The sequence below is a fragment of the Gymnoscopelus microlampas genome (genome assembly GCF_963454915.1).
Source record: "Gymnoscopelus microlampas genome assembly, chromosome: 17".
Lineage (NCBI taxonomy): Eukaryota > Metazoa > Chordata > Actinopteri > Myctophiformes > Myctophidae > Gymnoscopelus > Gymnoscopelus microlampas.
This window is the reverse complement of record NC_139954.1, coordinates 15,786,452-15,897,034: the sequence shown is the minus strand read 5'-3', so window position 1 is coordinate 15,897,034 and position 110,583 is coordinate 15,786,452. Positions and strand designations below refer to the sequence as shown.

General features: G+C 41.8%; 2 protein-coding genes across 2 annotated transcripts; one reads left to right on the top strand and one right to left on the bottom strand.

Annotated features, from left to right (window-relative positions):
• Positions 1-15,599: 15,599 nt before the first annotated feature.
• slc4a3 (solute carrier family 4 member 3) lies at positions 15,600-88,970 on the top strand. The gene is made up of 22 exons (XM_084084651.1): positions 15,600-15,811; positions 29,353-29,545; positions 32,697-32,950; positions 36,047-36,231; positions 39,114-39,373; positions 58,410-58,549; positions 59,676-59,856; positions 61,532-61,667; positions 68,118-68,307; positions 70,520-70,625; positions 72,013-72,197; positions 73,208-73,442; positions 73,809-74,024; positions 74,692-74,840; positions 75,276-75,470; positions 76,645-76,866; positions 79,021-79,110; positions 79,268-79,434; positions 81,637-81,890; positions 83,598-83,767; positions 85,506-85,679; positions 87,146-88,970. The coding sequence occupies exons 1-22, from the start codon at positions 15,758-15,760 to the stop codon at positions 87,221-87,223; spliced, it is 3,834 nt and encodes a 1,277-aa protein (XP_083940777.1). The 5' UTR covers positions 15,600-15,757; the 3' UTR covers positions 87,224-88,970.
• Positions 88,971-98,667: 9,697 nt separating this feature from the next.
• LOC311064215 (receptor activity-modifying protein 1) lies at positions 98,668-109,204 on the bottom strand. Its single transcript, XM_084084040.1, has 3 exons — positions 109,151-109,204; positions 106,904-107,042; positions 98,668-98,999 (listed from the first exon to the last, which is right to left on the bottom strand). The coding sequence occupies exons 1-3, from the start codon at positions 109,188-109,190 to the stop codon at positions 98,723-98,725; spliced, it is 456 nt and encodes a 151-aa protein (XP_083940166.1). The 5' UTR covers positions 109,191-109,204; the 3' UTR covers positions 98,668-98,722.
• Positions 109,205-110,583: the final 1,379 nt, after the last annotated feature.

The following is a 110,583-nucleotide window of genomic DNA, read 5'->3' as shown; positions in this document are numbered from 1 at the left end:
CAACACTGAACCCTGCCTGCTGCTGCTCCTGCAAAGGATGCTTAAGATACCACGTGACTTGACACTACAAGACAACCTGCAACCGTCTGGAGGTTGCAGGTTGTCTGCATGTGTATGGTTTCTGCTGCTAGTGTGTGTGTGTGTGTGTGTGTGTGTGTGTGTGTGTGTGTGTGTGTGTGTGTGTGTGTGTGTGTGTGTGTGTGTGTGTGTGTGTGTGTGTGTGTGTGTGTGTGTGTGTGTGTGTGTGCGTACTCAAGCGTGCGTGCGCGCGCACGCATGCACGCACGCATGCAGGCACGGATGTGTGTTTTCAGTGTATCTAACATGGTTACAATTGAGTTTGAAGTTACAATGGGTTTGTATGGGGGCGTGTCTGATCAAATGAATATAAAATATTGAATCGAGCAACTTAAAAACTGTCTGGGGTGCTCACAAAAGACAGTGTAGACATTAACATGACCCTCGAAAGTATTTTAAAGTTAATTACCGCTTTGAAAATAGCAGCAGAAACCATACACATGGTACTGAGGAATTGAAAATATACTGAATGTATCAATTACATCTAACCAAGTACCAAATTGAATATGTTTGATTGATTGATTGATTGAAATTTTTATTAGGCAAAAGGAATGTAAAACAACACATTACATTTATAATACTTTTTGTCTAAAAGGTCCGACCAAAAAAGTCCTTGCGGACTTGTTTCCGTTGGGGTCCTTGGTATTAATTTAGACATATATAGTAGCAACCAAACAGTTCAAATATCAACATACAAATACAGAGACAAAAATACCACTATGTACAAAAAAAAAATATTTGACCCTACTACAGCCTGTTAACGTTATTTGTCCTTTAATTGTATTGCCATAATATGATAGACATTATTTTCAAAATGAATAATACAGTAAATGTTATTTTCTGTGTACACATACTGTAACTGAACTGCAGTTGAGTTCAGTTATGGCAACACACACGCACGCGCGCACGCACGCACGCACGCACACACACACACACACACACACACACACACACACACACACACACACACACACACACACAGAGCGAAAGAGAGCAACTGTGACTCAAGGGGCACAGTGTTAATCTGGCAGGCAGAGTATAATATTTCATCAAATTCCTCAAATTATATTATTGTTGTTGACCCCCCCCCCCCCTCCAGAGTCCAGACGGTTGCAGGTTGTCTTGTAGTGTCAAGTCACGTGGTATCTTAAGCATCCTTTGCAGGAGAAGCAGCGCAGCAGCAGGCTGGTTCAGTGTTGCCATGTCGGCTTTTTATAAGTGACTTTGGGCTTCTTTTTCTAAAGTTGCTTGTAAATATTTCTAGTTGTGGGGTTGCCGTTTTTTGGCTTGTTTCTAAAGTGTAGTTGCTTATTTGGGCTCGTTTCCTAATGTTGTTTTAACCAGTGATTCTCAAACATTTTCATGTCAAGGACCCCCCAAATTAATATGTATTTGTCTGTCTGTAAACCCCCCCCCCATCTGAAATTGTTTTATGCCAGGGACCCCCCATACAAGATTTGTGTTGTTAAAAAGTATGTTTTTCAAATTTTCTTCAAGATGTGTATTTTTTTGTTGTTGAAAATTGCAGATCTACAAGCTCACAACGCGTACGTGACGCGTTGTGAGCTTGTCGATTGGCTATTTTCAAATAGCCATGTGTATGTTTAAAGGGCTTCTTTTGGGCTTGTTTTCCTAGACCCGGGTTGCTTGTTCCTCTTGCACAATCTGGCAACACAGGCAGGGTCGTATTGGTTGGGTTGGTGGCGTGTCTCCACTGGACTATAATATTATACACATGGATCCTCGCAACTACAGCCTTTAATCGCAGGGAGCTTTAATTGCATCTAATCTTTCTACCCCTGCAACTGCTCTCCGCAATCGCAGGTATGTCTGTAAATATAAACAAAAAATACAAAAACATAAAACATGATTTCGCTGATCTGATCACTGCAGCCAAAGAAGTGTAGCGATGCTGCAGCTGCAGCCATATGAAGCAGCGGACGGAGGAGTAACGCATTGGTAGCCTGTGTTAACAACATGATGCTGTCATGATGATTCGCTACAGTGGCGTTTGCCATGAAACAAAGCAGTGTGGCTTATGAGTATGTTGATGAGTGTTGAACAAAGGCTTTTGGCGTGTGGGTGCTGCAGCTGCAGCTGATGATGATAATGATCCGATGCCATACCAGGCAAAGTCAACGTCCTTTTCGCAGGGACGCTCATGCCTTCAGGGCGCGCGCTGCGCGGTTGCGCGTGTGTTGCACATTATCGTCGTGCAGCCGAGCTGCAGGTGAACCGTGCAAAGGAAAGGAGGCGGCGACGTTTTGACTTTGATGTAAAAGTAGCTAAAGTAGCCACTGATAATCGATTTTGATCTCCTTTTGGCCATGGGACATGCAAATGAGCGGACCATAATATTACCAGAAACACATATAGCCATACCAGTACAGGTCTGTAGTAAACTCAGAGTGTACACATGTGTAACCATTGAATTGGTTACATTTGTACACTCTCAGTTATGGTGGTCTCAGAGTTGTTGTGGTGGTCCTTGAAACCACTGTACTGGTCCATTCCTAATGTAGCATACACATAGTGTCATAGTAAATCAGTGTCATACATATTCTGAAGAAAACCTGGAGACTTTTAGTAATGGGGTCTTGTGATCAAAATAAGAACATTATGTTATCTAAAAACAATCTAGAATTTGCCACTGACATGGACAAGTCTTACCACGGACACATTTGTCCGTGTATGGACATATATTGATGATGATGACCGCTTCTTGGGAGTCCGTCTCCCGGAGACGCTGTCTTTGCTCTCAAAAGGGGGCGCAGAAGAGCATGTGACAATAAGTGTATGGAACCAAATTGGGACCAGTTATATTTGTATGCACACCTGGAGTTACAAATGGATACATTAACACTGTGGATGTTATTAGCCTACTGTGTAACGTTATTGTATCCTGTAGTCGTGTAGAATGTCTCCATCTGACAAGTACTGCATGTTCAGCCTTGCTGTGTGGGTACATGGTTAAGGTCACACCAACAATGACATAGCAGCATTTGTCATGCGTCCTTCATAATCAGGGTGATGGGGATTTGCAGGATTTCAAAAATAATAATATACAGACAATAGTTCTATATAATGTCTGTAATTTAGAAATGGTCTGTCTTTTTATTGAAACCTGGTGGCTATCAGTGTAAATAAACTATAGGCTACATCAGGGCAGTGTTATAACCTAGTATGACCCATGACAAAATAAGCTATTGTTTATCTAGCTGTGTGCCATTGTGCTTTCTTTTTGTCTCCACCAGGCCGAAAGGCATGGCCGAGACTATGTTTTTCACCCTGTCCATCTGTCCATCTGTGTGTCCGTCTGTGGACAGCTAATTTCCAGCACTGTTGGCTTGATCGTAGCGAAACTGTGCACACACATTTCTGGATGCCAGAGCATGCCAGAGCTGAACCTAGTTATAGTGCCACCAGGAGGCAGATTTTTGCTAAACACATCTTTTGACAGTACTCCTACAGATTTTGTACATCATTTACATCATGCAAATCTGTACACAGTATCTCTATAGTCATTAAACAAAACATGTCTTTCAGATTTTTCATATTCCATCCTGATCGGCTTCCAAAGTTTGCAGGAGTGCTCCGTTGTGAACAAAACGCCTCAAATAATAAACACAGTGTGCGATTTCCGTGAAATTTTGCACCCACATTCCCACTAAGCTGAGGAAGAAATGCCACTTAAAAATGTTCAAATCAGCCTCATGGTGGCGCTATAACAGGCTGATTCTTGTTTTTACATATAATTGCACAGATCTGTGTAAAACGTTTTATGCACACTCCTAGAGGCCAAGGAAAAACCTTTGCCCTGCATTTTTCACATCTGCTTTTTATAGCGCCACCAGGAGGCCGACTTATGTAAAACATTTTTTTGTTATTATCCAACAGATTTTGTCCAAACATCACGCAAAACGGTACACAGTATCTTTATAGTCATGTGATCAAGGCAGATCTGTCCGATTTTTCATATTCGATTGGTTAAGATTGGCTTCCAAAGTTTGCAGGATTGGTCCGTTTTCAACAAAATCATGAATCTCAAATCATGAATGCAGCATGTGATTTCCGTGAAAATTTGCACACACATTCCCACTAGGCAGTGGAAGAAATGCCACTCTTTTCACATTGGCCGATTATAGTGCCACCAGGAGGCCACAATAACCTACCTGACCTGGCGGAGACCTGTGCTCCGAGGAGCACTTTTTCTAGTTGTAAACATGATATGGCATTTACAGTACATGGCCTATGTGCCATGACAGGAATTTGACTATCATGATGTATTAAGCACTTTCCACCTGCTGTCCATACTCCCGGACATATCGTTATGGCGTAAATGGTCAAAAGTTGCCGGGGGGAAAAAGTCAAGCGTTGAAAATGGCTAATCTACAAGCTCACAACGTGTCGCATCTTGACACATTGTGAGCTTCAGGATCAGCTATTTTCATCACACAGCAGTGGGGTGTTCTACCGTGTTACGCTGTTTCAGAACATTTTCGTAACCAAGTGTAGCCATCCAAAAAAAACATCAGAAGGCATATCTGATACGCAGGAGGAGGGGCTGGGGCCAGCAAGAATGTAGACTTCAGTTGAAATAGCCTTTTTCATGTGGTAATGTGGGGTCTGAGCGGTGAAGGCTTATGTGTGACTATTGTCTTGAGGTGATAATGACCGCTGGCCATTGGAGTTTTGAAGTAATTCACTCATTAACTACTTAACAATGGAGCAGTTATTTCATTTTGGCGACCACGTGCGCGCGCATTTGCACGTGCGTGTGCACGTGCCGTGCGTGTGGGAGGGAATAATTATAGTATGCCCTTCCGAAAAAACCTAGAACACACCACTGCCACACGGCACCATCATAAACACCAACCATACGTGGTTATGGAGACATTGGTGTGCAGGTACAGTGTAAACATGCCCCTTCTCTCAGAGTCTGCTGCCCAGTGCCCACATGTCTAAAGATAGATGAACAGATACTGTAGCATACTTGTCTGGAGTGGTGATGTGTGGCTTGAAGTGAGGGGACGAGTGTTCTCCAGGCAACTCAGCTAAAATTGACATCCCTGCAGGAGGCCTCTCTCTCTGTTGTCTGGTCTGGTCCCCACTAGAATACTAACTGTTATTCCAGATGACAAGAATGTCCGGTAACGATTACGTTTGGGGCCTTTGGGCACTGTTTGCCTACAAAGCGGTGACCTTTCTGGCAGTGCACTTAAAATTGAAATGCACACATTTTCAGGAAAAAGTCGAGGTTAGGTTTTGGTACTCCGCTATACGTTTGGATGTGGGAGACAGTTGTCAATATTTATTTGATACAGACATTCATATTCTTTATTTGAGATAGGTCGGTGTAGCGAGACTGGAAACCAAGGGCAGGGCAAGGTCGACACTAGACGGGGTCGGATTCAACCTGTATCCCAGTGCTCACAAGGAGCACGTGGTCTGTGTGCACTAATTGGGTCAGCCAAAGGTCACCCCGATACATAGTACTACATACGTCCTTGGGTGAATAAATACTTAACATTTCAAAACTGCAAACGAAGGCTTGCGGATAGTTTTCATACTATCGGCTTACAATCCTCCAGTTGGCCACGTTTTGCTTGTTGTAGGCACATGCACAACGCACAGCCAAACATCAACAACTATCAATGTCTGACTCACTTATGTATGTCAGTGCCTTCCAGAGCTCTCTCGTTACCCAGCTGGTATGAGGTGGGGTGTACTGTGGGTCATTCGATATGCAGAAGGGTTAGTGTTGGGTTTGGAAGTGAAGCTCCTGTCCTTCTGGAGGTCAGCCACGGTGGTAGCCCAGGTGGCTAGCACTTAACGGTCGGGTGACCAACCAGAGAGACATCCTCCTGGCCCGTTAGAAACAAAGCAAGGTAGGGTGTGGGGGCATGCGGTTTACAGTGAATGGAAAACTAATACTAAATCTAGGAACAGATGAATGCTGTTTGGACTCATGCTCTCTGGCTCCGTTCTGTGTTATCCTTATTGTTGTTTGCTCGTTGTGATGTAGCTTATCAAGGAATTGAGTCTTTTTAGTTCTACTAGTGGTCTTGTGACTGTGAGTCACTTTGATTCAGTGTGAGCTTAATCAATATGGAATAAAATGTAGTGGAATTAAATAAACAACTACATTGCCCACGTTGCATTTCTTAAGAAGTGTTGTTATGGTGGGAGTTGTAGTACTGTGGGCGGTAGCATGGACTTAGCAGGATTGGCTGTGTGAGGGCTTTTTTCTGATGCAGTCAACTACTGAGCGTCCATATGTTTCAATAATTAGCACTGTCTCGGTGTTGTGGCTTGCGTTCAGCACAAGCGGCACACGTGTGGGGCACATTTCTGATACACAAGGACATCTGGGGGTTTGGACAGAGCTTGCACACTTGTGAAGCTGCTGATGAAATGTGCGTTGATAACTGATACAGGGAACAGAAACTTAGACCGTCTTATGTGTGATTGAGAGGGGTAGGTTTCCTCGATAGAAAGCAATGTTGAGGAATTTGAAGATTCAAGGCAAAATAAACGTATAATGTTCTTAGATTCACCAATTATATTTTCACATACAAGGTGGTGAGGTTGATGCATACTGTAGAAGTAAAGGTGTGCCACAATGGAGATGAATGCATCCATCATAAAACACATTTTACAAGGGCAAGGGTGAAGGGTAGCCCTAGAATGGCTGATACTGACACAGCCATAGAACATCCAGTGCATTTTGTGTATCTCGGCAGCATTATAATTTGTATCACTCACCCATGAATTAATTGCTGCGATTTAGGGTCAGCTCTTGTCATCTGGTTTGATTTTCTAAGTTCTGGCAGAAAATGTGTATTTAATGAAATATCTCCACTTTTCACGAGATTCACACAGACCATCTCTGTGCGTGAAGGGATGGCATTCACAGCAGCAGCAACACTAAACATTATGTACAGTATGGGGCACACACATTGACAAGTCTGATTACAATTATCTACAGTACACCAACCACAACGCAATGTATATCAATGGAATAGCAGATATTCTATGACTAGGGTGAAGGGCTGTTTTTTTTTGTGGTTTTCATGAACTCTCAACGAAAAGCAAACACCGCTTTGAACTGAAAAGGGCTGTCGCATAATTTAAGACTTGGGTGGCCAGAGCAAACACAGAGGCTCCAACTGGTTCAAGCCCCAGTAACAAACGAATCACACATTGTACTGTAACTACCATAGTACTGTACTTGAAAGGGAAACAAAGGATACACATCATGCACGTAGTGCATACTGTTAATAACATTTAGGTCAGGCAACAAAAACACCTTTCCCAATGTTGTATAGCACTATACACATCGATAAAATTTAGAAAGTTCTAGAGGTTTCAAATTATGTGTGTTTTTGGAAATTCCCTTCAAATGAAACATTTCCAGATATTCTTTGCACTACGAGAGCTTTACCAGAGCCAAGCAAGATTGCTCCTGAGAAATATGACATGGCATAAAAAGGCTGCTTTTCACAGGATGATGGCCTGCTTACTTGACAGATTACTCCTAACTACAGTTAACAGCCATGTGAACAGCATCGTTTCAGACGCTCAAACACTGCCTTGCACATTCAGCTGCTATCTCCCTCTGATTGTCTCAAAGAGGTTCAAGTGTGTCACATTAAGTTAAATATACCTGAGAGACGTGTGTGTGTGTGTGTGTGTGTGTGTGTGTGTGTGTGTGTGTGTGTGTGTGTGTGTGTGTGTGTGTGTGTGTGTGTGTGTGTGTGTGTGTGTGTGTGTGTGTGTGTGTGTGTGTGTGTGTGTGTGTGTGTGTGTGTGTGTGTGTGTGTGTGTGCGTGCGTGCGTGTACTTTTATTATATTTGTGAGAGGGCCAAATACCCCCTCATGCAAAGCAGCATTTGAGAAATAGGCAGTGAGGACCATTTTCGTAGTTCTCCCTGGACAAAATGGTTGTTTTATGGTTAAAAAAATATATTATTTGTTAGATTTACAATTAGGAAAAGATTACGATGGGGGTAATAGTTAGGATTAGACAATAAGAGGTTAGGTTTAGGGGTTAAGGTTGGAGGTATGCCTGATTTATACTTTAGTTGCGCACGTGTTGTGCACTGAAAATAGTTGATCTACAAGCTTTTATGTTTAGGGTTAATTATGACAACAATGATGAAACCGCTGTCCTAAAATGCTGATGTCCTCACAAATATATATGTGTGTGTGTGTGTGTGTGTGTGTGTGTGTGTGTGTGTGTGTGTGTGTGTGTGTGTGTGTGTGTGTGTGTGTGTGTGTGTGTGTGTGTGTCAGACTCACAGTCAGAGACTGGATGTACCAGATGGCATAATGAGCAGGTTCCATGATTATGCACTGCTCCAAGAAGACCATGATATTCATTCCTAATGATACTGAAAACACCCACCTGAGAAACAAAGATCTCACTAAATAAAAGAACCAGAATGTATAGCAACCCTAAACTGCCATTTCTACTCAACAGATACATTACCTTTTTGTTTGGAACTCACAATAGACCTGCGTAGACCTCAGCAAGCCAAACGGGAAGTGAACGAGAGGGGTATAATTTCTGTGAACATTTTGATGTATAATCTGTGTTGGAGTGGTGGCATAGATTTGTCTGTGTGAAGTGAACTGAAAACTAACCTTTCATTTAATAGGCCCTATGCACAGCAGCCATATTGGAAAGAAATTGGGCCTCTTCCTTACTTCCTTCACAGGTGCAACCAATTATTCTAATGAAGGCTCTGTTCCATTTAGTGTAGCACTGTGGTTCTCAAACCTTTTAATTTGAAGGACGCCCACAACTCTGAGAGAGTACAAATGGAACCAAATGGACCCGTAAGGGTCCATTTGGTTCCATTTGTACGCTCTCAGAGTTACAGACCCTTAAGGGGCCATTTGAAACCCCTTCAAGGAACCATAAGGGTCCCTGGACCACACTTTGAGACCCACTGGTGTAGCAGAGTGTTTCCAGTGAGCCAACATGCACAATATCAGCACCCTGACTCTGTTTGAGCAGAATGGAACAGAGCCTTCATTAGTATCATTGGTAACACTTGTGAAGGAAGTAAGAAGAGGTCCAATTTCTTTCCAATATGGCTGCTGTGCATAGAGCCTATCAAGCTTGACTAGAAGAACCAGGAGATATGACCACATTACCCCTGTTCTTCTTGCCTCACTGCACTGGCTACCATTGGCGTTCAGAATTGAACGCCAATTGAACGGACTTGCACCTGTTTATATTTTTTGACCTCCTGTCTCCTCACATACCCGCCCGTAATCTTAGATCAGCAGACAAACTTTTACTTGACCCTCCCAACACAAGGCTCGTGACGGAAGGTGACAGGGCAATGAGGGCATGCTGCTAGGGTTCCATTTCTGTGGAAGCGACTACCGCTGGAAATTAGACAGTCCACCTTTAAAAGTCTTTTAAAAACTCATTATTATGTAATGGCTTTTAGCTAGAAGGAATTTACAGCTAGTTTCTGCTTTCACTCTTATTTTTGTATTGTTCCTTTTTTTTTTACTGTACGTATGTGAAGCACCTTGTAAACCTGTTTTTGAAAAGTGCTATACTGTATAAATTAAGTTTATTATTATTTTATTACACACCAACCCTCACAAAGGATCAGGCTAAACATTGAAGCACCCAAGCGTCTTCATTGCACACTTATCCTGAAACCTACGCCACTCACTTAAAGGGGAATACCACTAATTTTCAACATTGAACTATGTCTTTAATACCCCTTAGAGCTGTTGTGTGGAAATAAGAAACCCCCCCCCCCCCTTATATGTTGCCTAGAACTAGATAATTCATTGAGGTCATGTGATCAGTGCCATACGCAAGGTGTACTTTTGGCTGAGGGGGCGGAGCACAACAGCTCTAAGGTGTATTAAAGACACAGTTCAATGTTGAAAATGAGTGGTATTCCCCTTTAAGCTGCCCTTCATTCTGTTTTTAAAGGGGACATTTTACAATGGGATGTGAAGTGAAATTCCTCCTGTCACTAAAACTGGAAGTTGCTACTGCTCATTGTTACGCTTATGCTTAAGAATTGGAGCATAATGTTAACGAATGCAGAGGAAAAATCTGAAACCCAAGGAGGCTTACATTTTAATCACTTGCCACCCCTATTTTGGGTATGTCATTATAGGCTTTTTTGCTTTGTTTGTTTTGTTTGACAAAGTATACAATGGGCTCAAGCGGCTAAAACATAGAAGATAATGAATTGGAAATTGCACTTAACAGAATTGTCAGGTACATAAAAGAATCTTTTGAGATGATTTTCTGGTGGGAAGCAGCAAAGTGGAACTGTGTGTGCAGTTTAGTTTTGCAACAGTTAATCAAACTAATTGATTTAATTGGTTATAAAAACAAATTGATCAATTTTAATAAAAGTTAGCAATTAATGAAACATTAATGGAGCTCTCATTCAAATTGTTTTGAAAGTAGCGAAAATAGTTGACTATTGCTAGTGTCATGCAACACTGTTGTACAACAAAGTATTAAATAGGGCTAGTCAATTAGTCAATTATAGAAAAATGTATTAGAATATCGTCTCTGTCGGGTGGAAACCTCATACTGTATGTCCAAAACTGTTAATTTTCAGGATTCAAATAAAAAAATAGCAAAAGCTGCAGATCTAGAAGCTCAAAACGTGGCGAAACTGGCGATTCGCGCTCCGTTTCGAGCTTGTGGATTTGATGCTTTTGTGTGATGCTGTAGTATGATCAAGTAGGGCATTAATTTATGAAGAAAACGTTAAATGGAGATAAGAGGCTCGGCAGCAACGCTGTTTAGGTCTATTAAAAAATAAAACGCATACAAAAAACTGCATCTTTTGATTATTTGTTTAATCAAAGAAGTATTCGATAGAATAATCGCTAGGAAAATAATCGATAGTTGCAGCCCTAAAGTGTGCAGTTTGAAGATGGAGGGATGGTATAATCCCGCTGTCTCATACAGGCTTTCTGGCAGGGTGGTGACTGATGAATGGAGATAGTTTTCTTGGTGCCTTGCTCCCCCGCCCCCTCCTGCTGGTATGTTTACATGGATAAGTAGCACCTGTTACCTTCGCACCCCCCCTCCCCAGCTGAAATCATCACCTCATCTAGCCTATGGGTCTATTTTGGCATCGTCAGGATTATTAAGCAATCCCAAGGTGCTGTTGTTTTGTGTGTGTGTGTGTGTGTGTGTGTGTGTGTGTGTGTGTGTGTGTGTGTGTGTGTGTGTGTGTGTGTGTGTGTGTGTGTGTGTGTGTGTGTGTGTGTGTGTGTGTGTGTGTGTGTGTGTGTGTGTGTGTGTGTGTGTGTGTGTCACAGTCACTTTACATTTTACTTTTTCATGTCAAGGACCCCCAAAATGATATGTATTTGGCCGCGGACCACCATCTCCAAATATTTTGTTCCAGGGACCCCTCCAGAAGCAAAGTTTTAAGTTACAAATATTTGCTTTAAAGAATAAATATTCAAAGATTTGCACACTTGTAGAGCGGCACTCTGTGCCGTGCTATAAGCTTGTATATCTGTAATGTTTGAATAGCCAAAGTGTAAAATAATGCTTTTTAACACAAATCTAAAAAATGACACAGATGCGTTCCAGGTCTTAATTGGTTAAACTCAGCCATATCTTGGGGAAACGGGTTAATCGGCGTGAAGTGCAGTCAATGGTGTCGCAAGTGTAGAGTAGTCTCGCATGGCCAGTTGATCTCTGGCACAGATCTCCGCCTAATGATACGTCGGGTGACATTCAATCTTTGACCAGTCAAATTGTCCCTTTTCATGACCTTTAAGAGTAGTACACTGTGCTCAAGAGAGTAGTACACTGTGCTCAGTGATGAAAAGCCTCAGAAATGTTATTTATCCCACGATCAAACTGATGTCCTTGTGCTGGAAGTGGAGAGTTGAATCTGCAGTGCAAACTTACAGTAACCCATTACGTTTCTACAAATGTCTTCTAAATCCCAACAGTATTCTGAACAACATATGTTTCTATATCAGTGATGCCCAAACCGTTTCATGTTAAGGACCCCCAAAATGATATGTACTGTATTTGACCGCCAACCCCATCTCAAAATATTTTGTTCCAGGGACCCCCAGAAGCAAAGATTTGAGTTCAAAATGTTCGCTTTAAAATAATATATATATTCAAAGATTTGCACACATTTTCATGATTTTTGAATATCCAAAGTGTAAAATAATGCTTTTTAGCTCAAACCAAAATATGACACAGATGTGTTCCAAGTCTCAATGGGTTAAACAGACCGCCAAAAGTAGTTGTAGGAGCCAAAATGGATATTTTGCTTGTTCTCTTATTATTTTTATTTTTTTCCCCACACTTTGGTTTGATGTCCCACTTCCCACAGTAATTGACTGATTAGCTCCTGCTGTGTGTCTGTTCATTACCTTTAGTTTACTTCAGGTGTTCAGTCTCAGGCTGCTGGGCATTCAGTGAAAGCATGGGGGTGAGCTAGGCTCAATATTTTCTGTTGACAATATCATAGCACTATACTTCTGAATGTTTTTTTTAATATTGGGAAGAAGAAGTAGTCGCTACAATAGTAGTTGTAGATGTAAAATTGTCTTTGGAGAAATAACAAATGCACTGATCCTATGAGAAGCATTTCTTAATGTGAAGCCCAGTTCATAATTGCAAAATCACCTATGCGGGACACGTGTGGATGTCTATAAAAATGACTGTTGCCCGGACCAAACATCGGCTCATCAAGGTCCACTCTGTGCAGTGGCTGGATGCAAAGCAGACCATGTGCAGACGTTAACCTTGGAGGTCATTTTTACGGCATTGGCTCTGTAGGAGAGCTCTTTACAAGATGGTTTTGAGGTATTTATTACGTCAATGTGCGACAAATATAACCCTTATAGTGTGTGTGATTTTTTTTGTGTGCCAAAAATAGCAATGGACGACTCGCTACACAAGCCAGTAGATATGGTACAAATTGTGGGTGTTGTTGACACCTCAATGCTGCAATATGACACACCCCCTATTGCACCTCTTCTCCCACGCCAGTGCATGGCAAGTCGCCAAAAATACCCAACACGTTCAGGTGGGGAAAAATACAGCGCTTCACTTTCAGAATTTGCCCATTCGCTCGTCCACTGCACGCCTCACCCCAATCCACCTGCCCCAAAAATAGTTCCCAGAGTCTAGTTAACTTAACGCCATATTTTAATTTTTAACCCATTAAGACCGGGAACGCATCTGTGTGTCATTTTTAGATTTCTTTGGCTATTGAAAAAATAGCAGATCTACAAGCTCATAGCACGGCACCGAGTGCCGCGCTATGAGCTTGTAGATCTGCTATATATATTTTTTTTATCGTGAAAATTTGTGCAAATATTTGAAGGGAACATTTTTGACTCAAATCTTTGCTTCTGGGGGTCCCTATTACAATATATTTTGAGATGGGGGTCTGCGGCCAAATGCATATCATTTTGGGGGCCGACTGACATGAAAAAGTTCAAGAACCACTGATTATAGAAACACGTTTTTCAAAAAAATGTTAGGATTTTGAAGACATTTGTAGAATCCCCAGAGGCAAAGATTTGAGTTACAAATGTTCACTTTAAAAATACATATTCAAAGATTTGCAAAAATGTTCAAGATATTTCAAAAGAAAATAGGGTTAAACTGGAATTACATCCCTATTTTGGGCATGTCATTATGGGTGAATGTTTTTCTTTTTTTAATTGTCAATGAATTGCCTAATTTACAAAAACAGCAACAAGATACCAAGATTTACAACCTCACAACGCGTCACAATGTGCTGTGAGCTTTTAGATTGGCTATTTTCGATATTTGTCATACGATGAAGTACACAGGGCTTAAGTGATCAAGAAGAGCTCAGGCTCACGGCATTGTCCTGAAACAACTTCTACAGCTGAGCAACCGCGGCAACTGTTTGGAGTTGGTGACATGTAGTGGATCTTGGCGTGTGATTCACTGTACAGGCCTTGAGACTCAAAGGTATTTATTATGTCTTATAAATCACTATGATTGCTTTTCGGCTTTCCTAGAATGGGGAGTTGTAAAGAAGATGGTGGTGGAAGGTCAGGAGGGCTGCCGCTTGCCCAGTGAGGCTTAAAGGGATAGTTCACCCCCAAAATGACTTTTTTTTCCTATCGATTCGTCACCCCATGGAGACTTGAATTCATGGATATTTTTTTTTCTTTGTCGCATTCCTAAGCCAATAATTTGATGACCGGTACCGTTTCCAGTAGGAGACTTAAAGAGTCTCCTTTGTGTCCCCTACCGGAACCGCTGGTCATCAAATTATTGGCTTAGGAATGCGACAAAAACAAAAAAATATCCACAAATTCAAGTCTCCATGGGGTGACTAATCGATAGAAAAAAAGTGTTTTTTTTGGGTGAACTATCCCTTTAAAGAGGGGGTACCTCCCTGACTGGAGAAGGTATTGCAGAGCAGCGTGCTTCTCAAAGTGGGGTCTGGGGACCCCTGTGGTTCTTTGAGGGGTTCCAGGGGGTCCCCATCAAAAAGAGTTCTCTTACAGCTTCAAAATCTAACCACTTTAACCTTAAACTTTTATTTTATTATTATTGAAAAATAGCAAGCTGAGCTTGTAGATTTGCTATTTTTGAAGAGTTTTGTTTATCATTTTGAAAGGTTTTAACAACACAAATCTTATATTATGGGCCGTCTCCAGCACGACATCTTTTCAGATGGCCAAACCTATATACACTTTTGGGGGGCCTTGGCATGAAGATGTTTTAGAACCACTACTGAGCTGGAAATGTGATACTGTTTCTAAGTTGAGTGCAGTTGTATTCAGGAGTGGGGGTGGGGGCTGTATTGTACCTTGCCATTGGGCGGTATGGTTCCTAGCAACACCACAGGAGATGGATTTGAACGTGTGTCATATTGTGTGAGTACGCAGTATTCCTTAGCCCCTTGATCCAACGCCATTTAAGGCTTCTCTGTCGGATATTTATAGGCATCTTGTCTGCGTATAAAAGCTGTGGCACTTTGCGACGAGCATAAATTAGGCATAAACGACGGGCGATATGGCTCCACCTGCGACACGACTGACTGATATACCACTCTTTCCCTGCAGGTTATGCCACCCCGAAGGCTTCCTGGATCCCCCGCCGTGAAAGAGAAGGGCTGATCCCCCCCTCGCCTGCCAGTTCCCGCTGCTTCGCACCCCCCATCTCGTCTCGCCACCCCTCGGCCCTCCCCCCCCCCCCCCCTACCCCCCACTCCATACCTTACCTCATACCTCAGCCCCTGCTCCACCTAGTTCTACCCTAGTTCTCCTGTTCACCAGTTACACCAGGACCCGTTTCCCTTAGCCACACAAACACACAAACACCTCTATCAACACTCCCTCAGAATCTCACCTACTAGTACTAGTACTATCCTCTACTGCTGCTAGGCCACGCCCCTGTCACGCCTATCTGTAGCCCCCTCTCAAATACCCCGCCCCACCCCGACCAAGCGGAGGTCCCTCCCCAACCACCCCACCACACACACTGATATACTGTATCATTTCCACAGATCCATCCTTAGTCTAGCCCCTGTGGTCTAGACCAAAGCCATCTTCCCTCTAGCCACGTCCAGCTCTCTAGCCTTCTCTCCCCGAGCCCCTCTTCCAGTGTCGACCCGATCCCCAACCCCCCCTGGCTGTACCCCAGCCCCCATGGCTACAGGAGGCCATGTCCCTGACATAGATGTTTTCATCAGCCTGCACCAGGTAAGAATTTGTCCTAACTGATGTGGTTCCTTTTGATGAGGTTTGGTGTCTATTGGAATTATTGGCTGGTGAATGCCATTAGTATTGGGGAGGAGGAGGGGGGTGGCGTTTGGCCTTTTTTTCTTTCTCCGCAACCGTAACAGGATGCCATACAGTATCTATAGAAATGTGACTGACGACCACGCATATCTTAAGCGTATAGGAGAGCTTAAAATGGTATACATGTAATCAGATTTTGGTCAGAAATGAGTTAGACACTGATTCAGAATCTCCAAATGCGTCTATCGTTCACCTCAACATTACAACTGAATCTGCATGTAAATAGAGCTGTCACGATCATGCAATCTTAGTTAATGATTCATTATCATACGATTAATGATTTCATTGTGTTTTTGGCATTGAACATTGGAGCATACAAATAAGAATTACTTTTCTGTTTGACTTTTTGTAAACCAATAAATGCACTGTCCGATTTCTCACATCCTTATTGGCTAAGATTGGCCAAGAAGTTTGCAGGAGTGGCTCATTTTGAACAAAATGCCTCAAATCATGAACGCAGTGTCCAATTTCCGTGGAACATTCCCACTAGGCCGAGGAAGAAATGCCACCCTTTTCACATTGTCCTATTTTAGCGCTACGAGGAAGCAGAGTTTTGCAAAATATTATTTTTTTATATTACTCCTACATTTTTTGTCCAAACATCACAGTACACATTGTCTCTGTAGTCTTGTGATCAAGATGTATCTGTCCAATTTTTCATATTCCATCCTGATTGGCCAAGATTGGCATCTAAAGTTTGCTGGAGTGTCTCGTTTTTAACTAAATGCCCCAAATCATGAATGTAGCGGCCAAGAAAGAAATGCCACCCTTTTTCATATTGACCTATTATAGCGCAGGCCTGGTAGGTTATGGTAGGCCAGCATTGTATGCATTTATTGCACAGACACAACGATTTGCGGGAGTGTTGAAAATCTGTACGAGTAGTAGCAAAAGGTTTGTTTACTTTGGTTGAAAATTATATATGAAGGACATTGTAGTCTATACCAAATCTGCCAAAAATAGACGATCTACAAGTGCACAACAAGTCGTGCTGCAACGTGTGGTTCATGTGGTAAAAGGGAAAGCTTCATGATTCTTATTTAGACCTGTGAAAAGTCAAACTAAGATTTCTAGTAAGCATTGCAATGGAGATTTTGGGATACATGTTTTTGACTAAATCTAAAAGTTTTGTTGTGCCTAGTGGATATAGCATGTGCCAGCGTTGGTGAAAGTAGACAATTATTGTATGTACTGTATGGTTGGGTGTATTACATTCAACATAGTTCATTTAGTTGTATATCTCTCTGAGTTATGTACAGTATTATAATGGAGCATCAGCACCACTTTCCCTCCCTCCCTCATTTCCAGCATCGACCAGCCACTGAGAAAGTGTGACAATCCTTTGAACGTTGCAGCTGGATTTCTCAGACCATTAATTCTGAGAAAAACATACTTCCTATAAACTGTCATTGCAAAACTGTTTGGTTAGTCCAATCAAGTGATATGTCTGATCCTCTGCTTTCATATGATTTGGAAGGGAGAAAAAACAAAGAAAAAAAAACACACCACCTGCATCATTGAGTTGTACTAACTAGAAAAGTGGGCTCAGTTGAGCACCTCTCCATCTTTCTCTATTGACTCTTTTGGACTACAAGAACTAAGCGAACCATACCATGCCGTTTTTCTGGTTTTGTTTCCATACTTTCGGTTTCAGATAATGTTGTCAATTTGGCCCTGAGTTCTGTAGATTAGCTATTTTCACTATTTAAAAACAAATGGTGTTATTTATAAAGTACTACCTCCCTGGTTCTGATTATAATGGAAACATTAAAAAAATACAAATAAAATGCACCACCAACAGCATGTTACCATTACTCAGTGACGGCCCAACAGCCTATTCTGAACGACTTGCACCTCAGAAGGAGGCAGGAGCCTTCAGTTTGACTCGAGCGCTAATTAGACGTTGGTTGTTACGGTGGGGACAAGTCAAATGATGGATAATTTGCTGAGCTGTGTTATATCATGCACATGAGTGTGCATGTGTTTGTGTGCCTGCATGTACAGTACAGTATGTTTCACGGTTATGATTCCCATATCTATTCCCATCAAGGGTTGATGAGAAGAGTGATATGCTGAATATATATATATATATATATCCAGGGAGAAGGCTTATGAATAGACTGTTTAAATGCCATCACGCCCAAGGGCTTGAGCGGAGATTTTTTTTTGACATGGAACAATAATGGCTTCTGTCACTGCATATTAAAGTGTAGTCAGAAATGTTTTTTTGTGCAATGCATGCATATTAGTCAATCATAGTTCTAGCCCTATACTGTACATTGGACTCACATTGTTTCCTACTGTTTAGAACAATAGAATATTTCCCTGTCCGCTGTCTTGTTCATAATGGTAAACAGAACATGCAAGGCATGTCCTTGAAAGCAATGGAACCACAGTCTCGATTATAGGGCAATAAAAAGGATATTCTAGACCTACTAGAAATCTCTGTGGTTAAATGAAGATTATAGAAAGCGATGGGAATACTGAAACAGCAGTAGAGAGAGCCTGTTGGATATACTTAGTCGCACGACAAATACCAAAAATAGCTGAACTACAAGCTTACAACGCATCACGCTGTGATGCGTTGTGAGCTTGTAGATCTGCTTATTGGAGCCATTTTTTTTTCATTTTGAAACTACAAAATACTATAATGGCATGCCCAAAATAAGGACGTCATTGAAACTGGCTTATGCAAGATTAGTAGTACAGATTGCTACCTGTCGGGGAAAGATCTACTCCGAAGCGAAAGAGAGGAAGAGAGAACTGAGAAACGTGTATGATTTTAAGCAGATGTTGCATGACAACAGTATGTTGATGTTTCATCACCTGGAGTTGTGTGGCATAAATGCTATATAGCTGCTTAACTGAAGGCTGCTCTTGAAATTCAGAACGTGACCCTTTAAATGCCATCTTTGTCAGCGATGACTCATTTCTGCATGGTGACATGTGTCAGATGAATCGACACAGTCACAGGGTCTTACATACGTACATTATGTCATTTACTGTATATTAGTCTCAAACTTTTCAATTCCATCCAAGGACCTCCATAACTCTTAGAGTTAACAGGCTTGTAAGGGTCCATTTGGAACCCCTTCAAACCCTACTTTGAGAACCACTACTGTATGTACAGTATGTACCAATTTGGCTACGTTGTATGATATTGCATTCAAATCAGAGGGTTACTCATGAAGGGGAACATTGCTTAGGGCATTAAGTCATATTTCATTCATGTCATCTTGGAGGGTCGATCCGATCGTTGCCTGTGAACAGAGAACTGAGATTTGATGTCAAGAGCCTCTGATGAACTGAACTTTTGAAGATATAAACCTGGAGTTGCACAAGTCACAGCGGGATACATAGAAATCGTGAAAAAATCGTATTGTGAACCTAGTATTGTTACATGCCAAATTTTGCTCGCACGTGTTTGCTCACCAGTGTGTCAGCTTACCGCTTCAGGCACAGCCATGAGCTTTTTGAAAACGCTCCCACTGAAGTCTCACTCAGAGAGCCATTCAAAGGAGCTGTGTGGGATTGTTAGTAGTGAGAATGCTGCCAGCTTAGCTGAACGCTGAGCTTGAAAAGCATAGAAAGCGTCTGTAAATAGCTAGATAAAGCATTTGATGTCTCTTACAGTACACACACACACACACACACACACACACACACACACACACACACACACACACACACACACACACACACACACACACACACACACACATACATACATTTGCATATTTACTAGGTGAGATGACATTCCAATCCAATTGTCCAATTTCTCTGAACATTGAAAATTCCTAATCAATCAATCATGCTCAATCAAGAATTTGACCAAAATATTGGCTTGACAATTCTGAAAATAAAAGCAATTTAAGACCTGGAATGTGTGGGCGTACTGTATTGAAGATACAAGGTGTACCACAATCAATGAGGTATTCTGCAGGCAGCACTAGGACTTCTATCCCCTCTACGCTCTATGTATACTCCATCACACAACAGAGTATAAATGAAGCATTAGCCAGACTGCTAACAGCTGGCAGATTAGCCTCCAGACAGCTTCCACCCCACTGGGAAGAAGTGCGTGGGTGGGATAATAGTTGTAAGTGCTCTATCTTGGATAGAATATTCACTAGGAAAGCAGTATTACTACCACTTGTCTTAAACCCTCTAGACTTGGTAAACTGGACCTGAGTTGGCTCTGTACTTGGACCACTTTTTTCGGTCGACACGAAACATAGCCGATCTACAAGCTCATTGCTCATTTTGACTAATGTTCCCCACAGAATATAGATGCTGGGTTACAAGTGGTTACAGTAGAGGAAAGGTGAGAGAGAGAGGGGCTGGCATGCAGCAAGGAGCCTCGGTTGGAATCGAACCCGGGGCCACAGAAAGCTCCAGAGCTTGATTTCCTTTGTACTCCTAGTATGTAGCAGAGCAGAGACATACAGAAACAATGTTATCAATAATAAATACATGCTTCTAATGCTACCCATTACTACTGTACATGTATGTCATACTATTACTACTTCTGAGCATCATTCCAGTCAAAGCCTATTGCTCTAATCCCCAGGCTGCTGCTGACCTTTAAAACGGTTTCTGTACTATAACTCAAAGAAGGAAAAAAAGAGAATAGGAAAAAGGCTTGCTCTGCTTTCCTGTCGTGACTTTGGGTTGGGTTTTTGCTGCTGTAATACTGGTGTTCTGCTTTGGAGGCTACAGGCTCTGTCCATCCTGTAACTGTAGTCCCGGGTTTCCAGAAGGTGGCATACCTGTTTCATGTTGCTGTTCAGTTTCCCATAGCTTTGTTTGATTGGCTCGGCAGCACATTTGAACCGGAAACCCATTATTAAGGTGTCTTGTGTTTCGCTTCAAATCAAATGAAATGGGTATGACACTCTCTGGAAACCCGGAACTACAGTTATACACACAGCCCATTCCTCCCCAGTAACATCATTGGCTTGATGTTGACATTTAGTGCAAAGTTAAAGATACACAACATTAAGTATCATTGTAATGTATTTTCTAAAATGAACTGGGGAAATAATAATAAATGTTATTTGTATTGCACTTTACATTTGAAACAACCCTCAAAGTGCTAAGGGAATGCAAAGAACATGATTAAAATGAGATTGGACTATTAATCCTTGCGTTCCTCAAAGGATAATTAATTATTTCTCGCAGCAGCAGCAGCAGCAGGGTGATTGTACTGCATGCATGTTGAAATACCTACACGACTATGCTCTGTAGTGGCACACAACAAACGCTCGCTCCCTTAAATGGTTTAGCACAGGGTGAGTCATACACAGGGCTGTGTGGAACATTCTCATATCCTGCAATGCTTTATTACGATCTGCTGCAGCGAAAGCCATCAAGCCTATACGCAAGCAGGTGTCAAGAAGGGGACATTAATTTTTGGTTGTCTGGGAGAGTGAGCGCTCATGATGTGAAGTGAGTGAGTCATCACGTGCATGTGACAGGGGGACATTGTCGCCCGCGGCATGCAAGCCGGAAAGGATCATAGCACTGAAAGCGGTCTGCTGCGTTAGTGGGCTTGGATTTGCTTGCCACATGAATCTTCCACTCTCCTTTTTACTGCACTAGATCACTACTGTAGTTCTCGAATTGGGATGCGGGAACAGACCTGCTATCGATAGAGCACAGCTGATGGTGTGTGTGTGTGTGTGTGTGTGTGTGCGTGTGCGTGTGCGTGCGTGCGTGTGCAGACATTTGGCTCCCGTATGGTCTCGCATGCGGCTTCTGTGATTCACACAGTGACCGTTCCTTCTCTAACGTAGCCTCGGGTGGGATGTCAGTCTGATTAACTTGCGGTAGACGTTTGACCTTTTTCTCAGAAGCACAGGTCGGAACTTGATTGTCCACACAAGTTTTGCTTTTGGCTGCATTGTGGTAGAATGAAAAACCAACAAGATGATGTAAACACACAATTTAAGTCATATGGGTAACACAGTAGCGCTTCCAGCTCGTGTAAGTGTAGTTGGTAAGTAGTAAGTAATAATAGCAGTAAGTGGAGTCAGAAATGTAATCAGAGTAATCAACTATTATCACACGACAACAGGTGTAAAAGAGTGCGAGCTCTCAAAATTGCAGTTACAGGATGAGTTGGAGTGGGGAGGAGAGAATAGATAGGAAAGGTGAAACACATAACACATAATAGGTCAAATAACAGGGAGGCACAGTCAAATCACAGTATACTATACAAAGTGCGGTATAAAATTACAGTTTCATGTGCATGGTTTACGTGAGGATTTTACCATGTAGATTGTAGATGCATTAGTCCATGGACTAATGCATATCAAACTGGTGGAAATAAATACAAAAATATTGAGTATCACTCCTTACTTTGCTAGGTTTTGTTCAGGGGCCCTCCTCTCTGGACGGATCTGGAATAAGTGAGTATCCAATCAGATGATATGCATCTATTTGACAAGCGTAGTAACTTAATGTGAAACGACGCCTGGCACATTTCCAAGCCATCGTTTTGCTGTTGCTGCTGTAAAATGAAATCATAACCGTTACTGTGCATCCACATTCTAGCCAAATGGAAAGTAAGGACAATTTATTCAGCAAGCAGACTCGATGGACGACCTACAGAGAAGGTGTTAATAGGGTTTTATTGCCATTGATTTTGATTTTGTTTACTCATATATAATTCCAACATGCTGTAGTACAGTGGTTCTCTAGCTGGCTCAGTTCCCACCTTTACCATAGCTAGCATACAGTTACAGTATGATGCTATGAATGAAAGATATCCCATCTTTTTTAATAGTATAGCATTACAAATGAGAAATGGAGTGAAATATTTGCAATTAATGCCTCTGATTTATTTTAAACCGTATGTGGCCATAACATTTCAGTAAGTCTAGTTCAATATATTCAAAAATAAAATGGCATAATGGAAAATAAGAATTTGCTTTCCATTCAATAACGGTACTCAAGTTCTACATTTTTAACACTTTACATGCCAGCAAAGTATATATGTTTTTATTATTATATTGTATCATTAAACATAACAATAAAACAATGTCTTCCCTTTTCCACTTTTTCCTCATGTACCCCTTGTAGTATCCCTAGGGGTACATGTTCCCCCATGTTGTACCCCATCCCAAGTCAATTAATCCAACTATAACTTAAATGTTATAGCTGTAACTTTGAGAAAATAGAACACATTATTAGGCATTATTAGGTCACATTATTAGGCAGCCTTTTATTAACGTACATCGCAATTGCTCAATCATCTGTCAACAGTTGAAAATCAATACAGTCACACCTCTGGCACTTGGTGTTTGTTGTGATCTTGTTTGTCTGGGGCGGGTGCCAGTTCCTTAAAATAAGGAGGGAGGGAGGGAAGGGGGGGATTGGCTGAACACAGTTTGGCACTGTTTGCAAAGCAGGAAGTTGACCTCACTCACTCACTCACAGTCTCTCACTCACAGTCTCTCACTCACAGTCTCTCACTCACAGACTCATTCACTCACTCACACACACACACACACACACACACACACACACACACACACACACACACACACACACACACACACACACACACACAGTATCTCTCTCTGTGTGTCACTGCATGGCCCTTTTAAAAGTGCTTTTTCAACAAGAGCGTAACAAGGATCAGTGACATAAAAAAAAAAATGTGTTCCACATTTGGAATCTACTCTCCCCATAGGCCATGAAGACAGCACGCAGGCCAGATCTCCTTTCGCTGGCAATGGATCATAAAATGTACAGTAGCTGGCTGCCTCGCCGATAAACATACTGTAGCCTAAGGGCATGAGTACTAGTGTTGCCATGTCCGCTTATTATAAGCCAACTTTGAGCTTGTTTTTCTGTAAAGTCGCTTGTAAATATTTGTAGTTGCGGGTTGCTTTTTTGGGGGTGCTTGCAGTGTAGTTACTTATCTGGGCTTGCTTCCTAAATGTTGTTTAAAATCAGTGGTTCTCAAACATTTTCTTAAGGATTCATAATTATGTGTTTGTCCGCACACCCCCATCTGAAACTATTTTGTGCCAGGGACCACCATACAAGTTGTGTGTTTATAGCCTGGGACCAGACGAATCTGCGAGTGCAAAAAAAAATTGCACTCTGCGATTTGGGTCTGGCACCGCTCCATAGAGAATCCATTTCCTGCTCCAGAAGACGTGGGTGACCAATCAGGGCCCAGGATTCAAATATGGGAGACTGTAATTGGTAGTTGGTTGTAGGTCTAACCAATTGCGTCGAGGGCCATTGTTTTGATCCCGCCCCTTGGGAAAAAAAAGGTCCTCATGGAAGCACCAGACTCATGTCCACGCAGTGATATAGTCTGGCTACGCGAGGCTAGTGTGTTTATACGTTGTAAAAAAAAATACAACGTACATACGTCATGAGCTTGTAGATCTGCTGTTTTCAAATTGCCAATGTATATAGGGGTTAAAGTTGTTAAAGTGATTTTGATGCTATAGTTACTTATTTACCTGTGTGTGTGCTCCTTAGTCGCTTCTTTTGGGCTTGTTTTCGTAGACCTGGTTGCGTGTTTCTCTCGCAGAATCTGGCAACACTGATCAGTACACTGTAAAGTTCTGAGTGTTAAAGTAATTCTGAGAGTGTACAAATGGAACCAAATGGACTCGTGGAGTGTACAAATGTTCTATTTGTACACTCTTGTACAAATAGACACGTTATTTTATATTGTAAATGAATGTTTTTTCTTTTTTTGATGTGGATCGGACCCCTTGAAGAATGATGTAAAATGAGGAGAGAGGCAGAGCAGGAATGATCATGTGACCTCTAGAGAACTGTTTAAATATTTTTAATGGCAATCGTGTTGCAGCAACAGTGGCTGCATTGGTTGGAAGGCTGAGATGGGAAAAGGTCAGTAAAGACGGAGTATGGCAAATACAAATGGCAGGGCAGCGTTCATCTCTTGTGCACACGCACGGCACCCACAGCCAGCCGTATTATTTTTTCTGCACAAAAAAAACTAAGGTCAGAGGGATTACAAGAATGTAACTTAACTACTGTTTGTATATGAAGTGTAGACAATGATAAGGCAAGTTGATGGGTTCATTTTTGACAGTTTGTCAATTGTCATGCCTCACATTACTGTTTAGGATGTGTGTGCTAGTTGTCTGAACTAGGGGTGCAACAGTAAATCTAAATAATCAGTTTAATTGTTTATGAAAATTAGCAATAATCAATGTTAATTAAATAAATCGATTTGGGGGATAAATGTTGGTTATTTTCTTAAATGTTTTTTAAAGAGCAAAATAGATCTACACGCTCACGTGTAGATCTGCTATTTTCGTGCGATACTCTTGTACAATGAGGTACGATTAAATAGGGCTTAAGTGGTTCAGACTATAAAAAACGTTCTGATTTCTTTTGCATCGATTTGTTGACAAAACAAACAAAAGTGCCTCTTGATTATTTGATTAATCAAAAAAGTTATCAATCGAATAAGCCATAGTCTGAACGCTACACTGGGACGGGCAGTGGATCCATACACACAAACAGGAACCCTCTGAAATGCTGTGTCATTTATATCATGAAGCATACATTACAATTTTCTACCTAGCCACAAGGAAACACACACACACACACACACACACACACACACACACACACACACACACACACACACACACACACACACACACACACACACACACACACACACCTTACTCCATAATCGTCAGCAGCTGCTAAATATTTCATTGCCTCTCCCTGGCTCAGCATTCCATTAAAAATGAAATATTCATGTGGCAGTGAAAGTTGCACAGGCAACCATATCCATATAGTCCATATGCAAGAGTGCTTTAGTTGGTGGTTTAGAGATGAGAAAAGTCCTGGGAACGAGGCTAGATCTGATCAGACAGACTGATCTGGTCCCTGGAGGGACCGGTGGGTCAGGCCAGGTTAACTGTGGAAAGATCTGCTTCACCTCAGAGGAATACTTTAATCGTTTTATTATAATGGTAATGACTAATCATTTTGCTTGCAAGACGTTGGCAAGTTCCAGTGATGCTGCTCTAGGGTCGGACTGGGAGAAACATCCCCCTGAAGAGAATGTTGTTGTTGTTTGTTTTAGGGAAATGGAACTGTATGAGTTATGAGGAGGATTTAGCCAGGTCCTCCGCCATGGGAAACACCACTTTTACATCAAATCATTGTAAAACTCCTGCCTTTTTATATTCCATCTGGCCGCATCTTCTGCCCAGTCCTTTGTACACACAGGTATCTCAGGCCATTAATCGCATCCTGTCCCTCCGTCCCACTGGTAATTACGAAGTAATGGAGGCCTGAAGAAGAAGAAGAAAAAAGAAAAAAGGGTAATTTAAAACCACAGAGTAGTAAGCCAGAGCGCTGCTTTACTGTCTCAGCACCAATCACAGGCAAGGAGAGGGGTTTGTCCTGGTGCTCTGACCTATCGGATACAGGCAGTGGTGTAAAGTAACTACTAAGTACATTTAGTACACTCAAGTACTGTACTTAAGTATAATTTTGAGGTACCTTTACTTTACTTGAGTATTTCCAACTGTCTATACTTTTACTTCTACTCCACTGCATCTCAGAGGCAAATATTGTACTTTTACTCCACTACAATTATTTGAAAACTTTAGTTACTAGTTACTTTGCAGATTAGGGATGGCCCAATCTCGGAACCCAGAGACACACTGAAAAGGAAAAACAGCGACCTCTGCTGTTCGTTGCTCCTCAGTGTGACTCTGGGACAAAGCCGACGCAGCACATGTGCGCAAGGAAACGGGGTTTAAGTCTGCCTTCACCGCTCCACTTCCGGTGGTGAGCTTGCGTTTTCATTCCGACTAGATAACATTTCTACACGGAACACTAACACCACTTCTACCAGAGAACATGGATCGTGTTGGTTATAAGCCCACTTGTTTCTATGATGAAAGAGTAAGTTAAAATGTGAATATCTTTCCGTGGTTTTGTCTGCTCCGCGGACGCTATTGTTAAATTAGTTTCGGCTATTTTCGAGTAGGGAAGGACGACGGACACGTGAATCCCGCCCACTACATTTGATTGGGTAAAGCGTGGCCTGCTTCCTGATCTGAAGGCACGCCCACTCCCACACAGTGTGCACACGTTATGACGAACCTTCAGGACAGATTCCAACGCAGTGCAGAATCTGTTCTTGAGAGATTAGGGATGGCCAAATGGAGACATTAATAACCGATTACCGTTAGGCCTTAACGATTAATTAATTGATAACCGTTAAGAAAACAATTGTGTAAATGGCCAATTTTAATGGCCAAAATACATTTTATTTCAAAGGGCCAAGTCTACACAGTTTGTTTTGTGTCTCCAGCAGAGTGTCTAGTGTCTCTATCTCTCTCTGGAAGAGGTTGCACATGAACTCTGCAGCCGCACTGAGGCACTCCAACACAAACAATACCAATACAAAGACAAGGAAGAAGAAGAATAAAGTGGAAGTTACGTGTGGTTGCAGGTGTAAACTTCGCCAAAAAACAATTAAAAACATTTTTGGCCCTTTTTTCGTTAGTATTCGGTTGGCGATTTAACGGCGGGTAACGGTTATCGGTTGGCCATCCCCATTGCAGATATAAATTATTACATTATAAAACATACATTAACCACTTTAGCCCTATTTTATACATAGGCTATTTGAAAATAGCAGATCTACAAGCTCACAACGCGTCGCGATGCAACGCGTTGTGAGCTTGTAGATCTGCTATTTTCAAACATTTTAGTACTTTTACTTGTGGTACTTTAAGTACATTTTGATACCAATACTTTTGTACTTTTACTCAAGTAAATTTTGAATTCCGGACTTTTACTTGTAACAGAGTACTTCTACATTGCAGTATTGATACTTTTACTTAAGTAAAACATTTGAGTACTTTTTCCACCACTGGGTACAGGGAATGCATTAGTCAGGGTCCCCCCCCCCCCCCCCCCCCCACACACACCCCCTTGTCTCTAGAGGCTGTCTAGTAGTGTGAGAGAGTGTCATGCTTTACCCTCTGCTTAGCACTTTGTAGTATTGATTTGATTTGCTGCTGTAGGCTCGCCTGCTAAATGACAGCCACGCCTCCTCCCCCCTGCTTAGAGTACAGGATAGGGATGCTCTCTGTTGATATACTGGGTCCATGTACAGGTAGAATATATTCGCTGTCGTGTGGAAACCTTGTATGTCCACCAGAACCGTTATTCTTCAGGAAATGGAAAAAAAGAACCTGTGTAGTTCTCATTTATTCACAAGCTCTTGTTAACGCTTATCACTGGCTGTATATTTATAAAACCCACAGATACACTTCTTCTTCACCTCTTTTCATGTTCACTTTAAAAGTTCTTCCGAAATAGCGGAAATAGCCACTGTACAAGCTCATAGAGATCTTGTAGATCGGCTATTTTTGCAACTTTTGAGCAAAGCTTTTGTTTACTAAGGAGCATTAGCTCTGAAATGTGCCAGTTTCATGCCAATAAATATATCCATTAGTGGAGTTTTTCATCCAGAATGTGCGTTTAGCCCTGTGTTTTGTGGCAGCCTCTCATTGCTTTATTATATCGTCGCTGTCAGGCAGAAAACTTATATCTCCATATTTCAAGTTTTAATGTTTTTTCATAAATGAATAGCCTAATTCGTCATACAAGATTGTCGCACAAAATTAGTGAAAATAGCAGATTGGATATTTTCACTACTTTCAAATGTTTTGTTTTTTTTCAAATAATGAAAAATAAACCTTTTGGACATACAAGGTTTCCACCGGCAATGACGATATTTAATTATGTGTTATGTCAAATATCAATGACCTACTGTATTATAGCACGGTTGAAAGGAAGATTTCAGCTACACACTGATTTCTCTATGGGAAATAAATGCATTGTTCAGTCAGTGAAAACATAATCTATCTTTGTTGCAGTGCATGAAAACAAACATATTTCCGTGCACTGCAACAAAGCAGATAATGATACAGAAGCTTTCTGGTGATTTATGTTTGAACTCATAAAAGACTGCCAGGAATTCCTGATTGAGCTGAGTTAGGGGCTGGGCGATATGGACATTTTTTTTTTTTTTTTACCAAATACCTCTATCGATATTGTGACGATAATATCTTATTCTGACGATGTCCCATTTTTCTAAAGTAGCAGATCTACAAGCTCACAGCGTGCTGCTGCACGGCAGCTTGTGTGTAGGTTGTGGATACGTTTTTCTTTGCTATTTTTGCTTTTTTAATTTGTATTCTGAATGTATAAAAACTGTTTTTAACCAGGAAAAGGCAACACTAATGCCATTTCACAATATTATATCCCAAATCCTGATATCTACGTAGTCTCATGATATCACAAGAAATAATGCCAAGGCCTCCGCTGAATCGTTCCCTGCCGACGCCGCCTCTTTTATAATAACATGTTTTTAAAGGATTCTTCTCTCTCCCGTCTCTTTAAAGCAGGTGAAGGTGGAGGAAGACCACCAAGAGGCGGCGTCGGTGGGAGGAGAGCCAGAAGAAGACGATGAAGAGGAGGAAGACGAGAGCTGGGAGAAAGCTCTGTCCGTGGAGCGCTTCGCGGACATCATCAGCGAGTCGGCCTCCCCCAGCGCGGACAGGATGGGCCGTCACTACAGCGAGAGGGACTTTGAGTGTAAGCCCCGCCTCTGTTTTCATGATGATGACTCATGGGCTGTGTCACCTTTCTAAACACAAGGCAACCTAGAGCAGTGCTTCTCAAACTTTTTCATGTCAAGGACCCCCAAAATTATATGTATTTGGCTGCAGACCCCCCCCCCCCCCCCCTCCCCATCTCAAAAATATTTTTGTGCCAGGGATTTTTCAAAAATAGCAGATCTACAAGCTCATAGAGCTTGTAGATCTGCTATTATAAATATGGTTAAAGTCATCATCAGCTGCCATTTGGGGCGTGTGACTGATGATGTGTTTCAGTATGTTTTGATAATTTTGCACCCACTGGTGGACAGCCTCATTATTAGATAATGTTTTCAGTCACTTCAACCATTTAACCTCAAACTTCTTTCTAAGGCGGCGTGTCCACTGAAGTTTTTTTTCCCCCGGCTGAAAACGCCAAAGCACTCGCCTAAAGTGGCAGAGGTGAAAATATTTCAGCTCAAACTTCAAGCATCTTAGTTCAAGCAGAGAAATACGGCACGCGTGAATGTGCAGCGCAAAATAAATGCCCAGCGCCACGCCATGCTGCTGGCGTTTCCAAAAATGCGCTCCCGTTGTAAACAATTAAAAACATAATTCTGCGCTCAGGGGGAAAAAAGTGGACAAGGGGCCTAAATCATTCGAAAGAATAGTCTTGTCTACAATATCACAGTTATGAATTGTGAGAGTGTACAGTAGAGCTGTTTTTTGTTTTTTTTGTTTTTCTGTTTTTTGACATTACTGTTTTCAATTATTTTTATTTCTAAAATGTGATAATAACATGCCTATATTTGGGATACCAGGGCTAAAGTGGTAAACGCAGCTCAAACTATAAACAAGTGCAGCTCAAAATTATTATTAGTTATGTTTAGTTATGTTTGAGAGTTGTGAAATGCTACTACTGATGGTTTAACATTACCACAGCTCAGCAGGGATCCATTTCCACCAGACCAGTTTAGCCTCTGTCTGCACACCGTCTAGGCTCAATTGGTCAGCGCTGAGGCTAAACGTCAGAATAGGCTTCCACAATGCCATAATGTAGTTTTATTATCCATCACGTACTACGTGACACCAACCCATCAGATGCCTTATACCCTCACAGGAGCACAGGGGCTTATTATCATATCTATAGGCTATCTAGTCCTCCCTACCTACCAGCTCACCTCTCATTGCAAATGTATTACTAAATGACGTGTGAAAATACCTGAATGCAGGCAAGCAGCTTATAAAGCCTATCGTACGGTATGAAAAGCTTTTATGGTTACAGTACGTTAGTTCCTTATGTCTAATTCAAAACAGCAGTAGTGACGTTTGTTTATTGAATGATAAGCGATTTCCGTGACCTTTGCAAAGCTTAGCACGGAAATAATATTAGAAATATAGCAATATACATGTATAGCTCCCTGCTATGGAAACAGATTTAGCAACTCAATTCAGTTGAACTGTATTACAAATAATATTTTCACCAATGCACAGTAACCTTTAATTCTTGTAATACCATCTTGTGTACTGAATTGTGTCAATTATGCAATTAATTAGCAATTAATTTATACATGACATATTCATTTACATTTAGCTCTGAATACATTCACATTATACATTCATACTATAAATACTATGTTAATAATAATATTAAAAGGGGGATGCACGCGATGTGGGAGGGAAGGGTGCCTGGGGTCTTCTGATACTTATTAAACACTGCCTTTCCCTATAATTATAGCATGTTAATTGAAATCTAAAGCTGTTGTTTATTTAGTCCTTAAGTGCTTAATAGGAGATTATCACAGCTCCCAACATTAACACATTCCCTGCCAGAGTTTATTCATAAGGTACTCACCCACTGCCAGCGTTTTTGAGTTTTATAGCCTTTTGAACCGTTCACAAAAAATATATATCCATTAAAATCCGCGATCGGATGGTGTTTATAAACAGCAACGACGGACGTACGAGCCCTCATAATGTTTACACTTTTTTTACTTTTTCTTCTTCTGTGATATCAGCCGCTGAAAGAGGCTGCAAACGTCATATCCGTTTGGCTGTGACGTGGCTGTGATCCCCACCGGCCATCTTAGATTAGCTTAGCCTCCGATCGGCTATCAGATCGTTTTTAAACACAAAGAGGATAACCGTTCGTCGATCAAAGAAAAGAAAATACAACCGGAGCTTACCATTCGTTTTTTAAACCGTGTGAAAACCATGATCTTTAGCCAAAACCAGGGAAAAACTGTTTTTTCAAGATAAAAAACGAACCGGAAACGGTTGTCGGAAATTTTCTCATAGGATGGGTCGGAAGCGTCATGGGGAAAAAAAAATAATCAAGGATGGTACCAAAACATTTTTTTTTCGTTATTAAACCACATAAAAAGATGATCCCGACATATCTCGGGATATGCAGGTAACGGGTGGATTTAATGTCCCGAGATATCTCGGGATTGGCAGTATATGTGTTAAAGACCAAATGGGAATGCTTTGAACAGAAGTCACATTTTGTACAAATCAAAGAAAAGAAAAAAAAACTGCTGTGCGAAATATCTGACATTTATGTAAAAGTAACAACAAACAAAAACTAACAAAAATGTAAAATCCAGAATTGCGAGGTGCACTGTTCCGATCTGCACCAAACGTGGCGCAAACACTGTTCAGGGGTCTGCCATGACAATAGTCACCCCAGGGCCCCTGTCATTGGCCCCTGGGTGCCACAGGCGCACTGTTGCTCTAATCTGCACGGCACAAACACTGTTCAGGGGTCTGCCATGAGACTAGTCAGACCAGGGGCCACATGCACACTGTTGGGCCAATCCGCACCAAATCAAGTTTGAAGTTACAGTGGGTTTATATACAGTAGGAGGGGGGGCGTGTCTGATCAAATGAATATCAAATATCTAAATCTGTGTGCAGATATCAAATATCTAAGTCTGTGGTGCACACAAAAGTCAGAGTAGATGTTAAAATGACCTCAGAAGTGTTTTAAAGTGAAATACCCCTAAAGTGGTGAATGCATCACTAATTACAATCCAATATATGATTGTTTGAGTACTTTTACGTTTGGTATTGTAACTACATTTAATTCATCCACCACTGCGTACATTCAGCATTCACTGGCATGAACTCTCTGCCCCTCCCCCCCACAGATCACAGACACACATCTCATCACACACACCACCCCCTGTCCACCCACCTGCCCGCGCCGCAGCGTCTGCGCAAGAGGGTGCACGGCTTGGACCGGCGGCGCAAGAAGAAACGCAAGAAAAAGAAGACCTCGGTGCCTCCCTCCGAGGTCACGCCCACCATCCACGAGGTAGACGAGGAGGAGGAGGCGGAGTCGGAGACGGACGGGCGGGGCGCGGCGGCCACACCCACGGAGCCACCTGACCACTTGCCACAGGTAACATGAGACTGAGATGTTTATTATTTTTTTCAATACTGTTAATTTATCCATTTGTAACTCTGAGAGTGAAAAATGTAAACAACTGGACTCTAAGGAACTAAACTAAGCTACGAAACGACCAAGCATGGTCAACTACACTGTCGTTGTGTCACTTTTGAAGTGTTGCTCATGCCCGACTGCACAAATGAAAACCGCACAGGCAACTGGTTAACTCTTTGAGTGCCAGAGTGATAGTGTTATAGTGTGCCAGTGCTGCCAGCGAAAGAGAGCGATTTTACTGTACCTTAGAAAAATCACCTCCGTGACCTCCGTCCTCCTCACGGACATAGCCTCATTACACGCACAGGGTTGTCGTAGTAGAGGGATTGTTTTTTTATCCGCACGGGGCAATCCATTGCACAGCTGCGGCCGTTTGAATGCAGCTTGTTTTTGCCATAAAGGAAGAGAAACAGAGATATAGCGATTAACCCTTTAAGACCTGGAACGCATCTATATCATTTTTTGATTTGAGCTAAAAAAGCATTATTTTACACTTTGGCTATTCAAAAATAGCAGATCTACAAGCTCATAGCGTGGCACCGAGTGCCGCGCTATGAGCTTGTAGATCTGCTATTTTTGAATGTATATGTATTTGGTCCTTGGCCAAATACATATACATTGTGGGGTCCTTGACATGAAACATTTTGAGAACCACTGACATAGCTACATCAAAAAAAAAACATCTTTTTAGAAGACATTCTAAAAACAGACATTTTGTAGAATCGGCCTCAGGTCTTAATGGGTTAAGTAAACAGGAAGTAAATGAGCTTTTATTTTTTAAATGACGTCAATTCCGGGTCTGTCGTCATCAGGCAGTGAAAGCATCATTCATACGGTTGATAACGACGCCAACTGGTGGAATACCACTGAAAACACAAAAACTTGGCTTTCTCGTCAACGGCAGAATGAGCCTTAGCAGAATCCGGCAGGCAAAGAGTTAACAGCATTAATGAGTGTTTCTTGCCTTTACGGAACGGAGCAGGAATTGTGTGCAGAGAGAAGGGGAGTGGAAACGGTGAAACAAAAAACATGATTGATTGACGCCTCACTGCATCAGTGGAGCGCTGAAAAACCTTGAAGCCTTTGTGTTGTAGCAGCGCATCACAGCGTTGGGTGCCGGTTTGTACCTTCATATCACCGGCTTCCTTTGAAAATGACTTGTCGCCGGCCTGCCGCTTTGTTGAGGCTGGTGTGAACGCAGCATTACGGGTCCATTTGGTTCTATTTGTGCACTCAGAGATAAAGTAACAGTTTGCTTTTGTTTATCTTTCCGTTTCCCTTGTTTGTTGCCTTAACTCATTTACCCACTTACTCCCAGACTTGCTTATTTTTGCCTACACAGACTTTCTCCATTCAGTTCTAGCGCATAATTATAGTACATGAGTAATGCGAGGAGGTTTTTTTTTTTGCAGACTCTGCAGGTGATTGGGTTGCACTGCTCAGTGCTGCGAACGAAGGTGCTGTCAGCACTCCATGCAGAAAATACCGGTCTCTGGTGTTTACTGTGTGTGTGTGTGTGTGTGTGTGTGTGTGTGTGTGTGTGTGGCGGGGAGGCTGTGGGTGGGCTGTGTGCTTGGAACTGCTTCGGATGACCTATACTGTATGAAAGGTGACACTATTGATAAAAAAAAAGTAGAAGAAGAAAAAAAGCTGACAGTGATGAAGATCTGCTTAGCACTAGGTTTAACGTGTGTGCACGTGTGCACTTCTGTTTCTGTGCATGTCATGAGAGAGAACGGGAGGCAGAGAAAGCTAAAATGGAATAAAGGGAAACCAAGCTACATGTTGATCTGTTCCCTGTGGAATCAAACCGTTTAGAAATTCAACTTACTTTTAATAATGTATGATATACATAATATGACTTGTGTGTCTTGTATGAAGAGGCTGTAGTTGACTAGATCTATGTGAGAGCAGTAACGTTGACTCTAGATTCATGGAACCAAAACTTCAATGTTAAGGTCTGTACCTTAAGAAAATATTCACAATGTTTTCTGAGTGAGTGATTGATTGATAATTCTGTTTTTATCAGCACTACTGTATGTTTTTGGAGTATAAATAATATAAATATGCATAGTCATTTATTTATTCTGTTGTTACGCCGTGACGTTGCGCCCCGTCAGAACAACTTCCGGGTCCAAGCGTGTATTTTGAACAATATGCGCAGTGCTGTGTCCCTCGCTGCTTTAACAGATCTGAGACTAAAATAACGACTAAATTGTCATTCTACCGCTTTCCTGGCAACGACAAAGAGAAGAGGAAATCGTTATTTTATATATATCTATATATAAATACATATAAAAAAGAAATATTATAATGTTAATAATAATAATAAATACATATGTATATACATACATATATTATCCTACTTTTGACTGTCTATGATATTAGCATTAAGACCCTTTTTAATCCTCAATGGTTCATTTCTGAAAAAGGAGGTTATTGTAAAAAATGTTTGTTTACAATGAAGAGTGGACGGCGCTGGTGACCCGGAAGTGACGTCGGACTACAAAATAACGTCAAACTTAACCCATTAAGACCTGAGGTTCCGGTTCTACAAATGTTTTCTAAATCCTAACAGTTTTTTGATAAAACCTATGTTGCTGTCAGTGGTTCTCAAACTTTTTCACGTCAAGGACCCCCAAAATGATATGTATTTGGCTGCGGACCCCCTTCTCAAAATATTTTGTTCCAGGGACCCCCCCAGAAGCACAGATTTGAGTTACAAATGTTCGCTTTAAAATATATATATATTCAAAGGTGTGCACAAGTTTTCACAAATTTTCGAAAATAGCAGATCTACAAGCTCGTAGCGCGGCACTCGGTGCCGCGCTATGAGCTTGTAGATCTGCTATTTTTGAATAGCCAAAGTGTAAAATAATGCTCTTTAGCTCAAATCTAAAAATGACACAGATGCGTTCCAGGTCTTGGTGGGTTAATCAAAAACGTATCTGGTATTTAATGTATGGGATGAGGCTTTTGACAGTGTACTGGACTGTAGGTGTAACCAATGTTACCAACTTCTTCTCCTCGTCCTGGATTCCCTCTTCCTCTCAGTTTAGTTTGGGGTGCCAAGAGGGTTTGAGGGACCCCCTTCCTCCTCTCTCCACTGTCCACATGGAGAACGAGGAGCACAAAGCCGCAGTCCCAGTGAGGAGGGGAGAGGTGCGCGGGATTGTGGGAAATGCAGTCCATTTGCTGCCAAACGTAGAGGCGGAGGGAACGGCAGAGCCATGCAACAGGTGGGTTCTCAAGGTATTTTGGGACTTTAATTCTAAAAGAGCAGAACGTTTTGCACGCATATAGATCGACAGGTTGTGCAAGACAATGGACTGACTATTGCAGAAAAAAGGACTCCCTTCATGTCGTTATTGTTTCCAATAATCTTTTATTAAACATTTTTGTATTGCAATTGATGAAGACACTTATACAATACAATAATAAGTATAGTGTACTGTGTGGATTTATTTATCATTTTCAAACGCAGTTGACCCATCCGATTGACTGTTTAACATCCATTGGAACTGGAAACTTGAAAACAAATGATTTTCCATTACTGAAGTCCGGAGGCAGGCCACTCATTTCTAAATCTAAATCTAGAGCACTTAGTTAATTGAACTAATTTGATTATACGACAATAAGCAAAAATGTTTTGGATCTGTCTATATAGATGAAAAAATATATCTACTAGCTCACATTGTGTTGCATCGTGACACATTGTGAGCTGGTAGATCTGCTATTTTCAAACATTTTGGCACAAAATCGTTGTGCGACAAAAGTGTAAAATAAGCGGTTAATCGATTCGTCAATATATAAAAAATATAGATTATGAAAGAAATTCACTTCTCGATTATTCCATTAATCAAAGTAATCGATATAATAATCGTTAAGAAAATAATCGACACTTGCAGCCCTAATAATATATAAATAAAATACATGCGCGCATGCACGCGCAGTCGCACACACACACACACACACACACACACACACACACACACACACACACACACACACACACACGGACCACAATGGAAATAATCTCAAGAGTTTTTTTTTGTGTTTTATCTTTTTGACACACATGTACAATATGTTCATAATTATGCTTTTTTTTCAATAAAACGATCTAGCAATCAAACTTCAATCAAAAAACAACAAACAGAAAAGAGGGTTGTTGGTACATCTGATGGTTTCATTTATACACTCTGAGTTAAGGATTTTATTGTTTGTAACATGGAAAATGGAGTGCTTCTGTATGCTAACTGATTGCATACGTATGTCTGGATCTCAGTTTGTTGTGTGTTTGTTTTCCTTTGGAACGTTAACATGCGGTGCAACTGGGCAGGAAAAATCACAGTAAAATAAGAAAAAAGACCTAATTTAATATACCTTTCATTTATTAGTGTGTTTAATGGAGCTTGACATGTGCAGGCTTCATTTATTTCCTTTAATATGAACATAAAATAAAAATAACAAACATAAGCCACACATACATGTGTATGTATGTCTTAACATGCTCTCTATGAAAGAATGGCTTTGGCTGATCTGTCTAGATATGACATGACTCATCTGTCTCGTAAACCGTCAGAATATGAATAATTTGGTGATGCTTTGAATAATAAATGGTGCTTGTCGCCTGGAGGGCAGGGGCTGTGTGGTGGTCCAGGTACCCATCTCCCTTCAGTGCCTGACAGGGGATAAAAGGCGGTCAGCGATTCAGTCTTATAACAGCTTTGACACCGTTGGCAGGGTTGAAACAACATTACGCCGCAGTGTCATGTAAGGTTTCACTGGTCTGTGTGATGGAACCCAGCCAAAGGCTGACTCTGGGACATCAAAAGAACCAAGTACAGTATATATACTCACGTAAATACTCAAGTATTCAAAAGTACAAATTACCCCTGTGAGGTGACAAGAAGGTCAGTTGGCTCTCATGCATTGAAGGAGGTATGAGCTCGGCCCTGCCCTACCTAGGCTGGTGAGGGGAGTGTAGCGCCCAGGATCACTTCGAAAATTGGCACCGGATGAAAAATAAGGCTTACAAAATCGTGGAATAAAAATAAATGCAAATTACAAAGTACATTTTCTTTTAAAAATCAATGCATTGCTGTATTTGGAAATTTGGAACATCGAAAACCCCCCGGAAAAAAACAAAAATTGTGAAAATACAGTTGCAGATAGATCAGTTATTTATTATGATTTTTTTATAGGGCTTAAGTGGCTAATTTATAAATACTTTTTGATAAGTTTGTATCCCAAGAGTCCCTCCCTAGAAATGTGGCAGCGTCAAAAGTACAATATTTCTATGTCAAATATAGCTGAGTGAAAGTCATGAGCTTCCAAAAAAAAAAAAAACCTCCAACTCCAAAATGTTTTATAAGTACAGTACTCAAGTAAATGTACTTATTTACTGTCCACCACTGCTCAGGGGAGGCTTGGTGAAAAGGCCTAGTTTGAGCCTGTTGCTGTAGCCTGGCTCCAGCCTCTGAATTGCCAGCTGTGCTGCGCAGCCCTCTGTAGGTGAACAGATAATAATGCAACCAGCAGCCTGTCAAAATAACAGCATTCCCATAGCAACGTTGCTCTTTCTGTTGTAGTTGGAGATGTAACGTTGTGAAATGTCACAGTACGGTATGGTCTCAAACTACCACCAATACCATTATTGGTATTGGTGGTATTTCATGGTATTCATTTTGTTCCCCCTTTTAATTCAATTAAACATACTTTTAAAGTGTTTTGCATTGAAGAAATAGAATGCTTTATTGAACTGAAAGATAGGTCTGTCTGTCTGTATGTATTAATTGAAACTCTCATGCATTAGCATTGTGATATTTACACACAAATATTTAACGTAAAGGATCATTTATACCGCAGGGACAGGATTGTAGGGAAAGGCTTACATTCCAGAATTGTGGTTGCTTGATACCGCGGTATACCTTAAATGGGAATTTATTTTTATTTACTTTAGGAATTGGTCCATTTGTTTGCTTCAAAAGTGTCAAAAGTGTTGAGTTTTGTCTTTTGAGGGGGCAAGCGAGTAATTCAGACGAATTCAGCCGAATGGCCCCCGTGTTACGTTGTTAGCCGGGTGGGCCGCAGACTGATCTGATCCGTCCCATCTCGTCAGTGCTCTGCAGGGAGCGTCGGACCCCTCCAACGTGACCACCACCACCACCACTGCCACCACCGCCGCCGCTGCCCGCGGCTGGTTCCGGAGGAAGCCCGTCCACCATCGCCTGGCGGGGGCTCAGCGGAACAGCTACGACCTGCGAGAGAGGATCTGCATCGGCAGCATGACGGCCCTGGAGACCGCCGTCTACCAGCAAGTGCCCACCGACGAGGCCGAGGCCCAGATGCTGGCCAGTGCAGACCTGGACGACATGAAAAGTAAGACCTGACACACTCACAAACGCTAAGACGAGTTCACATGAAGAGCATGGTTCCATTTCCTTTGCGCTTTCCCTTTGTCCCTCGGTCGGTGAAATCAGTTCAGTGGCCTTGTGGTTCGAGTGTCCGCCACGAGATTGGGAGGTCAGGATCTTGCATGTAAAAACATCAGCTGTTGTTGACCAAAGACAGTGCTGTACCACCAAAAAATAATAACAATATGGGGTCTAATAATGCAAATGCTCCCATGTGGATCTCGGACATCATGTGACCATTTCTGTGACGTCAGTCATTTATGACGTATCTATGGCGTAAGATTCCATATTTGGGCAGCGTTTCAGCCTGTTCCCCACACACACACACACACACACACACACACACACACACACACACACACACACACACACACACGCACACACAAAAGGCGCGGCTTGCGACTTGTGAGCTTGTTGAATAGCAATTTTTCAATAGCGTTTGAGTGCTTAAATAAAAATTCAGTTTGTGCTTATCTAAATCTACCCTTTTCAAATTGATTAGAAAATATTGCACATTTTGACAAAATATCAGTTAAAAAACACTGGTAATTGGTGTGATCGCCAAAATCTGGATCGGTATCACAACTGAAAATCTGGCATCGGTCAGGCTCTAGAATTGAGGTACGTAGCTTGGAAGGGTGAGCAGATATACTGTAAGTGGACGAGTACCGTATATTATGGGGAAAGTAGAGTGCTTACCGTGGGCGTTTTTGAAACATGCTTTGAAAGAGCCTATAGGGCAGGCCTTCACAATAAGCCTGCCACAGTACATCTGCTGTGAGGGGAATATAAATAAATATATGTGACTCCAGGCTCTTGGCGCTGCGTTGCTCACCACTTAACCCTTTAAGGCCGGGAACGCATCTGTGTGTAACCACTTTAAACATTATACTTTGGCTATTCAAAAATAGCAGATATACAAGCTCATAGCGCGGCACTGAGTGCCACGCTATGAGCTTGTAGATCTGCTATTTTCCTTTTTTAAATCGTGATCATTTGTGCAAATCTTTGAATGTATATATACTTTTCAAGCGAACATTTTTAACTCAAATCTTTGCTTCTTGGTGGTCCTTGACATGAAAAAAGTTTGAGAACCACTGATATTATAGCAACATAATGAACAAAAAGGATTTAGAAGACATTTGTAGAATCCCCCAGAAGCAAAGATTTGATTTAAAATGTTCGCTTTAAAAAATTATATATTCAAAGATTTGCACACATTTTTCACGATTTTTCAAAAATAGGAGATCTACAAACTCCGCGCTACAAGCTTGTAGATCTGCTATTTTTGAATAGCCCAAAGAGATCTTAAAATGACACACAGATACGTCCCCGGTCTGAATGGGTTAATAGACAGTAAAGACAGAACGCAGAAGGCCTTGTCAGCATTCTTTCTGCCTGACTGGGGGAATCTGCCAACATCGGATGCCATGCTCCAGATGTCGTAGCAGCACTTTGTACCCTGGGAAACACAACGTACCCACTGATCTCTCAGTTCGCTGCATGAATATTCACCGCATACAGTACGTCTCCCATCAAATGTTTAGTCCCTTGTGCTTATTGAAAATGAGTAATTGGTATCGGCAGTGGTGGAAAAGGTACTCAAATGTTTTACTTAAGTAAAAGTATCAATACTGCAATGTAGAAATACTCAGTTCCAAGTAAAAGGCTGAAATTGCAAAATGCACTTGAGTAAAAGTACAAAAGTATTGGCATCAAAATGTACTTAAAGTACCGAAAGTAAAAGTAGTCATTAGACAGAATGTCCTATTTCAAGTTTTCAAATGTATAAATATCTTTTGAAAATAGCAGATCTACAAGCTTACGATGCGTTGCATCGTGACACATTGTGAGCTTGTAGATCGGCTATTTTCAAATGGCCAAAAATGTTTATAGGGCTGAAGTGCGTAATGTATGTTTTAGTAATAATAATCTAAATCTACAAAGTAACTAGTAACTACATTTTTCAAATAATTCTAGTGGAGTAAAAGTACAATATTTACCTCTTGAGATGTAGTGGAGTAGAAGTAAAAGTATTGAAAATTGGAAATACTCAAGTAAAGTACAAATACCTCAAAATTGTACTTAAGTAAATGTACTTACCACCATGTTACTTTCCACCACTTGAACAATTCTATTTTGTAACCTTTAATTGTCCGGAGAAAGTAGATTGAGCTCTTACTACATCAGTGGTTCTCAAAGTGGGGGTCCGGGGATGTTCTTGAAGGGGTTCCCATGGTCCACATGCAAAATGGTTGATTGATAGTAATTAAGAACCAAATGGACACTTACATAATGTGTAACTCTGACAGTGTACAGATGGAACCAAATGGGCCCTTGCTGTCCATTTTGTTTCCATCTGTACACTGTCAGAGTTATGGGGGTCCGTTGACATACCAAACTGGGGGTCCTTGAAATAAATAAAAACGTCTTAGAACTACTATTCTACATAACATGATGCACAACGGTCACTGTAGAAATCTCCCATTGAATTTACAATTGTTGTGAGTTGTTCATTCAGCACCCTCTAGTAGCGGTAAAATATAACATACATTTAACTGTTATGTGTCTCCCTCTGCTGGTTACCTCTGTGTATTGCCTGTAGTAATCAATTTCAACGATAGTGGTGGCCACAGTAATATAAGGGGTCAATGATACAGTACTGTACTACTCTAGAGGCTCTGTCAGGCATATTATTGGTATTGGAATGACGTCACTGTGTTTGTGGCCCCAATGTGTTGGTCTTCAATCCATTTAGACTGGGAATGCATCTGTGTCATTTTAAGATCTCTTTGGCTAATCAAAAATAGCAGGCTGCTATTTTTTTAAATGGTGAAAATGTGTGCAAATCTTTGAATATACATATTTTTCTTTGCTTATGGGGATTCGACAAATCTCTTCTAAATCCTAAAGTTTTTATTTTTTTTTAGAAAAAAACGTATGTTGCTATAATCAGTGGTTCTTCATGTCAAGGACCCCCAAAATTGTCTTAATGTGTTAATGTACTGCTGCTATACAACTGAAGCCTGGCTTAAAAAAAAGGGGCATTGCAGTCTTTTGTTGTGCACAGCTGAGCTGCACCCGCCAGAAAACAGTGCCAATGACAGTTCAGAAACCTGCCTACCAGTGAAATCATTTCAAACTAGATAATCATTGTTATTTTCTTTATTAATATAAGAACAATGGCTTCTATTTCAGCATGCTAACTACCCAGAAAGGGGAAAGACTCTATGAGCTTGGAAAACCCATCAATGATAGGCAGCTTTCTGAACTGTTCATAACTGCCCAATGAGACGCAGAGTGGTCAGATGGAAATAGTGCCATCTTACAATGAGTGAGGACCAATTATATGAAGAAAATGGGTGATGTGCTCCTTTAAGTGAGGAGGTAGGGAAACGTGAAGAAAGTGTAGTATATGTTTATAATGACAAATGAACTGAAAATACCTAGAAATGTACAGTATATGGTATACAGATATGACATTGTTTCAGTGACCCTGCCATTGGCACTTCAGTGAAACATCAGTGGATTGTTCAAGCATTGTCACGGACAAAAGTATTTTCTACTTTACTGGAGTATTTTCAATTTTCAGTACTTTAACTTCTACTCCACTACATCTCAGAGGCAAATATTGTACTTTTACTCCACTGCAATTATTTGAAAACTTTAGTTACTAGTTACTTTGCAGATATAAATTATTATATTATAAAACATTACATTAACCACTTCAGCCCTATTTTATACATACATAAGCTATTTGAAAATAGCCGATCTACAAGCTCTCAACGAGTCGCATCGTGACGCGTTGAGAGCTTGTAGATCGTCTATTTTCAAACATTTTAGTACTTTTACTTTTGGTATTTTAAGTATATTTTGATGCCAATACTTTCGTACTTTTACTAAAGTAACATTTTGAACACAGGCCTTTTAGTTTGTAACGGAGTATTTTTATATTGTGGTATTGATACTTTTACTTGAGTAAAATATCTGAGTACTTCTTCCACTGCACTGTATGTACAGCGCGTGCGTGTGTGTGTGTGTGTGTGGTGTGTGGTGTGTGTGTGTGTGTGTGTGTGTGTGTGTGTGTGTGTGTGTGTGTGTGTGTGTGTGTGTGTGTGTGTGTGTGTGTGTGTGTGTGTGTGTGTGTGTGTGTGTGTGTGTGTGTTGTGCGTGTGATTTTGCTGTGCATAGACATTGCACTTGGTGATTGCATGAGTGCACATAGCAATAAGGAGTGACGTGTGCAAAAAGCTGGACTCCAGCCATCGGCCGACAGATGCCAGGGTCCTGCTATGTGTTACTTCTGGAGAGTTTAGTAACCTGGGGTGCAGCTGCTCCTCCCGTTTTCTGTCTGTACTTTCCACGAATCCCTAACCGTTGCTTTGCATGACAATGTTCTGAGAGACGTGCGAGCGAGAGAGAGCGAGAACCTGAGCTTAGCGCTGCCTGGCTGGAGACACGTAGGCTCAGCTGCAGAAGTTTACATCTTCATATAAAACTTAAGTACACATTTTAAGAGTCTTTTTCCCTGCCCGCTGCCGATAGTAATGTTAGGTTGTTAACCCATTTAGACCTGAGGCCGATTCTACAAATGTCTTCTAAATCCTAACGGTTTTCCGAAAAACGTATGTTTCTATATCAGTGGTGCTCAAACTTTTTCATGTCAAGGACCCCCAAAATTATATGTATTTGGCCGTCGACCCCCATCTCAACATATGTTGTTCCAGGGACCCCCAGATGCAAAGATTTGAGTTAAAATGTTTGCTTTAAAACAATATATATTCAAAGATTTGCACATATTTTCACGATTTTTCAAAAATAGCAGATCTACAAGCTCGTAGCACCGAGTGCCGCGCTACGAGCTTGTATATCTGCTATTTTTGAATAGCCAAAGTGTAAAATAATGCTTTTTAGCTCAAATCAAAAAGTGACACAGATGCGTTCCGGGTCTTAAAGGGTTAAACGTGTCCTCAATTTCCCTTTGCTATAGGGTGTTTACATGACGGATATATGCGAGTAACTGCTCGTTACTTTTCAGAGTCGTTTGCCTTTTCATTAAATGTTTAGTTAGGCTAGCTATTACACACTTAATGTTATAGTTAACAATTGCGGATTGATTACTGCAATTTACAATTTAGGCATTTAGAAGACTTGTCTTATGTGGAGAAACTTACAAAGTGCAAGATCAGAGTAAATGGCATGAACCCTGTAGTCAACAAGAGACAGGGTAAATGGTCACATAGGTGGAGTGCAAATAAATCAATTAAGTGCTGCAAACCTCTTGCTAACTTTTATGGTTGCATCACCAAATTGGTTTAACACATTATTTGCCTTTTGTATTTAAAATACAAGGCTAAATACAACATCAATGAATGGATGAAACAATTCTCTGTTTCATGCAACAGTCTTGTCAAATGTTAGTCTTTAGGCTATTGCTTTGTAACGTTGCTTAGTTTCTGTTTATAGTAGCCCCCACCACCACCATATGTACGCACGCACACACACGCGCGTGCGTTAGCACACACACACACACACACACACACACACACACACACACACACACACACACACAGTGCTTGTGTAAATGCACTTATCCGTGCGTTCCAAATGTTGGTGGGGGTTGGGTCGGTGGAGCTTATGGGAGTCATGATCTCAGTATTTCTAAAGTCCTGGCTACATGCAGGGCCCTGACACCAGCACTCAGAGAGAGAGAGAGAGAGAGACAGAGAGAGAGAGGTGGCATGGGGGGAGGGGTCATGTATGTATGGCAAAGGGAAACAGTCCACTCCAGCATCCGGGGGCATTAATTAACATGGAGTCCACAGTCGATTGTCCTTCATCAGCGACCCTGCCTCCGGCCTTTCCTGCTTTTACTGAGCAGCAGGGCAATCATCGACTGTTCACAAACCATCTGGAAAGCAGAAACAGAACCGCGGCGCTCACGCACAACAATCAGATTTGTTGGAACTGACAGCCTCTCCTTTCCCCCCCCCCAATGAGTCACTCAAACAAAACTTTATTTTTTAATGTTTTTATTTGTTTGCGTAATGGACGATCGCTCGCTTTTATGTCGTTATCCAAAACACACAAATTGAATATGAATTTGTCACGTGACTCATGTTTTGTCTCTAAGCAGTTTCATAGAATGATTGGTCCCTGTTGGTGTGGGTTCACCCGGCTAATAGTGAAGCTGTTTTACTTTCATCCAATTAGAGGCCAGTATGTTATACGAATACCGTTCTGTTCTGGTATGCGAATCTTAACAGATTTGTGAATTGTTGAGATACAATTGAGCCACTGACCTAGTCTGAGGAGAAGTCTTTTCTTTTAATCACACACATTGCATCAACATTTTTCAATCCCCCAAAAAAAAACACAATTTAATGAAAAACTGAAAAAACAAACTCTCATGCACACACACAAAAACAGACACAACTACGCACGTAGAAAACGTCCCCGGCGGGTTTTCAGGGAGGGTCCCTGTTTAGCTCTCCGACTCGAGAGCACCTGCTGTGGGCAAGTAAGGCCACTATGCCAACAGGGGAAACATAGTTTCCATGGAGACCCTGAGTGCGAACGGTGGGACTCCCTCGGTAATTCAGCATCATCACATCTGACTGAGCAGAGCGCCGCAGACCGATGCCGGAATAATGTGCTGCTTCATTACGTTCACATTGCTTCAGTTTTAAGCTTCTGTGTGTGTGTGTGTCTGTGTGTCTGTGTGTCTGTGTGTGTGTGTGTGTGTGTGTGTGTGTGTGTATCTGTCTGTCTGCCTGTAAAAAGCAACGTGTGGCATCAGTGAAGATGAAGAAGTAACTCAAATGCTGTCATCTTTTAGAGGCTTTGTGACTTTGACCTTTACCCTGATGCAGTGCCGCTCATCGTTCGGATGGAGAATGATGACTAAAGGGCGCCAGCTCTTCCGACTTCTCCCCTCGGACCCGCCCTTTATGCCGTAGGATCAATGAGCTGGTGGACATCATGGAAAAGGGTGGAGCCCTCGTTTCGGCTGATGGGCAGTCTGCTCGTTGAGCATCAATATTTTACTTTGGCAGTGACGGATTATGTTGCTGCCATTTTTTCAGTTTCTCTGGCTGTGGATCCTTCTTTCGCCGTTCAGCTTGTCTGCACCCCAGATCTTACGTCATTATTTGTGACTTTTACTGGACGTAAAAGGATCATTTCTGGACCTATAATTACCTTGAAAGTCCTTTGTCTTTATGGGGCTCGCTTTCGTGGCTGCAAATCATCTCTTATCGTCACATTGTAACTATTCCCCGTAGCGTTTGGCTTGACAGAGGGTCTCGTTTTGAGGGAGGGACCCCAAGAGTCATCATATCTGGGGCCTCGTGTCTGGAGCGTTGGTGTCCAGTGAGGGACGTCCAATCGAGTTATAGGCCCGACATCTCCACAGAAACCCCGGCTCGGCAGAGCGGAGACCCAGGAGGGAAGTGACGGCGTCTAGAAGTCGGGAGCCCTGGATGACCAGCGTGCGCACTCGGAGGAGAAGGGCGAGGAGGAGGAGGCGGTGCCGGCTGCAGAGATGACGGACTCGGGGGGACGGGAAGAGAGCCTGGAACCCGCGGCCGCTGACAACGCGCATGGCACCGACCACGGAGCGGACTCGGGGGGACGAGAGGAGAGCCCGGGACCCGCAGCCGCTGACGACGCGCACGGCACCGATCGCGGAGCGGAACGTCAGGCCAGCAAGGTGCAGAAAGGCCCGGGTCTACCGAGGCAGCGTACCCTCACACAGCGGGGCTCGGCGGTGGATGGCTTCGAGGACTTTACGGAGTTCGTCTTGGATTTTGACGACTACGACCTGCTGGAGTCGATCCACACACAGATGGTACCGGAGCCGGAGCCGGAGCCGGAACCGGAACCGGAGCCCGAATGTAAGTAGCCACGCAGTTTGTCTTAACGATAAAACATTCGGCTGCACGCACTAGCGACTCCTACTGGTGGGACTCGGTGCAGGGAGGCGATCTGGGGGAAGATACGTTACGCTCTTCTGCCGAAACTCCTAACTGTCGAGGGTGAAAAGAAGCAGCTGGTGCCTCCATGTGTACCAGAGGACACATGTGGTTGTCTACACCCTCCCCAGGCCAACAGAGAGAGGGGTTTACAGGGACCACCGAACGCAGGGGGAATTGACAAAGGCTTAATTGGGAGAAAAGGTGGTGGCAATGGTGGGTGGGGGGGTATTCGTTTGAAACGGTGGGAATTCCTGTTGTTTTCAATTTTCCCGTCTTGTGTTTCCGATTAGATCCCCAACATTGTATCTGTTGTTTCAGTTTAGCTCAGCTTTGTTGTTACCACGGGTAAAGTCCTCCAGCAGAAGAAACAAAAAAGCACAAAAGCTGAAACAAAACATATCATGTCAGGCCAATTCATAAACACGGCAAACACGAGTGTGGACACTGCACAAATATGAATAACATGCCAATTTGGAAGATGCTTTTATCAGAGTGTGCTTTCTACCAAGCTCAGCGTGCTTGAGCTGCTTGTAAACAGTCCTCGAACTCTTAACACTAGCAATGTTGGTGTCACGCAGCATCCAGTGATACACCACAGTGGGTGGATGGCTTTCATCAAAGTAAGTGTCAGACAACTGAAGAACATTTAGTGTACAAACAAGAAGTACTGTGTGTGTGTGTGTGTGTGTGTGTGTGTGTGTGTGTGTGTGTGTGTGTGTGTGTGTGTGTGTGTGTGTGTGTGTGTGTGTGTGTGTGTGTGTGTGTGTGTGTGTGTGTGTGTGTGTGTGGATAGATAGATAATTCCTTTCAGGCTGGAACCATGTGTCTCCGTATGTCTTCTTTTCAAGTGAAAAGTAAATAATAACTACATTGGATCCATTGGAACACAGTTTTCAGTGTTGTTCCATCTCCTGAAAAGTAAGCATTTTGGACAAGGTTTCCGACTGACAGGGACAGTGCATGACATGCCAAAGGAAAAAGGGGATATCCCGCACACTGTTTTCACTTACAGAAAAAAACGAAGTTTTTAATGCAAATACAACGTTTTGGTCGCACTAACCATCATCAGGCATGACATGCCAAAAAGCACATTCATTGAACATTATCATGTTTTTGGTGAACGGTTAACTGAACGTGTCCATTTGCAACTAATGAACGTGAACGCGATGGTTGTTAACTCCCGCGAGAGATAACCACCTGAAACCTAGCATCCTTACTCAGGGGGCGAACATTCTGCAAAAATAGTCGATCTGCAAGCTCACAACACAATGTGTCACGAGCTTGAGTCAATTGTCTCATGTAAATGTTGTGTAAATGTTTGTGTATTATATTCAATATTATGGTCAAACCTGTGACTAGACAGTGGCCTGTATTAATAGTCTGGCCCTTAACCTTACAACTCCTAATGAGAGACATCCATATTCTAAAGCTAGGGGTGATATCAAATTGACATTCAATTGAAAAATAAATACAAATCGCTGTTTAGCTTAACTCAGAAGTGAACTACAACTACAACTGTATGTGTATATCCTTGTCGATCGATCATTGGGAGTTTACTCATTGCCATTGATTCTGTAGCACACCAATCGCTTAATTAACGACAATCGGAGCCTCAGTCATGGCCACGTGAAGCTCCGAGCTGTGTTCAGGGTATTGAGTTAATTGACTGAATGGTGTGTGCCCCTGCTGTTGCCTGTGTTCCCATTGATCCGGTGGCCTCCACGGGGGCAACGGCCGCAGCTAGAGCGGAAAGACATCTCATTGACATGCCGATGCTATTTTGGCTGTTTTGCTCTGTACTTGGCTTTGGAGCTGTGTTGATAATGAGAGCACTGGGAAAGTGGCACCGGCAATTAGTTGTAGGTATGTAAAGATATACAGCTTCTCTACCTCTAATACTGAATACCATTCATTTATGTTCAAAGAGGAGAGGGACAACATCAGCGCAAGGTTGCTGGGAGTCATGAACTTGAGCGGTGCCTTCCAGGAGCCTGGATGGCTTAATTCTATAGGCTTAAAATAATTGATATAAATATTTTTGGAAATCTCTATGGGTAGAATGAATGGGCTCTCGATCGGTGGAACCACAAAATGGCCGCCACTGTTATGCCCTATATTGACCGGTAACTCTAGGGAATGGGATGTGGGCAAGGGTGTGTGCATTGGTTCATCATGACTCTTGTGGTGTTGGTGGGGGTTCTGAACCACTAAACTATGTCTGAACATCCAAGATAGGAACGAGGGGTAAGCACGCACATCCCAAAACAATTTATCGGGTGCTGGACAACAATACCGTACATCAGGGAAAGAGGGGAAGTCCACACACCGTTTTAGCTCCCAGTGGAAATGTTTTCTATTCAATATTTATATATACAAATTGATTTAATAAAAAACCTCTCTACTGAGAGCTAAAACGGGGTGCAGACTTCCCCTCTTTCCCTGATGAACATCCAAGATCTCATGGTGGTGTGGTGTAATGCTTCATTAGGCTCAGCTGCAGAGCATTTTGGTGAAACCCAGAGAGAACACCTCGCTGTCTGCCGTGGGAAAACACGTGGGATTAAAAATTCACCTTATTCTCTGGTGTTCAGTATGTGACTTATGGGTTATTAAGGCATCTTAGGTAGGTTTGTCATTTATCTGGTTTTGGGGACCTGGGTAGTTGCACCAGCTGTTTTTAAGTTCTTATGTTGTAAGGAACATTACTCACACTAGGGGTTTAGTAGTTAGAAGTTTGTTTAGCTAGTTTCTCAGTTATTAACCACTTGAACCCTAGCATGTACCTATTCTGGGGGGAACGTTCGTCTAAAATACAGTACAGTAGCAAAAAGGATTTGGGGGAAAAAGAGCGGACCAAGTGTAGAGCCGATCCCGCCTGTGTCAAATCATTGCCCTGTGTGTCGCGTAGAAAATGGTTGACCACGACCCAGGTCTTGAAACGAGCGCAGTTTCACAGGAGTGCACGCGCCCGCTTGTCGCTCCGGCTGTCAGGTTGCCCGTGCCTCTGTACCTGAACACTTGCCTCCCATTGAAAATTAGTAACTCGTGCTCATAGAGTTATATAATAACTAGACAACGGACAGCCCTGCCCCCACCTATTAATTTCAATGAAGTTGCTCACCCAGCGCGAGAAGCAGCGGAAGTACACTATCCTTCCGCATTTTTAGTGCCCAAATGCGGAATATTAGAGCACAGAGCAGGCACAGTAGCGTTTTAAATAGGAAGTAGTGCAATATCAGATTTGACCACCAGGACACGGCAGCTTCAATAATCCTCTGCGGTCCTGGGAGCTTGTTACTGAGCACTGAGCAGGCTTACTTTTCAATTTTCAGTTTTCATGACAAGCTGATATTTAAGAAGCCGTTCAAACTTCCTCTTTGAATCATTCTTCACGTACACTGGCATATCAGTTATTATCATGTCTTATGAATAAAGATTAAAGCAAGCTCATTGATTGATTGATTGACATTTTTATTAGGTAAAAGAATGTAAAACAACACAGTTACATTTATAATACTTTTGTCTAAAAGGTCCGACCAAAAAAGTCCTTGCGGACTATCTTTATTAATACGTTATCAATGTAATCAAATGGGTATGTCACTCCATTTTAACCGCTGTTCCTGGTCAAGAACTTGCTTAAATATGTAGTGTACCCATGGGCTACATTTGAACTGTAATACTGTATTTTTGTAGTGCATTAGTTATAACTTAGAAGCTGTTTACTGCAGTGGTTCTCAAAGTGGGCTCCGGGCACACCCCCAGGGGTCCTTGTGGGGGATCCAGGGGGTCCCCCGGCAAAGTATTGGACCTGTACAGATCTGGAACCCTGAGAGTGTACAAATGGAACCAAATGGACACGTAAGAGTCCATTTGGTTCCATTCGTACACTTTCAGGGTTATGGGGGGGGGGGTGTCCGTGGTCATAATGTCATAATGTTAAACTGGGGGTCCTTGAAATGAAAAAGTATTTACAGTACACTTCATCTTCGCTACTTACATCTTAGGCTTAGTTCTAACTTACGCACAGCTGGTGTAACCGGCCCCAGGCCAACAAATATCAATATTCCCAGAAATCTTTATCATGTCAAGCCCAAAAAAAAACGTAACACAGATATGTTTTGACTGGCTGTTGTGTTATGACTTGTTGGAGAGTTGTGCGCCTCTGGCAAAACATTTGGATAGTGTTAACTGGTGGGTTTTTTTTTCTCACATATGCAGAAGTGATTTATGCTCGATTCATACATGGTTGCGCATCGTGTCGTGCAATCGAAAATAGCCGATCCTCAAGCTCACAGCGCTTCGCATCGCAACTCGTGCGTGAGCTTGTAGATCGGCTGTTTTCGATGGCGTGACACCATTACACAACTAAGTATAAATCATGCTTTAGTGTCATGTTCATGTGGGGATACAGCCTATGATTTCTACGGATACAGCAATATTGCATCATAGGTGCCAAAAGAGGTTTGGTAGGCTTCATAGAAAGCACATGTATTGGACTGGGAGGCACATATGTATTATTACGTTATTATTAGGACAGGGATTTTTCAGCTTTGTGTTACAGAAGTGAAATGAATCATATGCTTTGCATCTGACCGAGGCCACTGGAACACGCACACCTAGCCTGTTCAGAAACAATTTGACATGCAAGCATTTCACCATATTACACTGGAAACAGATGGAGGTAATTCAGAAGCTGTCATTGCATTTATGTATTTGATATTTTTTCCCCCAAAATGTACATTAGCCAATTACTTTACCCCTTTTTTCTCCCAATTCAGTCGTTATGCCAATTCATTATTCCCACTTTGGGGAGGGGGGGGGGGTGGATCACAAATCGGTGGCCATGACCAGTGTTGCCAAATTCTGGGAGAGAAACAAGCAACCAGGTCTAGTAAAACAAGCCCAAAATAAGCGACTATGGGCCAAATGAGCACGTTAAACATATACATCAGCTATTTTCAAATAGCAGATCTACAAGCTCACAACGCGTCGCGATGCGACGCGTTGTGAGCTTGTAGATCGGCTATTGAAAATGAAATCTTGGGGGAAAATTATAATAAGCATACCTGGCAACACTGGCCATGACCCCAGCCACAGGAGTACGTGCAGTATGCAGTGACAAAGTTCACCCTCCCAGCCTGGCTTCCCTCCTGGAGTCCCCCGAACACAACCAATAGGCTCTATGCACAGCAGCCATAGTATCACTTCCTTCACAGGTGTTACCAATGACACTAATGAAGGCTCTGTTCCATTTAGAGTAGCACAGTGGTTGTCAGACTTTTTTAATTCCCACGACCGCCATAACTCTGAGAGATCCACTGGTGTAGCAGAGTGTTTCCAGTGAGCCAACATGCACAATATCAGCACCCTGACTCTTGTTTGACCAGAATGGAACAGAGCCTGCATTTAGTATCATTGGCAACACCTGTGAATTTCTTCACAATATGGCTGCTGTGCATAGAGCCTATTGTGTTCATATTGAGTCTATATTGCCGAGCGTCTGTATCACAGACGGCTCTGCGAGCTGAATTCACTGTGGTGGAATCAAACACCTATACACTCTGCGGTGGTGGGCAGATACTTTTCCCCTGCGCTACCCGGAGCGCCCTCATTACAGTTATTTAACAACTTTCCACCTATGGTGTCCATATTTGGCCATAATTATAGGCGGGGGAAAACAATCTAATACAATCTCATGGTTCCATAATGGAAATGGTGTGGGTTCATGTGAATCTCAGACTTCACGCGACCAGCCTGTGATGTCAGTCATTCATACCTTTTATTTATTCTCGAAAAAGACATTGAGGTTGCGCTCGTTTGCAGTGTCGTCGAGATACATCACAGTGCAATTTTATTTTCATGTTCACATCAATTATTCATATCAAAAACAAGACAAAACAGAACCAAATGAAACAACCTTTCCCTATCGTGTGATCATACAACACAAATTTAAAAGCAATTTAAAAGCAATTGCAGACCCTTGTGGGTAGGCCTGCAATCAAGGATTTGATTTGGCCGTATGTTATGGGAGAACAGATTTTAAACTTAAGCTGTAGGTCATTCCAGGTGGTTGGGGCACTAAAACAAAAAGCTGTTTTCCCCAGTTCAGTCCTTACTTGTGAGCTTAAGCGTGAGCCAATCACTGGAGCGTGTCCTATGTGTTACAGGATTCCAATCCAGCAGGGATTTGATATATAATGGTAAAGTCCCATCAATTGCCTTAAAAATGAACAGGTACCAGTGTTTGTTTCGCCTGTCGGCCAAGGAAGGCCAACCACTCTATCATACAGGATGCAGTGATGAGTCCTATAATGTTCACCAGATATAAAACGCAAAGCAGAATGATAAACTCTATCCAAGGGCTTGAGGACAGAAGGAGCAGCATTTCCATAAATGACATCTCCATAGTCCAACACGGAAAGGAAGACTGCTTCAATAACCCTTTTCCTACATGCCATTGTGAAACTAGCTCTGCTGTTTCTGTAAAAGAAACCCATCTTTTGCCTTAGTTTACAGGCCAGATTGTCTATGTGGCATTTAAAAGTGAATTTGTCATCAACCCATATTCCAAGGTACTTGTATTCAGCAACCCTTTCTATAATGGATCCATTTGAGGTAGTAATGTATAAGTTATTACAATCTATTTCCCTGGCCCTAGAAAATAGCATGAATTTAGTTTTGCCTGCATTTAGTACAAGCCTCAGCTCTCTGAGTGAATCTTGGAGTGCATTAAATGAGAGCTGCAGGTTCTCAGTTGCAAGCTGGACAGAATCAGCAATGCAGTAAATTAATTATGAAATGAAAGGTAAATGTTTCAAAAAAGTATAAAACATTATGTGAATAAACAATTGCGGAGGTGCTTCTGTGGCATATTGGCAGTGTGCATAAGAAGTTTGGCGCTGATCGGTGCGAGATTAGCTCCAGACACAGACAAACACACACACACCCTCTTAAAGACTTCATGCAGAGCCACGCCGTTAAAAAAAATATTTGAAAAAGCCAATTTACTGTACAAGCTCACAACGCGTTGCCATCTGTCGTGAACTTGGCGATCGTCTATTTCTCCCCCACCGCGGCACCGCCGTACGATGAAGTATAAATTAGGGCTTAAATGGATAATTCCACTGTACACGTGGATCAGCAATAACGGGATGTCAGCTCACGCTGTAATAGCCCTTTGCATGTTGGTTCTTTCTGTAATAGATCTAATCTAAAGCACATGTGCGTTATCACTGACCCAGGAGGACAATCAGGAGTGTTGGCTCGGGCGGCGAGTTGCTCTAGCTAAAGTCTCAGAGCAGAGTACAGCCAAAGGCTTCCCTTTTCCAGTTCAATACAAATGCATCCCCGAGAGAAATCCCAGACCTGTGAAAGTGCAGAGATGGAAAGCTACTGCTTTTACTCTTATTATTGCTACTCTGTAGCCTGGTAAACCCTCCCTCCGGAAATCTCATTTCAATTCGATTTCAGAAAGGAGTCTGGTCTGAAACGCCTTTCTCCAATAATCGCTCTGCTCGCCGAGCCGACGAGCCTATCAGCGTCGTCGCTCATTGTTCTGTGATTGACAGCGACAGTTGGCCAATCAGGTGGCGAGTTCGAGTGAGCCCGAATGAACCCGAGTGCAGCCTGAGAGCCGCCGAAAAAAGACGAACGGCAGCCATTGTTGTTTGTGCGAGTGCCTTCACTTCTTACTTTCAGTTTTATAACGCTTTCAAACTTCTTTTTTGAGGCACGGAATTTACTTATAAGATATCGTTTGGATAGAATTTAGTTGTTTAACTTCATATATGTGGTCAATTAATCATGACAGAGCCTATTTAAAAATATAAATTTAGAGAACCGGCAGGGGCGGGGAGTGACACGCATGTATCCCAATAAGGCAACCTATTTTCGGCATGGCCGTCCCAAAAGTCCCGTTGCGTCACATAGTCTGGAGCTCGTCAAATTGAACTGCTCATTGGCTGAAGGGGAAAAACGATCATTGGTTGAAGGGGTTGTCAGTCAACGGTATTACTCCCACCCAACTCCAGCCCACAGCGATTATTGCAGAAAGGCGTTTCAGACCAGACTCCTTTCTGAAATCGAATTGAAATGAGATTTCCGGAGGGAGGGTTTACCAGGCTAGCTACTCTGTGCTTTTTGACAGAATCTGTATGAGTAATTTAATTTGTATTATTTGAATGAATTGTATTAATTTAAACCGTGATTAGAACTGGAGAAGTGGCTTATGCATTGCATTAAGATGGAATGCACTTTAATGTGAATATTAAACATGAACTTTTGTTAATGGACCTGTATCAAATACTTAAGACAACAAATTAAGAGGAATGTTCCTGAATTATAGCTTCATAATTATGTTGTCAATATGTTTTCACAACCAGGAATTTGCCTTGTTGAGGTTGGTGGATTACACATTTGATTTGTCTCCTGATATCAGACACGTAATTCTCTTGTTTGTAGCTTTGGGATAGGGCACTACTTAATCTTCAGGAATTTCAACTCAAATGTCCAAGGACATGGGGAGCAACAGGGGTGAATCCTTGTTTTGGATATCATGTCCTTCCCTTCACACTAAGACGTTTTGAAACGGACCCTTTCTCATGGGCACCAGAGCACAGCCAGGTCAGAGACAGGTTCAAGCTCGAGTGCACAAGGATCGGAGGAACAAAATTAAGTCTGACCTCACATGCAGACAGAGCGAACTCTGTATGCCCCGTGGTATGAGAGATTGGCTCACCAAAGTCAGCTGGAGCCAAGCAGAAGAGGATGGACGACTTCATTCTAATTTGTGAACAACAGCCTCCTATGTAACTTTGTCAGCCTTCACTTTGCTCCTTTGTCGTCGTCTACCCCACCCCCCCCTCCGAACCACCCCTGATTCATGAAGGCATGATGCCACCAATGACTTTTTTTTCTTTTCTGTGTTTTACTTTTTTCAGTTTTTCCCCAATTGAATTGTTGTGGTAATACTTAAACATGATGCCCATGCATGTTAAAGCATTCAAGATTACTTATACTGCATAAATTACAACCCCCAATAAAGAGAAACATGCACTGAGTCAACAAGAGACTATGCATACTAGCAGCAAACTTTTATCTCCATGTTTCAACTTTTTATGTTTTTTTTTTTTGTAAATTAATGCCCTACTTTGTTGTACAAGAGTGTCACACAAACGCGTCAAGATGTGACATGATGTGAGGTTGTAAATCTACTATTTTGAGATTTTTTTTTAAGTCAAACTGATTAAGTGTGTCTGTGGCTTTTATAAATATTAACAGCTATGGACATGCAAGGTTTCTGACGATATGCATGCATGTGTGTGCACAGAGTTGATTCTGATTCTGATTCTGATTCTGAGTTGTTTTTTGGCAGAATATCCAAAGGTTCTGAGGAAAAACCGCCACCACCACCTTCATGTCATTTAACTCACTCTGCTTGTGGAAAAAGGTTCTTGGAAGTCAAATGTAATGTTGGAAATGTGGCTTTTTTTCCTCCTATAGTGTGACAATATCTATGAGTATAACCATATTTTGTAGTCATATTTGTTTATTTAACTTAAAGGACATAGGTTTTCTATGGCTTATGGTATCCATTTAATTTCTTTGACACAATAGCATACCTCACAAGCCTTACAAGCCCCATAAAACCAACGATGCATGATGTAAAATATCCATATAATGAATTGCAAGATTCCCCCTGGCATTCTTGCAAAACTCTTCCACATGGGTGGACCTCCCAGGTCTCCCAATGCGTTGTCCTTATAAAACTGTGCCCATGCACCCTGCTCGCTCTCTGTCTGTCTCTCTCTCTCTCAATTCACACAGAAAATCATAGCCAGGTCCTTCCTTTTACGGCAATACCTCGTCATTATCTTAAATTCAATAAGATATGGTTTGCGGGCTGCAGAGCTTGCAAATTGAATTACGCCTTTTGAACTCGCAAAACGTCTGGCGGCGAAAAACCGACTCCCCCTCTAAATAATGACCCATGTCTGTATCCCATGGCGGACACACATTCTCGCTCACCCATGTAGCTCTGGGCCTGCCATTATCGGATGTTCATCTTATGTCAAGTGGAAACTTAACCCTTTAAGACCGGGAACGCATCTCTGTGTCATTCTAATATTTCTTTGGCTATTCAAAAATAGCAGATCTACCGGCTCATAGCACGGCACTAATGAGCTTGTAGATCTGCTATTTTTGAAAAATCGTGAAAATTTGTGCAAATCATTGAATATATATATATATTTTTAAAGCAAACCTTTTTTAATAATTATCTTTTGCTTCCGGGGGGTCCCTGGAACGACATATTTTGAGATGGGGGTCCACGGCCAAATACATATCATTTTGGGGGTCCTTTGACATGAAAAAAGTTTGAGAACCACTGCAACCTCATATGTGTTTTCCAAAAACTGTTAGGATTTAGAAGACATTTGTAGAATCCCCCAGAAGCAAAGATTTCAGTTAAAAATGTTTAACATGTTTAAAGATATATTTAGATATATATATTTAGATTTGGACACATTTTCATGATTTTTCAAAAAATAGCAGATCTACAAGCTCATAGCACGGCACTCGGTGCTGCGCTATGAGCTTGTATATCTGCTATTTTTGAATAGCCAAAGCAATCTAAAAATGACAGAGATGCCTTCCCGGATTGAATGTGTTAAACAGACATCTAAATCAGATTTTATGATATTTTTTCCCTCCCAAAGTAGCCTCAGAAATGATCTGTGAAAAAATGTACGCTTCCCAAATCTTCAAAGTGCAATCTTATGTCAGGCTGTTATTTTCAAAATAGCACCTGGAAACGCTAGCAAAAGCCTCATGAATTTTTGTGGTCATGCTGCAGAATTTCAGCCCAGTGGCGAGTCCAAATAATCAGAGAGAACCGTGTCTCAAACCTCACTTCATTTGGTCCGTTCGTAATGAGCGCGTTTGTACCAGAACGGCACGAGACCTGTGAGCATCTGACGTTTTCGCTTTCTGATGTGTTTTAATAGCTGGGTGGTGGTTCTGTTTTAGGTCACAGGTTCGAGGACAACCCCGGGGTGAGGCGCCACCTGGTGAAGAAGTCGTCGCGATGCCAACTGTCCCGCAAGAACTCCACGCCTCTGTCGAGCCTGAAGAAGAAGAAGAGGGCCGCGGATAAGAAGACTCACGAGGTTAGCAGTAACAACAGGAAGTCCTATAGTGACTGACACGGCCCCAATTATGCCTTATTTATACGTGGTTGCATGCCGTGTCGCACACCATAAGTAGCTGATCTATTTATCACTCAGAATCCAGACTGAATCGTGTTTGTTTTGAAACATGATGGAATGTTTATCCCAACCACTGATTTATCCTATTTATACGTTGACCTTGATATATGTCCCTGGTTTGTTGATAAGATGTCATGTTTTGGGGGGAAAACCCACATCCAACTAAACAACCCAGCCCCACACACACACACACACACACACACACACACACACACACACACACACACACACACACACACACACACATTGTGCTTCAGCCAAACTGATGAAATCTAGCTTGAGGAGGGATGAAATAGGGTGATGTATTAAACTCCCAACCCGCCCATATCTACATGTCAAAGTGTCCCTGAGCAAGACACTGAACTCCTTAACATCTCCCCTCTGAGCGATCACCATGGCCATCTCAGCAGCCATCTGCTGGGTGAAGCACTGAATTCCCCCCACACGATTAATAAAGGCCTACAAAAAAGCAACATAAAAGAGATGGCTTTAAAGGGATATTTCAATTTAATATTAAGTGATATTTAATTTATCAGACACCCCCCCCCCCCCCCGTCCGTCCGTCCTATACAAACCCATTGTAACTTCAAACTCCGTGCCCTCCTAATACGTGAGGGGGCCGTGTTTTTATTTTTTATTTAATTATTTTTTTGAAATTATTAAAAGTAAATGAAAAAAAGTAATTGAAAAACCACTGTCTCCTCACGTATAAGAAGGACAATATCAGTCACCAGAACCAAGGACGGGTGTTTCTGACGAATCTCTCAGGGTTAAAATGGAGTTTGAAGTTACAATGGGTTTGTATAGGAAGGGGGCGTGTCTGATAAAATGAATATCAAATAACTAAATACTGAATCAAGCAACTTAAAAACTGTCCAGGGGGCTCACAAAAGCCTGGGTAGATGATAAAATGACCTAACATTTTTTTTTAAAGTGAAATATGCCTTTAACTTGACTCAAAGCATACTGGGTATCTATTGTAATGCCTATCCCACAATAAAGTAAAGTGTCTCCTTCTCCTCCCTAGGTGTTTGTGGAGCTGAATGAGCTGATCGTGGAGAAGGACCATGAGATGCGTTGGAAGGAGAGGGCTCGCTGGATCAAGTTTGAGGAGGACGTGGACGAGGAGACGGAGCGCTGGGGGAAGCCTCACGTGGCCTCGCTGTCTTTCCGCAGCTTGCTGGAGCTCCGTCGCACCATCACGCACGGTAACCAAACCTCAGTAGTGGAAACAGTACTCGGTCACATGTTTTACTTAAGTAAAAGTATCAATACTGCAATGTAGAAATACTTCTGTTACAAGTATAGAAGTCCCGTATTCAAAATTTACTTGAGTAAAAGTACAAAAGTGTTGGAAGTCATTGTGAAGAATGTCCCATTTCACAAATTAAAAATGTATGAAAAATCTTTAGAAAATAGACGATCTACAAGCTCACAATGCGTCGCATCGCATTGTGAGCTTGTAGATCGGCTATTTTCAAATGGTCGAAATATATATATAGGGCTAAAGTGGTTAATGTGTGTTTTGTAATAATAATCTAAATCTACAAAATAAGTAGTAACTAAAGTTTTAATGTAATTGTAGTGGAGTAAAAGTACAATATTTGCCTCTTGAGATGTAGTGGAGTAGAAATAAAAGTACTTAAAATTGGAAATCCTTGAGTAAAGTAAAAAATACCTCAAAATTGTACTTCAGTACAGTACTTGAGTACATGTACTTAGTTACTTTACACCACTGGTAACCCTGCACACAGTATAATAAACTTTATTTATATAGCACCTTTCATGACATAAATGCAGCTCAAAGTGCTTCACAGAGCAAAAAAACACAAAACAAAAAATGTCTTAGGTGTAATGGGAGTTTATTCCAAGCCGTCGGACCGTAGAAGCACAATGCTGCTTCGCCGTGTTTTTTATATGACATTTCAGGCACTTCGAGTAGGCCAGCACTAGAAGACCTGTATAGCGTGTCATGCTGTATAGCGTGTCATGCTATATAGTCCTAGTTTGAACATTGGAAAACAAACAACATTGGAAAACAAACAACAAGAAAACATTGGAAACATTGGACAAAAAAACATTGGAAAACAAAAACATTGGAAACAAACAACAAGAAAATGCAGGAAGAAGAAAGGAAGAACAAATAGAGATTGTGCAAGTGAGATGGGAAAAAAAGTTTTAAAAATAGAACACGTGGGATTTATAGTGTCACCTCAGAAGAAACCATGAAACAGACGAAAACACCCATCTCAAAAACCACTTCAAATGCCATTCATCGGCTGTTGGAAAATTCATCTCGACAAAGATGCGCCAAAACCTTGTTTTATGCGGTTCTGGGACAATAAACAATGAGAAGGCAACCCAAAAAAATTGCATCTCTTAACCCATTAAGACCGGGAATGCATCTGTGTCATTTTAGATTTCTTTGGGCTATTCAAAAATAGCAGATATACAAGCTCATAGCGCGGTACCGAGTGCCGCGCTACGAGCTTGTAGATCTGCTATTTTTGAAATGTTTTGAAAATGTATTTATAAATTTAAATATATTTAAAGCAATATAAAGTGAACATTTGTACCGGTAACTCAAATCTTTGCTTCTGGGGGTCCCTGGAACAACATATTTTGAGATGGGCGGTCCGCGGCACAAATACATATCATTTTGGGGGTCCTTGACATGAAAAAGTTTGAGAACCACTGATGTAGCAACGTAGGTTTTTTTTTTTTTTAAACTGTTAGGATTTAGAAGACATTTTTGTAGAATCGGTCTCAGGTCTTAATGGGTTAACGGATCTCGGCACACTATAGGTCTCAGCTCTTCTTTGGACAATGTAATCCTATCTTCAACGTTCTGTTCTCTTCCTCTAACCCCCCTTCCCCCTATAGGTGCCATACTGCTGGACCTGGAGCAGAACACGCTGCCTGGCATTGCTCACCTGGTGGTGGAGACCATGATCATTTCGGACCAGATCCGAGCCGAGGATCGGCCCAGCGTTCTGAGGGCTTTGCTGCTCAAACACAGGTCAGCGGAACAAATAGCAGATAAACAAGCTCATGAGCTTGTAGATCTGCTATAACTTTGACTCATCATCACATTTGGTTTGCAGGCGTAAGAAAGTGGGGGAAACTCTTTGTCGTACAAGCTCCCATCATTTACAGTTTTCAGATGGAAAGAGGACAAACAAGGAGAACAGATATGTCAAATTCTAGTAGAGTGAAAATACGTATACACAAAGTGGATGGTTAAAATAAATGAAATAAATGGAATGGGGCAGTTAAAATAGCAGCAGATATCGTAACAGATACTGTTTATTTATATACATAAAAAAGAATGAAACTAATAAAAATCAACAGATATAGAAACATAGTCTGTTGTGCGTATAGTCTAACGTACAGGTGAGACATCATTTATCAGCAGATATCAGACGTGTCAGTGTAAACTTAATACAATAGCCCAACAAATAAATGGTATACTGGTGGTAAATACATACAGTGTGTAGAGTCGAGTGATGTATCGGTGTAATATTGATATTGTGAAATGAGACTGGACACCATCTGGGATTTTGGTTATCGTGATGTTGTGATTTAGCTTAATATTGTCTTTTTCGAGGTCTGGGTTGGTTTTATTACAGCAAAGTGATACATTTCTTTAAAATTCATTGATCTAACCGTTCTAGCTGACTGAAATGAACAACCAAAGCCTGCCTGTTCATCATACTGTATTCACATCTCTCAAGATCGTTTCACATAATGTTTGTGTGTGTAAATTCTTCTGAAGGCACTAAAAGTCACCCCCAAAATATTGTCCCATTATCTTGATTTTTGTCAATATGGACCCAGCCCTGACAGTACTGTACTGTACTGTGTCTGCAGATGTGTGCCCCGAAAATCCCACAAGTAACTTAATAAGTGGCCTCACAGCGTTCGTACAGCCTGAAAGAAAATAAACGAACGAAGGATGAGGGGGGTTTGTCCAATTTCCCTGAAAAACGAACAATGAAACATATCTACATCTTCATCTTTTGTGCATTTTGATCGGCAGTCAGTGATTGGCCATCATGTGACAAGAGGAGAGAAGAGTAACGGTTCGTTTATACTTTGCTATTCGTGTTCGTCGTGCGGATGAAGTATATAAATTAGCCCGGAGGGAGAAAAACCGGGGGAAGGGAATATGCGTACATTAGGGCTGTGTTTTGTTGATTGTATTCCTCCAGATGTGGATGATTACACCCGCCCCAAAAGGCAAGAGGAAAGCACGCTAAGAGCCCTGTGTGCCGTGTTATGGCTTTGCAATAGGATTTATGAAAGCGTTCAGACATCTGTCATCTGTTGTGCGTGAAGGCTCAGTACTAGAAGGCAGTGACACAGTTTGGATTTCTCTTTTCTGAAATCTGTGTTAATCAAGGTAATCCATCAAGACTTGCGTCGAGGAGATGTCGGTTGGCAAGGCCATTTTCTCCACACATGCAGAAAACGTTGTGATCAAAACAGAAGCGCGTTTTGACAGATTACGTGACATCTTGTCCCCTGCACTGGCGATCGACTCCAAAAGTCCCCCACCTCTTATTGAGTGGCATCGCCTTTGCCATGCCAGCTAAACAGAAACACGCCGGCCAAGTGCACAGGGAGCAGCACGAGGCACTTGATAGATTTTGGAGGGTTGCGTAACGAAACAGCGAGTTAACTGAATGTCTGCTGTCAGCCCGAGTTAGACAACGAGAGCTGCAGGGCATGCCTGGTGCTGTAATTCTCTCCCATTAGCTCTTTATTGGGATGTGTGTTAATTATGCCGAGACGTCACGTCTCTCGCACCTAAGCTAGTGATTTATGTGAGATATTATTGGCCCTGGCCAAAAATCATTATCAGGGTTTTGCAGGATTATGACTGGTTATGATTTTATTTTGGTGCCACGTGTACTCTACTCAAGTGGGTGTATGTGCGCGTGCACACACACACACACACACACACACACACACACACACACACACACACGTATCGTCGCTATTGGGTGGAAACCATGTCCAACCATTTCCAATACCGTTGCTTTTCAGGAAAATGGAGGGAAAAAAACTGTGTTCCAGTGGATCCAATGTAGTTACTATTTACGTCACAAACTTGTTAATACTTTTCCTTGATAAAATATGTATAAAACCCATAGACATAATTAATCACTTTCGAAGATTTACAAAAATGATCTACAAGCTCACAACGTGTTGCGATGCAGCATGTTGTGAGGTTGTAGATCACCTACTTTCACTACTTTTGTACAACGCGCTTGTACGATGAAGTAGGGCATTAATTTACAAAAAGAAAAAAGAAAAGTTTAAACAATTTTCTGCCTCACAGCAACAGTGTTGATTTCGTCAACTAAAACTATGATGATAAAATGTTCGTCGACTACCTTTTTTCACTGACGAAAACTAAATAAAAACTAAGCTGCGATGACTAAAACTAAGAATAAATACAGTGACAATTTCGTCAACAAATAAAAACTAGACTAAAATGTTAGGGGAGGGACTAGTGGAGAAGAGATCCAGTAGAACTAAGACAAGTCATTTTATGTTTGGTTGTGCTCGGGTGCTCTGAAAATAGCAGATCTACAAGCTCACAACGCGTCGCAGCGCGACACGTTGTGAGCTTGTAGATCTGCTATTTTCAGCATGCAACCAAGTGTAATATCAGCCATTATGACGCCATCAAGGCACCGCCAAAATACATTTTAGTCGACTAAATCAACTGTAGATTTAGTTGACTAAAATCTTATGATATTAAGTCGACTGAAACTAGACAAAAACTATAAGGTTTCACATGACTAAAATATGACTAAAACCAAACTGGAATTTTATTCAAAAGACTATGACTAAAACTAAATCAAAATTTGCTGTCAAAATCAACACTTCACAGCAATGATATGCAACCAGATTTTTGATGGTTGCACAAATCTCACTTGTTCTCAATTCCTTTCACACAGCACTGCTAAACCACCGGCCTGTCCCTCTCTCTTTCTCTCTCTCTCTCTCTCTGGCTGTTGCTTAGTAAAAACATAATGGTACCATCAGGTTTTGACATCTAAACAGCGTTTAGTGCATGGAAAGTGCTGCTACTTGGCAGCACTTGAATGAATTGCATTGAATCGATAGGTTATGATGCCACTTAATAGCACATTACTAACGTTGTGGTGTGTTTATACGTTTTCGTTGCGTGATATTTGCCCTTTTGGATGTTCCCATAATGTGTTTTAATGACACCCTTGAAAAGTACCGGCCTCGTGGCCAGTGAGGCCCTTTTGCCATTATGTGTCAACACTGGCACACTGCAAAAACCTGAGTGTTAATATGAGTATACAAATCCAAAAATGCACTTTGCTGCCTTTCTGGTCGGTCTATTTATCTCTGTCCGTGCTACTAGCTTGCAAACATACATATACAATACAGATGTGGCATTAATGCCGCTTTCGATGCCAATGTATTGTACTAAAATGTCCTTTCATTTTTGTTCGATCAGTAATTGGATGGCATGTGTACCCGTTTCATCTTGTATCGAGTACTAGTGTCTGTGGTGTTTTGTAGTTGTTTGTTATTTGTTTGTATGTGTGTATAACTTTTTGAAAAATTCAATACAAATGTTTGAATAACAATACAGATGTGTGCCATTGGCACTTTGGTGGAACATCAGTGGATTGTCCAAGCATTGTCACGGACAAAGGGGGGGATTTGCCAAGTGTGAAATGGTGTCAGGTGCGAATTGGCCTCTTTTCACACCAGGCAAATCAGGCACGACAATGGGAGGGGGGAATACTTTACAGGGAAAAATCTGGAAAAAGTAAGAGAAGTGTGAAGAGGTCTGTCTGTCTGTCTGTCTGTCTGACTGTTTGTTTGTCTGTCTGACTGTTTGCCTGCCTTGCCAGCCATGCCATCTGGCTGGCTTTTCTTTTGTGTCTGTCCTATCTCTCTCCCTCTTGTTCCCTCTCTCTCTCTCTCTCTCTCTGTCTCTCTGGCATCCCGTCATACACCGAACATAGCCGATCGACAAGCTCATACCGTGTCGCGATTAGCAGATCTGCTATTTTTGGTGCGCAATACCGGCGCTCCCAACTAAGCATACATGAGGTTTGATGATCTCACGCACACAAACAACGAGCCTGTCGGCCAGCACTGTCAGCACTGACTGAGCCCTCGTGCGCAGTGCAGTGCACGCCCCGTCCTCAGCAGCCTTTCCGCTTCACATCGTGCCGTGTCACCAGCTGCTTCCATGGGGGAAGAAAAAAACACTCCCCCCTAATTAGCCTGGGCCGCTCCAAGATGTGAAATTTATGATGTGGAAAGAAATACATTGAGGCGCTGTTAGAATTTAGCTCATCGGTTACTCAGGGCTCTTTAACGCTTTAAGACCGGGAACGCATCTGTGTTGTTTTATAGATTTCTTTGGGCTATTCAAAAAATAGCAGATATACAAGCTCATAGCTATGAGCTTGTATATCTGCAATTTTTTTGAAAAATCGTGAAGATTGGTGCAAATCTTAGTAGTATATATATTTTTTATTTTAATTTTTTGAGTATATATATTTTTTTGAAACTTTTTTTTAACTCAAATCTTTGCATTTGTGGGGGGCACTGGAACGAAATATTTTGAGATGGAGGGGTCCGCGGTCAAATACATATCATTTGGGGGGGTCCTTGACATGAAAAAGTTTGTGAATCACTGATTATAGCAACATACGTTTTTTTTCAGAGGATTTAGAAGACATTTGTAGAATCCCCCAGAAGCAAAGATTTGAGTCACAAATGTTTGCTTAAAAAAAATTATATTCAAAGATTTGCACACATTTTCACGATTTAAAAAAAATAGCAGATCTACAAGCTCGTAGCGGGGCACTCGGTGCCGCGCTATGAGCTTGTAGATCTGCTATTTTTGAATAGCCCAAAGACATCTTAAAATGACACACCGATGCTTTCCCTGTCCGGTCTTAATGGGTTAAAGATCCTCTGGACACTCCTGGAGCACAATTCAGTCCAGTGTCACACCTCGTTCCTTTGTTTTCGGGCTAGCCGTCGCGTTCCAACTCGGACGGAGCGTTATAGGGCCGCGCGGACCTAATGAGCGAGGTGATGATGTCACCGTTGGACCGCGAGGTGCTGTGATGAAGCCGCATTTAGGGGCTTGGTTGGTGACGCACAGAATATCTCTGTTTCCCCTTAACTCATTAAGACCGGGAACGCATCTCTGTCATTGGATATTCAAAAATAGCAGATCTACAAGCTCATAGCACGGCACTCGGTGCCGCGCCATGAGCTTGTAGATCTGCTATTTTTGAAAAATCGTGAAAATGTGTGCAAATATTTGAATATATTTTTTACTCAAATCTTTGCTTCTGGGAGTCCCTATTACAAAATATTTTTATATGGGGGTCCGCGGCCAAATACATATACTTTTGGGGGTCCTTGACATGAAAAAGTTTGATATAGAAACATACGTTTTTTTTAAAACTGCTAGGATTTAGAAGACATTTGTAGAATCCCCAGAAGCAAAGATTTGAGTTACAAAATGTTTGCTTTATAAAAATTGCATATCTACAAGCTCATGAGCTTGTATATCTGCTATTTTTGAATAGCCAAAGAAATCTTAAAATGACATAGAAGCGTTCCCGGTCTTAATGGATTAAGGGGAAGGGGGACAACAACTAAAATCATTAAACATGCACACTGCGTCTTAAGATTTATACTTTGTTTTGTGCCGGTGTCCGTCACCGAATATAGCCGATCCCACAAGCTCAACGTGTTGCATCACCGAGTATTGGGAGCTTGAAAACTGCACAGTAAAGGCCAGCAAGTTATTTCTGTGATGTTTGAAGCTGGGAGAGGTACTGTGCAGATTTTGTGTTGCGCTCCGAGGAGAAAGATGGATTTCATGCATAGACTAACAGGGATGCAACACTACATTACAGAAAATATTAAGATAATATACTATAATATAATATAATAACTCATAGAAAAAATCTCCCCATTCATTAGAAGGACAATATCAGTTACCAGACCCTGGGACGGGTGTTTTCAATGAGTCTAACACGGAGTTTGAAGTTGAATGAGCTTACATAGGAGGTGGTGTGTGTCTGATAACATTAATAATATTCAAAATATCTAAATATTCAGTCAGGCAACTTAAGAACTAGGGTGCACACAAAAATAAAATTCCCCTTTTAACATGTAGAAAAAAGAGAGGAAGGAACGCATCTGTATGGTTAAAAATCCCCAACAAGCTGCTCTTTGGTACAACTGGGTGACAAAATTGATGCAAACAAAGGGGGACTAAAAAGTCACCCTGATGAAGGCATTTTATTCTTGTTATGCATTAGCCAGAGTAATAAGAGTGACTTGGTCTCATGATCCCTTTTTTTATGTTGAATCAGACCTCCAGACATCAGACCCTATATAAACCCATGTTCTTCCCATCCTGAATCCTTTCTCTGTGCAGCCACCTGAGCGACCAGAAACACCTCTTCCACCGCCACCACTCGTCCGCCAGTCTCCAAGGCAGCTTCAACCACCACCACAACCACGTCCAGGACACTGTGCTGCCCGTGGCGGGCGAGGACCACGAGGAGCACCACGACAAGGGCCCGTCAGTATACGACCCCAAGCAGGACGTGTTCACCAGCTTGTTTGTGAGTTCACATTTTATTTTCTTCATTATTATAGTTTAACCCATTCAATCCGGGAACGCATCTGTGTCATTTTAAGATTCCTTTGGCTATTAAAAAATAGTAGATATGCAAGCTCATAGCGCGGCACCGAGTAGCGCAGTATCTTGAAAATGTGTGCAAATCTTTAAATATATATTTATTTTTTTAAAGCGAACATTTGTAACTCAAATCTTTGCATCTGGGGGTCCCTGAAACAAAACGTTTTGAGATGGGAGTCCGCGGGCCAAACACATATAAAAATATGTTCTAAATCCTAACGGTATGTTGCTATAATATCAGTAGTGCTCCAACTTTTCCGTGTCAAGGACCACCCAAAATGATAATCATTTGGCCGCGGATCCCATCTCAAAATACCTTGTTCCAGGGACCCCCAGAAGCACAGATCGGAGTTACAAATGTTTGCTTTAAAAATATGTATATGCAAAGACGGATACAGACAGATACGGAAATCTCCAAATACTACAATATGGACATAAAAGTGACACTTTACAGACACAGGTGGATGGGTACAATGGGCATTGCATAACTGGGCGGGGCAGATAGCGTGAACCTCCGAGCACTATACGCTCACCTGGTGACACTCCTCACTGTCAGGTGAAAAGAAAGTGGAAAGAGCAGATCAAGTACAAGGTTTCTAAACATTGAGGGTTTAACTGTCTGACAATACACATTAACATCAGTAACATGAATCCAACGCTGATGATAGTGCTGTCAGTGTCAAAGGTTTAATCTGCAACAACACTGTTATACAATATGTATTGGGCGGTCCCTGCTTCATCTCTCTCTCTCAGCCAAGGGGTCCTTGGCCTAAAACACTTTGAAGACCCCTGGCGTACATCGTACCTCCCCAGGCCAACATTGGGGCTTGGCATCGACAGGGACCACAGTGCCTGTGAATTGGAAAAAATATTCCGATTTTCTCCTGTACTCCTAATACTCCTATGCAATTCTGTAGCCTCTTTTTTTTTTAACTCAGTGTTGAAGGCTTGATGATAGAGATGATGACATGAGATGTTTGTCCACGGACCACAGCCCGACGATGTAGCTTCAGCAGCCTATCACACTGAAATAAGATCGAACAAGATCTAAGAGTGAACGACAGAAACGCTTTTGACAAAGAGGCCATTTGGATAATCACACCCATCTCGTTCAATGGACTCGGATAAAAGCAATAACAGAGCTGCCTCTTATACCAGTTTGTGGTTTGCTTTATACTCAGAGAATCACCAGCGAGGATCGATTTGAGCCTGATTAGAGTAAACGCCTGATTTGGGCCCTGTGGCTCAAAGCATTGTACTTTTGAATCACTCCTCCATGAGGTCACAGCGTTACAGCGAGCGTAGGTAGCGCTTGAAGTCCGAGAAAGCAGAGCCTCGTTCTACCCACATGCGCTGGATTATGTTCCTAGTCAGCTTTACAGGTGCTCCTAGTTAAAACTTCTTGATGCATTAACTGTGAAAGGTTAATGTTCTCCATGGCTTGAGATGTTGGCAAATTAACCCATTAAGACCTGGAACACATCTGTGTCACTTTTTGATTTGAGCTAAAAAGCATTATTTTACACCTTGGCTATTCAAAAATAGCAGATCTACAAGCTCATAGCGCGGCACCGAGTGCCGCGCTACGAGCTTGTAGATCTGCTATTTTTGAAAAATTGTGAAAATATGTGCAAATCTTTGAATATATACTGTTTTAAAGCAAACGATTTTAACTTTGCTTATGGGTGTCCCTGGAACAAACTATTTTGAGATGGGGGTCGGCCGCGGCCAAATACATATCATTTTGGCGGTCCTTGACATGAAAAAGTTCGAGCACCACTGATATAGAAACATATATTTTTTCAAAAAAACTGCTAGGATTTAGAAGACATTTTGTAGAATCGGCCTTAATAGGGTCTTAATGGGTTAAAAGCAGCCCATGGAAACAAAATCCCCCTGTTCAATTCTAGCGTTGAGAAAGGATCATCCACCTTCGCAAATTGTCGACCGGACCACGCCGGACCGTGAGAGTAACAGCACTGCTAAGGAGGAATTCTTGAATTGTTATGATTGCTATTTCCACATTAAAGTAGATGTCCCGTTTCAGGCTCCCACGCCTTATTGTGGTGGGTGTGAAACTCTGTGCGCAAAAGAGCAACGCTGCGGCTAATCTGTGTGCTCTGTCTCCTCCCAAGAAATCTCTCCACCCGCTGCCCGCTGACAGCCATCCAGCCGCGGTCCGATCCCTGAAACTGCTCGCCAAAATTCCAAAGGATGCCGAAGCCGCCATCGTGTTAGTCGGTAAGATCTGATGCTGTTGGGAGTCGAGTTCCATCCATTACATGGAAGGCTTGAAAGTCATATTCATTGCCCTTTTCCAAGATTTATATCGAAAGACGCAGCTTTGTTATTAGTCTTGACTTTGCATACTTGACTTTGTATGCTTTTGTATACTACTATTTATATGCAGTGGTTGGAAAAGTACTCACATCATTTACTTAAAGGGTTAGTTCAGATTTTTTGAGTATTTTCTGTAGGAAATACTTACCATTAATGTAGTGGTTGCAAAGGTATTAATTGATTGCCCGAGTCCCGTGGTCAGAGTTATGGTCCGTTTCTGATAAATATGAAGTAGTTCCGGTAGATTAGTAGATTTGGTGGGGGCCGCTCATTAAAAATAAATAAATAAAAAAAACTAACGTAATTTGTATTGTTGACCCATTTCTACCATATAGAGCAGGTTTCGTTCAATTTCGACCCCTCTGTCACATGGTACTAATGTTTGTGTCCAGAATCACTGCGCCGCGGCAGCCTACTCACGCACAAAATATATGACACAAAAAATAGTACCATGTGACAGAGGGGTCGAAATTGAACGAAACCTGCCCTATATGGTACAAATAGGTCAACAATACAAATGACGCTAGTTTTTTAAATGTATTTATTTTTAATGAGCGGCCCCCACCAAATCTACTAATCTACCGGAACTACATTCATATTTATCAGAAACGGACCATAACTCTGACCACGGGACTCGGGCAATCAATTAATACCTTTGCAACCACTACATTAATGGTAAGTATTTCCTACAGAAAATACTCAAAAAATCTGAACTAACCCTTTAAGTAAAAGTATCAATAATGCAATATAGAAATACTCTTTTTTTTACAAGTAGAAGTCCGGAATTCAAAATTGATTTGAGTAAAAGTACAAAAGTATTGGCATCAAAATGTACTTAAAGTACCAAAAGTAAAAGTATGCAGAATGTCCCATTTCACGTTTTCAAATGTAAAAAAATCTTTTGAAAATAGCAGATCTACAAGCTCACAATGAGTGGCTTTGCGACGCATTGTGAGCTTGTAGATCGGCCGAAATGTATATATTGCTGAAGCGGTTAATGTATGTTTTGTACTAATAATCAAAATCTTCTAATCAAAATCTTGTAAGAAACTAGTAACTAAAGTTTTCAAATAATTGTAGTGGAGTAAAAGTACAATATTTGCCTCTGAGATGTAGTGGAGTAGAAGTAAAAGTACTGGAAATTGGAAATACTCAAGTACAATTTTGAGGTATTTTTTACTTTACTTAAGTACAGAACTTAGTTACTTTCCACCACTGCTTATATCCATCTCTTATGAGATCAAATAAACTAAAAAAAATACTAAATGTAATTGTAAAATGTCTCCAGGCTGTGTGGAGTTCCTGGAACAGCCGGCCATGGCCTTCGTGCGGTTGAACGAGGCGGTGCTCCTGGAGTCGGTGCTGGAGGTTCCTGTACCGGTCCGCTTCATCTTCGTCCTGCTGGGACCCAGCCAGGCCAACGTGGACTACCACGAGATCGGACGCTCCTTCTCCACACTCATGTCAGACAAGGTAATAATCTAGCCTGGTAAAGCCCCTCCCTCCGGAAAATCTCATTTCCATTTGATTTCCGGAAGGAGTCTGACCTGAAGGCTTGTCTGGGCGTTTCTAGCCCGTTCACCAAATGGACGAGCCTATTAGCGTCGTCGCTCATCGTTCTGTGATAGACAGTGCAAGTTGGCCAATCAGGTGGCGAGTTCGAGTGAGTCCGAATGGAGCCGAGTGCAGCCGACACAAATGGAACGTGCCGCCATTGTTTTCTGTGGGCAGTTAAACTTTTTACTTTCGGTTTTAAAACGCTCTCAAACTTATTTTTTGAGGCACGGAATTTACTTTGTTTTAAGATATCGCTTGGATAGAATTTAGTTGTTTAACTTCATATATGTGGTCAATTAATCATGACAGAGCCTATTTAAAAATAAAAATTCAGAGAACCGGCAGGGGCGGCCAATGACACGCATGTATCCGAATAAGGCAACCTATTTTGGGCATGGTCGTCTCAAAAGTCCCGTTGCGTCACATTAGTCTGGAGGTGTTAAAAATGCACTGCTGATTGGCTGAAGGGGAACAACGATCATTGGCTGAAGGGGTTGTCAGTCAACAGTATTACTCCCGCCCAACTCCAGCCTACAGCCAATATTGCAGAATGGGCGATCATGCCAGACTCACTCCTGAAATAAATTACAAATGAGTTTTCCGGAGGGAGGGTTTACCAGGCTAGTAATAATCACCCTCCGGCTCGGATGCAGCGTTCTTTGATCGTTTGGAGATAAGTCCATTTATTGTGTCATATTTTTACTGTGAGTTGGAAATGAATTACAGTTAGATAGTGCATTGTATTTGCTAGAAAATATTTTCTTAAAAGTCTATATTCTATATTGACTCAAAATGTCAGACACAATTCATGTTTTACCAATGTCACGTACTGTTAATCCACTGTTTTGGGGAAATATCCCTTTGACTTGCGAGACCATCCATTGGATTTGCAGTTGCTCACCTCCCACCTATACTTTCTCCTCTAGAACTTCCATGAGGTGGCCTATTTTGCTGACGACAGACAGGACCTCCTGAACGGCATCAACGAGTTCCTGGACTTCAGCATTGTCATCCCGCCCTCTGACATCGAGGGTAAAGACCTGCTGAAGACCGTGGCCGACTTCCAGAAGCAGATGATGATGAAGAGGAAGGATAGGGAAAAGGATAGGGAATTCAAGAGACAACAGTCCATCTTACCTGGAGTAGATCTGGAGAGCAAAGGTACTTTGGTGCTGTAGTGCCGGGCGATTAACCGAAAATATATCGAAACGAATATTTAGAACCAATGACCAACTTTATCTTGTTCATGTAGGTTAATCAAATAATCGTGAAGACGTTAATTGCTTCATGATTGTTTTCAATTTCTTATATATCAATAAATCAACACAAAAACATTCTAATTGATTTTTAATAATGTCGTTGCGACTTGCCAATTGAACTTGCAGATCACCTATTCTCTCTATTTTTGCATAACACCGTTGTGCGACCAAGTATGAAAAAATCCTAAGTGTTTCATCGATTTGTTGGTATTAAATAATGGATAGTTTCAGCCCTAATCTAATTATCACTCTACAACCAATTGGGCAGAGATGACACCTGAGGACCAGGAAGAGGCCGACCAGGAGGTGGACCCGTTGAAGCGCTCCGGCATCCCCTTCGGAGGCCTGATCCACGACATCCGCCGGCGGTACCCGCACTACGTCAGCGACCTCAAGGACGCCGTGGACATGCAGTGCATCGCCGCCGTCATCTTCATCTATTTCGCCGCGCTGTCGCCCACCATCACCTTCGGAGGGCTGCTGGGTACGTTTGGGGGGTTTGGTTCAGTGGTGGAAGAAGTTACTTCTGTGAAATACGTTTGGGGTTCAAGTAAAAGTAACAATACCAGGGTGCAAAAATACTTAGTAAAAGTAAGTAAAAGTCCTGTATTCGCAGTACAGTAGTACAGTACAGTATTAGCATCAACATACACTTAAAACAGTAAAGGTACTCATAATGCAGAATGTCCCATTTCATGTTTTTTCTTTTAATGTAAAAAGAATTGTCAACATATTTCAAAAATAGCATATATACAAGCTCACAAGGCGTCGCAATGGGACACGTTGTGAGCTTGTAAATCGTCTACTTATGAATAGCCAAAGTATAAAATAGGGCTTGATTGGTTATGTTTTGTTCTAATAATTCATCAGCTATTGTATGAACAAGCTTGGTCAGTGTTTAGCTTTTCTTTTTTTATAATTATAACCCCCTGGTTCCCCCACAAGGACCCCTGGGGGTCCCCGGACCCCACTTGGAGAACCAATGATATACAGTATGCATGAATGTATATGTCACAGGGAAATTGGTGGAGGAGCGCTCGCTTTTAGGCGCGGGGCTTCGGCGCGAGGCGGGGCTTTTCGAGACAGTTTTTTTTTTTAAAGGTTTCAAAGTGTTACAAAATCATGTTATCACTCCCCTCTCTTCTGTACAGGGGAGAAAACAGAAGGCATGATGGGAGTATCTGAGCTGATCATTTCCACGGCAACTCTGGGGGTTATATTCTCTCTGCTGGCCGGACAACCCCTCCTGATCATCGGCTTCTCAGGACCCTTGTTGGTGTTTGAAGAGGCGTTTTACAAGGTGCCCGAACAGAATACAGGAAACGATTCTCTTCTTTTTTTTTGATTCAAAATCGATTTTTGGAAAATGAGAATCGATTCTGAATCCTACAACAACAGCTATTGTTAAATGAGTTTCGGTTTGTTTTCAGTGGGAAGGGAGCGCACAGACAGTAAATCCCGCCCACTACATTTGATTGGGTAAAGCGCGGCCTGCTTCCTGATCTGAAGGCACGCCCACTCTGAATCTGTTCTTTGTCCATTCTGTGTATCAATTCTTGTTAACCACTTTCAACTTGCCGACCCTATTTTGGGCATTCAAATTATTCCAAATTATTGTGAATAACTTGTAGCTATTTTCAGACGATTTGTGATTGAACAACTCCCCCCCCCCCCCCCCCATGTAACGTAATGTTACAAATGAAATCTCTGTCCCTTTTTCATTTGCTCCCTTTAGTTCTGTCAGGCGCAGGGTTTCGAGTACCTCACCGGCCGGGTGTGGATCGGTTTCTGGCTCATCTTCATCGTCCTGGTGATGGTGGCGGCGGAGGGCAGCTTCCTGGTCCGCTACATCTCGCCGTTCACGCAGGAGATCTTCGCCTTCCTCATCTCCCTCATCTTCATCTACGAGACGTTCTCCAAACTCATCAAGGTAGCTGAGCAGCACGTCGTAGCTGTCGGGTGGAAACCGAGTATGTCCAAAAGTGTTACTCTTCAGGAAATGGGGTGAAAAAATAAATAATGGATCGTTATTATTTTGTCACAAGCTCTTGTTAACACATTGGGTGCCAAAACCGGGAATTCCCGGTTTTTAATTTTTAGTGCTTAGGTGCCAAAGCCGGGAATCCCTGTGAAATCAATCTTTTTGTTGTTTTTTTCCACAAGGGGGGGGGGGGGGGGGGCTAGTGCAGCTCTGGAATCACCCACGGTGACTCTGAGAAGGAAGGGACCGATGGATCACCGTGCCAAAAAACCTGGCTCCCGTCCGCTCCCATTCTATCTCCTTGCAAAAAAACTCCATATTTCCTTAACTTTTTACAGTGGCGAAAACGAGTCATTTTCGATCCGAGATCACTCCGCCATGGTGACTCGCGTGAGAGATACTGTTCCAGGCGTTAGCCAGGACCATCCACCATCGTGCATGCATATATTGTTTATATCGTTTATATTTACAGCTGCAGATCGTGGAGTCTGCAGCTGTAAACAGTGTAGCGTTACAAACGGTGAGATCTCTGGCACTCAACGTCACTTTTTTAATAAAACTTAATGGCACCGAATGTGTTAAGTCATTAAGCGCCAGAATAAAACATTGTGTACAGCTGCCCTTGCCAGCGACTAACGTTTGAAAAATCATAGAATATTATTCTTCACAACGATCCATCCACCGATCGCATGGCCGAGTCTCGTAGAATTGGGGGGGGGGGGGGGGGATGCCGTCGCGATAGTCTGTTCCATAGTTATTGGCAGTTGAATGTATTTTAGGTTGTTTTCGTCCAAAATAACAGAAAACAGAGAAAATCCATTAGATTGGAAGTGAATGTGGCTGTTTTTTTTGCAATCATGTGATTCCCTGCACTGGAAGTCAAATGGTGACTCATAGGTTAGCGAAGAGAACCATCTAGCGTAAAAACTGAAAACACACAATGCATCAAAACAAGTCATTGGCGGTGTGGGCTTTGGATTGACATACGTCAAAACACGTCATTGGCAGTCAATGAGTCAATACTTTTCAGAATCAAAAAGGTTTTATTGTCACACCTTAAAATGACTTTACTTTAAAAAGAAGGGCGAAACGGTTAACCAACAATATTGTATTTGTTTCCCAGGTCTTTCAAGAGCATCCACTACTGGCAAGCTACCCTACCACCACATATTCTCCATTCGGCCCAAACACAGGGGCCCCTGTGGCCCCTGGAGGGGGACTAGTCCCGGCTGAAGTGCTCAACCAGCCCAACACTGCTCTCCTGTCTCTGGTGCTCATGCTGGGAACCTTCTTTGTTGCCTTCTTCCTCCGAAAGTTCAGAAACAGTAGATTCCTGGGCGGGAAGGTAATTTGCGTATAATGCGTCTCCCAAATAAACTAAACTTTATTTCACGATTGATGTCAGGCAATGTCAGACAGGCGTACCCATGGGAATAATTAAGGTGAATTACTGTAGATGCAGTAATATGCCTTACAGTGCAGAACTTCTAGTTATGTTAGCAAACATTATTTTACTGCGTGGCTCTGCAGGGGGCTAGCCGTCTATACGTTCGTCTATGTCTATGTGTCCGTAGCTAACCTCGCAAGCTGCTTGACCGAACAGCACTGACTTTCTTGTGCACACTGCCACTAGGCTAACTTAGTACCTCAACATGTTTCCCACGTTTTACATTGTTTTGAAATTTTGATCTTTAATTTGATAAAGTCAAAGGGTCTCGGATCGGAAATGTTGCCCAAATTTTGAGTCATAGAGTATATCATAGACAGGCTGGCAACATGAACTCTGAGATACAAATTGGATCAAGCCATTCCCACAAATTTATTTTCAAAATTATTATTTGATTTTTTAAGACTATGTTGAAAGTAATGAGTCATTGTCATTAAAATTGTCTTTGACTTTCCTATAGTGGGAATCAAACCCAGACAAAAGTGATGAGAGAGCGCCAAATTCTGGCCATTTATTCCAGCAGAGGAATAACTGATTTTCTTTCTTTTTGGAAGAAGTGCATTATTATATTATTGGGATGACGTCTGTGGCTCTCTATCCAACTGTCAATAAAACGTGTGCTTTTGTCTTTAAAGATCAAGTAAACGCCCTGTTTTACTTAAGGTGAAGTCGCCCCCACAGTTTCCCATGCCTACTTGGTGCGTACAGTACGTTTAAGGTCATGTAACAAGTGGGGAATGGCAAAGGCAACGTGGGTTGAGGTTGTGTTGTTTTTGAAGCAGCAAAACAAACCCGCCTGTGTTTAACAGTCTGCCACGTGACCATTGTTTTTTTGATTGAGAAGGTAACATCTCACCGCCGATTCCAACACATTCTCCCAACAGTCCCAACACGTCACATTTACAATGCTTGTTCAGGTACCTTTCATGCACGATGCAAGGACGCCCTTTTCACGTACCATTTTGACGACAATGGCTCATAACAGATTCCCGCCTTATCAGTATGCAAATTGGACGGGAATGAGTCAGCCGAAGCGGGCTGGAGTCCTGTGAGGCGAGCCCGAGCAATGTGTAAGCTGAGCATGTGTCAATGTTTTTAACTTATATTATTATTAAACACCCACAATGTATTTGGGGGGGGAGCCCAATACATTTTGTTCGGTTAACATCCTTTTCCCCACGAAAGTGCTGGTTGTTTCTTGTGCTCTGCATATCTCCAAAGCATTATAATAATGTGTTTCACAACTAAATCTGGTCTTTAGACATACCGTAGCATTCACTCAATCCAGATTTGATGCAGGCCACACAACTTGGTCGGTATGGGATGTCACAGGCCGAACGCCGATCAGAGCCTCACTACATTTTCATGCATTGGCGAGTGACTGTTGAGCGATATACAAAACGAGCACTCCTCCCGTCCCCGTCATGACACATGGGGTCCCGTCAATGAGGAAGTGGGTGGCTTTTTAGGATTTCACCGCATTTGTTGTTGTTGTGGATACTTCTGTTCTGTGGATGCCCCAAATTCTGTGGGATTTGCCACACGTAAAGTTTCTGTATTCCGTTGTCTGTCACGTGACACAGTCAGACTAACTCTGAGCGTTGAAAAATGCATTGACCCAGTGACGCCAAGGGTCCTGACCAAACGTCTGTATGTGACGAGTAGGGCGTGAGAATGTGTTGCTGATTCTCAGAGTGGATTATACCCATGAGGCATAGAGCACTGGCTCAATTTCAAGGACCCCCATAACTCGGAGAGTGTACCAATGGACCATTATGGGTCCATTACAGACCCACAAGGGTCCATTTGGTTGCTAACTATCAATAATTTACCGACTTTGAGAACCACTGACATAGTGTACAGTTGAGTTCAATGTCATAGAATGTTCCCAACGTTTTCAACCCATTGAACTTGACCTAGAGACCTGCGCTTTTGCACTGAAGACTCATGATTGGAATCAGAATCGGTTGCCATCATTATGGAGTGATGCACATGGGCATACATAACATACAAATTTAGTGTTAAATTGTTCTTTTGCTCTCCTCCCTGCAGGCCAGACGAATCATTGGTGATTTTGGCATTCCCATCTCAATATTATTCTCAGTACTAGTGGACTGGTCCCTTCCAGAGACCTACACACAGGTACTGTGACTACAATACTTTGTCCTTTGAATGATGACATGAACGTAACGTACGTTACACATACACATCAATTTAAAATTGTCCTTGCATTATAAGTGACTTTTCTACATGTATTTCTTTGTGTTGTCTTAATGTTATTTTGTATTATTATTTTCAGAAACTCAACGTGCCATCAGGTTTTTCTGTCACATCTCCTGACAAGAGAGGCTGGTTCATCAGTCCGTTTGGTGACAAGCAGCCTTTTCCCGCCTGGATGATGGGGGCGTCCATCGTGCCCGCCCTCCTCGTGTTCATCCTCATCTTCATGGAAACCCAGATCACCTCGTACGTATACCATCTTTTGGACAGTATGTTGTGGGGTTTTTTTTTTGGCCCCGCGAGCGAGCGGTGAGGCTTTATTAACCCATTAAGACCAGGAACGCATCTGTGTCATTTTCAGATTTCTTTGGCTTTAAAAAAAATAGCAGATATACAAGCTCATAGCACGGCACTCTGCTAATTTTTTTTTCTTAATCTTGAAAATGTTTGCAAATCTTTAGTACAAATAGATATTTAAAGCGAACATTTGTAACTCAAATATTTGCTTCTGGGGGATTCTACAAATGTTTTCTAAATCCTAACAGTTTTCTGAAAAAACGTATGTTTCTATATCAGTGGTGCTCAAAATGATATGTACTTGTCCACGGACCCCCACCCCATGTCAAAAATATTTTGTAATGGGGACCCCCAGAAGCAAAGATTTGAGTCAAAAATGTTCCCTTTAAAAAAAAAATATATATATATATATATATATATATATATTCAAATATTTGCACAAAATGTTTGAGATTTTTGAATAGCCAAAGTATACAACATGGATAAAGTGGTTACACAGATGCTTTCCCCGTTAAAATGGGTTAATGTTGTCTTATGTCAGTCCGTCTAAGGCTTTGGCCCCAAACAAAATATGTCAAAAACCTATTGACTGTGTCGACATGGAATATGTTGTGCACAGAGTGTAAGTGCTATAGATCATCCTCCTGGGTTGCATTTAGTCTGTTTATTATTTAGTCATGGGTGGGTTTTGGGCATAACATTAATTAAACCAATCTGACTGTCTCTCGTTCCCTTTTACCCATTAAGACTGGGAAAGCAACTGTCATTTTAGATTTTAACCACTTTAATCAGTATTTTATTGAAAAGGTTTTGAGAACCACTGATATTATAGCAACATACAGTAAGTGTTTCAGAAAACTGTACAGACATTTGTAGAATCGGCCTCAGGTCTGTGTTAAGAGCCAGGTGTGCCTGCACCTTGTGTATTGTTGTTGAAATAGTGGTTTCTTTCCACAAGTTGGAGGAAAAGCAAAAAGTTTTCTGCTAAGGAAACGGGACCCTCTACTCTGGGACCCTCTGCTCTCCAGGCGGCCTCTCTACCCATTCAGCTACGGCTGTCCCGTCACTTGAATAGATCTAATCCACAACCAAGACGACGTATCGATTCTTACATTTTTTTTCTAAATCCTAACAGTTTTTTTGCACTCGGTGCAGCGCTATGAGCTTGTATATCTGCTATTTTTGAATAGCCAAAGAAATCTAAAGTGACACAGATGCGTTCCAGGTCTTATGGGTTACTTTTTGTACGTTGCCCCTCATCTGCCGGGCAACGTACAATACCATGGACCGTTTTGAAGAAATCTGAGGAGGTTAGGAGGTACAAAGCTCTGTTATCGCTCTCTTGAGGGACTACAAACCCAACCAGATGGCAATACATTCCTGGAGAAAGAGATAGCACAGATGGTGTCAACTCTTGTCTGTCATCAGAAATGGCGAAATCCCCGAGGCAAATTACAGTATGTCAAAGCACATCAAGAGGTCGATGTAAACAAACAACAGTGATCTGTGGTAAAAATCACTGTTCCAGCACTGTGTGCAGTGGATGGGTCTAGTGTAAAACTGTTCTCAGAGAACTTAGTTTGGTTGTTTGTGACTTTGGGAAATACAGTATGTATTTTTATCGTCATTGATCTGTCATCATAGTCATAATGGATGTTCAGCTATTAGAATCTCTTAAGATGTACTTCAACTGTTTGTAAAAGGTATTTTACCTGTGATCCACATAATATTTAGATTAGAGCAAGACCAATACCATTGGAGAGTCCTAAACTGATTACCAATGTTTCGACCGATATTTTGTTAAGAAGTGTTTCTAATCAATTTGAAACTTGGATAAACTTAGATTTGATTAAAGTTTCTATTCGAGAACATTTAACAAAAAATAAATCAAATCAAATAATGTCCGGTATTGGTCTGGGTGAAGTTTAGATTTATTCGAGCCAGGGGGCCGCCATAGCTGAATCGGTAGAGAGAGCCCGCTGGGAAGCAGAAGGTCCCACGTTCGATTCCCGACCCCTGCAATGTGCCGAGGCATCCATGAGCAAGGCACTTAACCCCTAACTGCCCCCTGCGCTCCCAGAGAGAGTTCCTGTGGGATAAAATGGGTCTAATTATCATTAAAGACATTCACGTCATACCCTTTCCTGCCAGGTTGATCGTCAGTAAGAAGGAGCGGCGTCTGGTCAAAGGCTCGGGCTTCCACCTGGACCTGCTGCTGATCGTCACGCTGGGCGCCATCTGCCCGCTGCTGGGCCTGCCGTGGCTCACCGCCGCCACGGTGCGCTCCGTCACGCACGTCAACGCCCTCACCGTCATGAGCAAAGCCACGGCGCCCGGCGAGAAGCCCATGATCCAGGAGGTCAAGGAGCAGAGGGTGACCGGCCTGGTCGTCGCCGTGCTCGTGGGTAAGAGGAGAGAGAGTATAAGGAAAGGAGGAGGAGGTGTCACTATTCAGGCCGTAGTAGTTTATAATGACACTATATGGTTTAGGGATGGGACGATAATCATTATTATAATTTATCGTGATAAAAAAACGATAATCACAATCACAATAATCGTATCGCAGAGATTTTAAGTTATTGTGAAATTGTCCTCCATTATACATTAGGATGAGTTAGCTTTTGTTGAGCTGCAAATTCAGTACAACTTCCAAAGATAGCAGATCTACAAGCTCACAACGCGTTGTGAGCTTGTAGATCTGCTATTTTTGGCGAACGTTCCCCCCAGAATAGGGATGCTGGGGGTTCCAGTGGTTAACAAAAGTGGCATTTTAAGTTTTAAGCATTATTTTGATTATCGTGATAATATTGTTAATCGCAATTATTTTTGGCACAATAATCGTGACATGTCATTGTCATATCGTCCCATCTCTAATATGGTTATATAGTATGTTTCATAAGACATAGCATGTGTACACACAATGGCCGAATTGCCTGAAAAGGTCTAGCAAGTCTAATGTTGAAAATGAATGGCGTTCCAATTTAATCACTTTTCACTGCTTTTAAAGTAGCAAAAATGGCCAATCTACAAGCTCACAATGCGTCGCGATGCGTTGTGAGCTTGTAGATCAGCCGATTTTTGCTACTTTTGCAGGACACTCGTTTACGACGAAATATGGCATTCATTTACCAAATAACTTTTAAACATTGAGACGACGATATGTTTATTGAAACTGGGACGTCTACATGACTGTGAGTCAATTGCCTTCTCAAAGTATTGTTTAGTATTACACAATACCTGAGCTTGTTAAATCTTGCCGCTGACAAATTTCCCTGGATTATATTAAAAACATACTGAAACTAATACCGTAACATTAAAAACAAAACTAAACATTTTCAAACAATAAAAATGAAACTGCCAAACCCACTCATGAATCTAATTGAAACTAAACTGAGTTGAAAATAAAGCAAACAAATTAAGAAAATAACAAGTAAAGAAAGTAAAGTGTATACCAACCTTGGTTTGCAAGGCACTTGCTGAAATACTACCCACTGCGTGTGGTCAAAAGAATAATGCACTCCAAATGCACTCCAAATGCACTCCGTAAGCTAAGTTTACGGAGTCCATCAAAAGTCTTACAACATACAATGTAAAAAAACACACACAGTATTTGTGTCAAATACAATATTCGACATAATACAATACAAGTACAAAGTAGATCAATACTCTAAATACTAAAATTGTGACAATTAATATAATGATTTCAGTCATATGGTCAGCAGCATAAAGTGTGTTTTTAATGTTTTCATTTGTTTGTTTGCTTTAAGGAGAATTTGTTATGTGTAAGAGTTATGTGAGATGGCAATGACTTATAGAATGGTATTGATCGATAGATAACGTTGAAGGAGGTTAGCTCTTGGAAATGGTATTATTTGTAATGGTATATAAGTGACCTCAGCTGGCATTCCTGGTGTGATAATTATGTATTTTACTTGTTTTTAGCATCTGATTAATCCGTGCACACGTCTGTGCCTTTGACCTTTGAAGCGTCATTTACAGTTGTTGTATGACGGTGTTAAGCGCTGAAAATGGCCAATCTACTTGTATGAGTTGTGAGCTTTGTGTGACCAACTCTAAATGAAGCGTGACTCCTCATTGCCCCACAACACCAGGCATGTCCATCGTGATGACGGACATGCTGCGTCTCATCCCGCTGGCCGTGCTCTTCGGCATCTTCCTCTACATGGGCGTCACGTCGCTGACGGGGATCCAGCTGTACGAGCGCATCACGCTCATGTGCACGCCCGCCAAGCACCATCCGGACCACATCTACGTCACCAAGGTAATTATGTAGCGAGACTGAGAGATCTGGCTATACCTTCCACTAGGGCTTCAACTATCGATAGTTTTCTTAGTGATCGAAAGTAGTACCGCCTGAAACTTGCAGCATGAACATAAAAAAAGTTTAGGCTTGCAGCATTAACTCTGAGACTGCACAGTCTTGGAGTTACAAATGGATAAATGAACACTGACAATTTGGCTGTGTTCTAACGGTGCGTTTTAACAGCGGGCGACTCTCGGGCGATGCCGGGCGACATCGTCCAAAAAGATAAAGAAAATCCATCTTTCATCGCCCCCCCCGCCCACTTCGCCCGATCGCCAGTAGTTGCCGGCTCTCATAGACTTTCTTTATCTTTTGGGCGATGTTGCCCGGCATCGCCCGAGAGTCGCCCGCTGTTAAAACGCACCGTTAGTCAGGGGTCTTCAACGTTTTTCAGGCCAAGCACCCCCTATAGCTGAGCTAGAGAGATGAAGCAGGGACCCCCTCTATATTGTATAAACTTGTGTTTCTTTCTTTTTTTTACTTGGTCTGCTCTTTTCTCCCTCTACACCTATACCTCTTACCTATAAATAGCCGATCTACAAGGCGTTGTGAGCTTGTAGATCTGCTATTTTTGGCTAAAGTTCTCCTCAGAAAAGGGATGCTAGGGTTCAAGTGGTTCATGTAAATAAAAACAAAGATTTGGCGGCCCCCCCTGTAGTAACTCTGAGTTCCCCCTAGGGGTCCCGGACCGCCTGTTTAAGACCCCTGTTCTAAGTAATTTCTCCAGCACAAAACATGAATCAGAGAGAGCATTAGATACATTAGTTACATGGGATACAGTTTATTGACCGTTACAATTAAACACTGTAAATAAATGATCAGGCATGTTCTTTTTTAAAGTCTTCATAAGGGTTTCGATACACGCTTCCTCCACTAGATGGAGCTTCAAACATGCAAAAGTTTATATAGGGAGAAGAACTCTAGTGTCTAATGTGTTTTACATGTGCGATGGGTTTGTGTGTCCTAAATGTGCATGTGTGTGTGTGTATGCGCGCGTGTATGTGTGTACATTCACGCGCGTGCGTGTGTGTGTGTGTGTAATCCAGTGGTTCTCAATCTTTTCTGGATCAGGGCCCACTTGAAAAACTTGAAAGTGTTCGCGGCCCGCCCATGTGACCACTTAAATGGTCAGATGGGTGGGCCATGTGCATTCTCAGTGCATGCTTATTTCAATAATCAATCAGCCGATCAATCGATTTATCGGTATCACAATGAAAACAAATGTTTCAACCTTTTTAAAGAAAAATACGATGACAGTTTTCTTCACATTCTTATTATTTTAAAACATTAATGTTGTGCTATCATTAAAGTCCTTTGTGTTTTGTCAAATATTTGGGGGCCCACTTTGCCATCTCCTCACGGCCCACCAGTCGGGTCCCGGCCCACAGGTTGAGAACCACTGTTTTTTTTTCAGGTCAAGGACCCCCAAAATGATATGAATTTGGCCCGCGGACCCCCATCTCAAAACGTTGTGTTCCAGGGACCCCCAGAAGCAAAGATTTGAGTTAAAATGTTTGCTTTAAAAAATATATGTATTCAAAGATTTGCACAAATTCTCTCGATTTTTCAAAAAATAGCCAACGTGTAAAATAATGCTTTTTAGCTCAAATCAAAAAGTGACACAGATGCGTTCCAGGTCTTAATTGGTTAATCCAGGATCGTGGCATGCCTCTCTCTCTCTCTCTCTCTCGTGCAGGTGAAGACGTGGCGCATGAACATGTTCACCATCATCCAGCTGCTGTGCATCGTGGCGCTGTGGGTGGTGAAGTCCACGGTGGCGTCGCTGGCGTTCCCCTTCATCCTCATCATGACCGTGCCGCTGCGCCGCCTGGTCCTCGCCAGGATCTTCGAGGAGCGCGAGCTGCAGGCGGTAGGTTTTTGGTTTGGGCCGGGTTGGAGGTTGGCTCGGCTCGCAGGCCAGCATTCCAGGCACGCCACACGTTCTTGGGAACGTTGCCCACACAATCATCTGATACAGCAAACAGCCGCGGGATACACGGTTTTTATACGCTGAATTAACCACTTAAACCCTATTAGAAACTCTCTTTTTTTTCTCCAAAAATGGCAGATCTACTGAGCTTGTAGATCAGCTGTTTTTGAAAAATGTCAAACCTTTTTTTTTTAACATTCTCAATCATTTTATAAATGTTCTAACATGAATATGTGGGCCTGTAATAACATGGCCAACATAGGGACGCCACGGTTTAATGTTGTTAAATCCTTATCCTTATTCTGGGGGGAGGGGGGGACATTCGCCAAAAATATCAGCACAACTACGCAGGACCACTGCCAAGCGGTGTGAGCTTGTAGATCCACTATTTTTGGTGAAGAGATTTGGTGTAAAGGGGAAAAAAAGGATAAGATGGTTTAAGGGGTTAATCCATTCATTCCGGGAACGCATCTCTGTCATTTTAGATTTCTTTGGCTATTCAAAAATAGCAGATCTACAAGCTCATAGCGCGGCACTCGGTGCCGCGCTATGAGCTTGTATATCTGCTATTTTTTAATAGCCAGAGTATAACATAATGGGTATAGCTCAAATCTGAAATGACACAGATGCGTTCCCATATTGAATGTGTTAAAGCACAGGCTGACGTGTCTTCATAGCGCCATAACATCTGTCGACGAGTGTGATGCGCGTGAACGCCACCTCTGGGAACTCAACCATGACCTCTGACATGACCGTGACGATTTATCCACTTAAATGTTGTGAAACAGGACACAAGTGTTAGTGACCATGTGACCTCCCTAGGAAGGAAAAAAAAGAACACACAGCTGGACTCTTCAGCTGCGACTTAAAGCTGGGCCTTATGTTCATCATACGACCTCCTTCTGTCCTCCCCCCCCCTAAACCACATCCTCTCCATGGTAACACAAACAAAGCGCACCCCGCACACACACATTTTCTTAAGTCCAGTGCACACTCCTTCCGACGTCGGAAAGGGAGATGATGTAACTCTAAATTTACGTCATTCCGAACTTTTTTCTCAGAACCCCCGACCCTCCGGAGCCTGTCCGAACCGGACGTTTTTTTTTCTGATGTTGGAAGGAGCATCTATACAGTAGCACTCCACTTTCTCTCTCTCACACACACACACACACACACACACACACACACACACACACACACACACACACACACACACACACACATATATGTTTTGTAACATGAATAGAAAAGGAAAATCTAGATCAGTGTTTCTCAAACATTTGAATTGGAACCATTTGGTTCCATTGGGTCAAGGAACCCTGAGTGTCCCTGGACCCCACTTTGAGACCCACTGATCTAGATACAAAAAAAAAGAATGACGATGATGATGTTGTCTGTATCCACAGTTGGATTGTGACGAGGACTCTCCCAACTTCGATGAAGACGGACGGGACGAGTACAACGAGATCCACATGCTCGTCTAGAAGTCGGACAATAAGACTTTTTTTCCTCCTTCCTCCGTTCTGCGACGTTGGCCAATCAGAGCGAGCCTCTTTGGAAGAACCCTCTGTGTCAGTGGGTAGTGGCGGTGAGGAAACACAGAGGAGCGTAACGGATTGGTCTTTGTCAAATATAACGAAACCTATAGCTGGATGATAAGATTTTTTACCTTGCTGTATCTTATATCCCCCCCCAAACCTATAGCTGGATGATAAGATCTTATCTTAAATGTTCCCCCAAATTGTTACAGGAGCAAATCTAATGATGTTACACCTTTGTGATGGCATCATTGTGTTAACCGCCCTGAAGATCTGATTCCTTTTTCAGGCCAGTGAATGGCTCCACTTTCGGCTTGCCGACTGTGCGTGTGTATGTGCGTGCGTGTGTGTGTGTGCGCGCGTGTGTGTGAATGTCGTGAACACTGTATCCACCACTTTAGTCCTCTTTCCCTTTAAACCTGCGACAGGTTCTGGGCTTGTGTGCAATCACGTTTGTTGATGTCCAGTATGTAACTCGTAACCACGGGTCGGTCCTTCGTTAACGTGTGAGACGCTTTGGGGTTCATGTCAGAGTGGGGATGGGGATGTTGGCGTCGAATTAAAACAAACTCACAAACTGGGAAGTCCATAATGTGAACAGGCTTTCTCACACAGGTATGCAAACCTATAGAGCTCGAAAGGTTCTCTTATTTTGTTAACTGCACTTTTTGAGTACACGGCCCTGAACTTGCGGCGTGAGATTTGTAAGTGTATCGACGCGTAACCCCCGGTACAGTAGAAACACTTGTTGCCAGGGTATAAGCCAACCCAAAATGAAGTCCACTGCCTGTGTAATTAAGCTGCCTTGTTCTCCTTTTTACTACTGCCATTGCCTATAATGTCTCAATGGTGTGCGAGCAAGGAGTTAAAAATGTAGTCCTCTTTCCCTCCTGTATGGACTCCTTTAGTAATGAGCACTTTGACTGGGCAAAAGTTCACAATGGCCGCTGCCAACCTAGCTCCCTGGCCGAGAGCCTCCAGCTCTAAATGTAGTCTCCCACACTGCAGCCAAAATTCAACAGAGACTGCAGGAGTTTCTTTCGAGGGGTGCTACTTTATGTCACGTTTCCTCTGCCCGACATGCTAGGCCACTGACCCTACACTGAAAAGTCACGAGTGTTCATTGAACCCATTAAGACCTGAGGCCGATTCTACAAATGCCTAGCAGTTCAGCTCACACTTTCAAGATTTTTCAAAAATGTTCAGAAATAGCAGATGTATGAGCTTGTATATCTACTGTTATTGAATAGCCAACGCAAAAATCTAAAATGACACGGATTCTTTGCCGGTTTTAATGGGTTAAAGGTGTTTAATTAGAATACATGGCATAAATAGCTCTATTTTCTCATATAAATCATTGCATAGTGTATTTGTTCAATAACAGGGGTCTCCCCATCCCATGACCTTAAACAGAACGTACATTTTCAGGTTGGGATAACAATTCCATCCAATCAGGAGAGAGGACTCATGCAGAATAGAGGATACAACAAGTGAAATTGGAAGTGATGAAACATATAAACGAGCAGACACAATTGGAACTGGAACATTCTAAAAATGTAAGCTGATAAATGATCTCTCTCTCTGATATGTCCCACATAAACATGTGTTTTCTGTTTAATGAAGAGCTGGAGAGGCAGGGCGACCCGTGTTACTGAACAAACGATCCATAGCAATCATTGCTATTGGAATATAGAGCTTTAACTTTTTAGCAATTTTATTTTTTATTTTAAACAAAAATATAGCTTACAGCACCTTCTAATTCAGTTAGTGTACACATGGAAGCAAATGGACACTTATAGGTCCATTTGCTTCCATTTGTATTCTCTGTGGGTTACAAATGGACAAATGAACACTGAGGTTTTCATTGTGCGTTGTTGTGACCGTGGGTGCACAAGTAAACTAGCTGAAATGTTCTCTAGCTTATTTTTCTACTTTGTGTTTGTGTAACTTATGTATTTATTTTTGGGAACCTCGAGTGGGAATGCTTGTTGATGCAAAGTCATATTCTCAAAGGGGTTCAGTAAACCGAGCGGGCGTATGTGGAAGAAAAGCGCTATGATGTATTATAAAGAGAAGAATGTCAAAAGCACAGGTTAAACTGGAAGTCCGTCACTTTTCATGCGTTTCTTTAATTTGCGCCGCGAGGGCTCCCCGGTGTTGTGCATTTTTTATTTTATTTTTTCGCGAAAAGGTCATGAATTATATTTGTGACACGCTTCACTGGAAAAAACATAGCAACTAAAGCAAACACATAAGCAGTGAAAGCGTTCCCATAGAAGCGTGGGGAAAGGTTGAGTGTTGGCGAGATTTATGAATGATTCATTGTACAGTAAGGTTTGTGAGCTTGGAATTTTAACGTTCCATCTGTGTTTACAGTGGCTTTGAGATATGGAGTGTTTTATGTCCTCACATCCAAAATGCTGAATTAATGTAGCTGTTGGAACCGCTGTTGTGACACACCGATACATTTTGTTTCCCCCCCCCAAAACTAACTGCGATCAAAAGCAATGATCTTCGTTCATGGTGCTCAGGTCGTATTAAGTGAATATTATACCAGTGGGGTTGTATTAAGTGAATATTGGTATCTTATACCAGTGGTTCTCAATGTGGGGTCCGGGGACCTCCAGGGGTGTCCCCAGATTAATTAGTGATAGTTAAGAGCCAAATGGACCCCTTACATGCATGGTCTAAAATGCATACCAAACTGGGGGTCTGAATACCAGTGTATTCACCTCATTTTGTTTGAATACAAATAACTCATTTTGACCCAGATTTCTTAGATGGAATCTTCATAATTCCAAGATCTGATGCAACCTTTTCCAAGGTTTGTGTGAGGAGTTCCGGGAGGCGCCTTTCATAACAACGTTTTAATCTTCATTATGGAGTGAGGTGCACAACGAGCCAATGAGATTTCACCTTAGCCTGTACGCTGGACCGGGCTTCGGTAAACATTCCCCGGTCCACTCCCTGATACTATATTGTCGCTGACGGGCAAACCTGGTATCTCCATAGTATCTCACTTTTTTACATTGTTTTGTAAATTAATATCACACAAAAGTAACCAATCTACAAGCTACAAGTAGCCATACTAGCCAATCTACAGTACAAGCTCATAATGCGTTGCATATGAGCTTGTAGATCTTCTCTTTTTTGCTATTTTAAAAATATTTTGTGGACACAGACGGACGTATCTGTGTGTTTTATAAATGAAAAGTATTACCAAGAGCTCTTGCTGTGTGACTAAATAATAACTACATCAGATCCATTGGAGGAAAGGTTCTTGTTTCCATTTCCTAGAAAACAATAACGGTGTTGGACACATACAAGGTTTCTGCCCGAAAGCGACGATATATTTGAATAAGAAAAACTCCGCTGACAGTTTCTGCAGGGTTTAAAACATCCTCTGGCTGACACCAAGGATATTTCGTTGCTGTCGGGGCAAAACCTCTTATCTCCATATTCTAACTATTTGTGTTTTTTTCGTAAATTAACGCCCTACTTGATCATACTACAGCGTCACTCAAAAGTAGCAGATCTACAAGCTCGAAACGCGTCGCTTCGCGCCGCGTTTCGAGCTTGTAGATCTGCTACTTTTGATGTTTTTGAATATGAATCCTGACAAGTAACAGTTTTTGGACATATGAGGTTTCCTCCCGACACACGACGATTTGCAGCAAAATGGTACCTAGCACATGCTGTAACGTTCGACCCATGAAATCATTTTTTTTTCTTCTCTAAAACACATCTCTAGAACTAACACAGCGGAGTATAGGGTTTCATTACAGAGCATTTCCATGCCAGACCACTGTGCCTAATGCAATGCATTAGCTGTTCTCTAGATAGAACATCAGAATCACTTTTATTTGGCCAGATACGATACGCGCGTAAATCTAATTTGATTCAGTGGTTGCTTACAAAAAAAAACAAAGGATAGATGCATGCATACCCAATGATAGCACATAACAAAGAATTATTACAAAAAAAAAAGAAACATATTTTTTTATGAAAAGAACTGCAGCAAATACAATATATTTACAGAGATGCTATGAAGAGATTATGTTTAAAATGGTGAAGGAACTGATTATGAAAACAGTGAAGACACATTGCACTTGGCAAGAAGAGAGCGTACAGCATAAAATACAACATAAAATACAGTCACAAATCATTAGTCCTCTGTTGGAACTGCATTCACCAGATTGCTCTCTATTGCTGCAGCATCTAAAACATTGAAAACAATCCACCGAACACATTTAACCACTTATAGGCCCCATTTCTTTAGAATAAATAATTTCCAACGTTTTCAAATAGACGATTACCACGTGTCTCATGGCATTGTATGGACCTGCGACTTACCAAATTAGTTTGAAAATATTCGAATACTGTATGTTCGCCTCTAATGACAGGCCCAAAATAGGGACGCCATGCAGGGTTGCCAGATCTGCTTATTATAATTTCCCCGCAAGATTTTGTTTGAAAATAGCCGATCTACAAGCTCACAACGCGTCGCACCGCGACGCGTTGTGAGCTTGTAGATCTGCTATTTTCAAATAGCTGATGTATATGTTAAAGTGCTCATGTGGCCCATAGTCGCGTCTTTTGGCCTGTTTTTCCTAGACCTGGTTGCTTGTTTCTCTCACAGAATCTGGCAACACTGACACCATGGTGAATAAAACATAAATCTACATTTACACTCCATACTCCCCTTATGTGTGGGTGGGCCTGTACCGTTACTGTGTGTACCATATAGACCAGTATTTCCCCAACTTTTCAGCTTGAGTACCAAAAGATAAATGTGGTGTGTATACCCGGGACCCCAAAATTAGAAAGACACATTATGAATTAACCACTTAAAGCAGCACTACGTAATACAATGTAACTTACACAATTGGGGGTGGTTGTATTGTCTCTCCCTGCTCTTCTATTGAAACATTTAAACACAGGATCCGACACCGAATTTTGACCCGATGGTCAAGATTCAATTTATCCCCTGAGCAAGCATGGCAGGCTATTAGCTCAATGGCAAAATGTGCACAGGAAGCCTTTGTTCAAATCCGGGGTAGAAGAGGAAAGTTATATAGTGCCACTTTAAGCCCTTTTTAATAGTGAAAAATAGCCAAAATCTACAAGCTCACAACGCGTTGTGATGCGCTATTGTCACTATTCTTAAAAAGTTGTTTTAAGTGTAGGGTCGGTGACCCAAAAATGGGATCCTGACCCATTGTTTGGGAAACACTGGTGTGTAGAGCAGGAAGTACAGTTACAGTATTATATCTCTTTTCAGATGTCCTTTATTATGAGACAAGCAAGGGTTCTGTCTCTGGGGAGATCTTTGACCTTTGATCTGTAAATATTGCTGCCCAACCTTTAGCTTGTTGTCCCTTTTGTGTACATAACGCGGTCATGGGAATTTAACACTTGCGTTCACGGGAAGCTATGTAAAAAAAGACAGCCTTGTATCCCTATAATGGAGAAAAGAAAACAAAGTCAAGAGATACAGTAGAACTAAATTTGCTTCCTTGCAAGAATATATATATATATTGTGTTATATCTCCCTGAAAGAGATCCATGCGATGCAAGTGACAAGTATATGAAAGCTTTTAACTACAAATGTGTCCTTTTTTTATATACTGTTGGTTTCATTTCCAGGCGTATTCAATCTTATGGCATACACCTGCTGTAAATTTAAATCTGCAAGTATTGTACTAGAAAGATAGTGAAACATGATATGTGTTTTTTTTTTGTACTGTATATTTGCAGTTTCCATTGGAGCCAAAACCTCACTTCTTAATGGAAACTGTAACTTTAGCCAGTGCTGTAGAACTACTACTGTAGCTGTGGTGTTTCTGGATCTATTAGGACTAGAATGGCAATCTGTGAATAAGGTCCTAAGCTCGCCTCGTCCTTCATGACCCCACCGCACGCGCGTGACGTTATTGAATGTAGCAAACGGTTGGCAGGGACGTCATTTTTCCCATTATATTGTCTTTGGATACTTGTTCTGCTGCTGCTGCTGCAGTTCTCTGAGATAGAAGCATGGGTTCCAACTCATGATGAAAACAGACACATTCTTTTCCACTTTAGCTCAATTATGCTTAGTTGAACAGTATGACAAATAGTGAAAATACATCTACAAGCATTGTGATACAATGTGATTTTTGAAACATTTTGATTATTTAAAAATATATATATTTAGGAATATTTAAAAAATAAATAAAATAAAAGTTATAAGGATGTCCACAATAGGGACGCCAGGGTTAAAGCGATGTTGAACTTTGGTTGGAGAACCTTGGGCCGTGCAGCTCCCTTATGATCTAAGTCCAATATTGACCATGTCTGTCTGTTGCTTTTGTTCTCTGAAGAAAAGGATCTCAAGATCACACTTTTAGCACATAAACAAACCCAAAAACATCGGGTGGGCCCAGGGCGAGGCCCCTGGATGTCAGAGGCCCCTGTGCACCCGGGATTGACCACACAAGAATCTGAGTTTTGGGATAGCTATTGTGGTACGTTTTAGATACAGTATGGCAAACATGCAAAATGACCTTCGGGTGTGTTTAACTTGCAATTTCTTTAAGAAATTATACAAAAAAAAAACAAAAAAACCTTTTGAAGTCATGTCAGAACTGTTATGGGCGCCAGTCCATTCCCACAAACTATTGAAACTAGTGTTCTAATGGCCAAGTGGAGAATGTTTTCATTCTCCACTTTTCAGTCAAAATCTCGGCAGCTACAGTGAAATCCCTGAAGGTTTGGTTATAGTTTGAGGCATTTCTCAGAAATGTTTGTTGGGATTTTTGGATTGGCATTTGGCAGTGAAAAGCTGTTACAGCAGCTCTGTCTTTAGATGTGGAATGACAAAAGTACCTACTATAATGGGCTTTGCATTGACGTAGCATTTTGCTAACCTACCTTTTTTTACTGACGAAAACTAAATACTAAATAAAAACTAAGCTATGATGACTAAAACTAAGACTAATATATTGACAATTTTGTCAACAAATAAAAACTACACTAAAATGTTAGTGAGGGGTGAGTGGAGAAGAGATCCAGTAGAACTACAAGACAAGTCATTTTATGTTTGGTTGCACTCGGGTGTTGCTCTCTGAAAATAGCAGATCCACAAGCTCACAACGCGTCGCAGCGCGACGCGTTGTGAGCTTGTAGATCGGCTATTTTCAGCTTGCAACCAAGTGTAAAATCAGCCATTATGACGCCATGAAGGCACCACCAAAATACATTTTAGTCGACTAAATCAACTGTAGATTTAGTCGACTAAAATCTTATGATATTTAGTCGACTAAAACTAGACAAAAACTAAAACATTTCAGATGACTAAAATATGACTAAAACTAAATGGAACTTTATTCAAAAGAATATGACTAAAACTAAATCAAAATTTGCTGTCAAAATCAACACTGCTTGGTCCCCTACTCCCCCCCCCCCCCCCCCCCCCCCCCCCTTCTACACAAAATCTCTTCGGTCTGCGAGCTCACAACGCCTATAGTTCCGGTTCCTCGCTCACAGAGCACGGAAGCAACAGATAAAGATGACGGACAGTATTTGGACTAGTGCCATTCCCAGGTAGTTAAATCAACACAACGTTCCACCAAAGTTCAACAACATGGCTTTAAAATTACGACCTGGTCCCTGTGGAGCCAGGGTCGCCATTTGGCCACGGCGGTCGTGTTCATGACGGGTGGAAATGTATTTGCTTTAAGTGTGAAGTAGGAGGTGACAGGCACTCGGCGCTGACCCACTGTGGTGGGAGGAATACATTACAAAGGGTCGAAAGGTCTTTGTTGTCTAAGAATACAAACGTGGAAGTGCGCCGAGGCCAGACACGTGCAGTGGTGGAAAGTACATTTACTCAAGTACTGTACTTAAGTACAATTTTGAGGTACTTTTTACTTTATTTTAGTATTTTACATTTTTTGATACTTTATACTTCTACTCCACTACACCTCGGAGGCAAATATTGTACTTTTTACTCGAATACATTTATTTGACATATTTAGTTACTAGTTACAAGCAGATTTAGATAATTGATGTAACACTTACATTAACCACTTAAGCCCTATTTTATACTTTGGCTATTTGAAAATAGCCGATCTACGAGTTCACAATAGCAGAGCTTGTAGATACGGTGTTTTTGATTGGACAATAATGAGAACTTTTACTATGGTACTTGTAAAATTTTGATGCCAGTAGTTTTGTACTTTTACTCAAGTAACATTTGGAATACAGGGCTTTTACTTGTACCAGAGTATCTTTGACTCGAGTATATTTAAAAAAAGTACCTCTTCCACCACTGCCCACGTGTCCCTGTTATGACAGGAATCAGCGCGGCGGTACGTGTGGAGGCCATAGGGCACACAGGCCAGCGAGAACCAGGAGGCGTGCACTCAGAAAAAACATCCTTTCAGTATTTAAAAGGGTCCAGGGACGGGGGTACGGGGGTGGGGGGAGTGGAAGTGTGGTTATTATTTAAGATAATAAAAGGTATAGTGCACCCACTTTCTCCTGTCTGGGTGCTAGACGGTGGAACATGAGAGATGAAAAGAAAAATACTTCTTTTTTTTCCTCTTTTTGTCAGAGCCTTGAAATGTCCTGGCACGTCGGCGCGGTCTGGGGTTCACGGCGTTTCGTCGCCTAATACCACCATGCTAGCGGGTCAGACCACCCACCCAAAGTCTTAGGACCTGGCTCTGTTATTCTTGAACCTCTCTTACCTCAACATTATTGGTATGAGCGGAGGCGTCTTTGGGCTCTTTTGGACGTCTTAAGGACACGAAATATGTGTAATTATGTTTGATTGTAGCGCCCCCCTCCCTCCCGTATTAAAACGAGAAAAAAAAGGTAGACAATCAAGATATGTATGCAACTAGATCTCGTATTTAAGCTATGTTACGTTTATTTATTCGCAGTAGGACGTTTGCTATAGCACTGATATTCTTGACAGACCGTAGAGAATCGTGTATGGTTCGTGGACACCGCGGGAAGAATGCCAGTCCTTAACTAGGTTAGCGAGAGGGTCGGTTCCTTTTGTTCTTCTCTCTTCAAAGTCACAGGTTTGCCAGGTCACGTTCTGCTACGTGAAAAACTGTCCTGTGCGATGTTCGTGACAGAGTTCTGAACCCGTCTGTACAGCCAGCTTGTCAGTACAACCGCACCATCTCTCTCAACAAAGGGTGTCACTCCACTGCCACTGTCAACTGGGCTGATGTTACCCCAAGGGGAGCACCCAGTATTTCCGCTTAGCTGGCGCTCTGAGAGTGTACACTCTCAGAGTTTAATTAACACTGAGGATTTTGTTTTTTTTACCGTGTATACACAGTCTACAACCCCACTTCTTGTCAAACTTCATCAAATGATTTTGAGCGGTCTGTCAGAGGTCCTTTTCTGTACATTCATTTGACGAGAAATGATGAGATGATTTTAGTGTTGGCAATACTGAATGACTTATGTTATGTGGATGCATACTTGAATAGCCGGGCCCACGGTCCCGCTATTGCTGTAAAGGAGTTTTCAGAGAACTGTAAAACGAAATTATTTTTTTTGTCCGAAATAAATATTTATTATGTGTTTCAAATACATTCTGGTGGCTTTCTTTTCTTTCAGATTGCAATGTGAACTGCAAGCATGCTATGCTGTGAACTGTGAAAGGTATATATCTTTGTTTTTAGTCTGCTTAAAGGCATATAAAGTGTGGCAAAGGTTTAGACAAACAGGAAAATATTTGAAATGAAATATAATATATATTTAGTATAGCTTTCCTTGACACTGTCCTGATATAAAATCATTTTGTAATGTAAGAATCTTGCATTGATTGTTTGCTTTACCTCGATTTTACAAAAGCGTGTGTGTGTGTGTGTGTGTGCGAGTCCTGAGTGTTGATTATAGTTTATAGATAGTTATCTATTATCGATTATAGTTTTTTTATGAAAACGAATAATAAAAAGAAAATAATATATCCACAGAGCTATTAACACATTACCCGCCAAAGACGCAGATCTGCGTTCTATTAAATGCATCACTTGTCCGCCAAGAACGTAGATCTGCGTTCTATTTTCTTTTTTTGTTGTTTTTAATAGGAATTGCTCTAACACAGCTTTGGAATGATCCCTCGTCACTCAGAAAGCAGTAGACGGATGTGACGTCATTACAAAAAACAAGACATAGGTCTGACCCAACTATAGGACTTTTAGAAAAACTAACTCAGTTTCTTTCAACGGCCCCAAAATGGCGGATCGCGGTTGGAACGTTATCATTCCAGACAGTGGATACACGGATCCCTCCGCCAACCCACGGGGACTTAAAACATTTTTTTTTACACAACTTCATTGATCGTCTATTTAAGGTAATTACGCTGGCAAGGGGATACAAAACGATGTTTAATATCAAGGCGGGTAATGTGTTAAAAAGGTGCAAAACAAAAGTATAATTTCTCCCAAAAGAAATGATTATTATTTTTGGATAAGTTACTTTTTTCCCTTGAAAGAATTATTGAAGGCAACCATCACGTTCAATGTTGCAGACTACGTGATTGCTGCCTTATAGACGCAAATTAGGGAAATACCGAACCTTATGCAACAAAAGTGTTGTAAGTGCGACATCTAGTGGCTTAATGTTCTCTATTGCACCTTTCACTCCCAAGAGTGTACAAACAAATGGACTTGTAAGGGTCCATTTGGTTCCATTTGTACACTTACTGAGTGTGTGCGGTGCATACAGTATGTGTCCCAACCGTTTCTGGATCAGGGCCCACTTGAAAATGTGGAAAGCATTCGCGGCCCACCCATCTGAACGATTGACACGGCAGTCAGTCAACCATAGTGGTCGGGCCGCATGCGTTTACAGAGCATGTTTATTTTAACCCATTAAGACCTGAGGCGATTCTTTAAAAAAATCTAAATCCTAACAGTTTTTGGAAAAAGAAAAAAAAAATGTTTTTCAAGATTTTTCAAAAATAGCAGATCTACAAGCTGGAAGAGCGGGAAAGTATCGGTGTCATTTTTAGATTTCTGTGGGCTATTCAAAAATAGCAGAAATACAAGCTCATAGCGCATAACAGGGTGTTTTTTGAAAAATCGTAAACATTTTGTGCAAATCTTTTGAATATTCGGGGGCAAAGATTTGAGTTAAAAATGTCGTTTAAAAAAATATATATATTCAAAGATTAGCTCAAATGTTCAAGATTTTTCAAAACATTGCAGATCTACAAGCTCATAGCGCGGCACTCGCTATGAGCTTGTATATCTGCAATTTTTTAATAGACAAAGTATAAAATAATGGTTATATATAGCTAAAATCTAAAATGACACAGATGCGTTCCCGGATTGAATGGGTAAATTAAAGTCACATTATCCTTAAAATTGCAGTGTTTTGCCAGAAAGCTGCCTTTTCGGTTTGGCCAATGACACAGGTGTGGGGAAGAATGGCTGTTAGTTAGTGTGGGAAATTGCCAGGCATCTCTGTGTTCCAGGTGGTGAGGTGGTGGACGCACAGCGGCAGGAACAGCGTGACGATGATCCCCGGCGCTATGAGCAGGATGGCGGTGGTCAGCGGGGGGTCCTGGACCCTCTGGCTGCCGCAGTGGGAGAAGTAGGTCTGGTGGACCTCCAGGAAGAAGCCGTCCACCAGCGAGCCCTGCTTCCAGCCCCGGCACGCCGTGGCCGTCAGGTTGGTGTAGAGGTCCACGCAGTTCTTCAGCGCGTGGTAGTGGCTACAGAGAGAGGGAGAACACACAGCGAAACCGGTGTGAGAGACAGTGGTGGTAAAAGTACTCAGATTTGTTTTTACTAAGACCTGAGGCGATTCTTAGAAATGTTTTATAAATCCTAACCGTTTTTTGAAAAAAATCTCAAGATTTTTCAAAAATAGCAGATCTACAAGTGCCGCACTATGAGCTTGTATATGTGCTATTTTTGAATAGCCAAAGAAATCTAAAGTGACACAGATGCGTTCCAGGTCTTAATGGGTTAAGTAAAAGTGACAATACTGCAATGTAGAAATACTCTGTTGCAAGTAAAGTAAAGTAAGTAGAAACGTATTGGTATCAAAATGTACTAAAAGTACCAATAAGAAGAAAGTACTGCAGTAATTATGCAGAATGTCCCATTTCACAAGTTTTCAAATGTATAACACATATCATTTTTTAAAGCAGATCTACAGGCTCACAATGAGTCATTGTGAGCTTGTAGATCGGCTATTTTCAAATGGCCAAAATGTATATAGGGCTGTAGTGGTTAATGTATGTTGTGTAATAGTAATCGAAATCAGTAATTAAAGTTTTCAAAAAATTGTAGTGGAGTAAAAGTATAATATTTGATGTCTGTAGCATTGTACAGTAGCCTATAGAAATGCGTCCGGGGCAGACATCTCCACCTCATTAGTTAACTTAAATCATTCTGTTCTCACCGTTAACATTCAGAAAGAATGCGTTTCTTCAAACATGACTAATTGAAAAAGCAGGCACCACTTTGGGTTCACATTCATGTTTGCGTACTTAAAAAGGAAAATTACATATTAGGTTTCTCAAAACAAGTGAGTGCTGTGTGAGTACAAATAGCCCATTGAGAAGAACCTTGTGTTGTGGTTTGATCAGTCATGAACACCTGGTGAGGTGTCTGGCTTACTGCCCCCGCAAGGAGGTTGACTCAGGAACAGTGGTGAAAAAATTAACTAACTACATTTACTCAAGTACTGTACTTACAGTAAGTTCCATTTTGAGGTATTTTTTTTACTTTACTGGAGTTCTTCCGATGTTCTATTTGAATTGTACTCCACTACACCTTAGAGGCAAATATTGTACTTTTCCTCCACTATAAATATTTGAAAACTTTAGTTACTAGTTGCTTTGTAGATTTTGATTATAATTACAAAACCAATTCAGAGCTATATTCATTGGCAATTTGAATTTAGCAGATCTACAAGCTCATAGCGCGTTGCAAAGCGATGCGTTGTAAGCTTGTAGATCTGCTATTTTCAAAGGATTTGTATACATTTGAAAACTTGTTAAATGGGACCGTCTGCATAATGAGTACTTTTACTTGTGGTACTTTAAGTATGTTCATGCCAATACTTACGTACTTTTACTCAAGTATACCGAACTTGTACAGACTATCTTTCTAGGGTATTGATACTTTTACTGAAAGCAGAAGTTCACCCAGAAAATGACTTATTTTCTATCAATTACACACGCCAAGAAGCCTTGAATTCAAGGAGATTTCTTTGTTTCACATTCCTTTCACATTCCTAAGCCAATAATTTGATGACCGGCAATTGAGTCTCCTACTGAGCAGCCACCCAGTCATCAAATGATTGGCTTAGGAATGCAACAAAGAATTCAAGGCTTCATGGCGTGTGTAATTGACAGAAAATAAGTAATGGTTTGGGTGAACTACTCCTTTAACTAAAAAATGTGAGTACTTCTTCCATCACTGCTCAGGAAGGAATATTCACAGCAGTGGTTCCCAAACCGTTTCATGTCAAGGACATGCTATGTAAACTCATTTAGCTGGGGACTCCTTGGAATCCTCTCAAGGACCCCCGGGGGTCCCTGGACACCACTGATTTACAGCAGCGGCGTGAGTAGTCGGTGGGCTGTTAATACTGTATTATCATGAGTCCTCAACAGGGGGTCCGGGACCCCTAGGGGGTCCTCAGAGTTACTACAGGGGGCGGACAAATCTTTGTGTGATTCAAACCTTGTTTTACACTAACCACTTGAACCCTTGCATCCCTATTCTGAGGGAAGACTTAGCCGAAAAAAGATCTATTCCATAAATAGTCTGTCTAGATCGGCTGTTTTCTGCAAAGAGTTTTGGTGTAGAGGGAAACAAGAGCAGACCAAGTAGAGCCAAAGGTCAAGTTTACCAAGTATTGAGGGTTTAAGTGGTTTATTATTAACATGAATCTAACATACAGTAATAGAAAAGAAAAAAAAAACTACAACAAAAACTAAAAAAAATTTTTTTTAACACTGATGATTGAGCTGTCTATGAAATCAAAAGTTTGTATCTGCAACATCTCATACAATATATAGTAGGGGGTCCTTGCTTCATCTCTCTCTCACCTAAGGGGTCCTTTAATTAAGTACGGTACTTGAGTAAATGTACTTAGTTTACGTTCCACCACTGTTGTCAGACCCTTTTCTCAACATTGCTAGCAATGTTAGGAAGCCAACTATCTGTCGCCTGCAGTTCTGTGTGTGTGTGTGATTCAATACAGTGTATAACATGACACAGGTGTTGCCATTGACATATTCTTCTGTTACTGTTGTCAGACGAGTGGAGCACGACTATAAAAAAAAAGTGATTTGTTTGAGGGTTGCATAAGGCTTTACAGCCCAGAGGAACGACTGTTAGCGTGGGATAGCTCCGGGGGCGGCACCAGCTTTCAGAAGGTAGAGACTCGTCGTGGCTGTCTGGGAAACCAGAAGGTTCCCGGTTCGATCCCGCGGGTATGGCTCCGCCTATGGCTTCACGGTGACGTGTCCTTGAGCAAGACACTGACTGAACCCCTTACTGCTCCCGATGAGCAGGTTGGTGCCTTGCCTTGTATGGCTGCCTGCAAGCAAGCACCTTTATTTGGATAAAGGCACAATATAGGCTCAATGCACAGCAGCAGCAGCCATATTGGAAAGAAATTGGGCCTTTGTCTTACTTCCTTCCACAGGTGTTACCAATGATACTGATTAAGGCTCTGGTCCATTCTGGTCAAACAGAGCCAGGGTGCTGATGTTGTGCATGTTGGCTCACTGGAAACTTCAAATGGTGGTCCAGGGACCCTCATGGTTCCTTGAGGGGGTTCCAAATGGCCCCTAACGTGCGTGTAACTCTTGAGAGTGTACAAACGGAACCAAATGGACCCTTACGGGTCCATTTGGTTCCGTTTGTACACTCTCAGAGTTATGAGGGCCCTTGAAATTAAGAGGTTTTGAGAACCACTGTGCTACACTAAATGGAACGGAGCCTTAATCAGAATCATTGGTAACACCTGCTTAGAGCCTATAGCATTGTAGACCATAAAAAAAAAACTAAAATGCCATTTATACTGTTTAGAACGCAAGTGGCTTTGCACACATACTTCGCTCAAATGGAGGTTCAACCATTACATCCACTAGAGGGTAGGATAGTGCAACGTTGTCTACTGACCTATACAATAGTGTTGCCAAGTCCGCTTATATTATAAGCGATATTGGGGCTTGTTTTTCTGAAGACGCTTGTAAATATTGGTAGTTGCAGGTTGCGTTTTTTTGGGGGCTTGATGGGGGGCAACGGGTTGTGAGCTTGTAGATATGTTATTTTCAAATAGCCAACGTATTCAGTCCTAGTCACTTCTTTTGGGCTTGTTTTTGTAGACCCATGGCTGCTTGTTTCTCTTGCGAAATCTGGCAACACTGCCCACAATATATGTCGCTATTGACACAAGGAGGTGATGTGGATGTGTCTTCTGAGAAAAGGAGACAAAAAGTGTAATCGCGGCATCAACACAAATGGCTTGTTAGACCATCAACCACTTGAACTCCAGCGTGTGTCCATATTCTGGGGGGGGGGGGGGATATCAGATCTACAAGCTCACAATGCGTCACAATCGGCTATTCTTTGCGAATGAGATTTTGTGTAGACGAAAAAAAGACTACAGGGGTTTAAGTGGTTAAATATAATGCTTCGTCTCTCTTCTACCTTTCCTTTACCTTGGCTGCGTACCGTATGATTTGTCCGTCTGGCAGGGGATCACTTCTGCCTCCATGCTTTTCTGCCGTATTTTAAAACCCTACAGATTTTTGCATCCGTAAGCTTTCAGATAATGTGCATGAAAATGGATGAAATGAATGCAGTATGAATGCAGAGGCTCTCTGTCGGTATCCATACTTAACGTTGAGTAGAAATGGGCCTTAAGACCAAGTGGAAGTAGGCCTGTGTCTGCCGTGTTTCTGAAAAAACGTCTATTAGACTTCACACTTATAGTGCTGCATGGGCGATATGACTTCAAATCAATATCACCATCATTTCAAACTTTTGTCTCGATTACGATTAATGAACACTATTATTATTATTATTATTATTCATTTATTTTTAGTGCGAAAATAGCAGATCTACAAGCTGGTAAACTGGTAATAATTGCTGGTGTAATACGGTGTTAAGTGGTGAATCAGACAAAAAAATCTGCTGGACTTTTTTCGTGTCGATTTGTTGATGTATAAGAAAAACAATTATCAAAAAAAAAATTCGACCTGCTTCTCAATTATTCCATTAACATGAGCAACATTAAGTTGGTTCTTGGTTCTAAATATTGGTTTTGATGACGTTTTTTGGTGAATTGCCCCGTCCCCACTACTTCTGTTACACTGGGACGATGAACTGCCCAGGCTCCCTCATAATAAAAAAAGCCACTAATAAATGTCACGTGCACCACATGCACCGCAGTGCACTGCAGCAGAGCGGAGTGATTCCTCACATGTCAAAGTGTAACTCGCACTTAAGTGTGTTGATAGACGCCTCCACCCTCGCAAACCATTCGCTACTCCGTAGGACCCCGGGCCCACACAGTGTCAACAGTAATATATGGATTATTACAGCCATAATTAAAGAGGTACTCCACTGTAGGTAGCTCAGTGAGCGGTAAAGTCTGAGCAAACAAGCCATGTCTGGAAGCCGCCCGGAGCCCAGAAGCAAACGCTGTTGAACTTTTTCATTAAAAGATGACTAATTAACCCGGAGGTTTTGACTAACGCCAAGCTTTAGCCGCGAGACAGGAAAAACGTCTGACTTTCCCCCATGACTAAAGGGTGTATATCTTCACTGAAAATGCTATAAAAAAAAATAAAAAAAGAAGAAATACGGAGTACACCATGACACACAGCTCTCCCCCTGTGTTCTCATTCACTAGCTGAGCTCAGGGATGGCTGTTGACTTGAGATGTGAGGGGAGGGTGTGGACAGAAACGACACACACACACACACACACACACACACACACACACACACACACACGGTTGAATGCAGCAGCGCAGGTCAGCCAGGCAACACCCATGTGTTTTGTTGACCTAAAGTTTAATATGAATTCAGTGCTGGATTGAGACACAATCTGATTTACAGTTAACCACTTTAGTCCTATACACTTTGTCATCGCCAAAGCTGCCTTTCTACAAGCTTGCACATCTGCTATTTTATTTTTTATTTTTTTTACATTTTGAACAATTTCCCTAAATAGTGACACCAGGGTAAATGTGGTTAATATTCGGACAAATTTGTGCTGGTGTATGATGTATGCTTTATCAATTTCTGCACGTGTGACCACACACCTCAACCCTAGCTTTTATCTTAGTAGGGGCAGGGGGGTGATGTTAATTGCTTAACTCTTTTACTGCCAGAGTATATACATGAATAAACTCACCTAGCCTGGGATCCAGCCTGATTCGCTACGTTCGGCGGACTTTTTTCTCTCTCTCCGCTTATCAGTCTGGAATGCACCCCATTGACTCGTTTTGCAGAACTACACTGGAACTACATATGTTACGTTAGGCAACGTCGTTGCTGATTGGATGTTGTTCAAACGAATGACGAATCACAACGATCACACTGTTTTTTTTGTCCCACCCCGCACCACAGACCAATCAGAAGCCACGGCACGACTCGAAACGTTTGTCATGTCCCGCCTCCCTTGGAGATAGGAGGCATTCCAGACTGAGAAGCGAAGAGAGAAAAAAAAGTCCGCCGAATGTAGCGAAGCAGGCTGGATACCAGGCTAAAACTCACCCACTGCCAGCGATTTTTGTGTTTCATAACCTTTTCAAGTAGTCACAGAATATTTATCTCCAGTATGATCGATCCCCTGATGGTTGCTAATCAGGGAGGGTTTCACTGTGTGGTTTCACAAACTGTCAACGAGGTCATCGCGACCTCGTTGACATTTGTTGTCCGCCTTTGAAAATAATGTCTCGGCCAAAAGTACGTAGTAAAAAAGAAAGTACACAGGAGTCGAGATACAGGATTTGTAAGTAATAAGTTAACCAGGAAGTGAATGGAGCAGTAAATCTTCGGATCGCGTTATCTCTGGTTCTGTGTGAAAAAACAAAACAAAAAATAATCCGTCATTGGCAGTGTGGGCCTTTGCAGAGGAATTTGCGGGAATTCCCATCCATGGCAAAATAAAATGCCTTGCTGTGTTTTTTTTTGGCTATTCTATTCTTTGTTGATAATATACTGTAGCCCTATTAGAGAATGACAGGAAACTGTCAAAATCATCGGGATCGGGATTCGAACCTGCGACACGCTGTCAGGCATTAGAGCCTATGTGGTATGCACCAGCGGGCGCCCTGAGTCCTGTTGTGTCTTGTAACAAAGCTTCTAAAATGTAACCATTTCAAAAGATGACTAATAACTTCCCTAATGTATAACTTGTAGCCTAAAACATAATCCCAGACTTTGTCAAGTGTAAGCTCTTCACATGCTGATTTGATGAGTCACCATAGTAAGTAACCTGTCCTAGTAGGACGGTATCGTGCGGCAAAAATAGCCGATCCGCAAACAAGACGTACAACAGTGTAGCTTTGACGATCGGCTTTTATTTCCCTCTTCCAATTTAGCCCCGCCAATTAACCCGGTTAGTGGTTGGCGAGATTGAGATTTTTGGTTTGAGCTAAAAAGCATTATTTTACACTTTGGCTATTCAAAAATATCAGATCTACAAGCTCGTAGCGCGGCACCGAGTGCTGCGCTACGAGCTTGTAGATCTGCTATTTTTGAAAAAATGTGAAAATGTGTGCAAATCTTTGAATATATATATTTTTTAAAGCAAACATTTGTAACTCAAATCTTTACTTTTGGGGGTCCCTGGAACAAAATATTTTGAGATGGGGTCTGCGGCCAAATACATATACATTTTGGGGGCCCTTGACATGAAAAAGTTTCAGAACCACTGACATAGCAACATACGATTTTTCAAAAACCTGTTAGGATTTAGAAGACATTTTGTAGAATCTGAACCTCAGGCCTTAATGGGTTAAGTCCTCCCCTCGCATTTCTGCGTTGCCACTGCTGTTGTTCCCTACAGGCTCACCTGCCCAGTGAGGAGCCCCCACTGGGAGGACATACAGTAGTGCCTCCGTCCTACTCTTCCCTCTCAACATTCCCCGCTGACAGGTTTCCTCGAAAAATGCCAAATTGTGCTTGTATATAGACCAGTGGTTCTCAACCTTTTTCCATGTCAAGGACCCCCAAATTGGTATGTATTTGGCCGAGGACCACCATCTGAAAAGGTTTTGACAGGGACCCCCAGAAGAGATTCCATTCCATTCTATCTTTAAAAAAAAAAAAAAATCTTTGAAAAAATGTTTAAAAAAAATAGCAGATGTACAGCGCTGAGCTTGTATATCTGCTATTTTTTGAATAGCCAACGTATAAATGGATAAAGTGGTCAAAATGCTGTATTAACACATTTTCCCGGGGACCCCCTGGAACCCCCCCAAGGACCCCTTTGAGAACCACTGGTACAGACACTTTGGGGATGCACCACAGTGGATTCGAACCCTGCCTCGACCTATACTAGATTTATGAAAATGTATGAAGAAAATAATAATATACGGACGCCAGTAGGTTGAAAGTGGTTAAGTTCCATTCACCTTTTGACCTCTGGCCAGGTGCAGCTGTCCTGGTAACCACTGCTCTCCATGCTCTTATTGAACACTGGTAAACAGACGCCATGGACAAAGCTCTCAAACGAGTCCTGGTCACATGTGGGGACAAGGCCCTCGGCCAGCCCTGCAGGGGAGAACAAAACAAAACGGGATTTGCATAACGAAGGAAGTCGTTGCTGTCGGGCAGAAACCTAAATGTACTTAAAGTACCAAAAGTAAAAGTACTAAAATGTTTGAAAATAGCAGATCTACAAGCTCACAACGCGTCGCGATGCGACGCGTTGTGAGCTTGTAGATCGGCTATTTTCAAATAGCCTGGGTATAAAAGAGGGCTGAAGTGGTTAATGTATATGTTTTATAATGTAATAATTGATAATTGCTTTGCTTTGCAATTAACTAGTAACTTGATCACACTACAGTGTCACACAAAAGCATCAAAAGTAGCTGCAAGCTCGAAACGCGGCGCAAATCGACGCGTTTCGAGCTTGTATATCTGCTGCTTTTGCTATTATTGAATTTGTCCAGTTTTGGACATGATCGAGAGGTTTCCACCCGACTGAGACGAAATACAAACTGGAGAGAGAAGCAACCGTGATCAATGATGATTATGAGCTTATTATGGACATGTATGAAGAGTTACTACTGTAGGATACACACCATTACTAGACTAGACTAATCTGGCATGTCTAGGAGTCTGTGTTCATATTTATGGTTCACATTGTGTGTATTATTATCACATTATTGATCATACAGCTTACTGTATACTGACTAGAAGTGTACTGCCATACTCTCAATGCTTCAAGTAAAGCGTTACCAATCCTTGTATTATACCGGGGTCCACTTAAAAGTTATTTTTGTCCCATGCAATTATCCCGGTACAGCTTGCAGTGAAATGCTTGATGAACTGAGATTAAAAGAAAAATGCCATTTTAACTATCTAAACACAATAGACATGCATCAATTATGCCTGTTGGTTGCTTTACCCACAAGCTGATTACTGCTTGAACAAATCACAAAGCATTATGGTAAAGAGGAAGTGGAGGCATCTATTACCAGCCTCTTCCATTAGACGCCATTAGAGAGCATTTCCTGTTTTTATTACATCACAGAAGAAGACAGGATGTTGTGCCACAGAGAGCTATCATTTATAAGAGAATTGCCCTTTGCCAGTGGTGGCATTTACTCAAGTACTTTACTTAAGTACAATGTTGAGGTATTTTTTACTTTACTGTAGTACTTCCAATTTTCAATAATTTTACTTCTACTCCACTACATCTCAAAGGCAAATATTGTACTTTTACTCCACTATAATCATTTGAAAACGTAACTTAACTAGTTACTTGGTGGATTTGGATTATTATTACAAAATCACGTCAGACCTATTTACTTATGGCAATTTGAAAATAGCCGATCTACAAGATCTCAACGTTGTGAGCTTGTAGATCTGCTATTTTCAATGGATTTTTTAATACATTTTATGTATTTGAAAACTTTAAAATGGGACCTTCTGCATACTGACTATTTTTTACGTTTGGTAGTACGTTAAGTAATTTCTGAGTATTTCTACAATAGGGTATTGATACTTTACTTTTACTTAAGTACTGTAAAACACGTGAGTACTAATTCCATCACTGCCCTCCTCGTCCAGGTTGTTTTGTATGTGGGGAATGTTTGATACAGTTTGGACTGGAGTTTTAACAGCAGCCATATTGGCATAAATAGTTGTCTAATGATCCTTCTGTGTTACCAATTATACAAATTAACCAATTAAGCCCTATGAATTTAAAGAGGTGGTGCCATGGTTTTGCACTTTTTCTGTTTTTCATGTGTCTATGAGGTTGATAGAACTTCATTAAGCCCCCTGGTGGTGTTTTTATGGTGTTTTGCGTCTTCTCTGACTATTTGGAGTTTCTACCTGTAGGCTGAAACCTTGTGGGTCAAACGTGCCAATAGAAAAACAGCACTTTAATAACACAGTAAAAATATACCCTCCCCCTCATTATCATAACACAACAGGTGTGGGCATGAGGAGGGACTAGGACATATGAGTGGTATACTTAATGAACTGGAGGCGTGTCCACATAAAAACATAATTTTAACACTTTCTGTACACTTTTTTGAAAAAAAAAAAAATCCTCCTAGTATAACCATAATACCTGATGATTATGTTTTAGGGGGGGATCACTGAAAATCACGGCACCCCGTCTTTAAAATAATAATCATTTTGCCTACCTGCCCAGATCAAGATGAATGACACCATATTGGGAGCCATGATAACTTGTTTTACCACCTGAAAAGAAAAAGAAGAATATAAACGTGTATTAAAAATAATGACAACTTCAGTTACTTTTCAGATATAAATTATGATATTATGAAACATATGTTAACCACTTTAGCCCTATTTTATACATAGGCTATTTGAAAATACCCGATCTCCAAGCTCACAACGCGGTGTGAGCTTGTAGATCTGCTATTTTCAAACATGTTAGTACTTTTACTTTTGGTACTTAAAGTATATTTTGATGCCAATACTTTTGTACTTTTACTCAAGTAACGTTTTGAACACAGGCGAGTACTTTTTCCACCACTGGTAGGATTCAGAGTGTGGTGGCACACAGAGGCTGAGTCTCACTGCACACAGTTGAACAGGCACTACACCATGGGAATGTGGCCTGCTAGTGAAGCCCGAGGGGATACTTATTTTTTTGTTTCGTTTTCTTTTTTGAGGCTTTTCTGTCTTTATTTGGATAGAATAGTGAAGACTGACAGGAAACAGGGAGAGAGAGAGACGCGGAGTGACACGCAGCCAAGGGGTGTCGGGCTCGGGAATCGAACCCACGACTGTCAGGCTGCATTGGAGCTCATTATGTATGCGCCTTAACCACTATAGGCCACCCCAGCCCGAGGGGACACTTTATGGGGATACTTGCTTTGCACACGGACAATAATAACCACAAGGCCACCCGAGCCCAAGGTAATTTATGGGGATATTTGCTGTGCACACAGACAATAATAAGGACCCTGGTCAGAGGTCAGTGTCCAGGCCGATGGAGCCCTGAGCCGGGAGGACACTGCTGTGCGACCGGAAATGAGTGTTAGCAAGCAAAGCCATATAAAGCGGGTAGGAGCTCATCCTCGCTTTATACCTGCATTTTAAAATGCCAAAGAAAATAATGCATTTATTTACAACCTGGTGTGCTATTTTGCATGTGTGTAAACCATAAACAAAAGAAGCGAGCGATACCTTTGTATCGCCAGGCGTAAGCACAACGCCTCGCCTCTTCACTGTTCACTGATTGGCGTTCCCTAGGGAAGACCATACGCGGTATAAACAACTAAACAGTGCACATAAAGCTAGCGACGTGATAATACAAGCAAGGTCCGCTTTATACTACAGTTAAGTTACTCACCGGGACACTTTGTCACTCGAGTATCTACACGCCACACACTCTCTCTCTCGTCGTGTAACAGGGGAACCATGCGTGGGGAAATGTTTGCTGCTGCCGTCCCCCGACTCCCTACCAGGAAGTGTTTGTTGCAGCTGCCATCCGGCCAGGCTGAAATACACGCTGATGCCAGAGCCACACCCACAATACCCCCACCCGGCCACATAAGAATGATACAACAAGTTAGCTGTTTAGTTATATTGTGTCAACACTATTGGA

What these genes read in the sequence shown, in the direction of transcription:
- slc4a3 (XM_084084651.1), top strand. Translation starts at nt 15,758, where the DNA reads ATGGCTACAGGAGGCCATGTCCCTGACATAGATGTTTTCATCAGCCTG. An exon ending in ACGTGTTCACCAGCTTGTTT is followed by an intron (nt 68,308 to 70,519) that starts GTGAGTTCACAT and finishes TCTCCTCCCAAG; the next exon opens with AAATCTCTCCACCCGCTGCC. An exon ending in CACCTTCGGAGGGCTGCTGG is followed by an intron (nt 74,025 to 74,691) that starts GTACGTTTGGGG and finishes TCTTCTGTACAG; the next exon opens with GGGAGAAAACAGAAGGCATG.
- LOC311064215 (XM_084084040.1), bottom strand. Translation starts at nt 109,190, where the DNA reads ATGGCTCCCAATATGGTGTCATTCATCTTGATCTGGGCAG. An exon ending in ATTCATCTTGATCTGGGCAG is followed by an intron (nt 107,043 to 109,150) that starts GTAGGCAAAATG and finishes TCTCCCCTGCAG; the next exon opens with GGCTGGCCGAGGGCCTTGTC. An exon ending in ACCTGGCCAGAGGTCAAAAG is followed by an intron (nt 99,000 to 106,903) that starts GTGAATGGAACT and finishes CTCTCTCTGTAG; the next exon opens with CCACTACCACGCGCTGAAGA.